This window comes from Glossina fuscipes, unplaced genomic scaffold, assembly GCF_014805625.2.
Source record: "Glossina fuscipes isolate IAEA_lab_2018 unplaced genomic scaffold, Yale_Gfus_2 1, whole genome shotgun sequence".
Classification (NCBI taxonomy): domain Eukaryota; kingdom Metazoa; phylum Arthropoda; class Insecta; order Diptera; family Glossinidae; genus Glossina; species Glossina fuscipes.
Window position 1 is genome coordinate 10,648,456 of NW_023998415.1, and position 114,135 is coordinate 10,762,590.

Genomic DNA, 114,135 nt, shown 5'->3' on the forward strand with positions numbered 1-114,135 from the left:
AGTAAAGTCCAAAAGATTCGAATCGAGAAATGTAAGATTTGATAGCGAAAGCTTGATGCTGAGTGACAACTTGCTCAACCAATTTAAGTAAGACACTCAACTTGGCAATGCATTCACAGTTCGCAACGTGACGTCTGTTTCCATATTTATGAAGCCGAATTCAAAAACTACTCTTCCTCAACCGATATAAATGTCGTTTTCTGAAATGATCAAGGAATCAGAACTATTGAAGCAATTTTCATCGTAAAATGTTGAAAACTATATAGATATAGACTTTTTTCTTTTGTTGGTTTTTTAATTGGATTTGTATACGTGGGAGTTCAAAAAAACTGCCCCGTCTCATCCAGATTTTGCGCATTTGTTTACTCTATCAAAATACAACTTTTGATCGATGTTTCTTGATATCGAAACGTGCATTAGATTTTATTAAAACATTTCAAAAATTGTTACAAAGATAAACAAAACAGAAGGATAAACATGGTTACATCAATTCACAAAATGGATCCGAATCAATCTCTGATTGAAAGATGAATGAAAAGATGACTTTATTTCAAGTCCTTTTTGGCGGCATCATACATCCGTACCACAAATTGTGTAAAATGTGCATACAAATAAATACGTAAGAAAGTTGTATTCAGCTGTGACCGAAAATTTTCCTTAAAGAAGACTTCAAAAAACATAATTTAACAAAAAAAAAAATCAAATTTATTGAAATTGATCGGCATGGTTGACTTTCTGCAGTTTTTTTTTTTTTTTTAGAGTGTAAGTGGAAACTTCGATCGCGTATCTGTTGGGTATTATGAGTAATGAAGAACAAAACTCACAAAGAATAGGCGTGTTTTTTAGATCGACTTGGTTCATTTGTAGTGTTAACCTGTATGCAAGCACCACAAACTACTGATGCTAATTAAAATTATGTATATACTTTGCAAGGTGTCTGAAACTTCCTTTGGTATGTTGCAGACATTTTGACAAAACGAATATATTCCATCAAAAATATACTACATTTTATAAAACTAAATACCATATATTTATAAATAGTTTATCGGCTAATTTGTAAATAGAATTGATATATAACGGATGTAGGATATGTGCCACCTACCTGGTGGCATATCGAAGCAAAGCCACCAAAAGACGGAAAAAATAACTTTTCTCCTGATTCTTAACATTGATTTACGCATCTGTATAAACAAAGTATTTCGACCCTGGGCTTAAGATTGCTGAAATCGAATAATTATATTTTATATGTGTAACTTATGTTGTATATTAGACAAAACACGATAATTACTTAGGAAACATTTTATATTTTAGAGAATTTTTATTGTTATTGTACTACGCACAAATAAATAGAGAATATCGAAAAAATTTGAAGCACAAATTATCCGTAACGTTTTCATTGTTCAACATATATATATATATATATTATGCCCGATATCTAAGTATCATCTTCTCATATTCAGATCCAATCAAAATTTTAATTTTTTCATTTTTTTAAAAACATTAACAGACACTAAAGAATCAGCGATTATATATCACAAAATTTTTTTAAAAGTACTCTCACTCGATCCAAATGAATATCTTTTATTATTAGTGCGCGTGTGGTATAACAAAACGTTTCAATATGCAAGAATACACGTTCATTGTTTAAAACGCGCTACATTGTAATCAAAATCTCTAATTTAATGCCACTTTGCTCTAATTCCTAAACATTCTTGTCACACCACTGTACCGTACTAAACATATAGTCGATAAAGTGAAAATAATAATAATAATAATAATAATAAATGCTGTTGTACACTGATTTGAACGAAAAAAAAAATACATACAAGACGATATTGTTTATATGCCTAGATATAAAATGTGTAGAGATTGCAAATTTTCAAACTTCAAATAACACGATCGCATTATCAAAGGAAGATATATTATTCATATATTAATATAATAATTATATTAAATTCCAGCCATACATTCGTGAAAGTAATATCTAAGTGAATTAAATAAATAATTTTATTTAAAAAATTAATTGAAGAAATTTTGCATATTTTTTAAATTATAATATTATCATTATATTGGGTATAACATAACAAAAAATAATTAAAAAAGTTATAAACGTGTTGAGGCGAATCTTTGATTCCCATCATTTCAAGCCAATACATTAATCTATTAATCTGCTAAGAAACATTTATATAACATTTTTTTCGAACATCTCTCCCAAAAATGTCAGTTAAAACTCTACTCTCCTTTTGTCTGCCACACATTCAGATTTTTAACGCAATTTCTCTGATCATAAATGACAGACAGACTGGTAAGCGAAAATGGCTTAATAAGTAAACCCCTTTTACGTACTGATCAAAAGTATATGTACTTTATGGAATTTCATTTCATTTCTCATTTCATTTATTACCTACTCGCATAGATACATTTCATATGCAAACAGAAACTGTAACATAAGTGAGCATATACAAGTCAGCTAAATAGCTGCTAATGTAATCATCTTGCTCCATAAACTCCATAATCATCAATCAATTCCTACCAGCAACAGAACATACATTATGAGTTTAACAGTGCGGTCAATTTTCTTCTAACCGTATTCAAAGAATCATTGAAGGCTTTCAGAGTCAGTGTTGTTAGGCATCGCAATATCTAGCGATATAAAATGTAAAAGATCATTCGACTGATCAGTTACACAATTAATTAATTACAAATTAATGATTATAACATTAATATAAAAGGATTTTGATTCGATCTAGACAACTGCAACAATCGTTCAATTAGATTGGTTGGGGCTCGAGGTTGAACGATTTTGTAGAGATAGATAAGCGGCCTGAGTTTTTCCTCTCTCGCTTTCTTCTTTATATTATTAAATATGGCAAATAGAAAGACAAAATTATTATATTGCCGTCCTTTCCACATACCGCATTAGCATAAATATATATATATATATATATAAAAATACTTGCAAAAAATTTTTATTTCAATATCTGCTTTAGGTTGCAAATTAAAGTGAATGAATTCGATCCGTTTTTAAAGGTATTTTGTGGCTATTTGTGCCATCGTAGATCATTTCTATTACCATTTCTGCGATTACAGAAGTTCTTTAAAACAGACAACTAAATAAAAAAACACAACTTAATCAGAAAATCTTGGATATATCAATTCTCCGATAATAATCAATTCTCTGAATTACAATTCTATTGCGGCGTAGCCCTATTTTTCGTTGCTGAACATAAAATTGAAAAAATAATTCGCATTTTCATACTAAAGATTGGTTTTTGGCGATTTCAAGTTTTTTTTATAAACCGTTGGCGCGTCGATCAGATCGATCACTTTGCGTATCTGCATTATTCTAATAATTCGAATGTTTTCTCTTTTCAGCTCTCAAAAAGAATGCTCATGAGCACATTTAAATGAATATAAATTTTAACTGACGGCATGTCAGTTTTTATGACCCAAAGACAGAAGGACATCGCCTTTTCACCTTAGGTTAATCAGATGCTTAACGCAAAGCGTCATAATTGGATTTAAAAAATAATATAACTCCGCGTCTCTAAAAAAGATAATGTTTATATAGTCTCGAAATACATGCGTACGTGTATGTGTCTGTATTAATTTCCTTTCGCAAAATATTACATATATAAGCCATTAATTATTATAGCCTTCTATGGTATTAACTTGTTTCGCTTAACAACTGTTGTGTATAGCATATGGAAACACAAATAACAACTATTTGAAAGTATGTCAAATAGCGGCAGGTTTATTAGGTAAATATTTTTACTATAAAAATCGATATATAAAAAAAAAAAATCGTATTGAATCGTTTTTTGTGCATTACTCAGTTGAACTTAGGTAAGGAATTTTTATCAAGAACAGTAGATTTAATGTCTTCTCATTAATTTTTTTAACAATTTAATAAAAAATAATTCGGAAACCTAAACATGTCTTGAGAGGAATATTCATGAAAGCATAATAGATATGAATAAATCAATTTACAATTTTATGCGTCAATCGGGGATTTATATAAATTTCTATTGCTTTTCCGACAAATACGTCCAAAATATATCTATTATGTTATAGTTAAAATCTTTCAATTACTTTTCAACTATTATGTTTATAAAGAAAGAATATTTAAAATATTATTATAATTTATAAGCCATTAGTATGAGTCATCGATTTATGTACTGTTTATAGAAATTCATTCATAAATCTTATTATACGAGCAATCATTTTATTTTAACACACATGCATGCTTAAATAAATCTCTTACAAACGTCCAATCATTCCTCTTGACTTTATTAGCGAGCATTTTAAAGCAACTTATTTACAATAGCGATAAATGGAATTTTTACACAACGACAGTATGAGTCACTTCAAGTGATTTGTTTATAATCACTTGCATCAATATTTAGTTTAATTGATAAGGTTGGTCCCTCTGGCTTATGGCTCTTTTTAATGTTTGCAGAAACTTGCTTTCTATGTGTGAATGCATACATTGTGCGTGCATGTGTGTGTGCGCGTAGGGGAGAAATACGTGCACCGTTAATGTTTTACCCAAATAGGAAAGAGTTCATGGTATTTTTTATCCTTTTCTGCAATGTAAGAAAGTTTTATACTACATGGTATAAATTTTTTTTTCGGTCTTATTTGCCATGGAATATAAACAGCTGATTAATAACAACTTAATTTTTTTTTTTTTTGTCTTATTTGTCAAATCATTTCAAGATATAATACATAGATATTTACCGCACGCCATATGCGCTTTGTAGGCGGTGATTTAATCAACCAGCCCTCGTAGTAAACTTCTTTGTTCATATCGATTTTTGAGTGTCTCCACAATTTCAAATCAATTTTGCCGGCTTTACTACTAATTTTTATTCTTTTGTGTAAAATCACAAATGTAGATAAATCCTTTTATTCCAAAATTTTTCTTCACTCTTAATGATGTTTAATCTCCACCCAAAAAAAAAAAGAAACACTACAGAAAATTATTCTTCGTCTCCTGACTTTTAATTCGTCGTATCGGCTTACAGGAAGTTATTCGATTTTCCAACAAATTTTTTTTACACTTTGCATCATCGTCACAATTATGTGTTGTTAAACTAACTTTTAATTAACACTAATTAACTTTTATTTTCGTTTACTTGTAAGTATATTTAATACTTAACGCTCAGACTGATATCAACAAAAATTAATGCAACTTTACTAACGCAGAATTACACGAACCCAAACCCCGAACAACCCCCGAGCAGTTAACAGCGTTGCCATACATCAGCACTTATTATTATGTTTACATTAGTTGAACGCAGTATTAGAATTTAGTATAAATAGCGTATCATGGCATGAAATTTAAAACAAGGACAAATTGACCACATAAAAACTTTTCTGACTACATATCGGGCAATATATATCGACATACATAGATATTATATTTATACAACTTGTCAGCACCTTATGTTGCACAAACTAACAAGAGATGAAATACCAAATTTTTCAACAAATCATGATATCATCGTTTTTATTATTAATTGGAGAGTTAGTTGTCTATATTCGATATTTATTTATAAAGTGAAAACCTTAGATATGTAAAGTATATATTGGATCCCCTCTCTCTCCTTTTAAAGGTTTTATTCAAAGGTACTTTTAACTGCCTTCTATCTGTGAGTCTTTAGAGAGATATATTCAAGCTCGAGCAATTATTAACGCCATTGACGACGTGTAATTAACCGTTATATACAGAGAGAATATGCGAAAAACTTAGTATAAGGTTTTAGTATAAATGTAAGTAACATATAGAAGGATTTTAAATAGATCCGTCGTAGAATATTTCTTCTAAAATTTATTAAAGGATTAGGCGAGCATAAGATGTAAAATTCTCCAATTTAACATAAGCAAGGAAGTGAAAACAAGTTATGTTTGGTACAAATTTTTTGATTTCTTTTCGTACACAAGTGCTTATATGTAAAGAGCAAGCAGTTAGATGGTTGCTAATTAACATCGTCACTATTATTATTGATAACAGAAATACCAAAAGTCTCTGACATTTTATTAACTCTAGTTTTGAACAAAGTGAGACGGGACGGAGTTGGGGTGTCTTATTGTTTAGTTGTAGTCGCTATTATTATCAAAAAAAGTTTACAATAACAATAGAGAAATCTAATATCTCCTTTTTCCTTTTAAAATGAAAAAATAATGTCTACATCATTATAACTGGACAGACACAAAACTGCAAAGAAAGTTGAAGATAATAATGATCCGAGCAGTATGCAGCAAAATTTTATGGTGTGAAAAAAGAACATAGCATTATATTTTGTGTACATAAACATTATATGTTGCTGGCAACATTTCGTTTTGTTTTCATATACACAACATTCTCTCACCATCTACTTTAATTACTTTAGATGCTTATAGCAGAGTTGAAATTTTCTTTAACATATACGCAGAAATTCATACTGTTACTGCAAACATCGTGTTCAATTTCATATAAGCACATGCATTCAAATCATATTTGCTTTATTCCATATTATCATTGCATCAATTCTGTTTGAGATTTACTGCCTACTACTACTGCAGCTATTGTGGCGGACGCTTAAGGGCTTTGAGCAATTACTAACTTTTATGACAATGTAACGATTGAGGTGTATTTTTAACGAATAAACCATGCCAAGCCATTCCCAGCATTCTTCGTATCGGCCAAGCTGACCATGTTACACTTTGCAAAAATAACGAATAAATAACTTTCCTGAAATTTCACACCGTTGTATATTAAGTACAAGCAAAAATAATACCCTTTTTTCCGGTCCATTTTACAACACCGCGTGTTAATCTGATTACCATACATAATGAGGCGCAGCAAAAGCCAAATGCATTCACATTACGCGTCATGTAGCCAAAAATCCAAATTCATTACTATATTTGAAGAAATCTGTTCCACCATAGTCCATCATACACGTCCAGAGGCTTATGGTGATGCTGCTCCATTATATCCCAATGGTCGATTTTGGTTTCAACGATTTAAAAGTGGCGACACTAACTGACTTACATGCCATTTTTGGTCCACTTGTTGCAAGAGTTGCCCAGAACACACTGTTGCAGCTCGGATCGGAAGTTCTGACACACCCAGCGTAGTCGCCGGACATAGCGCCTCCTGATTACCACTTTTCAGATCGATGCAGCATGGCTTGGCTGAAATGCGAGTCCGCAAAGTTGAAAAAGTGCAAAAATGGGTCGGTGGGTGAATCGCTGCCAAACCAATATCAGTTCTTCCGACAAGATATTGCCATATTGGCCAAATTATTGTGAAATGTTGTAGAAAATGATGGAAACTGTTTTGATTAACATATACTGTACCAATTTTCCACAATAAATGCCTTTTTCCAAGTAAAAAAATGGCCAAAATGTATGCAACCTCCTATAAAATGGGGGAAACGAACTAACCAATTATGAAAAATAAGTCTATTTATTGAAATTTTTCTAGTTACATCCTTTTGCCTCAAACAAAATAACGAAAACGAACGCAGCTATGATAAAAAGAAGACAATATGTAGATATATTAGAGAGCTGAACTGAGCTTTTATTTTTAAATAATTATTATATTTTCGCAATAATTACAGTGCTGCCGTAGCCTAAACAAATTGCGCACATAGGTTTCATTGCATTATTGCAGCGGTTTGAAAATGTAGCCATATTAAAAAATTTTGTTTACATAAACATTAAAAAAGCAAAAAACCTCTTTGAAAACTAATTTTTTTTCTTTTTTTTGAAGGAAAGAATCACTTTTGATAAGTTAACAATAATCAAAATAATAATATTTACAATTAATTGCAGCAATAATAAGCAATATTCAACAATGCCATGTCATTTTATAATTATATGGGACTTGAGATATTAACAATATGATTTTGTTTGCGCGATTAGTGCGCTTTTGTATCGTACGTACGAAGTTGTGCAACTCCGTGTTCTAAAGTAATAGACAAAAATAATACGTCTATTTCTAGCAAAACCTAATTAAACGCTGAGGCACATTTTCTATCGACTTTTTTCTCTCAACTAAATAAAATTAAAGAAACTTTTTGCTAACGGTTTTAACAGCAAAGAATTGAAAATAATAACTAAACATAAATAAAAAGAAGAACGATTTTTAAGAGTAAAAGTTAATTAAAAATATTTTGCGAGTTGTTGAGTGCTTTTACTTGTGTACATATAGAAAATAAAAATGGCGGCACAAGTCGCAAACAAATCAGGTACAGGATGGCCGCGTCGAAGCAGCCAAGGACAAACGGATAACAATAATGGTACAGCAAAGTTTCCCAGCCCATCTTTGTCAATAAATAGAACCATAAAATTGTAAGTTTTAAAAAAAAAAAATTATAATTAAAAGAGAACCAAAGCGGTTTTAAGACAAATTCGGGACACCCATCACTTGAGTAAGCATGTAAAACTTACACAAGATATATTCGTAATCTTTGAAATATTATTCTCTTTCGCAAAATAATATGAAAATTTCGAAAATTTAGTCGACATTATTTTAGTTTACTTACTATTTTGCATACATTTTTAAACACGTTCATGATGTTTAATAAAAATATAAATTTCAATTTCCAGTGTAAACACATAATTAAATTGATTTAGAAGAAGACCCGGGGAATTTCAGCTGCCTTTAGGGGAATCTTGCATTAATTACAATGTTCATAATTAAGTTTAAACTTAGTTTACTGCAGACTATAATTGAAAGTAAAATTATTTTTTTTGAAATTGTGCGTTGAGTTACTAAAACGTGGTCCTTTTTAACGCAGAGTTGCTAACTACATATTCCATTTTTACACGACAGATACGGTCCAGAAGAAAGTGCGAAAGAAGCACAGATTAGGAAACAGCCCACAGTTTTTGCTGCGACATGGTATGATATGTGAACTGGATGTTATGTATGTACCTTAAAAATATTCGTTCTTCAAACTTAACAGCAAAAAAAAAAAAAATCATTTTATTGAAAATTTCAAATTAGGGATAAGAATTTTTGTCATTATTATATTTCCAAACTGTAATGTCCAAAATTTTGACCTCCTATGGAGTGTGGAAGTAATAGTGATCGAGTCTTCACCGATATTTGGTGCATATTTGGTCACTATGTTAGATGATGTACTTCAACGGCAAAATTTAATAAACTTTGGTTTCATCCGATATCTGGTCAGAATCGCTTTGAATCAGAAGCGCCAATTAAAAAACTACAATAAAATATGCAAATAATCGCGAAAAAAAAGACAGGCAGCGAAATGCACACTAATTTTCCCTTCCGTCTTCAACGTGCAATTGACTATGGCTGAGTTACGAGCTGCAATACGTGTTTCCTTAAGATCTCAATAAAAGGTTTAGTTTTCACTTAAAATTACCTCAAAGAATCTTATTCTAACTTCATATATTTGAGTATCTTGGCTTTTTACATTTTGGCGTTAAAAAGTTAACTAATATTGTCACGAAGACCCTAAACTCGACTTGGCCTATATATTTCTTTTCTTTTTTTTCACATTTTAAATGATGTTTATTAAATGAAGTATGCGCCCTTTCTAATAATAACCTTTGACCATTCTTTTAGTAAAATCATTTTTTCATCACTACAAGTCTTCTGAGATTTCAGGACGTAAAGCTACAACAAGTGGATATCAAGGGGCGTCTTTTAAAGTCATCGGTACTTACGTATTAACGTCACCGCGGCAAATATTGCATTAAAAAACCAATAAAAAAAAAGCTTTTAAACTCCTAAAGAAAATTTTTTGCCTTCTAAATATAATAATAATATAATAATAATAATAATAATATTTTAATAATAATATGTTTGCCGCGGTGGGGTTAATACCTAAGTACCAAGTCATCTTTACACCATTCAGTTCTGCAAAGACCACTTAGGCGGGGCAAGATGCGCGTTGCATAGCCAAACTTCTTATTTATCTGGATGTATGTTATCTACCATTGTCACGATGGGAGATGATTTCTTTTTGATTTTAAATTGGTCCCGTTATATCAAATGTATCCTTCGATTGTTGGCAGTAGAGAATATAATTACTTTGCTGACCGGCCCAGAGCAGCTCATTATACTCGATTGCTTTTCAATCCCCCCAAATAGAAAGTATTTTCTTACGCGGCGTTAGTGGTTGACACCGTTGCGCAGTTATATTTTACCTTCTCTTCATTTTCCGTTATTGATCTCTTCAAAAATGGCTTGATTTCATTTCGTATCAGCAGCGATTAGACAAAAAATGTTTTTGGTTACATTTTCCAGTGCTAACCGATATGGGTAGTAATCAAGCGTTTAGCTTTTTTAGCATTGAAATTTCGGGAGCAGTACCTAGCATTATAACCATTCCACTAATTTTTTTAAATCGTCTTTAAATAAGTCTGCGAAGAATTATCGCCTTCGTTGAATATGTCCAGACTTTTGACTCAAAAACGTAATTCATTCCGACAGCAAATTAACAAAACAACAAAGTATTAACAAATCCTGTAATGTTTTTTAGCTATCTATGAACAGTTGCGCTTCAAATGGTGATAAGATTACTATTACTAAAGTTGGCTAACTTTAAAGTCGTTATTTACTATTTACGTATGTTTTTTTTAATTTTTAAAAAATTCCATGTGGACCCATAACCGATTTTGCCGGTTTTCAAACTTAAAATGATGATGAAAATGATAAGACGATATTTTTGGTTGAAGAAGCAAGAAACGTGATTCCAGCAAATAGGCAGACAGGCGGACATAAATCAATTATGTTACCGTTTTTATGCATTGTGAGATATCCGAGGCCTATTTTTTTTCTCTATGCATGTAAATAACCAAACTCGTCCCTTCTGACACGAGTATCTAATAATACAAATCTCATGTGATGGGTGTGAAAAATATTTAGAACAGCATAGGCTGTATAGGTGTTCATCTAAATATTTATCGTTTACTATATATTAGATATCCTCTTACCGATTATACTTTTGGATGTAAAGAACCGTTATTTGAGAAAGATCCTTCGGTTCCTTCGCGTTTTCAACGTATGCGCGAAGAATTTGATCGTATCGGTATGAGACGTTCGGTCGAAGGCGTTCTCTTGGTCCATGAGCACGGCTTGCCCCATGTCTTATTATTACAATTGGGCACGACTTTCTTTAAATTACCTGGTGGTGAATTGAATGCCGGCGAAGATGGAGTTGAAGGGCTTAAGAGATTATTAACTGAAGTAAGTTATAACTTTAAAGCACTAATAATATGAAAGTTTAACAATAAAACAAAACAATAAACAAAAAAAAAAAAAAAAAAGAGTTGTTTAAAAAATGCCTAAGATTAAATCAAACAAAACGGAAGTAATGTTGTAAAGAAGTTTCATTTATTACCGATATCGAGGATTGTTAATTCTATTATTTACTTGTTTTACCATATCTCAGAATTAAAAGTTTTTTTTAATAATCATATCTATCAATATATATGTCTATCAATACATATACCTATCAATATATATATATATATATATATAATACATACATATATATATATACGTCTGTGCGTGTGCGTGTAGATGTGTGTGCGTGTGCGCGCGCGTGTGTGTGTGTGACTGTGTGTGAGCTTGGTACTAATTCTATATTTGTATCAATATTGTACTGCATTTCGAGATGATTGATTAATTGATTAATCGAATGCTTTAATGAATGGTTGAAAAGCACAATTTGTATATTTGTATATTCGCATTGTAATTTATTCAGACTTTAGGCCGTCAAGATGGCATCAAACAGGAATGGGTTGTCGAAGACATTATTGGCAATTGGTGGCGTCCGAACTTCGAACCTCCACAGTATCCGTATATACCACCACACATCACAAAACCCAAGGAACATAAACGTTTGTTTTTAGTACAGCTCCATGAAAAGGGTAAAGTTTACAAATTGTTATTATTTTAATTTAATTTATTTGTTTAGTTTGTAAGCGAACCTAATGAAAGAGTGTGGATGTTGATAATTCTTATAAACATACGCATATACATAGAACAAAATATTGTTAAAGATTTAAAAAACTTTCTGCAAAATGTTTTATAAAAAAAAAAAAAAAAAAAAAAAGAGAGACTATTTTTAGAAAACATTTCTCCTCAAATCTCACAAAATTATTACATATTCCATTCAATATAGTTTTACTATATAAACATTGTGTATACATATTCTTAATAAGTCCTTTTAAAGTGAGGAACGATCACTTTATTTCAATATAATTTTTGTAATACACAACGTTTTATAAGGCCAAACAGATTCTTTTTTTTTTGAGATTTTGTTTCTCTTTAAATTGTTCATAAATCATGTAAATATGTCTGCTTATGAAATGACATAAAAATTTATGTACCTGTACATTACGCTCTATTACCCTATTGTAATAATTTTGTTCAAGAATTTGTTTTGGCATTTTTTTTTTTTTTTTTGTTTCTTTTATAAAATAAATTATTATTCTGTTTGTAAGTTTAGAAAATAATTATATACCCTTGAATTTTATCAAATTTAACACTCGTGTAAGATTAATGACAATCCATATGTACAACAAAAAAAAAAAAAAAACAAAAATTTGCCTTAAGGCGAATCTTCGATATCATTAATAATAAGCATTGCCAACCAATTACCTATCGAAGCTATTTCTATAAAAATTTTCCGAAGCGCCTTTCGAAGAATTAGAGGTCTATGTCTTATAATGGCGCCAAAAATTAATAAACTTTTTATAGGCGAAATTTCATCTAACATCTAACGAAAATATGGTTTTACGGTGAATGGCTTTTCATAGGAAATTCGAAGTTCGGAGTAAATTGAAAAAATAAAATGTAAACAGCGTCATCTCCGTCAATTCATCAACTTCATGTTGATTTTTAAGCTATATTCTGAGGTGCTTTCGCGATGGTTTGCATATAAATATTTTATGAATCAGCCGATCTTCACGTGTGCAGAATTCTCAAGTGTACATTAATTCTTGTAAGGAAGACTTGAGCAAAAAGTTCTCGTCAGCATTTCTGAAGATGGGCGAGTTTCTTTGCGAATGCAATGTGATAACTTCACCAATATTTTGCTTACACTCATAGATGATCGATTAGAGCAAAGCACATCTTTGATAATTTTTTAGTACATCTTGAAAGTTTCATCCCACTTAGCCTAGGCTTCTCTCAAATATTTCGAAAATATGATTAAAAGTATGTAAATATTTATTGAAAGATTCCATAAACCAGTCAGTTCGCAAGCGGTCATCGAAATTTGCATCAAACCAGCCACTATACTAACTAACTTATGTCCACTTAAATGTAATTTTAGTTGGGATTTTCTTAAAGAAAATTTTTGAATAAATTACTCCATGTACTCGTTCAAGCACATTTATTGATCATGAAATGAATTAATAAATTTATGGAATCTTCATCTTTTGCTGATGGCTACAAAAACTGCTAAAATGTGCGCAATTTTTTAATGTTTTAACATATGGATCGTCGTCAGTTACTGACCTTATTTTGCAAGAAAATAAATTATAGTAAATTAATGAATTTAGTTAAAACTAAAATTACTATATATATATATATACATAAATTTTTGTATTATCAAAAAAAAAAAATATAAATATTTAATTTTTATATGCAATATAAACTACATAAAAATTAAAGAGAAAAAAAAAACTATATTTTCATCATTTGTATAAAATGTAACAAACAAATATTTTTTAATATTTTAATAATTTTACTTTCTGACCGATTCTTTTCTTTTTTTCCTTCAATTCAAATTCTGTAGCCCTGTTTGCGGTTCCAAAAAATTACAAACTTGTAGCGGCGCCCCTCTTTGAACTCTATGATAATTCGCAGGGTTATGGACCCATAATTTCATCACTGCCCCAAGCTTTGTGCAGGTAAGCATAACAAGATAAAACAGAGAGAAAAAAAAAAAATAAACATCAGGACTACATCAAGTTTATCAAAATACTAACGGAGCAAGAATAAAAAAAATCCATATCGGATATCTCAGATAATATTTATATATGTTCTCAATTAAATATTACCTTTTGGTTTGTTCGAGTTGAAGTTTGCCTAACCATGTTTCAAGTAACTTTAAACAGATAGTTCAAAAGTTTAATTTACATTAAAACAAGTAAGAAAATTATGGTTGACCGTAATCGAATCGTTTATATGCATTAAATTTTCCTACTCTATAAAATTGGGTGGGCGCGACTAGTTTTTTCTAATTTCAGAGCAAAAGTGAAAATTTCTATATGGTCTATGTGTGAGTAGTAAGCAAAGAACACGGAACAGAAAGGTGTTCGCAGTTTTTGGTGCATAGGCATGTGAGTTTTGTAGGCGTGTTCTTTGAAAAGTTTGGATCATTTTGAAATTATGAAATAACTAAATAAAAAAGAACTTATGTTATATGCTATATGCGTCAACTATTTGTCACCAGTGGTGCATATCAAGGTTCAAGGTTTTTTATTGCATCAAAAGATTTGGAAATTCGAATTCGATAACTTGTTGATTCATGAATCTCATATTATTTTTATTTTTTTTCTTGATATATATGTTTTTTAATTTGTTTTATTCTTTATTTTCTCTCCCTAAGATTCAGTTTTATCTACATGTGAGTAGAGCTGAACGCTTTGGCTGAGCATCATCACGCTCGCCAAACAGTGCAACAACATCAACAGCATTATATAGAAGAGCAGGGGGACGACTACCATAATTGTCAACAATTACAAATGGAAGAATATTAGAACTCTAAGGATAAAATATAATTTACTTTTAAATTCATGCGTGAAATGAGCAAATAATATATGTAATAAATATATTACAAATATCTGAATAATCATTTAAATTCCAATAATATTATAATCTACTTATAATTACACTTGCAACCATTAAATCGTTTATAATAAAACAATAAATAAAGCTTATAATTAATTATAGGTAAAGATTATAAATATGGACAAACAAGTCTGAGCCCAAAAGTTTTATAAAATCCTGCAGTAGTCTCAGTTTGTTGTCACAACTAGCATAAAAATAAACATTTTTCACTCGTTATTTCACTTCATAGGTTTAGTGCAAACAGATTGATCGATCAGGGATCGGTTTATCGAAGCTGTTCACGAGAAAACTCGATCGCCCGTTTGAGTTCACAATTATCGATTACGAGGAATTTGCGTCGATTAGTGGGTTTATATCAATCATTAACATATTTTTTTTGTTTTCGATGGCTAACATAATATCTCCCGAGCCTAAAATTACTATCGGGAAACATTTTCTAAAGGAAAACTCAAAGATATTGGAATTTTGCGTTGGACGGCGTATATCTGATACGATTAATTGATACAAAAAAAGTTTATTTAGTTTCATTGACTAGGGAAATTCCAAAGTGCTGGGAACAGTAGTTAAACTGAAACAAAGATTTCTGATAGCCTGTCGGTTGGTGTCATAAATTAAAGAGTATTATGAACAAAGAACGTTTTGGAAAGAATTAAAAGTGAATGAAAGAAGAGGAGAGGTATAAAGTTAATATGAAAATAAGAAATCTTCAGTTAGCCATAGAAAAATAAATCCATTCGAAATGTTAAATAAAACGAGTGAAACATTTATTTCTAGGTATTGAACTTAGTTTAATTTGTTTTCTAAAATCTTCTTCTCTTTTTTTTTTTTTTTGTCAAGATTTTTTATCTATTCTGCGAAAGCCTTCTCTGAGTTATTTTGTGGTATTATTAGCTAATGTTAACCCTTTGCACTCCGCATCGTTTCGGACGTTACCTACCAGTAACTCGACGCCACTTTTTAACAAACGAAACGTACATCCTGAGAACGTGATATTATACAGTATAATTTTAGAATCAAGTGTTTTATATAAATTTGTGGACATTGAGGAAGACATATTTACAAAAAAAATATCAAAATTTATTTTTTATAATTTTCTACAGTATGGTAGTTAAGTTTAAAGCAATTCCCAACATGCATAGCGGGTTGATTTGTATATGTTTCACAATAAAATGTTGTTTGCCGCCTTCTGCCTGGTGTTTTTTTGTCAGAACAGACAATACAATCCCGTTTTCTTTCTTCCACATTTGAAATATGCAACTTATTATTCAGTCTATTGTCTGACAACGATGTAGATGGACTTGATCGAGATTCTCGAAAATCATCTCTCAACTGCTTTACAAGACTTTTTACAAACTTGTGGTGTGTCATTGGTTTTTGTTGTTCTCCTTCTTCGGAGAATACGTGTTTCTTAAAAAATTGCGGTGAAATAATTTCATTGTCCGTAATCGCTAACAAACTATCATGTCCCCTCAGAGGGGACATCCGAATGATATGCTAGGCTTACGTTGTCCCCTCAGAGGGGACAGCCGAGCGCAAAGGGTTAATATACATTGGGAACCTAAAAGTCGACACAAATGTTATGCAAAGCAGCTCAAACTTATGCAAACTGTACGAATTTTCCGTGACAATAACGGCTCCTTTTGTCTTTACATAGGATTTTCTTTCCGTCGTTGCTCCATTGCTAAGTGTGCTTTAGAGTGCATCTCATTTATGTCAATTCGTTTAATCCATTGGGAGTTTTTTTATAAGCGTGCAAACAAAAAAACAACATTTCCTACGCCTTGTCTAAGCTTTCTTCATAAACACACTTGTTCTGACTTTGTCGTCATACATACTCACCTGTATACATTTCGTCCCATTAATATTGGGTTTTGTCGTTCGACAAAAAGTAAACACTTATTAAGCATAATCCATTATACAAATATAAAATCTGTTTTTAGTATTTTCTACTATTAAAATATAAAAAAAAAAAACAAACAAACCTTTTTTCCCAGTAGACAAGAAAATCAAATAACTTCAACAACTCAACAACAAATAGATTTTTGTACTTTTTCGAGCCCAAAATAAGCCCGAAGTAAATTTTACATTAAATGAACTATTAGGCTATGATCTTGTAATAAATAATAAAATTAAAGATTCAGTCCTTTCAGACCGATTTTAGGCTTAGTTTATTTTTATTTATTTATTTTGTTATTTATTTATTTATCTGCTTACACATGAAACTTAAATAAATTAACAGTCAAATTTAATTAACTCTTAGAAGTAAATCTTATACCAATTATTATTAAAAACTAGTATAAATATATAAAAACATATAAAATAAAGTATATATAAGGATAGATAAAGAAAAAAAAAAAAAACAAGTAATAATTTGTGTATAAATAAATAAGAAAGAAAAAATACATGTGTATAGTTAACACAGAGGCACACCCACAACCTGTATAGGTCCAAGTTGCAAGTGAACGCCTAAATCATTGCAAACATGCAAAAGCTTGGCGACCGATAGCAGCAAGCAACACCAGTTAATTTTCGAATCATATACGACATAGGCAAATCGCGCGTATTAAGCATAGTTGTTCTGATGGATTTTAAAGAGGCCAGTGACATTGTCAGCTCATAATTATATAAAGTGCCTAAAATAGCGAGTAAGGGCATTAAACTTTATCTCACCAAATAGTAATGTGGACGAATCGATTGTACCATTTATTAACTTAATTATGAACGCAACACCAAGCATAAATCGACGTTTCTCAAGTGATGGTAAGGATAATAGAAGCAATCTACATTCATAAGGAGAAAAAGGGGGATAAGCGGGTCCCAACTCCAATTCGTAAGGGCAAACAGCAAGAATTGTTTTTGAACGGACTCAATTAAATCTACATAACACCAATAAGAAGGAGACCACACAACAGAGCCATGCTCAAGTATTAGTCTAATCAAACACATGTATAGCCTTTTCGTAATCTAAGGATCATTAAGCTCTGAGCTGTACTTTAAGAGAACTCAATGTGACACTTAAAACGTAATCTTTGGTTGAATAGAACCCCTAAATGGATGAATAAATCTACGCTTTCCAGCGTTTGTGAATCGATGAAATACCCAGCATTGAATGAATTCCTCCAAACCAAACCAAATTATTTATGCCGATTCGAAGCTGATATAGCTGAAAACAGTTTAACACCATCAGAGTCCATTACGATCTACCTGAATTTAATCATCGAGGAGAGATCATTAGTGTATAAATTGAATAAAAAGGATCCTATGTGGTTGCCTTGAGGAACGCCCGATGTCGTGGGAAACTCATCTGAGGTGAAGGGGTTAAAAAAGGTCGTGAATGATTTCTTATGAATATAAGAAGAAGGGATCCACTTCAATAAGTACAAAGGGAAGACAGAGGCCTGGAATTTGAAGATCAATAAGTTATGGTTAACTAAGTCAAACGATTTACTAAAGTCAGTATATACGACATCCGCGCGAAAACCACTAGAAAAAGCCTTAAAAATATGGTAAATAAACTTTAAGAGATTCGTGTTAGTAGATCTTCTTTTCGGGAAGCCACGCTGGAATGCAGTAATGTAAGATTTGATAGTAAAAGCTTGATGCTGATTAGCAATTCACTCAAACAGTCTACGTAAGGTATGCAACTTAGCGATGCCTCTATAGTTCTCAACGTGATATCTATTTCCCCATTTGTCACTTGGGATAAGGAAACTACTCTTCCAACACGAAGGGAAAACACCTAATTTCAAGGGCTGATTAAAAACTATTGAAATAACACCGCATAGTTCAATAGAGCTTGATTTAAGTATACACCATGCGATCCTATCAGATTCCGACGCACAACTATATTTCAGAGAGCTCAAACCATCTAAAACATTTACATGCATCGAGTCATGCAGACATAAACACAGTGAACTCAGAAAAATAAATAATATATATGGGTCACTTGCATGTATTTTGATCATTTTTTCAATTGGAAAAATTCACTTATTAAATTATTAATAAATTTGGGGAAAATTATTAACTTTTTTAAAGAAAAAAAAAAAAAAGCAAAAGAAGCGAATACTGACTAAAATATCTTTAAATTTCAATTGCTTTGTAATGTGCTTTAGTGGATAGAGCACTTTATTGCAATCCCGAAGAAAGTAAAATTTTTATTAATTCCTTTCGCATATATACATATAAAAATTACGTACACCGAATATATCTTGCGGTTTTTTCCGACTCCAGATTAAAATAACTTTTTTCAGGCAGCTAGACAGATTATTATGGTTAAAGGTATATACGTACATATATAGTAATTGTAGAGCAGGCCTATGTTTATTTAGTAATGAATTTTCAAAAGGGATCGGTTTTGTTGTAGTAGTGAGACGTGGGAGATCAATGTGAGGATATAAGACATATTTTACTTTTTAATTGCAAAAAAAAGATAAAGCAATTTCGGAAGCACATAGAGAGTATGCGCTGTATGTGTGAAACTAATGCTGCAGCAGAGCGCAGTTGCCAAAATTTATTTGTTCTGGAAAATTTTACCGCGCTCTGGTAGTCCAAACACCATTAATGACGATTAAGTAAAGGTTAGTTCATACAAATCGCTAGATGTTTGGATTCTATGTGATTTAAAATAAATCCATTTAACACTACGCATTAGTACCTGCGATATGCTGCTAAAACGAAATCAAAACGATTCTTTCCTGTAGAGAATTGCAACTGGTGATGAAAAATGTATCCTACACAAAAATGAACAACGCAATAGATTTGATGTATATAGGTGATGTATTATCAGATCCACCATACAGTCTTGTCATTGCACTATAAGATTACCATCTCCTTTTTCTCTCAGTGCAAAGGTTTTATTCAGATGACAGTATAAATTCATATATACAGAAAATTTCGTTCCTGCAAAAGATCAGAAATTTTATGAGAACCGAATAATGAAATTGCTAGAGAAGTGACAAGTTATTATTGAATAAAATGCCAGATATACAACTTAATAAAGTTAATTTCATATATAAAAAAAAATTATTTATTTTCATAGTGAAAAACGCCTCAACAAATTTCCGGACTACCTAATAGTTGCCTTTTTAAAATACTCCGGATAATTGATTTGTAATGCCACTGGATTATGGAGAGGTGGTATTTATTTATATATTTATTTATTCCAATTATACAAGAAACTCAATTAAAAATTTCGAGAGTCGAGTTCAATTGACTCTGAAACTAAATCTTAAATTAATTAATATTAAAACTTAGTATAAGTACAATAAAACAAATAAGAACGAAAAAAAAAAAAAAGAAAAAAAGCATGTACACAACTAGCATAGAGCCACACCCACAACCGGTTCAGGACCAAATTGCGAATGAACGCCTAAGCCATCGCAAACATGCATAAGCTTGGCAAACGATAAATAGTTAACAACAATTCATTTTCGACTCATCGTGACATTTTAAGGTTAAGAGCTAGTTTAAGTTACACGCATTAAGCAATGTTGCTTTAATGGATCTTAAAGAGTCCGATAATGAGAATAAGTGATAGACATCATTATGGTTCTTGCAAACAACTCTGAACGGATTAAACAGCTCATAATTATATTTACATTGACTAACCTTAACCAAGGTAAAGTGCTTAGAGAAGCGGTTGCGGCCATTAAAGCTTATTTCACCAAGTAATGCAGGCGAGTTGATAGCACTATTTATTATTTTGATTACGAAGGAAACGCCAAGAACAAATCTAAGTTTCTCGAGAGACTGTAAGGACAACAGAAACAACCTATTTTCATAGAGGGGAAAGAGAGGCAATCGGATCCCAACCTAAGGTCAAACAGCAAGAATTGCTTTTGAACCGATTCAATTGAATCTACATAACACCTATATGAAGGAGACCACACAACAGAGGCTTACTCAAGTATAGCTCTAACCAAACACATGTACAGCCTTTTCATAATCTAAGGATCATTAGCATTGAATGAATTCCTCCAATTTAATGATCATCAAGCTCTTTGGACCTCCTCTTTATAAAACCAAGTGCGGTATGCTCTTTATTAACTAACTAACTAACTTAACTAAGAATTAACTAACAAGGAATTTGCTCAATGTATGTCAAGTTAGTTGATGCGCCATTCTTTTAGTAGAACGAGCAAGAAAAGCATATCCTAAGTAACATCTAAGAGAAATTTCAGATAGATCGGTTGAGAATCATTATTTTCAATTAAGTAAAATAAGATAAAAAAGATTTTGAAGATTTCGATTTTTTTTACCCGCCTTGTTCACATCAAATAAATAAAATTTTTGAAATTTTCATAATAGTGAATATTTATTTAAAGATATTTCTGTTGTTACACAATATAAGTTTCAATGGGTATGAGTGTGAGTGTTTGTATCTGTAGTGTGCATCGATGCATGATTGCACATGATTGATATATACATTCATTAAAAAAGATATTTTTTTTTTTTTTTTTGTAATTTACTTAATTGTATTTTCTCGGATATAATTTTGATTAAATTTTTAATTTATTTATTTATTTATTTTTGTTTTTGTCAATGTTTGCCCTAAATTTGATATTCCCGATAAATTTTTTGAAATGTTTGATCATCTCTGGAAATGGAAGAAAATTTTTTTTTTTTTTTATATATATATATTTTAGGAATATATTAAGCAAATTTATTATAATATTGAATGGATTTATTGTTCTTTTGGGTAAAATTTGTGGAATAATAAGAAACAAAAAAAAAAAAAAAATGAAGCCAGAAAAATTTTCTTCTCTGTGTGCGTGTTTGCTTGATTTGGTGATAATATTTAACAACGTGCTGCTATTTATTTTTTTTTTTTTTACTTATTTTTTAAATATATTAAAAATAAAAGTTTTTAATTTGAAAGAACCATAACAAGGCTAAAAAGCGCTAGGAACACATAAATTTTATGAAGCAATTAAACAACATATTAGAAAGGTAATATAATTAACTTAAGTAATCGTTAGGTCGGTATTGTGAAAACAATAACAAAATCTTTCAGGAACAACGTTTAAGGAGGAAGAAGATCGAAGCCAATGCGTCCCTTTTAAGAGTAATTCTTATGTCTATTGCGATATATAAATATTTTGATTTATTTAAGGTTTTAAAATTATTGAGATAAATTCTCTTCCTTTCTTTCTTTTCATTTCATTATTAATAAAATTTAATTTTAAATTTTTAAGATTTACAAATAAATATATATAAGAGAGATATGTTTTTCTTTTCCTATTACAGGCTTCAAAAAAAAAAAAAAAAAAAAAAAAAATTAAAAAGTGGAGAAAATTTTGTAAAGAAATGTAAGCGACAAATTAAGATAAATTAAATTGAAAAATTTTTTTTTCATTTTTTTGAGTCCATTCATTAAAAAAAAAAAAACTAAATGTGCGTGAACCACTATAGCTATAGCTTTTCCGTATTTCTTGCGTATGGTTGGGTCAAATATTAAGTGTGGATTGTTCCGAAACGATTTCCTTTTTTTTATTTTTAATTATTTTAATGACTTGATGCGGAACACTTGCTTGCTTAGTCACTTGCTTAGATGTTTTCTAAAAAGTAAATAAAGTTCATTGATTTGAAGCCGCCGGCATTGAAATGACTTTTAAATCATCGCCCTGAGAGAAATACACGTCGGGAACTACATGATTATGCGCTATTTTTACGTAAATGCAAAATTTTCATGAAAGCCATCACATTGGAGAATACTCAAAAACGTCGACGTGGTCTAAATTTAGTAAACTTAATTTACTTCTCAAATATTTTTTTTTTCTTCAAACTACAAATTAGGCTTTGCCGACACAGAGGGGTTAGCTTTCATGAGAGCTCCTACATAGACCAATACGATCGGAAACTTTTTGGCATATTTTTCATTAGAATTCTTATATAGCTTAGGATCTAGAAAGTGCATTTATCAGGTGCAAATTCGGTAAGGCTACATTTTATGCCAAATTGTTATTTTTGCCTTTTTACCATATAAAGATGCAATTTCCGTAGGAATAGTTGTTATATGGCAAGGAGTTCAAAAAATTTTCCCATTCGATCCAAATTTTTCGCACCAATTTGCCGAATGCCGAAATAATATTACTAATCGATCTTATCACGGAATCCTTTAAATTGCAAGAGTTGTTCTTATGACGCCCTATCAAAGTAAAGCCTTACATCTAGAATAGTCGAAAACGTGATCCGATTTAAACCATTTTCAATAGCGTTCGTGCTTGCGCCAAAAAAACGTCAGTGCACGAAATCTCATATAAATTAATCGAAAATTGCAACTTATAAGTTGAATATAAAAATATATATATGGACAGACATCAGACGGATAGATAGACAAGATTAAATCGATTTAGAAAATGATTAAGAAAATGGTTCCAAATCGATCGGTGTAATAAAAGGCGGATATCTCTCAAGCCCTTCTGGGTAGTTACAAATATTTGGACTGCGATATACTGTTGGTCTAATTGCTAAATTAACTGCTGTTGGCAACAGCAGTTGTACAATTTAAAATATCGTATTTTATCCACAGTGCATGAGATATATGTTCGATATAATTATTACAACTTAATTTTAAATGTCTATAATTTTAGTTAAAGCTAATAGTTGGTATGAAAATATTCGGTCCGAACTGTGTATAGCTTTTCTTTTTATAAGTAACCAATATGACTTTGGCCTGTCATTGAGTTATTCTAAAAACCGTATACATATCCCATTATATACTTTTAACCTTTATCTAGTCACTGAGATTCATTCTTGCTGAGAAATGCTTGCGGCGTTGAGGAAATTTTCATAAACAAATTGAAAAAGGCTTTGCTTTAATTGAAATTGTAGTAGCGTTGGGAAAAAATAATTTCAATGGTTTGACAGAGAAAAAAGATCTGTAAACGAAATTTTTGATTATCAAGGTAGGGGTTGGAATGTATAATTTGTGGATATATTCTACACATATATATATATATATATATATATATCTACTAAGTTTCTATTCGATCTCTCTCTTTCTCTTTCTCTCTCTTTCTCTCTCTCTCTGGCGTTCTTTTTCCCAAATGTCTCAACTTTTAGACGTGTACTTCTATGGTTTTGATACCGTCAAGGGGTGCAAAATAGGGAAAAATAATTCTATAAATTCTTCTCAAATCTGAAATCTAATTAAAGAAATACTTTACCACAATTTATTGTGATAAAATTTTAAATCATAATAACCCTGATCAGTTAGACCCTCCGTAGAGGATACCGTAGATGCAGCATCTTCTAGCGGTTGTTGATCTTGATTGATTTCTGGCGAGAGCTTATGACCAATCGGACGATTTATTTTTAATACACCGAATTCCTCACGATCTTCTTGATCGAATTCCATTTTATTTGATGGTGTAACAGCCATACCGACCCCTACTGACCGATTTTTCATTCCAGTATGTTGTTTGCTTAATTGAAATATTGGCGGTTTACGTGTGGTCGGCGATATATTATCATCGGCCATTACTGCAGCCACTTTTGATGCTTGACTAGATGGGCTATTAACATGAGATTCTTGCGTACCATTGGTGTCAGCGTTATGAGCGTCATTGTTGTCATGTGGAACATCGATTACATCATTATTATGTTCCGTTTCGCCGTTCTCTTCAGATTTATCGACCACATCAACTGATGGTGATGTTACTGGTTCCGGTTGGGGAGATGCTAAAGGTGTCGGTATCTTTTCAATTGTTTGCTCTTCTTCTTCAGTATTTAAATTTTGTAAATTTTCAGTTATATTATCAATGCTTGATTTGGTCGATTGACTAAAGAAATTCAAAGTAAATTTTATTTGATGTGAATTGAAATGAAAAAATATACATAAATAAATTAAATTTGCAAAATTTTAATTCAATTTAAAATTTTTTCTCAAACTTTACACACATATATATATATATATACATCATTTATTTTTATTTTTTTATTTTTTTTAATTCATAATTTAGTGTTTTTTTTCTTGTTTAACTTATAATTTTTTTTTTTTTACAGATAATATTATCTAATAGAAATAAAAGAAAAGAAAATTATATAGAAGAGAGAAAAAATTAATTGAATTACATAAATAAAACAACAAGCATGAAAGTTTGTATTCGCCTTAGGACGAATTTACGATACCAACCATCTAATTCATTTATAAATATATCAAAGCAATTTGGGAAATTTATGTATCCGTTTTAGACGCAGTGAATATTTTAGGTGCATTGATAAGCGGATTTCGCGAACCTTTCTCAACAAAAAAAAAAAAAAGAAAAGAAAACGGACATGAATCAATAGGCTTCGAATTTCATGAGCATTTCTGAGCATGTTAAACGGATGGTGGATATAAACAAAATCATTATTGTTACATATATTATCGTGTTCAAAGTATTCAAAAAGATTTATTTAAATAAAGGATTTTTTTTTTTTTTTTTTTTTTTTTTTAATGGAAATTTTTTCAACTTCTATAAAACAATTGAAACAATTCGTGTTAAAAAGAAACGTAAATGTTTTTTAAAATCGCTAATATTTCAATTAAGAAAAATATTTTACAAATCATGATATTCTGAAAATAAAGAAATAAAGAAATAAAAAATAAAAAGAAAAGTAAATAGAAAATTTATACATGAAATATAAAAAAAAAAAAAGCTAAAGAAAAAAAAAAAAGCTTAAATAAGTTCCTCTAATTACTCAGAATAGGAATTCGTGAATGCAACTAAGTTGGATGTTGTGCGCTCCTTTACTAAAATTAAAAATTATAGCACAAAAGTGGCCCGGAATCGCAATGCAACGCTCGAGTTCGTCTACTAATGTCTACCTAAATTTTAACCTCATCGCAATAGTGATGATGAATTCCGTACTACTTTGCGCTTAATATGTTAATCAATAGATTTGATATTACCACGAAGGCTGTCGTTGAAGTTTGCTTGAAGACTTGACTTGACTTTACGATTATCCACGCACTTAATATTGCGCCATTAATTGTCTCTTGCGTCAGTCTCCAAAGTCAAGGTTGTATTTTAAATTTCCATCATAATCAAAACACTACTGTTCCGTTCTTTGAGAATAAGTTTTACTCGTTTCTCAATCTGCTCACAATATATATATATATATATATAATTGAACTTAGGTCTTGAAGGGCTAACAATGATGTCTTTCAGAGTTTCCGTTACGAAATCATGCATAGACGCAATTAAAATTATTGAGGCGTATAAACAATTTCTAATCAATTTCACTTTTTTTTTTTTTGATAATCTCTCATAAAATTAATTTCGCTTTCAACTTTGAAACAATCGAAATTTCTTTGCCTTTGCGATGTAATAAATGGTTTATGATCATATAATGCACCGTATCGCCAATGATGATTTTTTTATAATTATTATAAATTTAATAATTGTTCCCAGTCGTTGAAAACTTGAAATGCGCAGAAATTCAAAAAAAAAAAAAAAACAAAAGCAAAAAAATGGCAACAACTTTAGGGGGAATGGAAGGTAAATCTGCCGACTTTTTAAATAAACTGCTTAGAGGGTCGATCTGTCTGTCAGATTATGTTCATCGATTTCTTTTTACATTCTTTTGTGTATGATGTTATTTAATGAATAAATAATACATGTTATGAATGAAAAGATTTTTTTATGACTTCTTTTCAATACGTTCAACTCACCTCCCCGAGCCAGTGGTATTTTGATTTGTTGATGGGCCATTATGAATTATCTGGAAAATTGAAGAAGAAAAATATGAATCAAATTTTTTTTTTTTTTTTCTTTTTTAAATTTATACGAACACACACAAACATGCGCACATACATGCTAGACTGAGATTTCACTTTCATTACATCTTGAATCAGATACGCAAATTATATTTAACCAAAACACAATTGTTTTTTTTTTTTTTTTTTTTTTAATCGGTTTTTTGCCCATCAAATGCTGAAATAGACGATGATCCTTAAAACATCATCATAAAACAGCATAGTGGAAGATATTACACGGTAAAGTAATAAAAAAAATATTTCCTTGAAACTTCTACGCGATATATTGTTTAAGTTTACGAAGCTGGTTAAAAGCTTTTCTCAATAAGGATGATATGTGATCTCTGATTGACGTTGCGGCCGTCTTTCACAAATATCGATCGTTAATATGTTTTTTTGTATATGTGTTGCGTTTAATGTAAGAATTTGCTCTATTATGATGTTGATTTCTTAGGAACGAGAATAGAAATCCCGCTATCCCTCCGAGATCCTGAGAATCCCCTTTAACGAATTACTCATGGCCTGACTTGGCATATATTGATCTAAAGGACATTACGTTTTAATAGGAAAGGTCTACGTGTACTAGACCGCATTTCAAAATATCGATTTATTATATATGATGCTTGTGGAAGAAATGTTTGTATCGGGTCGTGTCGGCCTTCAAGGTCGCCTTCCAAATATTATTCGTGCTCCTAAGAGGGAATATTGAACGCGCTTTAAATGAAATTAGTTAACCGTTTTATTTCATCAATCAAGACTTTACAAAAGTTGGGAACATAATCACACATACACACACACACACACACACACACACATCAATATAAAACGGACAAACAGTCAAGGCGAAAACTTAATATGCTATGATTTAATGACGATAGTAAGCTTGATATAATTCCCAGATTGATCGATGAATCGAGTTTGAAATTTGTACAATTTTCATTACGATTTTGTAGAATTAGGAGATTGTATGTTTGTGGAAATATTTTGTTGAAAAATTTACTTAATTAATATAATATGTTGGTCCATTACTCCTGGGATGAAGGAAAAAAAAAATTCAATTTTATACGATTCAGCATGATTTTCGCCAAGAGTGACGGATTAACTCCTCAAAAAGCCTCCGACTATTACCTTATCATTTGATTTCCTTAGAAAATTCATTGGAGATTTCTTAACAACGAAATAGTTGTTGGAGATTAGAAATATGAAAAATACCTGCTCTGCTGGGTGGACCGATAAATTGAACTTGCACTCGGGCCTGTTTTTCAATGGCCCAAGCATTCTTACAAGCATTTCTTGCAATTTCATTTTTCGATTATCGCGAACATATTTCAGAATTTTTTTTCTATATTTTTTGGCGGTCGTTGCTTGCAGCACTATTGACGTCCGCATCATTTCGTTTAAAGGCAGTTGACGATCTAAATATTGTTGTTTACCAACACTAAAGATCTTTATCGATCACAAACCAAAGTTCGATTTTTTGTTTTGAAAAAAGGGAAAAGTGGCGTCACTAAAACCACAAATAATCAAAATGACAAATTAAATTTTGAGATGCGTCATTTGAGGGCCCTTGCTGGGCCCTTTTGAAGAGGCAAAAAATAAAAATTTTATTTAAATTACAATCATGCGACGATCAACATGAACGCAAAAATTAATTTGTCCCAGATTCACTTATCTATCGGCGCAACAAAATCGCGTGTATGACTCGAAAAATTGTGTGCAAAAAACAAAAAAAAAATGAATGTTACAATCACACATTGAGACAATCAAAAACTACACAGTTCGATTTTCATTAAGAATTTTTTTTTTTTTAGGAAAATATTTAAAACTTTAATTTAATTTGAAAAAATTCGTATTATTTTTTTTTTTTTTTTTTGTACATTCATTCTATCCCTTAAATAATATGAATTTAGTAAATATATGATGGGAATAAAAAATTATGTCAAGTGAGTTATGTCAAGTAATGCCTTTGTAATAGCGTTTATCACTACTGCAGGCGGCACACAACAACACTGTATATGACTATGTAATCATATATACACTAAAGAAGAGTATGTATGTATATATATGTATTCAATATGCTAAACAAGTGGTTCCACTTAAAAGTAAATATTTGAAATAAAAGAGAAGTTTTTGAAAAAAAAAAGGGGGAAAAAAAAAAGACTAAAACCAAATATACCGTAACATTTATATAAAAAGGAAAATGAGAACAACTATATATAATAGACTTCCGTAATATGGTTTAAAATTTTTCATTGTTTTAAATTTCCTTTCGCTTTTCAACGGAACTAGAGCAAAAAGGACAATAATGCAGAACTTAACTTAAATATCGTGATGATAGCTCAAGGCAGAGTGCTGCTTGATATCACATAAGTGTATTTTATATATGTATGTGTATGCCACACATGCATGCAATTTGAAATCTATGAATGCCTACTGTTTGGCAACGGAATTTATATAAGTGTTACGCTTCTTATAATAATAATGTTTAAAAGAAAAGCAAATATTTCTTATCCTGCTCTATGGAAAAGTGAAAGTGCTGGCAAAGCAACTGGAAATGAAATTGGAAATTGGCTTACGTCCAAATATATATATATATGTTTATATATGTTTAAAGCATAAGAAAATTTAACATGCTTTACTTTAAATCTGGGGATAACCCATCACACGTAACGTTTAATATATATTTCAGATTTATTACAAGTGAATGAATGAATGAATGATTGAATGAATGAAGTCGAGTAGCGCAAAAGCACGGATGACAAATTTTAATTGTTTTTTTCTTTTTGCAAAAAGGCTTTTAAAACAAACTCACTTTTCATTACTTTTTCATAGGCATACGGTTTTATAGAGATAAGAGTGATTTCTAGTGTTTCTGAGATAATTTTTTGCATAATTTTTATCAGAACTTTTTCAAGGCATTTTTTTAGTAGCGGTGGCTCTCGATGCTGTACTGTAAGTATAATATGATAAAATTGATTTTTTTTTTTTTTTTTTTTTTTTTTTATATACTTCGCTAACGGGAATATCGCTCTCATTATATTTTTTTGATTATAATCAAAAGATATCGAGAAAACTTTTATTAGGATATTCGTTCAATCAATTGTTGTCAATCGTTTATTATGTTCTCTGCTAAGGATTGAAATTGTTTTGAAAATCGCCTTCAATTTCGTATTGGTTAGTATTCCGAAATATATTTTATTTATATTCGTTATTATATCTAAATATATGTTTGTACAAAAAAGTATACGTGTGAACATATTATTATATCGATGATAATATTGATATGATTGATGAAAATTGAGAAGGTCCTGGCTGCTGCACATAATAATTTTTTTTAAGAACACAACAATTTTTCACATATGAATATAGCAAGAAAAAAAAAATTAATACACGAAACTGTAAACGAAAAAAATTTTATCAACACGTGTTAAGCTCACACACACGAATGAGAATTTCGAATAAACGGTTTTTATATGAATAAAAAAATCACACTCCACACTCCTGTGTGTGTGTGTCAACGAGTGAGTATGTATTGCAAATTCAATTCAGTTGGCTCCAGCTGCTGCGGCAGCAGGCGGCAAAACTTCAGGCGGCATGGATTGGCCAACACCGGCGCCAGCGTTCATTTCATTCATATCAGTGCCGCGCACTAGATAAATAGTGGTCTGACAATTTGGGCAAGTAGTGCACATCTCCGGTTCCGGTTGAATTAAAGTAGCCGGCATCGAATGAACACCGACCTGTATCGGTGGCGGTTGTTGCGGTGGCGGTTGTTGCGGTGGAAGTTGTTGCAATTGTTGGTGCTGTTGCTGTTGCTGTTGCTGCATTTGTTGATGCTGCTGCTGTTGCTGTAATTGTTGCTGCTGTTGCTGTTGAATCGAAGGCGGCTGATATTGCTGCTGGCCCTGAGGCGTTTGATGCTGCGTGGGTAGCAGCTGCTGCTGCTGCGGTTGATGTTGATGTTGATGTTGTCCTTGAAGTTGAACGGGCGGTTGCTGGACCTATTTCCCAATTTGTTCAATTGTTCAAAATACACATTTAATCACATACCCGCTCATATACATATAGAAAGAGAGAGAGAGAGACAGAGAGAGAGTGGGAAGGAGAGAGACAGAGAGAAAGAGAGAGAAACATACACACAAACACATACCATCAACCGAATTGATCAGACAGTTACAGTACAGAGCGAATAATAAGTAAACAAAAGAATTGATATGATTAGCACATAAAGGAAAAAAAGAGATTGCTTTATTTATAAATATTTAAATAATAATATGCAGAATTTACATGGGTTGCTATTGGATTTTTGCCATGCGATTGTCCTCCTGACGCTACTTGCATTTGAACTTGCGATGGTGGCAAGTTAGGCTGAGCTACTTGCGGTTGTTGCGGCGGCGATAATTGCGGTGGTACTTGCTGCGGTTGTTGCTGATGATACTTATTATGCTGATGAGCCTTTGAAGATGTTACTGATATACCATCGCCCTGCGGCTGTAATCGTCAATAAGAAAGCATGCGTACAAACTCCTTGCTTTAGTTTTTTTGTTATCACGCTTATGTACAGTGTCCCTCCTTCTCTAAAGTCAATTTACTTAAATTTCAGTTTCAATTTTCCCTTTTGCATGTCGTCGGACGGCAAATAATATCATTAATCCGTATACATACGTATGATGCAAAAACTTATTGCACATTATTGATTACTACAATGCTTTTTGATTCCCTGAATCCCTCGAAGGTTCTATTATACAATTGTCCAGCCCATATTTTATGTGCTCTTGCGCTATCACTTTCTCTAAACGCGACAGAATTTATTACTCGTGACGTTGAAGGACCTCGTAAAAAGAGAATCCCAAAAATCGGAAACATCGAACAGCATATAATAAAATATGATTTATAAAGGAAAGAAATTTTTGCTTGTCGAACTCGATTCGACTTCGAATGCATGCATAAACACACTAATAAACAAAATTATATAATTTTTTATCAAAGATTTTTTTCGAAGAAAAGCAACACAGTAAGTTTCTCTACAAATTTCACATAAAGTTTTTTGCAAAAATTTTTCTTGACTAAAGGAATGAGTTTTTACGGCACATAGTTTTAAAAAATTTGAGTGGAAATAAGAAGTTGAATATTTCTATCTTCCACAACAAGTCAAGAGTAAATTTCTTTCCGACCGTACTTTGAAGGAATCGATTACGAGGCGTAAACACAAAGTAGTTTACGTCCGATTTCCCTTGAGATTATGGTGATGCATGCAAAAAAGTGATTATAATCAAAAAAAAAAAAAAACCATCTTCCTCTTCCTCTAGCCGCTTTCTAACTATCTAACAAAATCTTTTCTGATCAACACTCTGACTGCACATATTTAGGAAATCTTGCCTCTAATAAACCTTCCTGCTCATTGTCCTATCCCGTGTGTAGCCACAGCCAGTAGTACAAAGTGTAATAAGTTATGTTGTACGAAGGAAATATAATAAAAAATTAAAAAAAAAAAATTTTTTTTTCTTTTTATAATTACCGGTACTGAAGGTTGTCCAGCAGCAGGCATATTTTGGATTTGGAGTTGACGCGCAGCATAGGCATCATCGTTTGAGCCCTAATGTATATAATATTTAAAAACAATTCAGTTATAAGATTTAGTTACAAATAAGAGTGTAATAAATATGATGTCGTCTCGTTTTTTATCGACAAACGAACGTACAGTTCACATCTAAAATAAAATTTTAGTTTATATCTCTATGGTCAACTCGCAAATATATCAAAAGCAATGAAGACACGTTATGAAAAGACTTATCTCGCCGTTAGTTGGAATAGAATAAGGGCTTCTTTTTTTTAATATTTACCGATACGGAAGGTTGTCCGGCAGCAGGCATATTTTGGATTTGACGCGCCGCATAAACATCATCGTTTAGGCCCTAAGTAACAAGCCAAAATTCAGAATAAATTTCAGCTAATAGCTAAACAAAAAATTTACCGAATGACGTGGAAATAATGGTTTAGTGAAAATATTTTTCTTTAAATATTCTTCGTCCACATCTTGGAGACCCTGATGAGTTTGGAAGAGAAATAGAGATAAAAATTTTTTTTACAAAAAATATTGAAATAAACTAAATAACTAAATTTCAGCAAGAAAAGGATTCGAAAAGATTAGAAAAGATGCCGTCTCCTAGATAGCAGCCCCGCAACTTACGGAATCAGCCTGATAAACCTTTGAATAGCAATAGCACGAGTTGTCCATGTTTATTGTAAAATAAGTGAAGGATGATAGCGGTAAGCTTCCCGTCAGAAAATTCTTTGATAACAAATTTTTTAGCTCAGCTTCTATTATAAACGAGTTTTTTTTATTTTAAAAAAGTCATTGCGCATGAAAGCAACTGACAGAGCAGAGCAGCCATGGACTTTCATTTATGAAAGAAAAGTCAATTATAAAAAAAAAAAATTAAAGAAAATGTCAGTGGAGCATTATTCATTTTTTACGCCGGCATCTCTTCAGACGATTTTTTTTTGCGCTATGAGCAATGCAAGCCACAAGGCATAGAAGAGGAATAGAAAAATATGATAATTCAATCACTTACCGATCTACGCTCAATGATTGGTGTTTGTCTAGCGTTCATTTTACTTAAAGCATCCAAAGGATTTTTTCGAGCCTTTTTTTCCAAAGAAAAGAAAAAAGAAAAAAAAAAAAAAAAAAACAGAAGAAGAAGAAAATATTGAATTTTGCTTTTCACTTATAAAGGGATTTTAAAGCAAACTTACATTTTGTTTGGCTAATTCGGCAGCTTGACTAGGGGTCACGCTAACATCACTGGTGCTTTTCTTTTTTGATAATTTTTTTTTTTTTTTTTTTTTTTAAACAAAAATTAAGAAAAATCGTAATGCACTTTATTGAAACACAAATTTGTAATAGAATTCTTCTTCTCTCCGCTCATTTCCGCTCATTCTTGACCGAAAGTGGAGGATACCGAAACAGTTAGCTGGCTACCCAGACACAGGCAGACAAAGCCTAGCCAGAGGGCCGGGCAGCCGGCGAAATGAGAATAAGAGAGAAGAGAAGAAAGGAGGTGTTATCTATCCCTGAGAGACTTACTAATATTTGCGTCTTCGATGATCCGGGCTTATTGCTATGCACGCTTTGCCTGTGGCTACGTTTAGATTCCATTTTTTTTTTGCTTGCTAAAGACAGGATGATAGGGGTCGCGGCTGCTTTTATATAAGTTTTTCGTTATTTCGAGATTAATTTTTGCTTTCTGCTGTGTATTTGATTGATTATTAATGAACACGCGTTTTATTTGATTTTAACCATCAATTGAAAACGAAATTTTTACACAATCAACATTAAACAGACGTTTATTTTAAAAAATATATATATATGTGTTCGGGTAAAAGCGGAAGTTTTTATTTTCAAGTTTTCTTAAAATTTGACACTATTCTGAAAAATCCTCAATTATTCTGGTTGAAGAATTTGAAAGTAATTTCAAAACGATTGTGTTTTGGTTTTTATTTTTATTTTTTTTTACCTTTTTTGTATTAATAAGGTTTTTTTTTTTTTCTTTTGAAACAGCAAAGAATTGAATATATTTATATGTACATATATATTTATTTGTATATATACACATACATATTTATGTATATATCTATATTTATTTATGTGTATATATTTATATATATATATATATATATATATATATATTTATATACATATATATATATATACATATATATAAGTATATACATATATATGTGTGTGTGGGCGCATAAGTATTGTGTGTGTAAATTAAACAAACAGAGTTCAATCTATAACTGGTGGGTTACATGTAGCAAAAAAAAAAAAAAAACCGCCTGATTCTCAATCGGTTACAAATTGGAAAACAATTAAAAATGCAGTAAAGTAATTGTGTTGTTAGTCATTCAAAAATACACACACACACGCAAGTGAAAACAAGCTAACAAATATAGTAAAAATGAATTTCAATGGATTTGATTAAATACCTCAGCCATACTGCAGGTTGGTCGCCGGGCACCGTAACGCCCGACTGGCGCAATTTGGGTTATTTGTGCGGATAACTTGCTTGCTTCTAATTGCCGCGAACGTTTCTTATTAAGCTCATCACCCAGATAAGTAGCACCGAATAATTGCGTATTAGGACTGGTCGATTATATAATTTTTTTTTTTTTTTTAACATATTTTGATGATGATGATGAGTTGTTGTTGTTTCCATTATCATTGTTGTTGTTGTTGTTGTTGTTGATTTTGGTGGTGATGGCGATGATAATGGTGAAGGTTAGTTAATATTTAATTGAATGAAAAATGAAAATATATAAACATTAATTACTTATTATTATTAACAAGCAAAAATTTATTGTTTGCATTATTTTACTAATTTAATTAAATTATTGCGCATAATCTTTGTTAAGTAAAATAAGCATAAAGTATTTTTATAACCACAATGCTAAGATATCGTTTCAGAATTCTCAAAGGTTATACATATTTCTAATTAACTTTAAAGCCCGGCCTTTTTTTCTATCTATGGTATTTTTTTTGGCACATATTACTTTATATGTGCCCGTTACTTTACAGGAATTTATAAAGAAAACCGATATTTTGTTTATACGTATGTTCTTATTTGATGGCCGTAGATTAAATTTGAAAATGAATGCAAATCTGGCCAATGCACATAACACGTAGCATAGATACTATCCTACATAATACAATGAAATTGTTGATCAACACCCCCCATCTCAGCCATCCCCCGCGAATGCTCCTTAGAATTATATAAACGTCCGATGCAAGAATGGCCATAGTACCGCGCACAATAAACGCGCCCAAATTGCGCAAAAAAGCAACTTCGAATCTGAGAGTTAAGATCCCATAGTAGCGCGGAAAGTCCAAGTAAATAATGGCCAGGTCTATCTGAACATTCAAAGAGAAAATAGATATGATTAGCCTACAACAATAAAGGAGCGTAACTAACATTCTGTGCAGTAGATGTTATTGCAATATTCGTAAATAAAGCGGGAAAGTTGAAAGTAAGATCAACTCATTAACGCACTCACAATCCACAAAATACTCTACAACAAGTAGAGTAATTGGCTTAAATTGATAGGTATGCATACAACATTCTTGTCGTTAAGGCATACATAATAGGAAAGCTTCAATAATGCTACTAAGGATCAATTCATAGATACGAATTGCTTGGAGATTGATTGGAGTGCTAGTAAGTCAGTTGTTCTAGCATCGAAATATGTGCCAAAAGAGGGATCTAAGAATCGCATCAGATATGGCTGCATTTCCTTTAATAAGAGTCAAATGCGGACATTATTTATAATAAGTAAGTGGCAGTAATGGCACAAAGAGTTCCAAAAAAACAGTTGTTTTTCGCACAAAAAATTATTTGATGATAGGATAGATGTCAAGAAAAAAGTCATGTCTAAAAGATTGTGCAGAACCAAGGCTTGGCAAGACTTGGGTTAGTCGTCATTGTATCAAAGGATTTTTTCCTGAACACAAATCGAATATTTCGGTTTACAGTTTATTCGAACGTTTTTGATTATTAATTTAAGGTCGTTTACACCATATTCTATCCGAGCCAATAATAATGTTTTGCTATTACTTAAAGGCTTCATATTTGCCAATGTGAGCAAACTTTATTCAATTTCAATTTAATTTCTACTGAAATATATATATACATATACATATATAAGATCGATCGATCAACTTTCGCTATTTGATTTAATTGATACATTTGCTGAATGTTATAACAAAAATTGTTTTAATTGTCTAATCCTTACTCGTTCGTCGTCTTGCTTCATTTTGTGCTCTTTGGTGTTATGATAATTGAGTAACCGACTCATTATTATTAGATCGAGGATTATCAATAGCTTTAAACTTTTCCGGGACAAAACAAAATAATTTTACGAAGAAGAAGTCAATGCAAATATAATTTTGAACTGTTTAACCCGCACAGAGTTGTTTGCTAGAACCTAAATGATGTCTATCATCTATTCTCATTAATGGACTCTTTAAAGTCCATTAAAGCAATATTGCTTAATAAGCGCGAATTACCTATGTCATACTTAAACTGACTTAACCTTAAATATGTCATTATGAGTCGAAAATTAATTTGTTGTTAACAATTATCGGTTGCCAAGCTTATGCATGTTTGCGATGGCTTAGGGGTTCACTTGCAATTTGGTCCTGTATCGGTTGTGGGTGTGGCTCTAGGCTAATTGTGTACATGCCTTTTTTTTTTTTTTTCTTTCTTTTTTTTCCTCCTTATTTGTTTTATTGTACTTATACTAAGTTTTATTATTAATTAATTTTAAGATTTACTTAAGAGTCAATTGAACTCGACTGCCATTTTGTTTTAATTGAGTTTCTTGTATAAGTGGAATAAATAAATAAATAAATAAGAAGCTGTGCACAAATTCATCCGCAAATAGCATAGTAATAGACATACGCGCTGGATGAACTAAGCATATAATGTAATGTAAACAAGTAAAACTATTATAATCGGACAAGATTGGTCATTATGTAGTATACCCTATGTACATTCCCATCTCTACAACGCTTAAGTTAATGTAATTCAATTCTTCAATTGGAGTAAGAATATTATATTTTTACCCTTGATCGAAACTGCTTTTGACTAACGCCTTCTTTCTGAAGCCTTAATTCTTGGGACTAGAAGAATTTTTACTACAGCCAACTGGCAACTGGCAACAGGCAACAGGCAATTAAGAGACGAACTGATAGAAAAATGGACAAATCGAAGCAAAAATTTTCTACCGATTAATAATATAATCTTTATACGACCTCGAATAATAAAGCTTTCTTTCCGACTGTTGCAAACGTTACGACGAAAGGGAATATATTATGAAAATTTGTAATTTGCTTCGAGGTAAAGTCGTACTTTTCATGAGTTTACGTGAACTGATGTAATTTAATTTTAGAAAAAAATATTGGAAAATCGTCTTATCAAATATTAAATCGAAATATACGAAAAATTTTGAATTTTACTTTCCGTCAGTATCCTTATATGCGGTTGGGCTAAAAAACTAGATCTACGTGATCAAACTTTGATTTGAATTAACTTTTATGCCAAATATATGCTACAAATCAATCTTTATTATAAAATATTAAAATTTAGACCTTTTATCTTATTATTATATAAAGAATAGGTATGCAAGGTAAGGTATTTTCACATCAGTTTAATGTACCACTTTGCCGTTTTCTTTGAAATGTTTTGAAAATTGTTGACTTTTTTTCCCAAAATAAGGCGTTGTATGAGGGGTTGCAGTAAAGATAATCCAATTCAATTCATTTTTAATAAATTTTTGGGCTAAAGGGCCACCCATGGATTGCAGCGCACAAAAACAAAGAAGCTCAAATCGGTTCTGAATCGATTTATCGTAAGTCATTCTGAATGTCACATACATGCGCATAAACTTAACATATCCTTTACCATACAATTGTGCGATTTTGTAGGGCATACATGTGGTAAAAATTAATTTCACGCTGTAGCGGAATCATTCGTACAAGGATTTGGATAATTTTTCTTTAAATATCTTTTAAAAAGATTTTATTTGATTCGATAACTTAACAAAGCTCGAAAATGTTTATTAAAGAATTTTCTAAGCAAAACAGAATCCATTGATTTTGTGAACAATTCGTACTCATTTACTGCGTAGAGAAGAGACTCTTGAATGCTAAACGACCAAGCCTGACGACAGCTTCCAATAAATCAATGAACTGAAATGCTTTATTGTCATGTTCACATATATATATATTTTCTTTCAGCTATTCGCTTAATCAGGTCATAGCCGTTATTCTAGAAACTTTTGTCTAAAATCACCAGCAGGTCAACGTTTTCTTTAACCATTTGCAACGCAAACTGCAGGTTTAATGTAAACATAGCTTAATGTAACTCAATCAATTAACTTAAGCAAATCCCAGATATCCCAGATGTAACAGTTCAAAGTATCATGAGCCCTGTGTACCTTGCTTTTTGTTTATACTTAATAACAAAGACAAATTAAAAAGTGAAGCCCTCATCAATGTCATTTGCACATATCGTCCAACTCTTCCATGTATTTGAAATTGTTTCAATGTGCATATGACTTCTAAATAATTGTATTCTTTGAACAACAAAGAGCTTCTCAAGTACCTCTGAAAAGTTACAATTAATATCGTGTTTGCGTGCATCTAATAAATCAAGATGTGTATGCTAAAACTTTTATTATTTATGTAAATTATTTATTATTATATTAGCTTCTATTAGTTATTATATTAACTTTCTTCTTAAATGTGTTTTTAAGTTTTCTAAAAAACACGCGCTCTCTTAATCACTACACATTAGTATCATCGCTTAGCGAGTTGCATTAGTTTTAAAGAAAGCAATTATTGTAAGATGACATATAACGTTAAACGTTAGTAACGGATCCTTTTAACTTTGTCTAAGAATTTTTCTAAACAAATTTTCTTTAACAATTTATAGCAATGGCAGGATCTATTACTTGGTTTTTACTTGCATGCTCTATATAAGGCTAGCATATCATAGATCATTGCGATGATATATGAAGACGTGCAACAGACAGATACCGTGCCCTGGCATATATTGTTAAAGGCGGAGAAGATAATTTACCATTTAGGTATTAATAATAATGAGCTCTACATAACGATACTACCATCAGCATACTATACTCTACTAGAAATCCGTCCAGCTCGAGATTTTAAACGTGAAAGAAGAGTTTACCACTTACAGTACACCAAAGCTCTACCAAACACTCTACTACACTCTACCAACATTTTTGTCTCTCAATATGTATGTCGCTTGCTATGTGTTGGACACTATATGAATAATTGTACAATAGTGCAGAATATTTAATGATAGAGATTGTGGTCTGCTTGTTAAGCATTTTTTTTACGACAAAGTTGATGGATGCAAATCATTTAACTACAACCGAAAATATGATACTCTTACCATTGCGGATCACTATTTGTAAATGATACGATTTTGTGTAAGTTCAACCTTTTAAGTGATTGTTGCCTTTTATTCCCATCACCGACCCATGGGCTTATACTCACTTTGTCATAAAGTTTGCAACAACACCCAGAAGCGGATTTCGTAGACGATGTAAGGTTTAGGTATTTTAGGTATCGCCGTTGGTTTATCTATGTCCGTCCGGCAGCATGTCTGCGTGCCTGTGCTAATGGGTCGGTGTGTGATATTAACACTTTCCTCGACGCAAAAAAATATTTACTTTAAATTTGGCAGAGACTTTGGGAAAATAGATCAAATTGGTCAAGGAACATGCCCACAATAAAGAAAGTAACTTGAAAGTAACTCTGTTCCTTTAAGCAAAATTTGTGGAATTTTTGTCTATTAATGGGAAAGAATATCATAAGGGAAGATGGCAACTGATATATTAGATACCTTCAAACGTCCTATCATGCGTTCCGTTCGGTGACAACGCAGTAGGATATAGTCAAATTCTTTCTCTCTATTCAAGACGGCGGACGCTAAAAAATGGCGGTTTATCTTTCTCTTAACAGTCCATTCAATCTGGATATAAAATAAGAGGGATACGTAGAATACGATAAATTATATATTTATTCTAACGAATGTTCGTACGGTATTGGTGGATTTATTATTTTTTTTTTTACCATCCTCGCCTCAAAAAAGTGGGCTTGGGGAGTGGAACGCAATTTGTAATACGGTAAAAAGTATAAATTAAATATATTCACTTAATTTTAAATCAAATATATTAGTGATTCATTCACCTAACATTTCTAAAACTTCTTAACAATGATCCAGTTATAATAACTTGCAATACCAATTATATTCCATCGCAATGTCTTAGGGGTCGGACAAAATCGGTGCTAGTACGATAAAACGAAAAGGAGGTGGAGCATACATCATGGCTTGCTTCAAGCCGAATGTAACATTTTCGCTTGTTTGAAAAAAAAAAAAAAAAAATATGTTGCACCATCGTTGACTGACTTTAAATTAAAAGCGTTACAGATTTATTACAATAACAATAAATATATACGTAAACGTACGTACGAAGTAAGTGTGTGCATCAAAATTAGTTTAACTGCATACTAAAATGAAGTAGAAAATGTTTAAGTGCATATGAATCATAATAAAAAAGAAAAACACAAAAAAAAACAAAAATAGTGTGAAAAACCACTAAGGGTTGCTTGAGTTTTCTAGCGCAACTTTCAACACAGCAGTTGATTGACACGTACTTTTCTTAGTCATATAATAATAATAATAATAATAATAATAATAATAACTACGTATGTAAATGTATACGTTTTATGCGATTAATGTTGTTTTTATTATTGTTATTGTTGTTTATGTTATGATTGAAGCACGTAAAGTGGCGATTTAAATTTTTTTATTTCGCTTTTATTACATAGTACATTAAATAACCGCATTATATATATATATATATATATATATATATATAAACATAGCCGCTTTAAATATAAATGTATGGTATCTACAAATATATAAGTATGTGGTTTCTAATATGAAATAAACTTAACCATACGGATTAAATTGTTTCGAGATCTCTTATGCTTTCTTTAAGTTGTTTTTTGTTTTTTTGTTTTTTTTGATTTTTTTAATGGTGTTCTTGGTCTTGGTATTATTTATTAAACTACGATTTATTTATTTTGCTTACCTATTTGTGAGATGCATGCCAGCAGTGCCGTTGCTTTGCTGTTGACTTTTTCGATAATGTTGATGATTTTGATTTTGATCTTGATTTTCTGGCTGCTGTTTATCATCAAAGAAACCCTCGTATAAAACGAAATTATTTGCCTGCGGTATAGTGCGAACTAAACCGTAATGTTTCCTTAAGAAGCCTAATAATTTATCGGATGGCCTATCCACAGAGCATTTGATCGGTTTCCAGCCCTCATCAGTTAACATAGTCTCAAAAAGTTCTTTGCCTAAACCAGATCGTTGACGGGATTCGTGTATATAAAAATCCAAAATTGATGGAGCATTCGAAATTTTCCGCGTCTGACCAATCTCATCGAATAAATATAAATCTTTGGTGCCAACTTTTAATAGACCTAGTACAACGCCTCTGTTGTCAATAAGAATTTCAAATATGATTATAAATTTTGAAAAATGAAAGTAAGAGACGATAAAAGCTAGAAAGGTAGAAAAGCGCAAATTAGATGTCGAAAATGAAGGCAACTTACTTATCAACGTCAGCCAAAATGTAAACAACTTGATTTTCCGACGATCTTAAGCGTTGAGCTGTTGTTACCGGTTTAGTTAATTTCTGGGCTTTGGCTGATAGCAAACCTAGCGAATCAATTATTTCCGATATTTTCGCTGTTGCGTCTCTATAACAAAAATAAATAAATTAATATTATCATAGCTTCTAGTCTAATATAGTGCCGTCATGGAACCACTTGCATTGCATATATATATATATATATGTATATGTGAATACTAGGCTCCCTAGAGAGAAAGAAAGAAAGAAAGAAAGAAAGAGAAAAAGCCTAGTGTTCGTCGCGATCGGATGTGTTTCTCGGTAGTCCGCTAATAATTGCGGTAAACAAGCCTATTAGTGGGCAAGTGGGCGTTAGTTGGCGTTTTTTAAACAATTTGTATCATTAGTTATGCGAAAAAAAGGAAAGTTCAGACTATAAGCGAAAAATAAAAGCAGGAAAGACAGAATAGCCGTAGCGGCCATTTATTACTAGCCCATGGCCATGGAAAGCGTCACCACAAAAATTACGCAGAAAATGCACTCAATAAAATTATAATATATTACAGCAACAATAGAAGTGCGTTCAAACATACACCAGTAGAATTAGCGTACAAATAATGCGAAACGAGTTCTCACGGTATCCAAAAGGAAAGTGATGGTACGGCATAGTGAGGTATTTGCGTACGTTCTCGATGGTGTAGACACAATTGCCTTGATGGGAAATATTACGGGGCAGGCTAAGCAAGCTCCCCAACGACACTATAGGAAAGGAAGTCATTCTAATAAAACTTGCGACATATTGTAAATGCTTTCAATACGCGCTTAACGGAACAGATATTTTCGGACAGATGGAAAAGCCAAGCATTGGTTTTGCTGTTTCAGCTCAAGAAGCCTCACCACCTCATGCACCATAGCTCTATTTGTCTATTGAAGAGTATAAATAAAGGTTACGAAAAGCTAATTCGTAACCGTAAAGAAGAAGCGCTTGCAACTTCACCGGTCTGTCGGATTACCAGTTTTCACTCAGAAGAAAGAAAAGCATTGCAGATGAAACTAATATTGTGAACATCATAACAACAAAATCTATAAAACAGGAACGTCCGAGGGGAGGTAACAAAATATATTGCCTAATAACAACCCTTGGATATCAAATATGCCTTCAATTCAACTTATCGGTGGTGTATCGTGCTGTACTTCTGGGTAGAAGAGTCTCATAATATCTTATTAATAGTTGTTGTGAAACACAAGCAGGATGCAAGGAACCTTAGAAGTCAATAGTGCTCTTTGCCTAAAACTTAACAATAATAATAATCGCAGAGAATCTATAAGAAATCATCGCTTTAGCAAATGACATGATCACTGGGAAAGAAGGAAGTGCTAACATAGTCTTTATAGGGGCCTATAAAATACTTTGCGATAACTATGTCCTACCGACTAACGGGAGGAAGCATCTCCAATGGGTGTGCGGGAAAGCAGCAGAGGTAACGAGGAGACACTGGCCCAATTAGTAGCTAACAGCATCGGTCCTCGACAAGGCAAAACTAATGGAAGAAGCAGTAACATCAACTATACTATATGGCTTCTCCGTTTCGCAAAATACACGCAAGATATCACCATATGCAAGAGGCATCGGAGCTGTGCACTTTGACTTTGTACCCTAAAGGTAGGTAGGTAGGCAGGTAGGTATCGCGTAATGCGCTGTAACGGAAGATGCGGAATTGGTTATCACCGGCGTGGTACGAATCGACCTATAGGCCAAAGAAAGCAGCTACTCAAAGCCCAACTACAATATATACATGCTAGTAGGCTAGAGGGAGAGAAAAACTAAGTCGACAAAAGGTATATGAACGCGTCGGCTCTTACCAACCCTGGAAGTATAGTTTAGTAGACAGAATGTTAAGGTTGAATTCAATATGACCAATTGCCAATAAGCTCACTCACTTTTGATAGTCCATTAAGGACGCTGAGTACGGATATTGAGGAATATCCTCTTACCGAAAATTTTGTTACATGTCCTAAGAATTTGTGGCAAGGGTTTAACGTGGGTTCCTGCCTGTAAGGCTTAACCCCACGGTGGCCCAAACCACTTTTTAAGCGTACTACGCCCCCTGGCGAGTTAGACAATCCCCACAGAGTAGGGGCCTAAACAGCACCAGAGTCCAGATCAGTTTATTGTGTATGGAACAATAAACCCCACATGTCCTAAGAAATTGGAAAGCGATAAAAATGTTTGCCGCTAACTTATTGAAGAAATAAAGACGAAAGAGGCATCAACGTAGATTAACAGATAACCGCCATAGCCCTCTCCGTGTGAGGGCCTCCTAAGCAGTCACGCTACACGTTAGGAGATGATGGCATACGTGATTTCTAGTTAAAGTTTCTCACTGGCACGAAGGCCGCGACATTCGAAGCTTTCCCACCCGATTGCAAAAAAAAAAAAAAAACGCTCACAGACACGCACGCGCGCCTGCATTCAAATAATCCCATAGCCCATAATGCCTTGTATTATCTATAATATATCATATTGTACTTACAAGGATTGCCGACGATCGCCACGGAAAGTATGTGGCAATAAATTTGATGTCACTTTAATGATAGGCCGTGTAAATAACGGTTTTATATCAAAACGAAAATCCACCATTTTTTCCTAAAATGCCAATAAACACAAACAAGGTTCGAAGAACTGTAAAGAAATAGAAAAGCAATTGTCTTAAATATTCAAGTTATGAAAAAATTGAACTAAACATAGGAAAATGTTGTTTAATGGTTCATTTTAAATTTGATTGTTCATTCATTCATTCAATTACGCTGCCTGTTGATAGATATATATATGTACAATATGTTTTACCCTATCTGCACGCGCTTGTCGAACTTTTACTTTATCTTTGTAAGTTTTATTATTTTGAACGCATCTAAATGTCCATCGTAGACCTCAGATAATATATATAGTATATATATATATATATATTTAAATATATATATATAATATGTATATATATAATATATATATATACTTATTTATACATGTGTATATAATATAATAATAATATGAAAAACGAAATCAATTTAATTATGTATATCCTATCATTTGTTCATTGTTTAATAGCACTATTATATGATCCCAAAATTTCATTAATCAGCCATCAGCAAAGTAATCAAATCATGGGAAGCCAAAACGAGTAAGTACCAAACATCAGCATATAATATCCAAAAATATATATATATATATATATATATATATATATATATAATATGTACATGTATATTAAGTGTGTGAATATGGCTCGACACTTTTTCTAAGGGATCAGGAGAAGTTATATTCACATACGTATCATAAAGCTGACTATGCGGAGTTGGTGCAATTTACTAAGAAAATGCTGCCAAATCGTGTAAAAAATTAATTTGTATTATATAGGCTACACTTTCGTTATTGTTGCTCGCTCCAACGTTCAGCATTATACATACATATATGTGCACAGCTCTACTAGAGACTTTCTTCAATTTCAATTCAAGCAAGTTGTGATGGACATGATGGTGAAAATGCAGATCAAGTCGACTATAATATCCCTTCTGTTTAATCGTGATATTAACGCCGAAAGGTATGCAGCAAAGGTATTTATTTTATAAAAGCACTACATATATGTGCACAGATATATATTTAAGCGGCTGTCTGATTCATAGGCATCATGTTAACATAATATATACATATTTTATATTATGTATATAATACATGTGCGTACGATAAAAGTGCATAACCGCTAATTTGTGTACTTGACATATAAGATTTTATTCGAAATAATGGTAATGGTGTCTTGGAGCCCGCTATTGGACTAGTTGTATGACTCAATATCTTGGACTGCGAATTGATATAATTATCATATCGTCTTAAACGGGTCTAGCCAAAGCACGACCGACCTGCAATCTTTGCAATTTTCTTCTTACCAACATTCTTAGGCTCGAATTGTATTCACTGAAGCAGCGACATACATACGCTCTCTATGAAGCATAATTCTTTACTTTGTTGCCCGATGAAAATCTTAAAGCCAATGATCGCAAGACGATCTTTATTTGTCTTTTTTCAGCTTAAGAGAAAAAAGAAAGAAAAAATACACAAAAAGTGTGGATAATGAAAAGGAAAGTTCTAAGCCCAGGTATAAAAATTAATGGTGAAATTTTGCAATTGCATCTATATTGCATCTACGGCTGCGCCACATCAGCTTTGTACAAGCATAGAAAATTCTGAAGACGATACAGACGAGTGACGAAAAGAAGACGATCTTAAGCATTTGCTTAATCCTAGAAATACCGTACAAGATGGTTTAAACTTTTTCAAGCTGTGAACTTCAAAAAGAGTTTTTTCATCGTTTTTATTTATAAGACTTTAATTGATTATTATAAGCAATGCAAAACACAAAACGAAAAAGAAAAGAAAAGAAGAATTGTCTCATATAGGGAAATAAGTTTTAATTTGCATTAAAGCGAAAGAATTTTTATCAGTTTTTTCTTCTTTTTTGCACCTGGTTATATACATGAATATTCGATTCGATTCAAGTCGATTCGAATTTTCTGTTAAGTTTCTTTCTTTGTCTAACCGACTAAGTAAGTAAGAGTGCACAGAGGCATAATACATGCATACATGTATATGTTTGCATGCACCTGCATGCAAATACTGCTTACAAATATAGTTCTCCATATATATATATATATAAATCGACGATTTTAAGGGCTAATTAAATATAAATTTATAATACAAAATTTGTAACGGATTTTGAAATTCTCATGCACTTGTCTCAACCAACAGTAGTTGAAAATTTTTCATAATTGCTCGCACATTTGCAGTGTTCGGTTATATGGGAAAGAAAAAAAAAAAAAAACAAGTAAGACAATTATACTTGGGTGGGGTCGAATCTCACATACCGAACACCATTAGTATCTATGGCTCCTCCTGCTTTCATTTAATTAACGTCATAAAAAAAAAAATGAGATAAAAAATGACTGGGATAAAATTTATCCTTCATCTTTCAAATTTTACATCACTCGTCGCCTTTCAACTCTTCGAGTTCTTTTAGTTGGATTTCAGACGGACCGACATGGCTTAATTAAATTAAAATGCCGTACTGATCAAGAATATATACTATACTATATAGAGTCTCTGAGGTTTTTTTTTCACCCTCTGCAACATTATGACAAAATGAGTATACCTCACAACCTTCAGTGGTGGGTATATGGTAAAAAAAAAAAAACAAAAAAAAAAGTCAAGTTGGTTGAGTATCGTTGAACAGGTGCAAGTAATGGTTCAAATACTTAAAATCGTTATTATTATTGTTAATAACGCATACACACACAAACTCGCGCTCACAAATTTTTATATAAAAAGATAAGCAACCTTCACTACAAATTTTAAAACTATATAAAAAAACAACAAAATTTGCAATTAACGCAACCTTTAGAATAAACGAAGAAAAAGATTTTTTTTTTTTTTTTTTTTTTTTTTTTTATCAATAACTTGCAATGTTTTGTCGATTAGTACGTGTTTGCGTTATATTAGTTTGTTGTTATTGCTGTTATTGTTATTGTTGTTGTTGTTGTTGTTGTTAAAGGTCTGAGTTTTGTGAAATCAATAAATAAATATTTGATAGCCTGGTAACCGAGGCAAATTGTTTTAAAAAAAAAAAAAACAAAAATTATTTACATGAATAATAGAAGAAAAAAAAAAATTAATTTCAAAAAAAACAACAAAGAGAGAGAGAGAGAGAGAAGAACAAAGCTGGTCGGCCCTTTTCTATGCTAGTCTCTAAAAATCATCTCATACATGATAATGAAAGTTGCTGACGTTTTCTTTATTTGTTTATATACGCAAGCGATTGCCATCCCAAGTTACCCGCCATACGTAAAACTAGCAATAATATGACATTCACTTTAAGGCGAATACATTATTCATCCATTCGCCCTCCCCACGTTTGCACCTTTGAAAATGCTCGATCACCATTATCATCATTCTGAGGATTCATATAAATTGATCGTACAAGTTCGAAAGTTACATATCTACTCTATAGGAATTATATATATATATATATATATATATATATAGATTGTTTTTGAGTTCGGGGCACTTTTCGAACTGAATTCTAATATCAATAATCTGAACACAATTGCCAAAGTGCATAATTTTGAGCCCATACGAATTTCATCAATTGACAAACGCATAGACGAATATAGCAGTGTTTTCATATTTCATCTGCCTTTGGTGCATCATGAAATTTTCTCTTCGTCATTTCATCATGAAGGCATATGCTTCTGGCGTCAGTGGCGTCAAATTAAGATCAAGGTAATCATTCAAAAAAGTAGCAGCAGTAGTAGTAGTGTTTTGCGAAGAGCATTCAAAGCATCCACACATTACTGCAAAGTCCTTTGTCAATATTAAAACGTTTTTTTAAACTAACCATGCTTTGCGATTTGATCACTTATTACCCACTTTCATGCATACGTATGAGATCGCTTGAATTAGGAAACACATAATCCAAACGGTAATGATGCTCAATATATGTATAGTGTGTGATCCTCCCTTAAACTGTACTTGGATTACCGCCATTTTCGAAAACCATTTTTAAGCATGTGATCTCTGCTTTGACCTAACAATTTAGTGAAACTCAACTTTCGTGTTCTGTCACTACTAAGCGCACCCCTGAAAAAAGAAACCCAATGGTAGTAAATAAAGGCCACTGTTTGTCAAAACTGGTACATTTCTCTACCGAGCAAAAGCAAAGTTCATCGTAACGGTCAATGGCAGTTGCCACGCAGCCATGCTGACTTGATGGATGTCTTAAAATTAATTTTACAATAATTGATTTTCTTCAATTCTAGACAAGATGCCCCTACGAACATGGTATACAACTGATATGAAAAGGAACTTATGAATGTTAATGTTAGTGTGCTCTTCTCTCTATCTACACAGCAACGTGCAGCCTCTAAAGCCCATTTCGAAGCGTACCAAAGGGAATGACAATAACTATAACCTTAGCTTATCATTTTTTTTTGTTTTTTTTTTTTTTTTGTTATTAAATCATAATAAACCACAAAATGAATTGACGTGTGTTTATTACATTTTTTTTTTCTTATTAGCGAATAAAAAAATATTTTATTATAATGAAATATTTTTGACGACTAAAATGATACAAATAAATGCATACTTATAAATCTTTTCTTTTCTTTTTTCTGTTCTTTTCATCAATACAGGATTTGTAGCAAAATTAATTCTAAGCAATTATCGATTGGCTGCGGTCACAACTTATTGGTTGCAGTTGTTTTTGATTGGAAATAAATAAAGCTTTCAGCTCCCATAGTTGTTCACTTAAGTTTTTCATTAATTACGTATAGGATGATTAAAAGTCAAATGAAAATCTCATTGCGCAACAACGTTTGACGTGAATTCGGTATCTCATAAAATTTTTATGGAATTTACTTTCGCCTTGGAATGAATCGATCTGAATACACAATGATTTCTATGCGTTTCATCATCTTTAACGGCCACTAAGAGTATATTATAACACAAACTCAATTTAGCCGTGTCCGTCCATCTGTCCCCTTTTTAATTTATGTTTTTAACTCTCGTTAATGTAAGATTGCAAAACAAAAAAAAAACAAAAAAATTTAAACTTGTTGGGTCAATTCTACAACCCCCAAGAGCGTTTCATCTACAAACACACTTACTATAGGAAAAGAAATTTGAATATATATGTTCTCATCAATAATTCGCGTTTTAAAACAAATGTAGAAATAAAGTTAAATCTGAATATTCACGGAAATCATCTGAGAACGCAAAATACAAATCTGTCGACTGTTGACCCCCATCTATTACAATTAGCAAACAGACAAAACAAGAATTTCAGCATATGCTTTTGCTCTAAGAGAGGGAGAAGCAAGCCGTTGTAAATTTTTCATAATTTTTATTTTTTTTTAATATTAATAGCTGCTTTGAACTTAGAATATTTATAAAAAAAAAAAATGTATTTTCTTTATGGCACCTTTACCATAAAATGTTGGGCTTCTACCAAAAATCCAAAATATGACACATGAGTCAATCGAATCCCTGCTGGGAAGCGATAGCCTAATGTCTAATTCATCGCTTTGTAGCTTCTCTAATCCATTATATCGTTAGAAAATGCTTATCATTATTCAAAAGCTTTTCGAAAAAATATATATGTTAAGGTAACTTCGCTGAGATGATCGTTGAATAGATACAAGACTGAAAGCATTTCGAAAAGCCAGCCCTTCTATCAAGAAATGGAAAAGTTGGTCTGCACTTTTTGATGTTAGCTATGAAAAAACTTTCCTGCAAGAACATGAAAATTGTAAAACGTGCAATTCGGTCATTGGCAAATACGGCAACAGCTTTTGAAGCTTGCGAGCATAAAATAATCAAGGATATGCATGGGAATGGTGGGAGACTATTATTTTGAATTTAGAATGACAGTTTTATGATTTCATTAATCTAATGCAGAAAGGAATAATAAGAAATTTTTTCAATAAAAAAAAAAAACATGTCTCGGCCATATTTCAAGACTTTAAAGGCGTTTTCCTCGAAACATGATTTTTCAAAGCGTCATAGAGCAACTCTAACCAACTCTAGTAAATTGCATTCTTTTCATTCGAATTCTATCCAATCACTTTTAAATTCTCGTGAAACCCCAAGAACTGTTCGACAATTTTATTTAAAGTCTTTTTTTTTTTTTAGTAATAAATCAAAAAATTGTCTTTTATTTTTGGTCGGAAATTGCATTTAATTAAATACTCGCCAAATAAAAATCAATATTTTTAAAATTCTCCATGTTTTACTACATATGAGCTGTAAGGTTGAGTGAAATATATATGTATATACAAATCACATACATATGTATATATATATATATATATTTATATGCATATATTTATATGCATATATTTATATACATATGTATATATATACATATATTTCTTCTTAAAAAAATGATGAAAGAGAAGATAGAATAGAATCATGAGATTTACAGACGTCGGTAAAAAAGCGAAAGCGAAAATATTTTTAAGATGCATTTTTCTGATTGCAAATTGTTTATATAGTTGTATATAATGGTGGGGAGAAAAACAAGTTCGTGGAGCATTTTTTAGTTAGACGCTACAGAAATTGTAAAACGTAGCTTCCACAAAGTCCACGCAACACTATTCAAAATTAGTTCCGGCAATGCCATGCGAGCTAGTTATCGTAATAAAAAGTTGTTGGCTTTTTGCTAGCTTTTCCATGTCCACAATGAAATGGATGTGCACTCTTTAACACTCGAACTACCGAATACGACATTTTGGTTCTTATTAATTTTCGACAAAACGTTGGAAAAAACGTTTATGAAGCATGTAATAATGTTTCAAATTTTTTTGCTGAATTTTATTTATATGAAAAGATCTTTAAATACTTGTTAATCGCTTGTTTAGTCTAGCTTTCGAGATGCCGGCGACATACACCTACTTTTAACAAGAAGGGACTGTTTCGATTTCCCATCGACTTTCCATAGTAACTAAAATGAAGGAATGAATGCTGAAAACTAAGCCAAACATTTTTTGGTCGATTAAAAATTCAATATTAAAAAAAAAAAAAAAACAATTGCTATATACTAAAATTTGCGCCCATCATAAAAGAGAAAAGGACAAAACATCCTCGAAAAAAATGATGTTTTCATATTTGTGTGTACAACTTTCGAACCTGATACTTAAACATCATTCATCAAAAGAGCGTTCATGTGTTTGGTTCGAAAATGACCTTGATCGCTTTACCGTTAGTACCGTTATATACTTGACCATACATGTATAGTTTGTTTTATGTTTATTGAATTTCAGTTTTCTACGTTCATTTTTGCAACTACAACAAGTCGCTAAGAACAGGTAATCAAAATGATTCCTTTTGATAAAAAATTAGGTATACACAAAACGTCAGTAATTCTCGAGTTAAAGGTTAAAAAGAAAGGTAAAGTGTTTTACGTTGTATGATATGAATTGGATTTTATTTATGATATTAATTATGATGACCAAAGCACATCATTGTAACGAAAAATCAATGAAGTTTCATTTATCAATCATCGAAATTAGGAAAGGATGTATAAATTTATTGCCGCATCACTAGGTCACCAGCACTTTAAGCCCATCAAAAAAATAAATTCCCCTTATAAAGTATTGAGAGACACGAAGCAATTTGGAAAACTTCTACGGCGTCTCCGGATAATCGCACCGATCACTTTTCATATAACGCCTTATTTCGAAAAAGTCATTTTACATACAAAGGCATTGCTTGACAAGAATTAGTAATAAAATTTGAGCGACAATATTGTTACGAAATTCATTAATACACTGCTGGTCATAAAATGAGCCTGCGAATGAAAACAATGAACCGATTTTCAAAAAATTCAATCAAATACAAATTTATGACCTCTCTCCCTTCTTTACCTTACGTTAACAGAAGAGATTAGCATGAAAATGTCAAAATGAAATTTTTGCATATAACTAAGTTGCTTGTAAAAGAGTACCTGAGCGTAGGGATTAGCGGAAAGCGGCAAAGTCAGCCGAAGCAAGAAAGATGAATTGTAATATGTCTCAAGACAAGACCAGTAGAAGGAAGACGAACATTAAAACGTTGCAAGAGCATAAGTTGCTGTAAATAATATGTAAATAGATGTATGTTTGGTATCCTAAAAATCACAATTCAGTCCTGCGAACTTAATCTCAACGAAAATTAGGATAAATGCACATAAACGCGGCTTAACATTACATTATTGACGTGAAATTTTTTGAAAAGATTCGCATTTTATCTAAGCCTTCTTATGAAGAAACAAATTTCAATTTTTTGTGCTTAATATAAAGAAATCTTTGACAAAAAATATTAAATTTGCTAAAATGGGAATCGGACGCGTGAAGTTCACGTATCAGACGGCCTTCTCTTTCGAGCAAAAATGTGCCAATGCATGGAGAAATGGAGTAATTTTTTTGCATTTGATCACGACCGGTAATAAGTGAAGACTTTTTTACGCAGAACGATATTGATTTTTATGAGTTACTTGATTGCCGGCATTGCTTGATTTGAATATTCACAGAAATCGAATACAGGAAGAAAAACAATTTTTTATAGGAATCTTTTTATTAATTTATTCAGGAAGTTTTTACGAACAAGTAAATAAGAAGAGCGCTTAGTGCTTATTCCTATAGCTTGATTAATTGATTACGCATAACTTATTTACTACAAGAGGGGAGCAAAATTGATTTTTCTTAATTATTTTTTAAATCATATGCACTTGGTCGGTCCAAATATTTACCAGGATGGACATGTGAGAGATATGTGAATTGCTCCGTTCACTGTCCTGATGAATGTACACATACTTTTTCTACACATTTCACGGCTTTCAAAAAACTACTATTAAATATCACTACTTATCAGTAGATGAAACCGTGTATGTATCTTGTTTCACATCCGAAGCTTATCGATCTATTTATCGTTCTGATTGGTTCCATCGTCTCAGATGCGAAGTGATTGACCCATACTTCACGCAATGTTATTTGTCTGCATAAAAACTCGATTTCAAACATCGCCCGAGTATTCGATACCGTTTTGAAGAAATACGAAACCACCCATCTTGCTCTCAACTTTCTTTTGTCCAAATTTTCAGTCAGTACGCAATGCGTACGCAGCGCTCTTTGAAACTCGTAAAATGATTGCTAATTGCACACCTTTAGTCAGTGTTCATTCGATAATATTTTTTTTAAACTAATTTTCTCTCGCCATTACACGTTATTGGCTTGGCCAATAGTGAACTTGCGTGCCGTGCCACTCAGTATAATTGTTTTTAAACAAATAAGCAAACTTTTCTCAGTGTAGAATCCCTTGATCGACTGGAACACTTTCGAAATGAAAATATTATGCCGCATAACGAGATTCTTGCAAATTTTAAGCAACGCATTGCCTTCACATTTTAAACTTATCCTTCATAAGTTAATTTCGATGTAGACGTCAAGTCACTTATTTCTGCGACTGAGCATAGTGAGCATATGACCGATTGATGATTGCAATAGATAGATGAAAACAAGATATTTTGAAAATCTTATGAAAACGTGTGCTTCATAATGCTTTTCTTGTGCGTACAAAAAAAAAAAAAAAAAATGAATAAATAAATAAATAAATAAACAAAATAGAAAATCCAATTAAATTCGCTATTATCATCTTCTGTTAAAATCATTGCAGGGCTTGACTATGCGACTGTAGTTGGGTGACTTGGAAACAGAGAATAGTTAGTTGCAACGACGTAACAGTGATTTTTCGTTTTCCCTCAACACCGGTAATCGGTACTTAGATTGTCTTCGATTTGCACGTTTCATGATCAAAGGACTGATGGCGGAAAAAATTGTTTTTATTTCTGAGCAATTTTTTTTTTGCGATTTACATGTTGTTCACAGTTATTTATTTATGTTTATATAAATGTTTAATTGTAATTGAATAACCATTCACGCGTCATTTGTCTAAACAAATAAACGCTTAAAAATAACAAAATATTATTAACAAGTTTTTATTGAATTGTTTACTTGTTTTTCTTCTGTTAACTCAACAACATTGCCGAGTAACTAAACAAGCAAACAGCGCCTCAAAAAAAAAAAAAAAAAAAAAAAAATGATTACGAGATGAGACAATGTGATGAAGAAACCAAAAAAAAAAAGAAGAAAAACACAATTGCGAATTTTAATTCAAAACTAATCTTAAATACGATAAAAAAAACATTTTTTTTGTTTTTTTTTTTTTTTTTTTGTTTTCATTTCAAACGTCATTACATTTGAGCTTAAAGTTGCGTTATCAGAGTATGAAGCGAACGAAAATGAATACGAATAAGTTGTCAGTGCGTCTGTTGATTTTATATGAGTTATCAGTGTGTTGTTGTCGTCAACTTATTTTACACAATTTTCTGACTCATGAATTTGTCTAAATGAATGAAAACATTCCATTTCATTATTGCATCGGTTCGGAGAGTATTTTTAACAAGTACATGTACAAGTTGGCATTATAAACATGCAAGCCAAGCAACGGTAACGCTTTGCATCGTACAATTGCAGTCTTTTTTATACTTTAGTTTAACTGCTTTTCTTGCTTTATTTTCTTCTTTTTCTTTTTTTTTTTTTTTTTTTTTTTTCATTATTCAATTCAATTATTTATGTATGTATTTTAGCTTTAACGTATTTTTAAACATTTTGTACATTATTTTAATTTATGCACACATTTCGCTTTTAAATATCAAATCAGTATCAGATATAAACTGAAAGGTAAACAAAAATTTCAATTAAATTTCGATTAATTACTTCTTAACCATTGTTCACCGAGCAGTATTTTTAGCAGGAAAGACTTATATTTAAAACTTTCTCACTGGTTCACTGGATAAGGGAAAATATTAAGAGAATTTTGAAAAACTTCCACCCTTATGAGTAAGAGAAACCATTGCAAACAATCCTAGGGTTCGCGGATTCTCTTAGTATTCCTTTTGCTTCTTTCTTTTTTTCTATTTTTCTTTAAAATTTGTCATGACCCTTGAAATACACTAATTTCGAGAATACATTCGCCGATTGATATAAATTCTTGGCCTTGATATAAATACTTGCCCTTGAAACCCATTAACAGGCGATAGTCGCCGGGATTTAGACCTAGAACGGAGCTGTGACAACCATCGACTTGTGACTTATGTGTTTGCATCTGCGATAACCAACCAAATACGATACCCACACTGCGATCAACTTTTTCATGCTTAAAACTTAACTCAATCTATGACTAACGCATTCTTCGGCGGCTTCTGCCACCGCGCTAATCTCAATTCGAGGGCCGGTCAGCATCAGATTGCGAACTTGTCTAAAATTTTTCCGTACCAAAAGATGATCTTTCGACAAGAACCTAACAACTCAATCACAGCCTTTTAGTGGATATAGCGCAGCGGCAGGAGACATGCTCCGGATATCGCTTCCTAGAGTAAATTTATCAAGCAACACTACTCAAACGTTACTTTTGGTCTTTAAAGAGACGATTTTCAGTTGCTTTTTCTGCTTCTTTATGATTTTTTAACTACAAGCCGGCATAATCCCCTAAATGAAGCATTTGCGTGCGGTAGCTGGTGCAACATATAATTATTAACTTGAGTATGTGACAATCCGCCTGAGCAGCCGAAGGCTAGGAATCTCGACTAGCAAGTCAATGGTCGTGGGTTTGAATCTCAAGTGCGGTAGAGTTTTTAATAAAAGCCGTTTGCCTCAGATGTTAGTGCTTTAAGAGTTTAGTCTTAGGATTTATTTCTCTGGCGAAATTAATAACAATAATAATAATAACCTTAGTGTATAAGTATTCTAGAATATAGGCTTAGACAATGAGATGGATGGCAACCGTTGGGAGAGAAAATTAATAATAAGATGGAACTAGGGAAAATTATTGTAACAACAAATCAAAGAAAAATATTTAACATCTGCACATTACTAATCCTGTAGTGGTCCTAAACTGAGAAAATGACAAAAATTTTATATCAAAAATTTCTCTTTAACTAAAGTAAGTCTTGCTTGCGTCCTACGGCGAGCGATCTCTTTGAGAACAAACCAAACAAATCAAAGGCCACGATAAGCGACCTGGAAATAGGAGACAAAAGACATCAAAATGACTGCATTTTTTTTTTTTTTCTAAATAATATATAAATTAAAATAAATAATTTAGTCAACATTTTATAGGTTAACTAAGCTTATACGAACAACAAAACCATTATTATATGCTGTACGGTTTTTCTAATATCATAATTATGCAAGACTTTGCAAAGGCCGATGTGTACATAATATATATATTATATATCTATGTATGTGTACGAATAAATGTACTTGTGTAGGCCGTTAACAGAACTGAACGATCATTTCTTCTTTTAGTGTAAGTCGTTTAATTATTAAAAGAGAAATTTTTTTTCTGCAATCGCTCTTAACAATTGGCTCATTAGTTACACTACCAAATTAGTTAACCAGTAAACTAGTTAGTAAAAATTTTGATTATTTTTCATTATCAACAAGAAACGAGCGGGTAATAATGTTTTAAATATTGCGTGAATGCTTATCATTTGTTTTTGTCAAAGAGAAAGCCGCTGACGACAGTTCCATATTGCAATCCATCGATTTTTTTGAAGAAATTAATAAAATGGATGGTAGCCACTTTCGTGAATGGCCGCAAAACGCTAATCAACTTGTCGAGACGAAGTTCATAGTCTGGCTCAGAAAATGCGAAAAGTATCAATGGATATTCTACTGAAAAATATAAAAAAAAATTATATACGTCTTTGACTTGAACAAACTAGAATGTACTATAATGGGCGTGGACTAATTTTTTTCTATTTTCAGAACGCCCAGGAGGATTTCGGATAGAGCCATCTTTTATTATCGATCACAATTCACAATCAGTTTCTAAATCGATCCAAGTTTATTAGCCTGTCTGTGCATTTAGTTTTCTTGTGATCTACCTAAAGGTTGCAAATTCTTGAGCTATTTTCAAGAGGTTTAGTATACCGATAGGTTTTGTCCTCAGACCACTCTTTTGATTACTTGCCGCCACGTAATATAATGCGTTATTTGGAAAAGTCTTTATACGAGTAACTATATTAAGCAAAGTGATGTAGGGTATTTAATGTTGAAACGTGACCTACTATAATATTTTTTACTTATTATAGAACAAAAGCGAAAATTTACATCGTGTACATCTCCTCTTCATGTTGGATTTGAGAGACCTATCCTTGCGACCGGCTTGGGGCATTTTCAAACCCTTTGCAAATTAGAATGCGAACAGAAGGAAAAAATCATATTGATATAGAGGTTGTTACCAAAATCTATGCAAAATTGAAATTTGCCGCCAATTATGCGGGAAGGTATTGGCAGCTCGAAAAAATAAAAAAAATAAAAAAAAGGAAGCGATTTGACAGCTAATAGTTTAGGATTAGTAAAAATGGAGTATTACACGAAAGATGAACGATATTTCATTGTTGAACAGATCAGTTCAAATACAATTAAAGTTTAGCCGTATTTTTTCGAAAATGAGGGCTAGAGTCAAGCCTATAATTGTTACTGATGCTCGATATCCTGCTATGATAACCTGATTCTTTCCATCTAATTTGGATGATATTGAGGTCGAAGACGATGATACAATTCAATTGCTGCATGAGACATTTCCCGGTCGTGCACTATCCATCGTTTCGATGATCAAAATTTCGATAAAAGAATATGCCAGTATATGCCAGCAAAGTCTTGGAAGCTATTTGCTCGAAGCGCTACTCCACACAACACACTGTCCTATCTACCTTGTGATTTAATAAAAATATTACAGTTAAAAAAAAACGTAGCTCTATTTTTTATTTAATTCAAGTCTTGCCTCCATTTTGCGACAACCTGCACTATCACATTGCAGACAAGTTACCGCTTTTTACCATTTTGCTTCCGGTTGCTATAGCGTCGCCCATAGAATATACATTCAAACTATGGCTATAGGTTTGTTTAGTGTGGTTAGTGAGCAACAAGCAAAAAACATTCTTTTTCTGTACGGAGCGATGTCCATGAGACCCATGATCCATTTATACCACTTTCAATGTTAACCTGCGTCCAAAAACTTTTAACGTCTTCGCCAAATTCAAAGCCAGTCGCTTTATTTTTGCGGCCAGAAGAACCGGCTTACAGCCGACATTACACAGTCAGACAGTTGGACGGTGGTTAATCCGATTCCGAGAACTTGTTACAAATCAAAGATGTATGTACTTTATGTGGCCGCTGGGTATTGCAAACGTTTTAACAAAACGAACATACCGACATTTTTCGGTTGTTGCGTATCTTATATCGTATATTTCTTTTATTAAAAGTTTAATATTTCTAAAAAAAAAAAAATCCCTTATGTATCGTATGTGTATGTATAACATACATTTATGCGAATGTGTGTCGCCGATATAAACACATTCATTGGCTTCTCTAATATTTTTTTTTTTTTTAAATGTTTTTTTTCTGTTTTGTGTGTAGAAATACTTTTATTTTTGCGCGAAAAACCATTATCAGCACGTGACAGCAGCATGCGTGACAATTGTTACGAAGAATTGCTAGTCGACGCAATGGCTATGCGTAACACAGGAATTATTATTTGCTTTAAGAGTAAGTGATATACTGCGGTATACTTATGCAAGAGGATAGATAGTCTTTCGTCTAAACTTCTATTGGATAGAGACAGAGGTCTACCGAATGTCCAAGACTATATAAATTGATTTGAAACTCATATTCCTTATGGTGTTTCTAATGCGTAATGCATGTAAGTGTTACAAGCATGATAATTCCATTTTTCGTTAATAAGCACAACAAATTTTCCTATAAAACATATATACTGCACTACTAAGTTTAAACGAAAGAAGCGAATTTGCTGAAGACATGGGTGAAGATAGGTGTCTCCCCGTCATCTTCCGGTATTATTATTGGAAAATGATATGATAATAGATTTATTCTATTATAAAGAGACAAGGAAATCATTTTCATGTTGATTGGAAAGTTTTACCGCATCCCGTTTATTGCCTCTTCCGATTACCGATGCAATCATATTCACCATGTCATTTACTCATAAAAGTTGAACATGTCCGAAAATGAGTCAATGAGTATGAGAATAGTACCTAGGTATCTAACGTGAGTGGATCCATAAGCCACACCATAAATGGCAAAAAAGCTAAACTTTATACCGGAACAAATTTATTTTCACACCTAATAAAAATGAATCTTAACCCGTCAGCTGATATGCTTAAAATTGACAAAAGCCAAATAAAATTTTTACAAATCGCTTCGTTTAAGTCATATAAACTTTTGCAATTTTTTTCCCTTTTGTAATTTCAATCACTTGAGAAATAATAGCTTGAATTTGAAGTTCTTTCCGCAAAAAAAAAAAAAAAAAATAATTTCAAAAAAAAAAAAAAAAAAAAAAAAAAAAAAAAAAAAAAAAAAAATAAAGACAGATAACTCGAATCAGAAGAGCCAGCAAGCACCTGTTCAGCATATTGAGAAAAGTAGTAGCAGTAGTAGTAGCCAAGTGAAGTGTTTCAAGCAGCCGCCAAGATATGTAATACTACGAACAGTAAGTCTGGACAGAAGCATTTGAAATTAATTATTTAAAACATTTGCGCTCACGTACAAAGACAACACTTATAAGAGACACAATAAAATTTCCATTCACGCTATTAAATAATCGCGTAACAATACTATTGAGTTACATATCGCTTGAAACATCAGTTACCTAAATGACATATGTCATTTTACTGCCCAGATTTACTTACAGATTTTTTGAGTTTTGAAAAAAACTAAATAAATAAATAAAGTAAAAAAATCGTATCTTTCAACTAAAGAGAAGATTTTTTGCATTCATATCAAATTTTTTGTCTTATTTTTACCTTTTCCTAAAAACTTGCTATTATGTCAATGCTATGCTATGTAATCAATATTGTCTTTTCTCTCCCCCTCCGCCCCCTACTCCTCTATGAGGAACATATGGCAGAGAGAAGCTTGTAATTGAACGATGCTATGCTCGCGTTACTCGTTACACCTTTCAATAAGCTCTACTAGCTCTACTCTCTTCTCGCCGTCTTAGATGTTTGCCAGCTAGCCATCTGTATGCTAGTCATAGTTAAATAATTCTTACTTAGCCGATCTTTCGAATAGTGTTGCATTGAATTGATTTATCGGCGGACTGCTTTGCTAGCTTGTCATAAAAACTTTCTTAAATCCTCGCTCCTCACTACATGTACAATTAAAAATATCGTGTATGGAGTTGGAGTGACGGCTATTGATCAAATTCGTTCACAAGTGAATAAAAATGTATTTTTGATAACATGTTCACACAATTCTAAATGAAATATATTTTCAACTAAACAATTATATGTAGGCAAATTTTAGATTAATTCATTTACCATAAATAAAGCCCCAAAAAAAAAAAAATATATATATATATATATATAAAATTTCTATCTATTCTACAGTAGGCGAGGATTATAATGATTTTTTCTATTAATTCAGAAATTGTATGATGTCCACAGTTAATATTCGCTATGAAAGAACCCTACACATAAACGTTGAATACACTACTTCTTGCAATTATTTTCCCAAAATTCCTTACACGACTCCACTATAATCCCGATTGCATATAATACAAACCAAGCATTCAACACTATTTTCCTCGTAATAGAGTAAAACTCTTTGCTTATTTTTCTGATTAGATACAAAAATTTATGTATAGACAGACGATAGCCCCAACTGTGATTTGATATAGGGGGGGCGGTCGCAGTTAGAAAAACTCATTTTTATCTCAAAGACCATGATATCCATGATATCTATTTCTCGTTATAAAGTAATAAAAATTGGACTTTTTTTGTTGAAAAAAATAGATCCATGCATTCCAAAACTTGTCATAGTTAATTTTTTATTATTATTATGAAAAATTAAGCTTTTCTCTCATATTAATTATGACTTTTTCTTACGCAGCAGTTGTGCAATGCAGTAGTGGAACGCTTTACAAAAAATGGGCATATCGCTTGCGATATTGCTTTATATCATATTCATATGATGAAATATTAATTAATAATAATATTCCGTGAGTTTGATATAATAACTTTTTCAATATCTGCATGTTGATGAATATAATAGAAATATCTGAGCAGACATCAGACGCAAGCTTGAATCGATGAATCGAAATCAATCTGAAACGATCGGAATAATATACTAAGAGCTAGATCTATCTATATTATATCTAATACGTCTGATAGGTATAACACGATGGCAGGGTATTGATTTTAAACGAGACTGTTATGGATATGGTCACGAGAGGAAATTACGCTTGAAACTAATATTTTATCTTATTTGCTTATTTGCTTCTTTTTTTTTTTTTTTTTTTTTTGAAGATAATAGACCAAAATATTATATGTATATATGTATGTATAGTCAAAATCAAGTCCGATAATTTGAAGGACTTAAGGTTTAGATCAAATTGAATTAGTTTTGTAAAGGTACGTATATACGTACATAGAAACATATATATGCATATATATATATATGAATTTTGTTATCGAAATTTTTTCTTAGCCCAAATATGAGATTTTTTTTTTTTTTTTTTCTGATTTAATCATAAATAATTTTCGTAAAAACAAACGCGATATATATTAATAATAAATGCGACCATTAATACCTAATAAAACAATACAAGTGTAGACATTTTCTAATCCATATACGGAGATTTCATTATCATCTTTAACCAACCACCAGATAGTGTAGCGTATTAATCCTCTTAAGCTGTTTATTCTGGTTTCTCTCATTGATAACAAAAATATTGTTCACAGGTATTGTTTGTTCGTTTTCTTGTCTTTTTATTTTATTTTATTTTATATTATTTTTTTTTGTTTTTGCATTTTTTGTAGTTATTAAGTATTATAATACAACAACAATAACAATAAAAACAATCATACGATCATATTTTATTATGAAAGCAACAAGCGACGTGTACAATGGTCTAAGAAAGAGAGCAAAAGAGGCAAAGAAGGAAAATGTGAAGGAGAAAATTACTTAAAATTATTTGATTAGTTTTTATGTTCCGTCCTAACTGTCCGTCCATAAATATCACTTTTATATCCACTACCGGCAAATGAGTGTATACTATATTTGTTCACACGTTTGTTACCATCACAAAAATAACGCGTCCGAGACTAGATTTTTGTGCATGGTTCTTACTCATATATTCTTAGTTTTATTCTATTTATACTATTGCCTAACAATCCGATATTAATGGGAATAACATACTGCCACAAGCAATCATCTACTCGGTAAGGATAAAATTGCAATTTCCAATTTATTGTAATAAATATTACCGTAATATATAGAGGGACTGTCAGTACTTCTGATTTCTCTATTGGCACGCCCAATAATTAACAGTTTTTATACCCATAAAAAAAAAAAATATATAAGAATCATCCTCAAATCTGACGATTCATAGGTAACATACCTACATGTAGGAATATACGAACTACACTGCTGCTTGCCTGATGAAATGCTGTCCCGCAAACATGCAAACTACTGGAACTTGCAATAGACATTATTGAACGGAAGGCGTAGGAAAGCCTTGATCGGTCCATTGATTCGACATAATTATCTTTCTGAGATAGCTGAGATTTCTTCCAACTCTACATATATATATATATATATATTCTATTTATTTATTAATTTTTTTCTTTTCAATACACACTAACGAAAAATTAGGCATGTATTCATTTTGTCAAAACATACACCACAACGCCCAGAAAGGAGGAGCCTTCAAAGAGATTACAAAATATATATTATGTATTCCTGATCATTAACAAATTATAAATCGATCCAGGCATGTTTGTGGGTAAAAATTGTACCCATTGCAAAAATGAAATATCGATTTGTAATTTAGCAAAAACATTTGATATTCTTGTATGGGTTAAGTATTTAAAAGTGGTCCACCAAATCGCTCAAAAGGCACATCTGCACTACACAACTTGAACTTAAAATAACTTTGATTTCGAAGATAAAAGAAAAAATGATTTTTTCTTTACTTAATACTCGGAAACTATAACAAGTACGACGGTAAAAATTTTCATATTGCGGATGATTCTAGAGTATGTCTATCGGGACTAAAATGGAAAAAATCGTCTACGTACACGTAATTTTTTTTTTTTTTTTTTTTATATATGAAGTTGATGGGTATTAAAAGATTCGGCCAAAACCTTATTTGTTGTTTTTTTTTTTTTTTTTTTTTTTTTTTGGTGTGGTTTACTGGATCTTATGATATATTTCACATTTTGTCTTTTGCTTGTTTTACTTTTGTCTCCAGAACCGATAACATAAAGGCAAGCACAGGCTAGTTATTTAAATCGACAATAATAATACACATATACACATACATTATCACAAACATATTTAGAAAAATGTAGCCGCCGTTGCTCTATACATAAGCTACTATCTCTCTATGGTATACTATTATTAGTTAATGGTTGGCCTGTCTCTCTCTCTCTCTCTCTCTCTCTCTCTCTCTCTCTGTCCCTGTCTCCTTATCTACCTATCTCTCTTTATCTTTCTCTCTCTCTCTCTCTCTCTATCCCTCTCTCACACCTTCTCTGAGTAGAATATCGTGGTCGTCAATGGTGATCGAATAATAACAAGAGTATTATTTTATACGGAGTCGGACACTGAGTACGGTTGTTACTACGCGCTCGATCTTTATATAGTACACGTACGACTCTCGCCTGTTGTTCTGTTCAATTTTTATACATTTTTTTATTTTTACTTTTTTTTATTTTTTTTCTTTTTTTTTTTTTTGTTTTTTCTTAAATTTTTTTTTTTTTTTTTTGTTTTCTATAAATTTTTATTAATTTATTTGTATTTCTGTTACTTTCGTATTGAAAGCAAAAATTATTGCCTGCCTGTGTATATATAAAAAGAGTTTTCCTATAAAGCGATTTACAAACGAAACTAAATCAGTTACAACTAAAAAGTCTTGCGGTCTAGATCTAACAAATCAGACTCTCACATATGGGCAAATAGTTTAAATTATTGCTAAAAGGAATCAAATATAATTAATTTGCCTTCGGAATTCTTCAAGGAATTTGCAGAAGAATATAATAATCAAAAATAAATTAAATATAAATATATATATATATATATATATAAATAAAAGAGTAAATATATAAGTAAAAGTAAAACGTGTTAAGAAATTTTATGAATACTAAGAGCAAAAAGGCAAGCGCAGCAAACAAAAAAACAAAAAAGTCAAAGTAAAGCGCAAACTGTTAGCAAAATAAATTATACCGTTTGTTAAAGAGCGCGTGTATTTTACATATTTTTAAAAGAAGAAAAAAAAAAAATTTCGGCAGCAACATTAAACGCTTTATCAGTATAATAATGAATTCGACTATCGGTCTTAGTGTAGCTCGCACAACTAGTAATGGTTGTGCGTCTTCTTTGATTGGTGTAGCCGGTACTTGCCATGCGGTTGGCATGCATAACGGCAGCGTGGATAATCAACAAAAATGTAGAAATGTGGAATTGGCGGCCAAAATTATCGAACAAACGAATATTGTTTGCTTTGATGTCGATTCGACTGTGATACGCGAAGAAGGCATCGACGAGTTGGCCGATTTTTGCGGTAAAGGCTCTGAAGTCGCTCGTGTAACCAAAGATGCTATGGCTGGCACTATGACATTTCAGGACGCATTAAAAATGCGTTTGGATATTATTCAACCAAGTCAAAAGCAAATTTCAGACTTTTTAAGAGAACGTCCCAGCACATTAAGCCGTAATATTAAACGTTTTATCCAGCATTTACAGTCGAAAGGTAAAGAAATCTACCTAATATCTGGGGGCTTTCATAGTCTAATCGAACCGGTGGCCATTGAGTTGGGCATTTCGTTAAAGAACATTTATGCGAATAAATTGATGTTTTTCTATAACGGCGATTATGCGGACTTTGATGCCAGTCAACCTACGTCAAGGTCGGGCGGTAAAGCAGAGGCTATTGCCAATATAAGGCAAATGTATCCAAAAGATACTTTGGTTACTATGATCGGTGACGGTGCCACAGATCTGGAAGCGGTACCTCCAGCTAATTATTTTATCGGTTTTGGCGGCAATGTTTTGCGTCCAGAAGTACAAAAGCGTGCTCAGTATTATATAACCGATTTTGAACAGCTTATGTAAAATCTTATATATTAGCTGCGCTATCCATCTCCTTTCTTCCCCCCCCTCCTCCTCCTTCTCCCTGTCTTACTCCTCTTCCCTGCTTCTGAGCCCGACTATATAAGAGAAAGAATAATTATTAACTTAAAAAAAAAAAAAAAGTGCACATAAGAACGCGTCCATGCCACTCCCACCACACACACTTTCTTCGCCAGAAAACCAGCTACAACTTTTATTTATAATTTTAGTATTTTTCTGTTTTTCTTGTAAGAGAGCCTAGCCTTTATTATTAAACTTATTATTTATTTTTTTATTTTTTTTTTTATTCGCATGGTCGCCCCCGTGTTCTGTTAACATATGCGTTTGATAAAAGCATGTATATAATTTAATTTATAGTTAATTGTTTTAATTCTTTTTTCTGTTTTTTGTTTTTTTGGTTTTTTTTTTTTTTTTTTCATCTATTGTGCCTGCAACAGTTACTAGTTTTAGTTAGCAAATGTTTTACAATTAATTTTGAAATATTCAAATATATATATATATATAATTCGGAATTTATAAACAAAACAATTTGAAATAAAGTGGAAACAGCAATTACTTGAAAATTAAAAATTCAATAATAATTATGTGTAGTTTTTGTTTAAGACGAGAAAAAAAAAAAATAAATAAATAAATAAATAAATAAAAATTATATCTAAGACAACAACCTCGTAGAAACCTAACGAAGAATATGAATGAATACTCGAGACTTTTTACCAGAGACGCAAAACGTTTACAAGAAAGTATAGAGCGCAACACAACAAAGACAAGCCCATTAACAATACACACAGAGAGAGAGAGAGAATGCAGATGATTCTTAGGTTAACCCATTACATTCAGCCACGTTTAACCCTTAACAATTGATTAATGTTACCGAAGTGACGCCACTCGTAACTTTGTTTTTCGAGCAAATTGACAAACAACAAATATATCTATAGAATATATAAAAAAGCTTTCGCAAATGTCTCTCTCTTAAGTTACGATCAATCTCTATTGAAAAAAGGGAATCCTATCCTGATCGTAGGCATACTTCCCGGATTCTCTAAGCTATAAATATAACAAAAGCCAAGAGAAATTCATCTTAATGCACTTGATTGGCTATATGTATATGTTCCGATCGCATTTAAATATATGCGGTTGTACAAAAATGCCGCTTAAAATGAATTAAATCTTTTGATTGATCGACATTAAGCATTTTTTGACTACAAATGTTTGGCATTGTCTAAGATATGTTTATCTATTATCTACTATATCCAGATATTTCTCGTTACGCGTCGATCAACTTCACTCATAATCTTTAGTTGGTCATGACCAAAGGTATTTGGCCTATTAGATCGCGATAGAGCTTCGAAAAACGTTTTTCTCATATTCGTTCTGCTACAGCATTTGTTCCATACACGGCACATATTCCTCTATGTGCTTCGGCAGCGCACAAGTCTGCTCTAGATAACTATATATATATATATATTATCTATATATATTATATATATATTATATATATATATATATATATTTATCTATAACCTTAATTATGTAGATGCTTCAAAAAGTTATTCTAACTTTGGCGTTGAGAAACACCGCAAGAACTTTCCGAGATTTTTATGAAAAAAATGTTTATTGTATTTTAAAAGAATATTTTATCTAAAGAATTGCCCGACGTTATCCCTACACATTCTTCTCACCCCTCTGAGCACACGCCGGGAAAGGATAACCGGGGTTTTAAGGCTATTATCTCAAGAATGCAACCGTTGCTCAAACAAACGAAAAAGGCAATCAGCCGTATCCTGAGCAACATCACGGAGACGGCAAAAAACAGTTGTTGTAGGCATTTTTTTTTTTTTTTTTTAGTTCTTATTTTATAATAAAATTAATATTCGAGAGTTTTATGGCGAAAATTGCTCCGGTATAGTGAATTTCATACAAAGCAAATAAAAGAAAAAAAAAAACGAAAATTTGCAACAAAAAGATAATCACAACCTATTGTATATGAGAGTAGTGAAGGGTCACAACACAAGGAATACGGCTGCATAGCTCAAAGTTGATTGTAGTAAGTAATACCTAGTGACAGCACGGCTCAGTTTTGTGCTGCTTACATTTTCTCGATAATTTTTTTGCAATACGTGATCGGGCGTCGTCATGCTGAAAGATCAATCGACAATTCGCTTTGTACATTTCAGCCTTTTTTGCTTAATTCATTGACTCAATTGTATTGTTGGAAAAGTTCTTCAGAAGATCTTCAGATACTATATCCAAACATTTCTCTTAATTACCGAATGGGAAACATGTTTGGCATTACCCTCAACTTCAATGACTCTAACGTGAATTTTGCTGCTCTAAATATTGTATCAGAAAATAAAGTCATCTGTCATCTGTCATCTGTCATCTAATATTTATTTTTTTCGCGCCGAATTTAATTTACTTCAAGCTCAAAAAGCGTACGTTTTATACACTTTAAGGCGATTATTAATACTTTTGCGTAACGGATACAGACAGATAATGCGTTCACATGTGCAAGTCCCCAATTTATACTTATGCTCGAGTTACTTTATCGTAACAAGTTCAATAAAGTAGTTCAACTATTCATTCAATTAATCTTTCATCCGCCTGCTACTTGATACGTATGTATATCAAATCTCAAAATGGCGACATGTCTCGACCGCATTTGTTGAAAGAAACCTCAAAAATCCTCAAGAGCAGCTAATATAGAATTAAAATTTTCTTTACCTTCATCCTCAGGTAAATCACGTAATCAGTTTACTACGCTATTTTAATTTACCTTTAACAACCTCACAGATCAAGTATAACCTTTATGTTGATCTTGCTTCTGGAGCCTTGTAATTGAAGCTTGCGAAACACGAAAAAGAGAAATTTGAATCGTTCCATGTGAACCGAAAATTATGCATAGATCAAGAACATACGTTCATCAGAATTGTGTTTGACGTAAGCTTGACATGGCAGTGCTCTTGTGATTAAATTGAAGATGTTCTTAACTTACTTTGTTGTGTTACTTCTAACTGGGGCCCAACATACCGGATATGCGGACTGCGAAACCATAACTTTGTTGAAAGTGAAAATCGATAAGATACGCTCCTAATGAAGAACTCTACGCCCGCGCATTACAACTAATAGAATTAATAGAACAAATAGATCAAATCGATATAACTCTCGACTAGATTAAGATCTCCTTTTGTTTTTCAAATACCAAAATGTATTAAAGGCAGCGATCATTAGAAGGCTCCAAAAGCAAGCCGAATGAGCATAAACTCTACCTTGTTATTGTATCTGATGTACTTTTACGGCGTATGGCTTTAGAAAGTGGAGCATGATTTTTAAGTCTACATAACAATTATCCATTATTTGATTTTAAATACCTAGTTATATGCAATACACACACGTACATACATAGCCGTACGCGTCTATATGCATACTATTTTTTTTTTTTTTTTTACATTAATTTTAAAGTTAAAAGTTGTTAAGTTAAATTTTTGAAGAAAAAAAAATTGTGAAATTTTCTCTAGGGTGGACGCAATTTCCTATATATGTATAATAACCCCTATCGTTAAACCATAAATCAACACACATAGCACAGACGATAGAAAATTTGAATTACGTGCAGCATTCCATTTCTTTTAATAAACAAATGCTTAACAAGCAATTGAATCCTTTATTATATGTTAAGTATTTAGTTAAATATTTCGCTTTTTATGATTTGCTAGCAACATTTTCATGTAAAAAAAAAAAAAAAAAAGTACTTGGATTTTCACGTGTCTACTACTTCTACTACTGCTAGAGCAGAGGCAAAAACTCAACCTGTCAAGCCCATTAGAAAATGAAATAAGAAAGGAAGAAACCTTGTAACATAAATGCGCCATTCATCGGCTTAAAGATATATATGAGAAAAATGACATGAATCTCAAATTTTACAAAATCTGTAAAGTACATTTCGAAAACATTGAAAAGTATTATCATGTTTTTCTATTCCTTCAATGCTGAAGCATCCTTATTATCGAAAACATTTCGACAAGCCCGAGTAACCCATAATAACAAAAACAAGAGAACGATGTTTTAAAATTTATAGCCGATAGTTTGTCAAAGTGGTTCCCAAATTCATTTAAAAGAGAATCATAGCTTTTGCTTAAAAATTTACATTGTTGTAGAATGTTTTAGCACAGCAGATGACTCAACTGGCTCTATGTATAATAATTAACAAATAATAATAGTAGAAGCAGAACGATTTTTAAGAGTGTAAAATATAATTTATATAACGTACATCTCCTTAACATCTTACTTTTATTATTACTTTCCCTTAATATTAAAACCATTATATTAAGTCAACAGTATATGTGCTTATGACTTAATTAAAACTATTAACAATACACTGCTGCATTATATTTAATGTGATATATAGAAAGAAAAAAAATCTCACATAAAAAATGAATAACTGATGAGATCATCATCGTTTACGGAAATAAGAAATGAATTAAATATTAAAAAATATAAGCATAATTATAAAACACGTACACGCGGTTAAAGATTACCTTCGCGGAAAAATGGCCATAAATGGTGAAGACAACAATGTAAATAAATTAACACTAAATGTATACATTCGCAATATATAGGCGCAATATTTTTATATACATAGATTGTGTTTGAAGTTGAAACTTACCTTTCTTGATATTTGCTGCCGGAGAATTAAACAAAAGGAAAAAAAAAACAGTGCGTAGGTAGGATGCTAACAACAACGATGCCTGGCAGTAACAATGCTCGGCTAGGCGTCAAGTTTGTATATTAACAGGATAACTTGTGATGATAGAAAAAAAAGAGGATGGATGCTAAAAGTTGCCTTATCCTTTTTGCATAGATGATATGAAGGGTGAATGTAGTTGAGTTCTTTGCTCTTTTATCGATTGGAATTTTATCTTGTTTGTATAATAAAACCCGAATAGCATGGAAAAAAGCGTTTAAATTTTTCAAATCTACCGAAATGAAAATGAAAAGAAAATAATGTTAGGAAAACTGATTAGAAAATGATATTTGAAAAAAATTGAAAATATTCTCTTTATATATACATCTATATATATATATATAAAGGGGCAGAAGAAAGCAAGGTAGTCTGTTTTCTTTTTTTCTTTTTTTTTACTGTTTTGATAAAGGTACGCAGAGTACTATAGCGTAGTAACTTAATAATAAAAAAAAAAAAAAAAAATTAACAGTTGGGGAAATCCTTTGAAGCGTGAAATATTTTGCAAACTATAGAATACTCCGCTGACGGTTGTTTTGTCTTAAATTTTTTTTTTTTTTTATAAAAACTCACGACTTTTATTTTTTCTAATACTTTATATAGAAGACGAATTGTAACAGTTACCCGCATAGAATCACATCCGTAACGTCTGGTTAATTTGTAACAACTAAATTATGTGGCTGCGCTACTCTTGCGCATTTTTACTATTTTAACAAAAATGTATATACATTGATTTGTGGAGTGCTCGTCGTTGCCACGATAAGTTTTTATGCATAATATATCTAGTCTCTTTGTTCAGATAAGCTGGCTGAATGCTTAAACACGAACTGTTGTCATCCATGAAAAGCTCCCATTCCCGCTCTTCGGCAAGTGAAGTATACATACATATATATGCGCACTTACAACTATTTTTTTTTTATTATTTTTTTTTGTTCTAAACGGTATAATTTCCTTGAAGTTTGCTAACAGTTACTCCGACGCTTGATTGTAATGCTTGTAAGCTATTATAGATTTGTTGCATGGCAGGCGATGGTTTATTATTATATTACCTCTTATTTTTACAAAGTCACAAATTTCGTTCCGCTTCAATTAGTCAAATATTTAAAAGAAATCCTTTTTTGCGCTCATTGATAACATAAATTTTCTAATAATTTGCTTAAATTTAATTGTTTTTATTTAACTTTTTTATTTTATATACAGAGTGGGTAAATTTTTGCGTACAAAATATAAATTTTATTTAAACAGCTGTTCAATAGATTATGTTTAGAAAATGGAAAGACGGGGATATTGCGAGAAATATAATTAATATAGAAACGATGTAATCGTATTCGTATTTTATAAGCCCGTTTTTAATATTTATTTGTTTATTTTATGTATGTTTGGCAACAATAGTTGAAATAGAAATAAAGATATCAAAAACAGGACTGTTAAAAAATTTTTAAATGTGAAAAGTAAATGATGATAACGCACTCGTATTGTCTGCTCGTTACAAAGAAAAACAAGACGATACCATTACGTACGCTTGCTATACTTACACTGAGAGGAGAGCAGCAAGCATGGCGAGAACTGTTTCACAGGAACCCTGGATCATTTTTTTTTCATACATTACATTCACTCAGCTTAATTTGCAGATTAATTGCCTTAAATTTAAAACAAAGCTTTTCGTAAATATTCTTCAACCTTGTCTGCAAATTTAAAAGGTTCTGCCACTTCATCTAAATTACTATCGCAATTATTAGATTGAAGGAAATTTCCTGCCAAAATTCGATTTTTCCGAATTAGGACTGACCAAAACACATAAATAAAAGCACCGCAGAAGGAAACGGGAAAATTTGAGACCGTACTAACACTACTATGAAACCTCAAGCCCATACGAAGTATTCATGATGTTGGGAAAAAAAAAAACAAATGAGATAGTTATGAGAAAAGTTGCTGCAAGTCTAATGACTGGTCTTACTAGAAATATGCAAAAATGGAAAGAGGCAGAAAATATAAGACACTACATAGAAGAACTACTCTCTTAAAATAATGGAATTTCTTCACATTATTGCATTTGGCTAAACATTTCTAATATGATCTGCGAATTAAAATTTACAAAACTGGAAAAAAATATTTTCTTATTTATTGAAGTGTAAACAGGCGTCATAAAAAAAAAAGAAAAATTTATCTTAATTTTGGACCAAAGGGATACCTCACGATAAGGAAATGTAAAACGATTAATTAACAAATTTCGCTTCTGCGATTGAGTTAGTATTACCGTAGATTACCGTAGTTTTGTATCATAGGCCCCACTCCGTCACATATTAGATTGGTGGTGGTAGAGAGTGCTTGGGAATCGATAGACAAATTTTCAGTTTCGCTTTTTGAAATAATCACTTTTTCGTTTTGTCGACCATGAGGAGCAAACCAAAAGCAATTTGAATAATTATTGAGAATTCATATGCATTTCTTTGAACAACAAAATGCTCTTAAGGCTGTCCGTTATCTTGCTGCAAAATAGACGGTCTAATGAGTACAACCTAACTGAACCCAGCCTAAGTGTTTATATTATTGAACTATTACTTCCCACATCCGAAAAATAACACAATGATCAAGAAAAGGCTAACGAATCATAATATTTGCTCTAATCGTTGCTGCAAAACGGCCGTTCAAGGAACAATGGACAATTCAGTCTCACCTTACAGTACCGTTACGATAGAAAAAATATATATACATATGCATAAATATGGAGCAACCGATCGTTATTTATCTATAGAGTCAAACGGTTCTTAAATTTCATTATGATGATGCTGATGGAATGTTGTAGTGATGATTAATTTGAGTTAATTTGTGGCCTTTTTCAAAGAGAATGAGTTTCTGAAACACGATATAGTTATTGAAAATTATATCAGTCATTTTGTTATCTTCTCATCATAGGTTATTCGATTCTTTTCTCAAATATAATTCATGATTAAAACACTACTCACTAGCATTTCACATGGGTTTACCCATTCACCGCTGTCCTAACAAAAATCAACCGAAATTAATCTCTTGTTTCTTCTTGTTATATTTTAACTTTTACTATTCTGGGCAGTGTTTGAAGACGAATTGCAAGAAGGTAAAATATAACAATTCATCTTCAAAATACTGTTCAGAATAGGAAATTACTCTAATAATGCATATAAAATTTAAAAAAATTTCAGTTTCTGCGATTGAAATTATTGGTTGATGGAGTGGTTAATTGTAAGCCACGTATATTATGGAAATCGAGAAGTTTTAACATTTCCTTAGTCTCTGGATCAACTTCAATAATGTCCTGCTCTAAGGCGGAAACAGCGGGCACATAATTATCGCGACGTTCACGTTCTTCTTCTTGAAGTTTTATAGATATGCCACGAACCTGGGAATGGCGTAGACGTCCCATCAAATGGGTAACATAGCTTTCAGAAGTTAAATAAAAAAACAAAAATAATGCTTATACTTTTAAAATATTCTATTAGTTATGATTAAACTTACCCAGCAATTTTATTTCGCAGCGGCTTTGTTGGTATTATTGCGACTTCCTCACAAATTCTTTTATTGGTGTGGAAATCCAATGTAAGCCTCGTGTAATATTTTTCAATAATTACCTTAGCGGCCTTTTTCACTGTCTTAGTTCTTACACGACCCTTTTATTTACATAATATAAGTTATTAGAGGGGAAGAAAAAAAACAAGCAAAACCGAAAATTAACATCGCCTTTATCATTCATAACATATTTTGATAATTCGCAATTGAATAAAATTTCGAATAAATTCATTGAATATGTATTTTTATACTTCAATGACAATGATTTTTTAAGATAAATTTCCTCAAAATTCAACAAACAAACCTACCATGGCGAACGTATTTAGCGGAAAAGAAGAATAATATAAGAATGATGCCAGATCATTTAGATTGTTCCACTTTTATAATATATTAAAATTAATTTCGGGGAAAAATGTCAAACGCAATTCATCAATGTTTAGCTTTTGTATATATTAAAATGGATTACCAACAGATTTGTATTTGGGATGCATTATCGTTTTTCACCTATCTTATGATTATGAGTTAAATATGGTTTTGATTAAACAGGGACTGTTTTCGTCGAAACAATTAAAGAAACTGTAATAATACAGTGAAGGTTTAGAAAACGCTTTATATTTTAAATAAATACACCATTTTTGACATATATGTATAATTTTATTTTTGACATATCTATTTTTGAATTATGATTTATTAATTTGGGGGGCTCACAGAAGAGATTATCATATCACATGTTGCTAAGTAACGAAATGTTTTTATTTAGATGAATATTGCATGTGTATTAATATAATCAAAAGAGTTTAGCAAATTTCATTAGCTCCTATTCTATTCATCACGATGTCTCTTCAAAATCATAAATTAAATAACAACAATGCGAGCGAGAATATGTCACAAACGCCGTCATCGAATGAAAGCAATCTGTTAGAGAAGGAAATTAATTTGAATGACTTTTTGGATTTTTTAAATTTATCTTGTCATGTAAATGACATGATTTCTGAAAATAGTGAATTTCAGCAGCAACAACAAACGCAAGCGAAAAACGACGCAAGTCAATTGACCAAATTGTCAGGGCGGCCATCGAATAAATCTCTTAATATTGAGAAGACGCTAGACTTCGACAAATTGAAGAAGAATCGCTTATTAAACGATTTATACGGAGGTCAGCGTAATGCCCGAACAATCGCTGACAATTATATCAACGGTGCTAGCACCCATGGTACATGTAGTAATCGCGCTTGTATTAATAGTGTTGCAACCAGTAGTGGAACTGCTGGTCAAAATTGTAATTGTAGTACTAAATACTCTGGCCAATCTCGGGTATGTGGGCGTACGGTTAAATCTCCAACAAATGTAGCTGATGGAAATTTACAATCAAAATTAAATGACAAGTTAGACACCATACTCAACGAGGGTATGCTTGATTCTGTGCTACCTTTCATTTGCCCGATTCCACTTCCGAACAATTATACAAACCGTTTAAAGCCTAAAGGCAAAAGTGACAGAGACAAATCCCTCCTCACGTCGGTGACAGTGCTTCCAGGTGGGAGCGAGGGATCCACATCGGAATTAAATTTAGCGATCGATTCGCCAAAGTCCAGAAATGCAAAGCGGAAAACGAGCGCATCACTCAGTAAACCAGAAAGTCCATCGAAGGAGTAAGTTTTAATTAAATGCATTTTATTAAGTTTTCTTTGATGGTGATTGCATTGATTGATCTTGTAGAGCGGAGGTTATTATCCATGTGTGCGATGAAGTAAAAAACACATCCAGGGACTTTGCGTGCCCTCAGACCTTGCTCATTAGTAAGATGGGCTATTTTGCCAATGTCACGGCTGGCCAAAATTTAGACGATATAGACATTTCCGTTCACTGCGATATACAGATATTCGATTGGCTTATGAAATGGATGAAATTTTCCGCCGAACCCCTCACTTCAAATTCAACATCCCCCAACGATAATATCAGACCATTCGAAAGTCAACCGCAACTAAGCCTAGCTAATGTAGTGCCCATATTGGTGTCGGCTAGTTTTTTACAGGTACTTCGACATATTTCAAAGAAATATACATAATCTTAATCGACCACCTTATATCAACGATATATGTATTCGTTCGTATATTATAATAAGATGGAACCTTTATTGTTGGACTGCTTGAGCTATTGTCACGCCAATTTAGATGAGGTGGTGAAGGCGAGTCATAACTTGTCGTGTTTAAATGATACGATAGTGACGCGCTTGGCAGCTATGTTTACTAATGTCGAATTGGAAATGGTTCAAGACAAAAAGGAGCGTTTAGCCCCGCGTCTGTGGATTAAGCTTATACAAAGCCTTTGTGAGAGCGAACCGGAAGCTTTAAGGGGTCATCACTATACATTGGCCGGTCTATTTCGCTGTACAAAGTATTTATATGAATTTTTTGCATATGAATTTTATGTTGCATAAAATATTTTAGATGTCATAAATATTTAACCAATACGATGAAATCTTATGTAAGCTGTATACCAAGCAATGTGCGCTTGAATCGTTGGGGTCAAGTTATAAGCCATCATACACGTGATTCTAGTTGGGATTTAAGCTCTTACATAACCCAATTGTTTAAGGAAGTGAAATCGTGGAGATTAGTTTATTGGAAATTATGGGGTCATGCCCACTATTTGTATTGTTGTCTTTGCGAAACATATTTTCCCGTTCATCAGGTTTCCGCTTTTAGAAAAATGATTTAAATATGATTTTAAATGATAAACTTCGAATCGACTTTTAGATGTGCTGGTGTCGTTATCATCCCGAATCGCCCATTTTTCTTGGACCTATTGTTGAAGGTCGTATGAGTGGTCCAGCTGGACGTTACGCTTGCTGTGGTCAACAAGTTTTTCGTTTCGAGACTTTAATAACACAAAATGTTTGTTCCTTTAAATCTTTTTTATTAGGGTTGAGGGAGTATTTTCTTCTTCTTCCTCCTCTTTTTTCCTTTTTAATAGGGTTGCCAATTTCGCGATCATAGCGTGTTGGTCGAAACTGACCGTGAACGTTCTATACTTGCTATATATCAATTGGCTTCTGAAAACTGCGCTTTAGGTGATCATCCGCCTTGGAAGTTAAAGGAAATCGCTGCGACCGGGCAATGTGAACCACGTTGGGTGGGAATGTCGTTATTGCCGCAACGTCGTCGCCAGGGGTTACTGCCTACTTTAAATCCCGCTGGTAACTCTTTAATATAAATCTTATAAATAACATTTTTATCACCCTCTACCATATCATCTAGGATCTAATTCCCATTTATTTCGGCGCGCAACGGCTTCAAACTTTTTTTTTGATTCTAGCACCGAATCGGAAAGTCTAGACTCCAACGAGCAGCAGCAATTGAAAAAGAAACAAACAGATCAACGAAGTCATCTAAGTAGCTTGTCTACCATCTCTTCAACAAGTAGCGATGGCTACGAATCATCAGATACTTCGAAAGGACAAAAGCTAGGGAACTTTAAATCAGGAAAGAAAAAGTAAGTTCTTTTAGATTTGAAACCCTACAATACTAGAGATGAAGAACCCCTTTGTGTTCGTATTTTACGCCCATCATAGGGAACGAAACTTCCAATCAATTCGATTATATTTGTTTATTGTCTCTGTTTTCGTTTAAGTGGAAAAACGAAATCGCGTTTCGAATTGTCGCTAATTCTTACTTATAGCGGAACGGCATATAGGCACCAATCCGTTGAGGAGAAAAAATCAAGTTCACGTTTCTTGCAAATTTCTTCGGACAATCCTTGATTTAGATATACGAAATAGTTATATATCGCGAGTCGGAGTTAAATTATAAACCTAGTTTTCTTGACATTAACACTAGGCACTGACACTAACAGCCTTGACCAGAATCAGAATGTTCACAATGTTCTGACCCATAGTTTCTTTTGCGATATTCTCGCCGCAAATAGCATTTCAGAAGTTCGCGATGCGTTTTTCTCTTTTTGGAAACGAAAAAGTGAAACGCAATTAAATAAACGAGAATTCATCGAATGTTGATTAAAAAAAAAAAAGTACAGGTTCCATGTCCCATGGGTTCATTCCTTTGATTTAGTTGTGATATTCTATTTGCGTGAACAAGTCGAATGTATTGTCGACTCTTAAGCTTCTCTCTATTTTTTGTTGTCTTGGTTTATGTTTTCATTGCGATTCGTGTAATAGCAAAAGTTCTGAACTATCTGGTCGCCAATGGTCCGGTGAATTGTCTGCACGCAGCAATCAAGATCATCAACGCGAATATGAGGAGAAAGTTATGAAACAACTTATGGATCTTGTGGAAAAGAAAACTAATACAGAAGCGAAACAGAATTATGTCGTAAAACCATTAGGCGGTACTTATATACGGTTAGAGCAAGATTGGAAAGATAGCGTTAAACAACGTATGGGAGCATTGGGTGTTAGCGCCAGCTCAGTAGCATTTGGCATTTGTGGCAGCAGCTCGAGTAGCACTTCACTGGCACTAAAACCGTCAAGGTCGAAAAACTCAGCTCTAAGTTCTGCAAGTCAAGCAAGTGGTATTACATATTACGATCGTACAAATCAACAGTAATTTCTTTTTCTTTTTTTTTTCTTTTGTTTTTGTTTATTATATATTTTATACAGATTCTTTTTTTAGATATACATACACTAAATAAAAATTGTAGTAAAAAAAAAAAAAAAAACTTAAAAGGTTATATTTACAAACTATTTCCTATTTATCTTGTGCGCTATACACAATCGCTACAAAGTGTTGAGAGGTAAATTTAGTCGTCATTTGTGAATCTGTTCTTTGGGAGTATCGCCAGCATATAAAACGCAGTCAGTGGTGCCCAAGGAATACTACATTTTTTGCCTTTTGATACTCGAGAATATAAAAAGAGAGCGTTGCACATTTACATATGACAGAGCAAATTTCTTTCCCTTCAAGTTAAGTTCGAAAAAAAAAAAAAATGTTACGAAAAGGATTCAATTGCAGAAGCCTAAACGATATCTGTGCATCAGCCACTTAATCTCAATATCGGACTCTTTATATTCTATCAAGATAGCTATTTAAGCTAACTGGCAATTTTAACGTCTCATTACGATTCGAAAATTAGCTGGTGTTGGTTACTGTAATCGGTCGCCAAACGTTTGCATGTTTGCAATGGCTTAGAGGTTCGTTCGCAACTCGGGTCTGTACCGGCTGTTGGTGTGCCTTTGCACAAGCTTTTTTTCCTTTTTTTTTCCTCTCTTATTTATTTATGCATGAATTTTATTTATTTATTTATTTTTTTTTTGTTTTACTCCTCTTTATATATTTTATTTTAATTAATTAATAATTAGCATAAGATTTACTTCTACGAGTCTATTGAATTCCGCTGTAATTTGATATTAGCTGAGTTTCATGTGTGTAAATAAAAATAAAAATAAATAAAAGTAAATAAATTGTTAACAATAATAAATAAATGAATAAATATAAATTTACAGGAGCACTATGTTAAAATCTGGCGCAGTCCTCTTCCTTTAGGTTGTATTTAATTTGTTGCTAGAGAGTAGTCATCAGACATCATTCGATCATACATAGTCCCTTTGCTTTGAGAATTGCAAGCTCGGATTATCCACAGTTGAAAAAGTACAAATTTCCATCACAGGCCAACCGATAATAACACAAAAACAAAAACAAAAAAATAGAAAGCCGATCTACAAAACAAGTTCGGTGAAAGGTGTTTAATTGCTTGTTAACACTAAAGCACTTACTTAAGAAAAATGCTAATAAAGCAAAGAGATCCAAATATTCGGAAGCAAAAGCATTTACATGTCTCCGCCATCTATTCTATTCCATACAATGGATAAGTTCCTTGTGCCATTTGCGTGCCATCAAATTCCTTCCATTCATATTTGTGGGGAGAGACGCTTTTTTATAAGTCTCCAAATGATTTTCGACACATATTCAATGAAGGGGAGATATATTTTGATTTGCTTGGATGTCTTTTTCCGAAATTAAAGCGATCAAGCATATAGTTATGCCGAGTATTCCAAACCTGAAGATATTGAGTCTATTATGTAATCACGTAATAAGATATAAATCCTCTTTGAGGAGATATAATCATTATGTTCGTAGATTTGTGCCTTCGTTCATTTGATTAAAGTCAGACTTCTGCTTAGCCTTTATAATATCATTCTATGGCGGCGACAGAAAGAGCTCTCTCTTTTAGTAGGGCGTCTTGCAACAACAGTTTATTGATTCCGTGGGTTATATGCTCTTTGGCCTAATCCTTTTTCAGGTAAGGGTTATAAGACCTTGTTATCATTTACATTGATTTCTTTATGATTACTTCTCAAGCCATGTAATAAGTCAGACGAGCGCTGCTTTTTATGTGTTCAAGATTTACGAGGGCCCTCTGGCTACAGCACGCAAGGCGAGCAAAGACACTAAGCGATTATGGCATTGCTCTCTTATGGCATTATACTCATTATTTACATAGCGTTTAATCTTCGCCAACATAAGAATGTTTCGTTTAAAGACGCGTAAGTATTAAGGAAACGATGATAGGGATTTTTGTTGTATAGGATGTATTTTCAATCAAGTACTTTAAGATCTTCATGGTGGAAGGTGGTGCTTTTGAAAATTTACTCGTGAGCAGCGATATAAATTTTCTTCGTATTTTGTTCTTCTTCACGACAAAATAATAATTATTTTTATTGAGATGAATTCTAGGATTTGCTGATTAAATAGCTTATGCCTTTTCAGTGTAAGAGTAGAGAGATATAGGAGAAGTTCAATCCGCTCTTTTATCCTTTTATTTAACACAGTTTTATTACTTTTTATTTTATGTTTGTTTAAATCTTAATTTTTGTATGTTTTTATTATAATTTTTATTTGACGTTAACCAAAGAATTTGTAGGTAATCCTTAATAATATATATATAATTTTTTTGTTTTTTGTTTTTGTTTTTTTTTTTTTTTTGCTTATAAGAAATTGTATAAAATAAAGACAATAATAAAATTTTTCCATTTTTCAATCGGGTTAGTTAGCAAAAACCTAAACAAAAAAAAAAAAACAATTTTTTACTCTTTTTTTGACAAATTATTTTTGGAAATATTGCGATTCTGTAAGTCAATCATTTAAACCAACGTTTTCAACTATAGTCTTAAAAATTTAATCATGATATCGAAAATAAATCATTAATAAAAATAAACAAAAAAATGAAAAAATGGTCAAAAAATTAAAGAGTTAAAAAATAAAGAGCAAAAAATTTCAAAAATAAAAAAAACTTTTCTTTTTTAACAACATTATCGTTACTGTGAGAAAAAAAGAAAGGAGAAATTAATATGTAAGTAAAGCAGAAGAGAGATAGAGAGAGAGAGAGTAGAGTGATAATTGTTTAGGGACAAAACTTCCTTCGTTTTTCGAGAATTACTTGGAGATCTCCGTTTGTTGGGGTTGACGTGCTTCGCATTGATTTTTTACTCTCCACCCGTTAGCGACAAAATTAAAAAGAGAATAGTGCTCACGCAAATTGAAGACTCGTCCATGGAGTCTTAAGTTAAAAGGCTTTTCATGTTAATAAAGCTAACTGAAAAGACTTTCGGAGGCTTTTTCCAAATCCCAATTCTCTTTTGATAAAACGGCACGAGCATCGTGTTCATTAATGCCCATATCTTGTAAACGTTGAATTTTTGCATCACAATCCGGATATCTATGAGGACCTAAAAGTATTGAAATGAAATTCCTTTTATTTTCTTTTTTTTTTGTTTTTACTATTGTTTTTTTTATACCCACCACTGTAAGATGGGGGTATACTCATATTGCTTTTTTTCCAATAATGTATGTAACAAGCAAAAGGAAGCTTCAGAGACCCTATAAAGTATGTATATACATATATTCTGGATCAGCGTGAAAGTCTGAGTCGATTTAGCCATGTCTGTCCGTCGGTGTGTGTCTGTGGGTGTGTGGTGTGTGTTGTTCGCACTCTCCTTGTCGCAAAAAATGAAGATGTCGACTTCAAATTTAGTAGAAACGTTGCGGAAGTGTCTGCACGCAGGTTCGTTATGAGCTATGGGCCAAATCGGAACGTCGGAACGGAAGCGCGCAGTCGAGCGTAATCTGAACTCAATTCCGTTTTTTTTTTTTTTTAACAAAAATTATTGGATTTTTGCTCGTTACTCGGAAAATTATAAAAGTTAGAAGGTAGGCCGAAATTTTCCACATTTACTTTACGAAGCACTCTACCTCACTCCTTACGTGCAAAAATGGAAAATATCTGCAATAATCACACAAAGTAACAAATGATTAAATTTTGTTTTTACACTTTTTCGAGATTTTATGCTTATTTATCATAAGGCAAACAAGACCGAATGGTTAAAAACTATTTTGTATATTCTCCTTAAATGAAGATACGTTATCTGCCTAAAAATGGTTTAATTTTAAAATGAATATGGTAGAGACAACCCCGATTACTTTTTTTCATCATAACACCAGCGATATGGGTATCAAATCAAAGAATTTGAAGAGTAGAATGCGAAAAACATAATGGTGGGTATGCGAGATTCGGCTCAAGCCGAATATAATTTTTTTTAAATTATTTGATTAAAATTTTTTTTTTCACAATAATTTACCTCCTGCATAAACATTGGTCCAATGTCGTGCGGTCATTTCAAATAATTGCGGTTTATCTTTGTATTGATAGGCTACCACTGCGTCTTGAGGATCGTCGGGTTCAGCGGCGGCCAATAAAGCTTGCAGCGATAGTAAAACGGTACGCAAAGTCATCGCAGCCGCCCTTTTCATTGAAATAGAAGAGAAGAGAAGAGAAGAGAAGAAAAGAAAAATGAAAATGATTAAACATGATTAGCTAAAAGCTATTGCAATATCTAAGTTAATTTAAGGTAGGCACTTGTATTAGGGTTACTATTATTCCAATAGTTTTCTCTTTCACTCTTTCTCACTCTTAAAAATCGCTTCTCCCCCGATGGGGTAGAAAGTAGTGTTTCTTTTACATCCGCAATATCGAGGTTCATTCAATTTGATATCTTGCAATATCGATGAGTGAATATCTTGATGTGTGCACGCATTGCCTAAAATCCGAGAATGTTTCTTCCTTTACATTTTATTGAAATTCTCAAATTTTCCCTCAGGCGTAATAATTGAAATATAACTTTAAAAATGGATCTGTGCACAGTATGCAAACATGCCGGCGGTACGGAAAACTTAATATCAATCATCTGAAATCAATATAACTAAGGAATTTATTGTTGCATTGAGACGTAGTCTCCTACGACTCCTTAACGATGCAGGTGAAGGTTGTAGGAAATGTTCTTGTAATTACGGGCGTGTTCGCTGGTTGACGAAAAGCAGCTTCATACTTGACCTTATGGAATCATTTTATACCAAACTTGAAATCAACACATCTACTATCAGATGTAAATTACATTTGTTTGGCTGCTACTGTTGAGCTCGTTAATCAAGATCAACTTTGCAAAGAATTTTTATTTTGCCTTTGGAAAAACTCATTTCCTTGAAACTGTACATTGCTGCCTCTTGAAAGTCGATTTGAATTAATTAATGTTGTGAAGTGAAAGTTGGAGGAATTTGTGAGGAAGTGATTACCTAACTAGATGACATAAACGTATTGCTCAAGTGAAGCCGTTCAACCTGATTAATGAAAGGTGCGTTTTAATTTTGACAATGTGTGGTACTGTTTTTTCGACAAAGTGTTCATTGCACTTAGCAGATATATAATTAAGACAAACATTTATCCGCGATCATTTCTTAACAAAATGTGTGCTAGCTTGAGGTGAAAGAAGGTTCTTGATGGAATAAAGATTCCTTCGAAAACGAGAATACATTTTTTTCATTCTCTTTCGATTATAATGAAATTTTTGGGGGACGGAAAGAAATAATTGAAATCTATTAAAAGCAGATAAGACATTTTTGTTGTTATTCTCATCAGTTTGGAATTTCAATTTGGGAAAATTTTTGTTTGAAAGATGATTGTTTTTTAAGAATATATAAATTTTACCAGTTATCTTTTAAAATATCCAAACAAATAGCTCCTGTCACTGATGATATATTTGGATGCCAAATTCTGGTGACAAAGCGTACCTGGAAAAAAGAAAATTTCATCAAGTATGAATCTAGCGATATAAGATGTAAGAGGAACTTTTTAAATATTACCTTTGGTGGATTAAAAGGGTACGTTTCGGGCACTTTGATTTCCAATACGAATTTACCACCCTCGTATGGCGTGTCTGGTGGTCCAGCTATTTCACCACGTAATTCAGTCCAACTATCATTAACCAATTCTATTTTGATCGAACATTGTACTATCTAAAGAAAATAAAAAATTGCATTTTTTTTTCTTTTGTAATAATAATTCATTTATATTAGTTAGTAAGTAAGTGATTTTTAAATTTAAAATCATGAAGCGTATTGAAATATGGACACAATTGTTAAATCGATTCCGTCTTTGCCGCTTACATATGCACTTTTTAGTTAAAGTTTATAAACCAATAATTAATCATGAATTAATTAATACAATTTATTCGATTATTAATTAAGATTAAAAAAGTATTTTGTACCAATACAATTGACTATCAAATTTCTTCCGGCGCAAGAGTAATATAAGAAAAATAGAATTAGATAGTAACACGGCTAATGAATTGTGCAATCAAAAAATTAAACAATAAATATATATGTAGCAGGTAATCACATTCAGAATTATAGAAAAAAGGTAAGTGTTCTTAATCTATTTATATTAACCATAACTTTTGGTATTATAAGTTAACGAATTCTATAAAACTCGTATAATTTATTTGATTTCCATTACTTGTTTCTTTCATTGCATAAAAATTTGGTAAAATTTGTATACCGGCTGCGAGAAGGATGAATAAAACCTTCGGATGAATTTTTGATTCGCATCAGGACATAAAAGATTCAAAGTATGCGAGTTACTCTATCGATCGACATAGATTTTTACATAGATGTCTTAGTTCTACTTACATAATTTTTTTTTTGTTTACTTTTTCGGACTTGTTTACACCTCCGGTTGTTCTTATGTCTTTTATGTCACAGTTTTCAATGTTATATCATAAGTAGTATTTAAATTAATGTATGCAAGCGATTACTGGTTGGAATGCTTTGCCTATAGCGTAGACACCATCTGTAACCTGTAACGATATATAGCTGTCAATTTGCGAACTTCTAGACCATGGTGTGTTAGCCACGATCGGCACGTGAACGGATGGATATATCAACTTAATCGATTTCGAGTCTTTAACTCGACTGATTTAAAATATGTACAGTTTGAGGCATATTCCTATATGTTACGAATATACGGGCACGGATTTAGCATAGGCATATTATCCTTTAGTAGTGGATATAAAAGATTCTGTTTTGTTTGCAGCGCTGTCAGTATGCATTTATTATCAAGTTTCAACACTTGCTAATTTAGATAAGCGGCCTTCCGATTGATTGTCAATAATTAATTTCAGTAAATATCAGATATATTATAAAAATTCAAAGTTTTATGATTGAAAATTGACGAACTGCATGCAATACAATTTAGATGGTAAACATGTTAAGATAAACACGTTAAAATCTTAATATAACAATTTTATTCGAGAACACTGAGCCAATAGAAATTTAAAACCTTAGCTGCTAGCAGTGACATCAGTAAAGAAATCTTTTCGGCATAGTTCCAAGAAAAAAACATGTATTAATATTTGTAATAATTGTTTTAATGATTAGAATAAAGGCGGATGGGGAGGTAATTATATGCTCGATTTTGTAAGCACTTATGGACAAATAGTCATCTACGTACCTCTTCACTGCGCATTACTTCCTTGAATTCTCGCTTAATGCGGGATACTGCCATATTAGCCATGATGTGACTCGGTTCTCGAAGGACTTTCTCTTTTCTTTTTTTTTTAATTTTTAACAGGCCTTTCTTCTTGAAATTTATTTTTAAATTCTATTTCTGTCGTTGCGATTTTTTCTTTTTTTTTTTTTTGGCTTGTTTTCCTTTTAACAGAAAGAAATTGTGTTTTGTTTTTTGATGCAGATCTTGTTCTTGCTTTGCTCGTGCACTTTCCAACAGATGTTAATGTTGTTCAGTTCTGGTCTTGCAAATGGTATTTCCAAGCGAATATGTAAATCAAAATAATTATAAATTAGATTAACAAAATAAAGTTGCTCTCAAAAACGGTCCTAAAAATTCATATGATTCGTCGGCTTGCGTGTGTGCGCTTTCTTTCCACTTAAAGGAGATTTTATCAAAAAAAATTGGTTAATATTCGCTATTGTTTTTCAAAGTTCTTTCATATGCACACGCTCGTACGCACATACACATATACACAAATATATATATATATATATATATAAATATAATATATATATATATATATATATATATATATATACACGCGCAACACAGCAAAATCTTTTGAAGTTTTGTTTTCTTATTTTTTCGGTTCGGTTTCTTCTATAATCAAAGAAAATATTCTTGTTTTGTTTTTGTTACTTAGCATTTGACGCTTTTTAAATCCATTATAATTTGCTGAATTCTGATTGCTTTAGAAATTTGTTTGAAGAAATAAAAGAATAATTAAAAACTTTCTGGATTTTGTGTGTGTGCTCAGCAGGACAAAAAAAGTTTTTATTCTGTGCGCATACAATGTTGCCATATTACATCTTAAACGGTAATGCAATTGACTCAGAAAATTTGTTAAAACCGTTAATATGGGATAGATCTCGTAAAAAATAAAATCTCGTAAGATCTCGTAAAAATAAAAAAAAATAATGTCAATATTTCAAAAAATTAAATTTCAGGCTAATTTGTTTACCAAAAAAAATAAATAAATAAATAAAATTAAAATTTTTAATCTTCTTACTGTTCTACTATAAAATTTATGGAGGCGTTTCAAGCAAACCGCCACTTTTCAAGCGGTGAGCTTATATCGACATTACAAACTCCTGAAAAGGTTGAAATTATACAATAAAACAGATAAAAGTATTGTAAAGTGTATATAAGAAAAAAATGAAGAAAAAACAAAAAAAAAATAATGTTAACTCGACACTGGTACTGTCTGAATGATTTTTCTTAAAATCAGACTTATTACGTTACAAGAATTTAAAGACATGGAAAATACGTCTAATCTATAGTCGTGTTTCTTACTTTATGTACGACTAATTATTAATGCGTTCGACAACAATAGCTGAAATGCGTCAATAATATTCAATTCAATAGAAGCGGAAATGTCAAAACCAGTGCTGTTAAAAAAATGTTAAAATTTCAAAAATACATGACGATAGTAAACTCGTATATTCTGCTCGTAACAATGAAAAACAAACGAATACGTAAGAGTGTACAATATATATGAATTGTTGCAAATATATGTAAAATATACATACACTTGATACACGAATTTTTTTAAAACGGAATTTAATTTAACATGAGTTATAAAGAAAAAAATTATATCCTTACAATTCTATTCATTTTGTTACACCCACAATCCGGTTGGATTATGTCAATTACATGCGTATATGATTGGGATTCCGCAAATTATGCATAGAGTAAGGACGTAACGCATTTCATACTCAATTTAGTTTGGTTTTTCATAGTAAAATTTATTTTTTATAATACATTTGATGAATTAAAATGTGTAAGCACGAAGTAAATACTTAAGTGAATTCTAACAAGAGTGTCTTTAATATTGTTTATTGTACTTTTCACTTGTTTCAGGTTTTAGGTCCGTGATCAATCTATTATTTTTCCATTCAGCCAATATCTTCTGTATCTATAGTATAAAGGGAGAATCGGGTATATATATGCTTGTATATATGCCAAGTCATAGATTAGTTAAGTTAAGCAGACTATATAGATTCATTGATTTATTCATTTATTAAGCAAATCTTAAGGGAAACACTGAAACTAACTTTTATAAAGTAAAAATAAAAAAGCAATAAAGATCAAATTCATGTATAAATTAATAATAAAAAAAAAAAAACCATGCACACTTATAGCATAGCGGCGCACTCGTAGTCAGTGTAGATCTAAACTGGGGGAAGGAATCGCTAAATCGATGCAAATATGCAAAAGCTAGGCGACCAAAATTGCCGAACATAATTAATTTAATTACGAAGTATGCAAAGTGTTTTAAGATTAGAAATTAATTTAACATTGTGATCAAAAAAAAAAAAAAAAAAAAAAACCAATATCCAAACTAAATTGTGCGGCTATATCGAATATCAGAAATTTATTCTTTTCCTATCTAAATTGGTAGCATTTTGACAGACATCTGTGTAAAATTTCGCATCATAAATGTCATCAGTGTTTCAGTTACGTTTTGTTTTGCATCGCACAAAAAGTATTTTTTCCGATTTCGAGAATGTGTGATATTGTTAAACAAAAAAGTTGCATTCAATTTTATTTGTGATATGAGATGAGATGAGACACTTGACGCATACGACCACCCATAAGCAAGTAATCAATGAAGTGTATATCGTACGATAGGTTAGGCGAAGATCTAAAAAATCACGCGAAAGTCGCTTACGAATCAAGGTGACAAGTTAGTAGTTTTCTTCGATTATCGCGGTGCTATGCGATATGAATTCCTTCCGGCGGGTCAAACTGTTAATAAGAAATATTATTCTTGTTTAAGGATTATTTTGAAGACAAAGAAATAGATTTGGAATAATAATAAGTGCATTTGAGTATAAAAAAAAATTAAATTGCTCTTACCTTTTGACACAATAGTCAAGCCGTCGTAGGATCCGATATTAAGATAAAATTATAGATATCATTTACATTTTTGCAGAATACCTTGAACGAGCTCTTAATTATGCCTACATTGACTAAGTTTTATGAAAATAAAATTTATGGAAGCGGTGTTAGGAACATTCAAGTGTATCTTTTTTAATAAGGTAGGGGAGTCAATTTAGCACCTAAAATACACGTACGCCTCTTCAGTAAAGCTAAGACTAACAATAGCAATCTATTTGCATCATGAAAGTGTTTGTTAGTTTTATAGCCATTTGTTGAGATAGTTTACAAGCGAAATATATTAAAACATGATAAAAATGAGAGAATAGCAAGAATAGCTAAACTGATGGAAGGCAGATAGATGATCGTGAAAATATTTTAAATTACCTTTAGGACAAGATATATGGAAGCGATAATGATTATTCCATTGAGCACTCATTTCATAAATATTCGAATCCCTTTCCATGATACCAAGCAATTTCACGAATTGAAAATCAAACAAAGGATATTTTTAGTATCTTCATTGTTAGCGATAATACTGCTAGCTACTGCTAGCGGATAAGATGATTTTCTAACAAATTACATTTAAAAGTTTCTATAAACCTTTTTTTCACAATTCATTTCACAATTCTTTAGTAAAACAAGCCACAGCCAAAATTCGGCTTTTGAAGTCATCATGCTACATATATCACTTGTGGTATAGGGCGCATTAAACTTGTTTAGAAGAAAGACTGCATTCAACATTTGTTCATAATCAACTTCTCTTTGAGATATTTTGACGGAATTGGATGCGTTCTCTAGTGCTCTGGTCCAAAGGCAAACAATTTTTGAATTTGGGTTGAATCGGGGATCATTTAACGACCACCAACCATATGATGTCTTATTTTGTAATTTCTTTAAGCAATAGTGATTCGACATTGAATTGATCAATATTGTAAATTCTCTCCCATATCCTGGGCTTTCTATACAAAAGATTTCGAATTTTTAATAAATTATTATCAAAATTGGCCAATAGTGCGGTAACTTGACATGAAACCTAGTCAAACTTGGACTCCGTAGATACATTGTAGAAAGTAAGTGCGTAATGATGAAATCAAATTAAGCAACATGGTGTAGGTTGGACTATATGCTTCGGAATTGTTATAGTTTTGAGTTAATGCAAATTTATGTAAAATACTAAGCTTTTTGCTTTGGCCTCAATTTGATAGACATCTTCGAAATTACGCATACCCGCTGTATTTTAATGGATCCTTAGTAAGTAGTTCGAGATTGTGCACTGATTGAACACTGATAACTACATATCGACATTCCGTTTGAAACTGCAAAGAGTCTAATTGTCAGTATACAGCGTAGAAAGCAATCAAGAACTTCACCTTAAGTCAAAATATTAGAAAGATAAATTGCCTTGTAATCAATCACCTGCATGCAGAGAATAGATCTGAGTAGTTCAGGCGATTCGGTCTGCAGATCTTCCCTCTTTAGACAAGCTCATACGTAGAGCCTTGCTCAATGCGCTTGAAAGCGGGAATTGTTGACGTACAAAAAAAAAAAAAAAAAGAAGAAAAAACAATAAATCTATCTATGGCTTACTTGGTACCCTACTATTGGCGATGATTATATCCAAAAACTTGTAAATTATTATCTAAAGTGAAAGACGTAATACACTCCTGGCCGTGTATATTAAACATGAGGAAATTACTTGCCTGATAATTTGAAGTCGATTTTTTTTCTTTTTTTTTTTCGTAATTAGATGATAAAAATCTCTTGAACTTAAAGCTATTTTTAGCCGGCGCACAAAACATATTTAACTCTTATATTCTTGCATTTTACCTTCTATTACATTTAACATCTTCTGAACGAAGATATATATCAAATATATATATATATACATGTGTGTGTGTGTGTGTGTTTGTGTATATATTATGTTTTATATTCCTAAGAAAACTAGTTTTGAATTTATAACATGTTATCAAGTATGAGCTTTAAGCACGAAAGAGAACTGAATTGAAGCAGATATTATTATGCTCTAGCTGTTGGATGCATGCTATCAGTGCATGTATGAATGTGTTGTTGTATTTTTCGTGGTAGACAGACGGTAGACTTGAGCATGTAGTTGTAAGTTAGATTTATTAGAAGCATTTGTTTTTTATGTCCGTCCTCAGATAGAAGCTTTAAAAAAAAAAAAGTGAGAGTGTAATGCAATAAAATGAAGTAAAGTTCAGTGTGACTTTAGGCTTAAACGCAAGTGATTTTAGTCGCTTTGCCTTTGTAACAGAAGTTTATTTCAAAAAAACAAAAAAACAAAAAAACAAAAAAACAAAATCATGAATTCCTATATCATAATCGCTGTCATATTAACCATTTCCATTGTTGTAAACGCTACAGAAAACGGAAATGTTAAGACTGAACAGAACTTATCTAATGGACAGCAGCGTAATTAAAATATGATTTTGTTTATATATTTTTCAATTACACTTATCAACATTAATTATTATGATTTTTAGCTCTTAGCGGCAATGTAGCTGTCGATGAAGTTGTTGTTCAATCATCTTTGTATATTAAACCTAAACCTCGTTTACAGTTTCGAAGAACTCGTCGCAGCAATGTATTGGAAAAGTCAATTAATTACATTTCCTTACTCGAGCATAAACGTACGAAACGTGGAATGAACAATCATTGAAAAATCATTAGCAACTAATGCGAAAGCGTTTTTATGCTTTAAATTGAAATATGTATAAGAAATAATCTTAAGCTTTAATAATTTCTGCCTGTGAATATATAAATATTTGTGTGATTATGTACACAAAAAAAAAAAATATATAAGGAATCTGTTCAGTAAATTTATGATAAGAAAAATTTTGATAGATAGTCGCCGTTCGAGGACATAAGAAATAAATAATGGATTCAAGTGATCAATCCTAAGAGACAAATGAATTTTGGATTTGAAAATACTCTTATATTGCACATGAAGAGCAATAATAATTAATATCGAAAGTCATGAGCAGCGCAATTTGACGATATCCGGCCAGCAACTATTAGGTACATATAAAAATCGAATAGTTGGTAAGCCATTCTACGGGAATGCAATACTTTTGTTACTATATGAGTTCATGTATTCATGTGTTGTTGTGTGCAGGATAACCTTACAGATATCATCACTGAGGATAAAAAATTTGCTTAAACATGATTTCAAATTAAAAAACGTTTTGCAATAAATGTAACGAACGCTGCTTGTTTGGATAAGTCTTAGTAATTTGTCTTTTAGAAAACTCGACTGGTTTTTAGATAATTTATATACCTTTGGTAATATTTCGAAGCAAGAGTTTGCAAAAAAAAAAAACTTTGCAATTTCTTAAAACATAAGGCAAGAGTGCATTCCAAAGTCAATATTCAGAAAATTAGATTGAGATAAAGAGATCCCTAATGTGTATTATGTGAGATACACATTTTACAAGTTAAATAAACGCCTAATCATAGTCCTAAAGGCAGATTGTACACATGAATCTAAATGTTACGAGAATGCTTTGGAAGCCGGATGAAAGCGAGAACGTAACTGAGAAGGAGGAAACAGCCTAAACGTTCGGTTAACTAAACTTTTTGTCTTTTGTTCTTTAATTCGCGATTTCAGCCAATATATAGAATATGAAATTTGAATAGCATCATACGAATAAAACAAAACCGGATCGGGGAAAAAAAGAGACGGACAAATTCTCAAAAATTTGGCATTGCTAGCATTACGTTGAGTTGAGTTGAATCGTCGCCTTAATTAATACGTTGTGTTTCTATCAAACACAAACAAAATGCCACAATGGACGTTCATCATGACACTTGTCATGACTTTGATAACATCACGAACTTGCTTTGATAACTTTCAATTTAACATTACTTTGCCCAGATAATAAAGGTCAACGTTCTCTCTTCCACGAATTAAGACGAAAACTTGAAAAAGAAAGAAAAAGGAAAAAAGAATTTCATCACTTAGTAAATATGATTTGAATTCTGTTAAAGCATTCTTGGGATTAATTTTCATGATAAAATGAATTGCAAGAAAATTGTCAAATAATTTTATTTTGTTTTTATTGAGAAAAAAAAAAAAAAAAAAATTAAATAAAACTATTTCTTTCCTCTGACGTACGGACTAAGTTTACTACAAGTTTATCTTTGTGTGTTTGCAAGTTCGAAAATAAATTAAAAATAATTTTTTATAATAATATTGAATACCTTAAAACTTAACAGCCTACATATACTTGAAAACAAGCTTTATTTTTTTTTTTTTTGATGTGCAGTTGCTGTCGTTGTTCTTCAGTATGAAGATTTATTACAGAAAATTTAATTAAATGTATCCTCTGCCAGACTGATTTCAATGAATTTAATAATATTCGGTATTTTCACTCTCAGTTAACCATATTCAGTTATTATGCTTTTAATCGATAATTTTTGCAGCACTGCATCGGGAATTATATCAACGATAAATGCATTATAAGTTTACAAAGGTCGTAACAAAGGGATAAGCACCTCTTTCCTTTTTTTTTTTTTACTTTTTTTTTCAAATTATTTGCAATAAACTATTGAAAAATAATGCATTAAAAAAAATATATATATTTTTTTCTAAATTATTGAATTCTTCAATAAAAGTGCATACACAAAACTTTAGATTGACCTTTGCGCGGATGTAGACTTTTCTAGAATGTTCTCTCAAACGAAATGCAAACCTTCCAATTATATATATCACATCCATGCATTAACTTGCATAACTCGCAAATCCCAAATAATGGAATTATGTGCGTTTTATAGTTAAGTTGTTAAGTTTGTGTTTCTAATTTTAAACAAATAAAATTTATAAATAATTTTATAATTCAGTTTCTCTTTCTATTACACAGTTTAGTTCAGAAATGTATATATATAAAAAAAAAAAAAATTATTAATAAATTCTTGACATAACTTATCGGTATGTAAATAGTACGAAAATTAAACTAGAAACAAGAAGTAACTTCACGAATTGAAATCATACGAAGAAAAATTATTAAAGGAGCAAAGATAAAAGTCTTATATAAAGTAGAAAAAGTTTGTGTCGTTTCTGTCCTAGTAGTTTGTAGTATAGAAAGGAGAGAGAAGAAGGTAGAGAGAGGAAAAAAAAAAAAAAAAAAAAAACATTTAATATATATATATATATAAATATATATCAAAAGAAGTAGCTTGTCTGTATAATTAGAAACTGATGATGATCGTGTAAACATTTTATTACTTATTTCTCTCTCTCTCTCCTGAAGAATTATGTTCATAATGGAAGGGTATTTATAAGTAAGCTAAGTAGAGAGTGTTTTCATTCTGTGTATCAGTTTACAATTCATCTTTTTTGTGTTCCTCAGTTTCCTCTTTTTCTTCAACATCCTCAGCTTGCTCAGTGACTTCGTCTGATCCACTTTGTACGTCTCCGCCGCTCTCCAGGAATTTAACGAAATCATCTAAAGTTCTATCTAAAGTGTAATCAATCACTTTATTGTCACCTTTGCGATACAACTTAATGGTGGGGAATGAGGAGATTTTAGTGTGTTCCAATTCATTTGCAGTAGCATCCATTTTCGCAATTACAATAGAATCATGATCTTTATATTTTTCACCTAATTGATCGTAAATAGGTGCCAATTGTTTGCAGTGGCCACACCAAGGAGCGTAGAATTCCACAAGCACATCTTTCTTAGTATCGTAGACGACTGTATCAAATATCGTAGCTACTAAGACTTTTACGGGATTTTTATCCCAATCATCGGGCAATTCCTGAGATAATAAATGCTGTTTAAGCATTCCCTGCATAAATTTCTGTAGAAAATCTTTTATAACATCGGCAGATAGATCGTTACTTTCTGGTTTATATTTGGCCATATCTTCTTCCAATTTAATAAGACGTACAGTGGGTACTTCCTCTTTCGACATACCGAAAAATTCAAATATGCGAGCATGATCCTCTTCATCCGACGAGATGGTCACAAACAGTATATCTTCGCGGTACTTTCTGGCGAGATCTGTTAAGGGCATAACATGTTTGTCAATATGGCCAGCTTCTTTTGAAACAAAGAAAAGTAAATGTGATTTAATTGAACCACCGAATATCTTCGAGGCCGATTCATGATTAAATTCCACAATTAAAGGTAACGAATGCACTTGAACGAATTTCTTTAAGTTTTCCTCGTCGAATGTGCCATCGAACACTGTTTTCTTTTCATCAAATGGTTTAAACAAAACAACAGAACCGTCTTTAACTTCATGTTTAGCTATAACTTCATCATTACTAGTGATACCAAAGGCAAATCTATCCAAGGCATTTGCAGCAGCAATAAAGGCTTTTGCTTCGTCAGAATCTTGCTGCTTAAAGAAGCCAATCAATGCAATCTAATAAAATTATATAAAATTTGAATGAATGAATGAATGAATGATTTATAATATAGCATCTTATATATATATATATATATGGTTTTGGTAAGAAACAAGTGCAAACCTCGTTATCTTTAAGGAAAGTTTTAGCATCTGCTACATTTGCCAAGTCCTTCGCAGGAGGCCCAGTCTTTTTGTTTACCCAAGCAAAAATATCTTCCGCTTGACGGCCACCATTATATTCGACGGGTATACCATTACGGAAAAATTTTAAAGTGGGATAACCACGCACTTGATATTCTTCGGCTAAAGATCCCTCAACAGTGGCATCAACTTTAGCTAATTTGATCCGGGACTCCTTTTCGGCTAATTGTTGTGCAGCTTTTGCATATTCTGGTGCCAAAGCTTTACAATGACCACACCATGGAGCATCTGAGAGAAAATTTTACAATATCACTTGAAGAGAATTTACATAAATTCGTAGCAATATAATAATAATGAATTATGATTTTTGTAATGAATTCATTCATTTCACCTCAGTAATAATAGATGATGAAAAAGTAGCGCGTACTTCTTATCATCAAAAGCTTAGACACAACTGTTCCCTTCTTCCTTAAACTTGAAAATATAGACATTTTTTTTTTATATAAATTTCTTTTTTAAGAATGTTATCTCACTTATTTTTTTAAAAAATTATACTTTTTCAAGAGGTTAACATCAAATAGATAATTAGTTGACCATTTCTTATAGCAACGATGTTAAAATTAAATTAAAGTAATTAAAGTTAAGGGGCGTCAAACTCGAATTTTCAATTTATTGACAAAGTAACTTCGGATTTGATTTAATTGTGATTGTAGGGAAAGTGTGCTGCGAATGACAGCATATATGAATTCCAAGATTTTCGTGTTTTCGTGGCATTTCTTAATCGAGATTACCCCGATATAAAAATTTTTATTTTTATTTTATATCTCTATTAACTAGAATTTTCAAATAAGCACTTATATATATTAAATTGTTCATTCTGTTGGTAACACCCAAATGTATGCGATAAATCGAGGCTACGTTTCTGCCAACGGATCAGCTCGTCTGACTGAAATTAAAATTTCTACATTGAAAATCTGCGAAGATTACCACCTACCAATCAACTAAGTTCCTATATTATCTTAGGTTATATATCTTCGCTATTAAGCCAAATTATGTATTGTGCTTAAATTCTGTAACTATATATTAGTGGATGGAGTATGACAACATCAAATATGATATGTCAGTTTTCACCCCAAATACGAATAAAATGAATTTGTGTAAATGTATGTGAATACCGGAACATGTGAGAGGTTTGAACATTCAATCCTCAATCTATTAATGAAGTTAATCGATTTTAAAATTCAAATTCAAACATTTTCTTTATACATTTTATGAAAAAAAAAAAAAAAATCTTGATTAATTAATCTTAAGTTTTTTCATAAATGCATCCACCTATCTCACCAGGTCGATTAACATATAGCGTTATAGTGGAAAGATCGCTTTCTTTACCCTAGTTATATTTTAAATATAGCGTTTTAATGGACATGAACACGTGTTTCTATTGTTCAGATTTGAAGAATCATTTTTTTTGGAATATGATGATAAGAGTGATGATATCATTAGGTTAATTATTAATCCGTGTTTGTTGAAAGATATGAGTGGATGTTTTTAACGTCATTTGTAAATCTACGTAAACATTTTACAAAAAATATATAATAAATTAATTAATTATATTCAATATGGATAAAATGCAAAAATTCTCATTTTTTCCCCCAATGAACAAAAAAAAAATATAAGGTCCTAAGCAAACTATAACACATAAAACATATCCGTACGAGATAGATAAATGTTTAAAGTACAAGTACTTGAATGACTGAATTTGTAATCGTAGCGTATTTTATAAATTTCTTCTAAGACTTAAACTATACATAATAAACGTTTTTCCCACCAAAAAATATAATTGTTTGATAAGAGCATAATATTTCATATTATTATAGCATTGTTCTCATTTCAAATGCATTCTAAAAAATGTATTCATTCAAAAAATGAACTAAATTTTCTTTCACTTTGAGCCCAAAGACTATCAACCATTTGGTGTTTTGCACAACTATTATTTCTTAACCATGAAAATTGTTTATAACTACATAAAAACGAAAGCTAAAGATGCATTTTTGATGCGTGTCCGTAGGGAGAGTAGAAATCTTCTTTAATAGTTACCGATTTTACCTTTTCAAGTTTACAGACGAATGCAATCGGATTGACATCGATTACAATATACAATTATTAAATGTTTAGATTATTATGCTCAAGAAATAGAATTACATGGCTATAGCTATGTCTGTGCTCTTCCGTATGTGATGCAAGAAATGTGATTTTTTAAATATAATTGACACGTCAACACAGCAAATATATGTTTAAGAATGAGAGCGGCAAGCGACAAATTTGCTTTGCGTATTCCTGTGTACGATTAAGAAAATGCCGGCAAAAGCAACAAGAGATAAAATAGTCAAGCCAGAAGAAAATAAAGAGAAAAAAAGTAATAAAATCACGAAAATTGATGAATTTAAGAGACTCGAAATGAAGACGCTGGCAAAAGAATATAACATATTGAACACGTAATTTTTTGTAAAATGTTTTACACACAATATTGAGAAAAAATAATCATTTCTCCAGCTTCATTTGATATAAAAAAAAAATTTCTTTTAATACTTACAAAATTCAACCAGAATGTACTCGTTGTCAGCCACGGCCTGTTTAAAGTTTTCTGTCGTCAACACTAGCACGCCATCCTCCACTTTAATGTCTTCCCCGGCTCCGATAGCAAAAATCGTGGCCAGCACAAAAAGTAATGAGCACAATATTAACTTCATATTCTTTTTAGAATGTTTAATATTTATTCGTGCGTAAGAAATTGTATTTTACAATTTTTATTTTTCAATTCGATGGCTTTATTTAAAAACAAAATACACGCCAACGTTGTTCGCAAGTCGAAATATACAAGTAAAATGGAATTTCTCCAAGTCCAGAGAAGACGATATAAAATCAGGAATGTGTATGTTTAGAAAATCTTACATTTTCTTTTTGACAGCACAAGTGACACGTCACCATATAACGACTCTGTCTCTCATGAAAACTAAACAATGCAGGGTTATTAAATAAAAACGGTAAACACACCAATTTAAATGCAAGATGATAAAAAAAAAGAAGCACGATGAATATTTGGTCTTATTATTAGGTGTTTGCAAAAACTTTGATCATTTTTTCACTTGGTAAAGGCATTTGTTGAAAAAAATTGTTACAATATAAAATTAATCAAAATATTTTCCATTATTATCTACAAGATTTTACAATGTTTCTCGTCACATGACGATATCTTGCGGAAAGAACTTATAGTGGTTTGACAGCAATCCATCTATTGACTCATTTTCGTGTTTCCTCAACTTTGAGGTTCCGCGTGCCATCCGAATCGTGCTGCACTGATTTGAACAAGTGGTAATCAGGAACCACCATATCGGGTGAGTATGCTGGATGTGGCAGAACTTCCCATTCGAGCTGCAACAGTGTATTCTGAATAACTCTTGCAACAGGTGGGCAAAAAGGGTAATTTTTAGTCAATTCGTGTCGCCACTTTTAAACCGTTGAAACCGAAAACGGCAATTGGGATATGATGGCGCATCATCAACATAAGCCTCTGAACGTGCTTGGTGAGCGTCGGCAGTAGATTTCTTGAAATCATCAGCAAAAGTATTGGATTTGGAAGAGGAAGAATTTTGAGCGTAAACACTGAATAACTCAATAATAATAAATGGAAAAGTATTATTTTAGGTAAACAAAGGTCAAAATTATCGAATTTAATCGTTACGTACATTGGTATTTCTTATTTCTTTACCATATTTGGCTGTAGAAGTCGCTGATCGAAATTTTTGTAAACACCTAATATTTATAGCAAGCTTGAATATAAAAATTAATATATAACATATTTATGATTGAATTTAATAAACATTTTTTAATTTGAGCGATGCCTAAGTGAAATAAACAGAAGAAAATTGTCATATGAAAGGAAGTGAGAACTTGATAACATTTGATGCTCTATGAAATTTGATTGGAAGATATAAAGAAGATTCATGTGCTTAACATGCATCGTACAATTATCATATCGCATATGTCATTACCAAGCGATTGCGAAAATAATTCCTTTTTCCGGGGAAGAATTTTGGGATAAGCCGAGCCGATAGTGATGGTTTTCGAATGCTCAAAAATTTGAGATGAATTGTCTTCTTTCAAACAAAATAATGAGTGTACAATTGTAATTTGAAAAGGCGGGTAGATGAATATTTTAAAATTGATTCTACCAATAAACGATATATATAATCTCTCTATATAAAAAGAAAATAATTTCCTTTCGTTTCTTATATGTGTATATTTTTTGTATATGTATTTATAGCGGTTTTACTTTTTAATTATCAAAATATCATTAAAACAGTGTGTGTTCAAAAGAATAGGCATTGCATATGCGAAAATATGTTAAGCCCTTAGAAAATCAAAATTTGTCCATTTATTTTATTCACTCAACTTTTACTTCTGGATATTTGTCATTAATGAACGCTATCTTATAATGTTATTTATTAGGTACCCTATGATTTCATTGAATGGATTCTCATAAATGATGCGAAAATCTGCACAATAACTACATGCAAATGTAGTAAAATTTTAAAATTTCGCTTGACTTCGAACATATGAGCAATTTTCATTGTATCTTAATATGTTTAACGCAAAAAACCTATTGATCGGATTAGTACTTTTAAAAATCAATTTCTATTGATGTAATTACTTTTTTTTTACTGCCATAATTCTTTTTCGTTTAGCAGTATATTTTTGTAATGCAATTTTCATTGTATCTTAACATGTTTAACGTAAAAAACCTATTGATCGGATTAGTACTTTTAAAAATCAATTTCTATTGACGCAATTACTTTTTTTTTACTGCCATAATTCTTTTTCGTTTAGCAGTATATTTTTGTAATGCAACCATGTGGATTTTCTACAAAGCAAATCTCTTAAGGCAATTTTCAGTTTATGTTTTTATAATTGTTAAGATAAGATATAGAAGTTATATCTCAAGTGCGGTAGAGTTTTTAATAAAGCCGAAAACCTTAGATGCAAGTGCTTTAAGATTTAAGGCTTACAATTTATTCTCCGGATAAAGTTATAATAATAATAATAATAATAATAGTAATAATAATAATAATATATATATCTAAATTTGAACATAAGTTACACTTAGTATGTCTTCATCGAAGAATTTAATAATTGTTACTGGTTTTGGACCGTTTAAAGGTCATGAAGAGATTAATGCTAGCTGGCAAGCGGTATGATGAATTTACCATTTGTCATATTTGAATCATATTTATACATTTCAATAATCATGTGATAGGTACGTTTATTACCTGACGAGTTAGTTCACAATGGTGTTTATTACCAAATCGAAAAATTGGAAATATCGGTGGAATATAAAAGTGTAGATAAAGCTATTGAAGAAATTTGGTCGAAATCTCCGTCTTTCGTTTTACATTGCGGCGTTAATGGAGGCGCAACGTGTGTTAATGTGGAAAAACTTGCCTATAATAATAAATTTAATAAAGCCGATGGCAAAGGTCTTTATTTGAGCTCCGCAACGGCTTGCCTTAAAAATTGTGATATCAACACTACAACAATATGCTGTAAATTGGATGTTGATAAAATTGTTAATGATATAGCACAAACATGCAGTTGTTATCCAACATTGAATAATAGGATTGCTGAAATATCTACAGATGTTGGCAACTATTTATGTGGTTACATTTATTTAAAATCTTTGGATTACGATTGTTCACGCTCGCTATTTGTGCATGTCCCACCAGTCGATAAACCGTTCAGTTCAGAGAAAACCGCGGAAATATTGCTGAAAGTTATTGAACAATGTCTCTATCAGTTAACTGAATTTGATAAGAATGATGAAGAGGAACTGGCCAGTCAAATAAATCATTGATAGAATATCTTATTGAATTGGAAATATTTTAATAAAATATGTCAAAAATATTTTTTGGATATGTCAATAATTACACATGCATATGTACACTAATTAAATTAATCCATTGTAAGCGAAACGAGTAGTGCGATTATTGTAATAAAAATTTTACGTATATAAAAAAATGTACTAACTATAATAATATTTCTACATTTTTTCTTTATTTCCAAATTACGTCAATTTACAGTAGTTATGAGCATGTTTGTAAGTAGCTTATATCAGTTTTTCTGCGATTTGGAGCAATTTCAGCAATATCAAGTAATTCAATGGTGGATGTTTACAGGCATGGTACAATAAGACATTATTAAGTCGGTTTATTTTGATCATCGAAGCTTATCGGGGAATATTTAGAGCAAAGAAGAAGAATTCTATCTAATCATAAGAATATTCTATCTAATGCGTGTTTGACTTATTGCAGATTTAGAAAATTAAACGCATTTCTTTAAAATCCGTGATAAAAAGTTTTTATTTTTAGGTCAAAGGGAGATGAATATTACATGTAAACGAAGTAGAACTGGATTTGCCATGTATTGCATTTCGTGTCACTTTTTCGACCATATTTACTTAGTGATAATAGTAGCACACTAACCGAGAAGCAAAAGGATCGATTGTGGGGACATTTCGGCTTACTATTAGATAACGACGCAAGCCTTTAGTAGCACTCCAAACAATATGTGCCCTCAAAAAATTTCACCTTACAGACAGTTTCGGTTTACCTATGGACATTGATTTAGATCGATCCAGAAAATTATTCTAATTCCACGTCTCTCTTCAAAATGTCTTGTCAGACTGATAATCACGTAGACTGGTTGACAAGATCTCTTCTAGATAAATCGAGATAAGAAGACTAAAATTGCATTATATACTGCGTTTTCTATCTAGAAATTAGTTGATTTTTCTTCTTTATATTATATTAATATATATTATGATTTTTTGTAGTTCCTTTATACCGTACATTACTTGTGGTACAAGGTATAATGTTAGAAGGGTTTGAGGTAGACCTAGTTTTTGTCATATCGATCGAACCCGAATCATTTCCTGGATTGATCTTAGCTTGATTGCTATAGTCGCTGACAATAGTATATTCAAAAAAAAAGTCATATTGACAGGAGCTTGTATATCCGCCACCATAAAACTTATGATTTTACACTGTCCTCAAAAACTGCTGATTCTTGCTATTAATAAAAGTATTTAATTTTACAAGTTAGCCTAAAATTAGACCGTCATAATTTTTAAACAAAGCCCTCGCTAAATTCCCTGTTAAAAGGCAAGGCACAAAGTTGCTTGTAATAATTAAAAAAAATAGTAAAAAAATGGCAGCATGTTTAAATGGTAACGCCATTCCACCTCTGTTAAAATGCAAAGCTGTCGGCAAAACAAAGAGACACATCTGTGAAATTGTAAAGTTTTTGCTTGGGCTTAGGTGCGTGTCTTGGATAAAGCAAAAATTCATATTATTTTAATACTAAATATTACCGCAATGAGCACATTTATCGTCTGAAAACTTAACTACTAGCACTGTGAGGGCATGGATAAAAAAAAAAAAACAAACGGGGAAAACAAAGGCATATTTTCGCAATTATTATTAAGCAGCTGTTAAAGAAAATTTCTAAATATTTGCGAGAATATTGTGCAAAAATACTTAGTATTTTCGTCAAATAAAAGCATTTTGTGTTAATTTTGTTACTTTTTTAATACGGACAAAATTTTTCTTTCGGCGGTGAGATATACTTTCGGCGGTGAGATTTACTTTCGGCGGTGTCATTTACTTTCGGCGGTGAGATTTACTTTCATGCCAGAAACGCTCAATACATAATAGATACTTGATTTTGAAATTTACCTTGTCATAGAAAAGTAATGAGCGACAAAAGTAATTACGAGTAATTACTTTATTTGGTGAATGATGTTAAACGAAATGTTTCGCTACTTATGCTATCATTTATTCACGTATTGCACATTTTCGTACTGAAACAAAAAAACCGTGTTTGGGTTCATAGCAAATATGGATTAAAATAGAGGAAAATTTCCCTTAATGTAGATGGCTTAACTGATTTTGTAATTTATTATATTATTTTAAGCAAGGCCAAGTGCGAGCAGTGTCTTCTTAGTGATTGTCTCTGCTAATAGCAATTGTAAGATACATTTTAAGATATTTTAAGATGGTAACAATTTAAAAATGAGAATAATCTTGACATTTTTTTTTTATATGAAAAGAATGGCAACGGCATAATAATAATTTTCGAGGGTAATAGCAAAAAATTTGAAAAATATTACAAAATGGCTGCACTGAAGCCATTTTCACGACAAACTTGCTCTAATTGACGTTTTAAACGAGCATTAACATAAATCAAATTTATCAAAATTAGTTTTCTTTTTGAAAATGTTATTATATTACTTCTATTTTGGCAGAATTTGCTAGAAGTAAGACAGTTGTCATCAAAAGGATTACATCTCATGAGACTCCTGTAGTTGAAGTGTAAACCAAAAAATATACTCACTTGATCCAAACTAGGTACGGTTGATTTCTTTCTCAAATTAGCATTAAAGAATAATTGCCGTCATAAAACATCAAAATTCAGATCTTTCGGTCTTTTAAGGACTTACTGTTGAGAACTGTCAGGCAACTGAATCGTTCGTTTTAAATTTTTCACATCAATTTATTATGTTGAAGTTGCGGAAATTTTTTTCCATATAACAACGTTTTTCCAAATAAAACTTTGTATGAATATAAAATGGTCGCAAAAGTGGTCCGAAGATTACCAATCCATTTTCCTTAGTGTTTGTTCTTGAACTAAATCGCAGCATTGTATTAAAAGTTGCGTCATAACGTCTCGAAAATCGCGACTTGCAAGTGGAAATATATGCATAAATATTAACTAAAAAAAACGGACGGACATGCTCAAAACGTTAACTTAATACATTCTATAAGACAAAAAGTGCAAGTGTAATAAAAATTCACTTAATGTATATAACTGTAGCTAGTGAATCATATAAGGTATTTTAAAAGCAAAAGTAAAAACACTACAATGGAAACGGACTACCGTTAAAAATGACAATAGTTTACCATTGCATCACTGGTCGGGAAAATGGTCCGATCCGAACCAATAGCGTTCAATAGCGTTCGTCCTAGCAAATTTCATCAAATTATATCTCAAAAGTTGAACACAAGAAAATAAGACAACTAGACGGACAGATGGGCAGAAAAGCTTAGATCGATTCAAAAAAAAACTATTCCAAGCCGGTTGCTATAATAATAGTTGCGTCTATGTCAAGTCCTTCTGTTTGTTGCATGAGGCTGCATAAATTTAATATACCCGTGAATCACACAAGTGATGTAAGATATAAACATTGCTTTTTTCTGTGATTAGCAATTATTTGAATGAAAAAGTTTTCCGATATTGCATGTTTCATGCCCACAATTATTTTTTTGTTCATCATTATTGACTATTTAGGGGATCATTGGATAGCAAAAAAAATGCACATTTTCCGAAAAATCTAGAATAATGTTACCCTTACTAAAACAATAATATATATATAAAGAAAAAAAAAAAAAACTCCATTTTAATAAAATAATAAAAAAAAAAAAAAAAATGTCTTGAGAAGAACTTTTTCTTAAGAAAACCAAAAAACAAGGATTAAACATTTTGATAAAATATGCTTTCACAAAATTCTTCAAATTCCTTGTCATTGCGAATAAAATACACGAGAATAAAATTATATTTATCACATATCGTATCCTTTAGTACTCACTCCATCATTGGTTTGTTGCAAATGTGTTATTAAAAATAAGCAGAAGCTTCTTATTGCATACAACTAAAGCGTTCCTGTGTAACAGGTATAGGCAACCATCGGCCCGTTATATTTAAAATTTCAAATGATGCGATTTACTCGCATATAACAATGCTTGCTGCAAATGGATTGCATTTGCGTTCATTACCGATCCATTTGTACTGTACAGCTGTCAAGTTTAAAATGTGTTCTCTTTTTTTGTTTTTGCCATCATTACGTCATAATAGTTGCGCCGTCTTCTGGTCCTCTCCGCGATATGAAGATTACAATTTTACGCTTCGATGAAAACAATTGTCTACCCCTTGCTCTGCAGGAGTAAGCTTTCGCATGAGTATATCTATTGTGGATAACTTAGGCAAGTACAAGTGTGAACTAACGTAAGCAGAGAGAGAGAGAAGGATAGATATATGCAATATGTAATAAGGGAATGAAAACATAATTTGCATAAACAAAATCAAGGGATAAAATTTTAAATTCAAAATTGCTGCCAATTGTTTTAATAATTAGGTTGACTTTGCTAATTTCTCGATTCATTTTGTGTGTAAAGTAAATCTGGCGAACATGGAAAATTTATTTACTTAGCGATATACATATATACATACCATTTAATTTATCGGTGCTTGCGCTGAAAATAAATCGTTGTTCGGTTTTATTTTTTTTTTTTGAGTTTTGAACTCGCGACCAAGGTCATAGGCAAGCTAAACCAAATGCCTACGCAATATTCATCACAAGTCAATTACAGAAATATCGAGTTAGTAAGAAGAATCCTTAATCGATAACTTCCAGTTAATCATTTAGACTTTTTCTCCTCTACGTGGCTGCAATATTATTATTTCATTGATTCGTTCTCGATAGTTGACTGCAATAATATTATAAAAGCAAGTATACATTTGATTGATTTGAGTTCCTTCGATTGAATGTTCAATTGTTGTTGTTTGCCTTCCGAAAGACCATAGATGCCATAAAAAAATCGAATATTTTGCAAGCACACGTTCAAATGCTTATTATCTCATCTATCTTAAGCTTGCGTGGTGGTAATCTTTGATAAGTTGATGCGAGTAAAAGAAATCAGAAAATAGATTATGATATATACCCCTTTCTAAAATGTCTCGACTCAGCAGGTGAGAAAATGCTTTCGATGAATTGAATATTGGAGAAGAGATGGTGGACCACGTGCGCAATTATTACAAGTAAAAAATATTCAAAATAGTTTTGCCGATCATTAAGGGCGTGTGTAAGGGAAGGAAATGAATGCAAAATTTTTCTGGTTTAATTGAATACAAAATTATTTTCATTTAAAATGGACAAATAAACAAAAACAACAACGCGACCTTAAATTTAAGAGTACATAATTTTATTTTCGCAGTTAATTCCAAAAGAAAAATTTCTCGAGTGTAATTAATTTTCGGCACTGAGTTAAGCAATTAACCGTATCGCCGCATTTTATCGCCTTTAAGTTTAATTAAAAGTTGATTATTTAATGAAATGTTAAATAAAAACAAATGAGCAAAAGAAATCATAGCAGACCATAGTCCACTATTAAAAAACCACCGCAATATTTCGCTTAATACGTTTATCTATATAATGGCACTCAACCATTTTCAATTGGATTCGACATTGAGTCAAAATACGCCGGCTCATCAAATTTTTTCAAAATATTTCAAAAATTGCGCGTCTATAGGTTGAGCATAAAAAAGTATGTGGACAGGCTGCGGACTGACTGACTGAGACTTAGGTAATGATTCGATCGGTACACTAAAGGGTGCATTTATTTCAAGTCCCTGTGTGCATACATCAGCACAAGCTCAATATACTTTTGTAGCGCAATTGATATCAGATTGCATACGGAAAGGTAGAAGTGCATGTATAATCCTAAAACCGGAAGGTCACAAACTTTGACTTCAATCTATGCTAATTTAAGCTTTGATATGTTAAGCAAAACGAATAATTTAAGTTAACTGAACTTTTCGTGTTTTACTTAGGCATTGAATGTAGAAAAATCGTTTTTATATATGTATATCTTTTCTTGCTCGTTATGATAAACTAGATGCGCTTATTGTATTTACCACCATGACGTACGACGTACGGCTTTTACTTAATTCGCATCTTAGATGTTAATCTCTCTCTGTAGTCGTAAAACTACGAAAGTCGATTACATTTGCGTATTTGGATGTCGCCCAAGTGAAGCTTAAATCCGAGCTACGTTTAGTTAGGGGAAGTGAAACCATATTAAAATCACCTTTAAAAAAATAAAAGTTTCAAATTTTTATCGCGGTCTGCCTTTCGTAGGTTAGATCGATTTGAAAACAACGAAGAAATTCGAATTTCGTATATCAATTGAAAAAATCTCTCTTTCTCTCTCTCGCTCTCTTTCGTGGAGGGGGAAAAAAACAAAACGCATTAACTTGAAAAATGTTTGGCCGTAAGAAACTGGTTTTCGAAATAAATCAAAGATATCCCATTTACTCGTAATAGAACGCATTCATCGTGTATAGTAAGGCAAAAATTGAATGAATTGAACTGAACTTTGAAATGCTGTAAACCAGTCACAAATCTCAAGAGGGGGAAATCTTTAGGGAAAAAGATTTAGATTAAATGAAGAAATTCTCTTCGCACCGCAACAAGCGTATCCTGAGCACTTTTTTCACAAATCGTAAATAAGTAAGAAAAGTATATTCTTTCCGGACAAAATCTTTTACACTCTTCACCGTGATCGTAACACAAAAATAAACATAGAAAAAGAGAGAAATAACCAAATTTTTCTACTTTAGTTCTTAGTTTACGCAGTAGTACTACAGGCGTGTTTTTCGAACGATTTTGCCCCTTTTCCAATACCAATCTACGTGCAGGAACTTTCAATATTTCGGCCGAATTTAAAGTCCGAAATAAAGTTACACAGGCGGACAGACGGACAGACGGACAGACAGACGGATAGACGGACAGACGAACAAGGCTTAGCTTGATTCAGAAGTTAATGCTGATCAAGAATATATATATATATACTTCGTGGGGTCTCGAAAGTTTCATTCTGTGCGTTGCAATCGTTTCGACAAAATGAATATACCCCTCATCGCTCGGTGATGCGTATAAAAACGCATCGATATGTTAGGAGGAATTTCTATGCAGTTTATGGGTTTTTTTTTTTTCAAGTTTGCGGCCAGAACAGCAGTTTACAGACGTTGTAAACATTCTCCTGGCCGGGTAAAATTTGATCAAAACATTGCACGTTTGTTGCATACAAGTTGGGTGAAATCGGTCGAAGAACACGCTCACAACACCACAACCAATTGATTTCTTGCTCAGTACTCATAAACTCTGCCCGATAAAGGCACAAAATTTGAACGCATATTCTGTGGGTAATGCTGCCACGCCTGCCCAATGTTATTTATGTGTATTAAATTTCAATATATAATTTTCTTATAAGACGCAGAAATAGGCTTCAAAAACTCCAGGCCAGTTTCGAAATTGAAATGCACTTGACCGTGTCCGTCTGTTCGTCTGTCCATATGTTTGTTTGCGCAACTGTCTGTGTGGCAAACTTTTTCCCGTTAGCGAAAAATGAAGATATCGCCTACAAATTCGCACGAAACGAATTCTGAAGTGATTTCAACTTTTCGAAGAACACGCCCTATCTAAATTATTTTCATCGTAAGCTATAATGGCCACGCAGTTTAGAACGGAACGAATATACCAAAATTCTTTTTTTTAAATGATTGTAAGAAGTACACAAGGCAAGCGCCACATACATATTTATATTCTTGATTAGGGCAAAGACTTATTCGGTGATGATTCGGTGTTTTCTCGGTTTGTCTCTTTGTGTCCATCTTAATCAATCGTGGAAATTACGGTTAACATTTCAAAAGTTTGTTTAACTTGTTAAGTTGATCCAATCAATCCAAGGCGATACCGTAATCAAGCATCATTCGAAGAATATTGTAATTGTCAAAACAATAGCTATATAAAAGTGTTATCTTGTAACGATATAATGTTATTAATATTGAACAGACTTCTTGATCTATTTATTCATTTTCGTTTATTTTTATTGATATTTGTATTCCGAGTTGTGGATACACTTTTTGCTTATATGCGCTTTTCATCTGTTTTTCTGTTTTTTTTTTTTTTATTTTTTTTGCGGCAAAAAAATTTGTTAAAATATATTTAAATACTTAAAAAACAATACACATGTCGAGTTTCCCAGAAATTGGCAACGCTGTTTAACTTTTACAACAATAACAAAAATAATTTTATGCATGACTTTGAAACTAATTTGCATATATGCTGACTGCTTTGTATGTTTGTATCGCTTATGTATGTGCGTAGATGCAGGGGAGACTCAATGGAATTTTCAATAAATGTCAACTAGAGGAGGCACGAAATTTCTCAAATAAATTTTTCTTCTTTTTCACATGATCACAATTTTTTCGCATCTTATATAGAAAGCATTGAAATCAGAAAATGAGACTGAGACTGAGAGAGAGAGAGAGAGAGAGAGAGAGAGGGAGAGGCTAAAAAGTAAGCCCACTAATATGATATTTTTATTTCATATCTGACAAGGTAGACTTAAGTAATTTTTATACCCGCCACCGAACAACAATGAGACGTTTATTCATTTTGTCAAAACATTTACAAACAAACGCTCAGACGTAAGCTTTAGAGACACTCCGCAAAATCGGATTGCCTGTCCGCCAATGCAGTTTCGGTTTTAAAATCTGTCTTTAAATTCGGCCGAAACATTAAAAGTTCTTTGTACGCCACGGGGATATTGAAAATTGGGCTAAATCGTTTGAAAAACACGCCTATAGGAAACTATATAAACTAAGAAGATCTCTACTGTTCAAAAGGAATAAAAAATTGAAATTTTGATCATTGCTCATAAACTGTAGCAAATAAATGTAGAAAAAATTTAAGCGCAGATTATATGAGCCATGCTTTAGTATCTGTACAGAAATGAGAAAAAATTGACCACGCCTCGTGTTTTTTTGCTTATTACTAATAAACTAAAACACAACACTTTTATTCTGAAAGTAGGAAAAAATCAGTTGCATCCAATCAATATTATAGGGCACGAAGATTTGCTGCTTTTCCTTTTCTTTTACTCTTTTTTAGGATCACGATGATGAGATTTCTATCATGACCGATTCAAATTTTCTTACTTTTTTTATTTTATGAAAGAATAATGTTTTTGTTCTTTAAAAATAAAAAAGTTCGTCATGTGGAAGCAGATTTTCAATATGGGAAGCTTAACAATTATTGGTGCCCTTTGACCAAAAAAATAAAAAAAAAAAAAAAAAAAAAAATTGATTTATAAGATCGTCTTGCTCGCAAATTGATTTAAAGGTATGCAGCTGATGTGAAAAGAAGAAGGGATTGTTTATTTTTTAAAATATTTGCAGTAAATTGACTTTCGCTATTAAATAATTTAAAGTGAAGAAACTCCCAGTAAGCTCCAACCAACTAGTAACAACTAAAGTATTATTATTATTATTATTAATTTCGCCAGAGAAATAAATTCTAAGACTAAAACTCTTAAAGCACTAGTATTCTAAGGCTTTCGGCTCTACCGCACCTGAGATTCGAACCCACGACCATTGAGAGTTGCTAGTCGAGATTCCGCGCCTTCGGCCACTCAGGCAGATATATCATCAAAGTAATATCAGTTTTAATGTACAAACTATATAAACTGAAAACTCGATCGTAGTGCCACATTTCTAAAATTTCTAACGTATGTAGAATAAGAAGCATTATAAAAAGGGGGTGGGTTTCATGACATACAATCGCTTACACATGAGAGTTAACGCAACTGTTTTATGAAATTGGGTATAAAAAGCGTCGCTGATTAATCTTTAATCAGTTTTAACGTCGATATGCTTAATTGTAACCGGTTTTTTATATACTTATTTTTTAAGGGCGCATGCGTACAGATCTTAGGTAATTTGTATATTCATTGTTATAAAAAATAAAAACTAATCAATACACATATATATATATATATATATATATATATATGGGCGAAAGAAGGACTACTTTTCATCCTTCTGTTGTGATATTCCTATCGATCTATGATACAAAAAAAAAAAAAATTGTTAAGGGTAAGGATAAGGATAAGGGGTGATATCAAATTTAACTGTAGGGTAATATATTTTAAAAATAATAAATGATTTAATGTTTTTCTTTTCAACTAGCAACAGCTGTCATATCTCTCTTAAACACTTGACTCAATATAAAACTAAAGGACCTACCGAAACCTCAGTTAATTTGATTAGAATATACAAAAAAAAAAAAAAAAAAAAAAAAAAAAAATACAAATTTTATTATTTGCGGTTTTGAAAAGTAATGCAGTGGTTCCTTTGTAGAAATTATTAATGCCAGTGAGTACATAAAATTTCTCAGTCCGTTTGCAAATCATACAAACATTCATTAGAAATGCCAAATCTTGTCTATATATATATCCATACATAGATATATATATATATATAATCCTTACATAGATATATACATATATATATAACCCATAAAAGTATTAATTTGAGACGTTACACGTTCATTAGTCCGTCCGTCTCAGATTTAGTTAAATTGTATCGACCAAGTTTATATAAATTTTGTAGCTAAGTAAAAAACTGAAAAGAATCTCCATATAGTAGATATGAGAAATTCGCCACAAGGCGAATATAGTATTTCTCTTTCGTTGTGTGTGTTGTTATGATTCTTCAAACTATGCATTTCACATTTAATTAGGGGCTAAATATAACAATTAGTTCGGCCGCGTTAGGGGTTGTAAAATGCATAGTTGAGCTTAGAAGGAAACCTCAGGGAGACCATACAAAGTATGAGTTACACGATGTAAACCTATAAAAATGTAGACATATATTCGATGGGCTATGTCGTGTCATACCTCAACGAAAATAGAATGCTTTGGACATGACTATCTAATATTAGAGTTATTTTTTTGTTTTTTTTTTTGTTTTGGCAAAGTCTTTATAGCGACAATAGAAGTACACTTCAAAGACCCAGTAAAATATATATACATTTATGACTAGTGTAAAATTCGAAATGCACCTAAGCACTTCCGCTTGCTTGTGATTCCGTCTTTTCGTTTGTTCAACTGTGTCGCGTGTGGCAAAAAGGAAGCAACAAAGACGGGTACAATGTCCACCGGCCTATGCAAGAAACAACGCACAACACCTTTGCTTACATACACGATATATTATTATTATTATAAATTATTAGTCAGAGAATAAATTCTAAGACTAAAGTCTTAAAGCACTAGTATTCTGAGGCTTTCGGCTATACCGCACTTGAGATTTGAACCCACGACCATTGAGAGTTGCTAGTCGAGACTCTTCTAGCCTATTCGGGCACTCAGGCGGATCATACACGATATAAATTTCCACTTTTCTTCTAAAAACATACAAACAATCTGCCGAGTCCACCCAATATTTGTAGAGGATGGAAATTCAATTGAATTTCAGTAATAAATTTACCTTAAACTATTTAATATATCAGTGCAAAATAGTTTGATCTTTTATTGCATGGACTTTAGGATGGAATATTCTCTGTTGATTACATCTTTGTATACATTTATAGCAAAACAATTAAGTTTCCATCTATGCCTTTAAATAGTTTATTTATTGATCATTACACTCCACTTACACCTTACGTGGAAGGGTGTATTAGATAGAGAATAATTTGACATAGACATAGCATATCGCACGATTTAGAATCACTTTCTAAATCTTATGCTTATCTGTGTATCTGTATCTTAACTTGTCCGTCTGTCCGTCTTTGTTTCTTGTGTTCCATTTACGGGACGCAATTTTCGAGATATTATGATGAATTTTGAAAAGTCATTATATGAACAACTGTAGCGTAGTGTAGTGTAGGGTATTTAATGATGGACCGTGACACACTGTAGTGTAGTTCGATATCTTTAAAGCTATTTTTCTTTCAGTTTGTATGGTCAAAATATAATCACCAGTCATTTAGACCAGTTATACGTCAGTTTTATTAAAAAAAAAAAAAAAAAAAAATCAATAAATTTATTTTCACATAGATAATCTTATTGAGATTAAATTGTTTTTGTTTGCAACTCATAAAAACATACTACACGCAAATCAGGGCACCAGACTTTGACTCAAGTCTCTCCGTCCCATTATATGTTTTTATAGTTGCAAATATTTATAATTTATTCTAGACGGATGCAATCCTTCTTCACGGGTAACTGCAAGTAAAGATTCAGTTTTAGAAAGAAACTTTACTTTTTTAGTATATATCTGTTAAATAACTTTTAATAGTTATAGATATCAGTGCGATAGTTAAAAGAAGTGATGATCCGAATGATCTCACAAATTAAATCCTTGTTCTCACAAACCTCGTATGGCTGGTGTAAAACTTTTCCCTGGCAGTTCATCAAGCATACTTTTTGTTTTAATATAAATTTATTAAAATATATTTGAAAGCAATATTTTTGCACATAGTGGCGTTTTTCACTAACGGCAATGGTCTCCCATTCTCGTAATTAAAAAAAAAAGAGTAAAATCAAGTACTGCCCGTTAGTCATTAATCATTTTAAATGACACGCACATCTGTTTTGGGTAGGGGATTCTTAATCATACCCTTGTCGATCCGACACATTGGCTCTTTTCACAAATCAATTAAGAAACTATTCATTATAGCGAAAAATTTGAAAAGTTTTTTACAAATAAAGTACAAATTATTACAAATATTTTTGTAAGCAGATATCGATTTATAAAATCAGTGTATAGATTGTGTGTGTGACGATGATCAGAAATTGTTAAGAGAAAAAAATGTATTTATTTTCAAAAATTTGCTTTATCATCTTCAGAGTAAGTCAATTACGCCGATCCAGTTTCAGTTAACTATTTTTCCTTCAAAGAGTTGTTATATTTTATATCACTTGTGTGTGTGTGTGTTTTTTTTTTTTTTTTTTTTTTTTTTGAGGTGAAAAACCAAAAAAAGGCGCCCTTTAGGGCAGTGCGAGACTTTAACCCGCTAAAAACCACCTCTCCTATTCCCTACCCTGTGGCACGACCGTTTAGGTATACCTTCACAGGGAGGGTAGCCGTTTAGGCACTACTTAAAAGCCTACGATGACGCTCCTCGTGTCTTTGGTTACGCATAATGTTTGCGACGAACATTTCTACCGCCTTCCATATTTTGAGGTCATGTGTGTGTGTGTGTGTGTGTGTGTGTGTGGTACAAGGACATGTTAAGTATGTGTCGATGTCTGCAACACGCCTAAGTCTATC

The 114,135-nt window shown here is 31.9% G+C and overlaps 10 protein-coding genes and 2 long non-coding RNA genes across 18 annotated transcripts in view; 4 read left to right on the forward strand and 8 right to left on the reverse strand.

Moving 5' to 3' along the window:
• LOC119632673 (protein daughter of sevenless) overlaps positions 1-5,170 on the reverse strand; it is an 18,229-nt gene extending 13,059 nt beyond the window's left edge. Inside the window, exons 1-2 of one of the 2 annotated variants that reach the window (XM_038025701.1) lie at positions 5,026-5,170; positions 4,741-4,972 (exon numbers count right to left, since the gene is read on the reverse strand). In XM_038025701.1, coding sequence (XP_037881629.1) covers positions 4,741-4,809 — 69 coding nt within the window. In that variant the 5' untranslated portion in view covers positions 4,810-4,972; positions 5,026-5,170. Of the gene's footprint in view, positions 1-4,740 lie in introns of both variants that reach the window. The other variant, XM_038025700.1, reaches the window with a different exon arrangement.
• A 2,616-nt stretch (positions 5,171-7,786) lies between these two features.
• On the forward strand, positions 7,787-14,912 carry LOC119631902 (cleavage and polyadenylation specificity factor subunit 5). Its single transcript, XM_038024474.1, has 5 exons — positions 7,787-8,340; positions 10,948-11,212; positions 11,733-11,898; positions 13,773-13,887; positions 14,589-14,912. The coding sequence occupies exons 1-5, from the start codon at positions 8,210-8,212 to the stop codon at positions 14,608-14,610; spliced, it is 699 nt and encodes a 232-aa protein (XP_037880402.1). The 5' UTR covers positions 7,787-8,209; the 3' UTR covers positions 14,611-14,912.
• An 8,269-nt stretch (positions 14,913-23,181) lies between these two features.
• Positions 23,182-71,504, reverse strand: LOC119632459 (alpha-tubulin N-acetyltransferase 1). 4 transcript variants are annotated; one of them, XM_038025374.1, is made up of 8 exons: positions 71,385-71,504; positions 70,261-70,570; positions 44,336-44,484; positions 41,785-41,931; positions 41,256-41,666; positions 34,560-34,716; positions 26,487-26,536; positions 23,182-24,612 (listed from the first exon to the last, which is right to left on the reverse strand). In XM_038025374.1, the coding sequence occupies exons 3-8, from the start codon at positions 44,440-44,442 to the stop codon at positions 23,994-23,996; spliced, it is 1,491 nt and encodes a 496-aa protein (XP_037881302.1). In that variant the 5' UTR covers positions 44,443-44,484; positions 70,261-70,570; positions 71,385-71,504; the 3' UTR covers positions 23,182-23,993. The 4 variants fall into 4 exon arrangements, with proteins under 4 accessions (XP_037881302.1, XP_037881304.1, XP_037881303.1 ...); XM_038025376.1 differs by lacking the exon at positions 71,385-71,504 and adding an exon at positions 70,960-71,348; XM_038025375.1 differs by lacking the exon at positions 71,385-71,504 and adding an exon at positions 70,909-71,348.
• On the reverse strand, positions 30,793-33,926 carry LOC119632461. Its single transcript, XM_038025380.1, has 7 exons — positions 33,658-33,926; positions 33,327-33,386; positions 33,146-33,217; positions 32,545-32,616; positions 32,414-32,485; positions 32,089-32,166; positions 30,793-31,061 (listed from the first exon to the last, which is right to left on the reverse strand). The coding sequence occupies exons 1-7, from the start codon at positions 33,727-33,729 to the stop codon at positions 30,819-30,821; spliced, it is 669 nt and encodes a 222-aa protein (XP_037881308.1). The 5' UTR covers positions 33,730-33,926; the 3' UTR covers positions 30,793-30,818.
• Positions 64,619-65,726, forward strand: LOC119632460 (phosphoserine phosphatase). Its single transcript, XM_038025379.1, has one exon. The coding sequence runs from the start codon at positions 64,785-64,787 to the stop codon at positions 65,577-65,579; it is 795 nt and encodes a 264-aa protein (XP_037881307.1). The 5' UTR covers positions 64,619-64,784; the 3' UTR covers positions 65,580-65,726.
• A 1,973-nt stretch (positions 71,505-73,477) lies between the features above and the next one.
• LOC119631637 (40S ribosomal protein S17) lies at positions 73,478-74,273 on the reverse strand. Its single transcript, XM_038024020.1, has 3 exons — positions 74,190-74,273; positions 73,831-73,982; positions 73,478-73,754 (listed from the first exon to the last, which is right to left on the reverse strand). The coding sequence occupies exons 1-3, from the start codon at positions 74,190-74,192 to the stop codon at positions 73,514-73,516; spliced, it is 396 nt and encodes a 131-aa protein (XP_037879948.1). The 5' UTR covers positions 74,193-74,273; the 3' UTR covers positions 73,478-73,513.
• A 442-nt stretch (positions 74,274-74,715) lies between these two features.
• LOC119632350 (uncharacterized protein KIAA1841 homolog) lies at positions 74,716-78,446 on the forward strand. The gene is made up of 8 exons (XM_038025209.1): positions 74,716-75,533; positions 75,601-75,916; positions 76,007-76,278; positions 76,332-76,575; positions 76,641-76,778; positions 76,858-77,080; positions 77,142-77,376; positions 78,059-78,446. Exons 1-8 carry the CDS (start codon positions 74,716-74,718, stop codon positions 78,444-78,446), a joined length of 2,634 nt encoding a protein of 877 aa, XP_037881137.1.
• Positions 78,447-81,127: 2,681 nt separating this feature from the next.
• On the reverse strand, positions 81,128-85,840 carry LOC119632230 (ubiquitin-conjugating enzyme E2-22 kDa). 2 transcript variants are annotated; one of them, XM_038025037.1, is made up of 5 exons: positions 85,678-85,840; positions 84,033-84,185; positions 83,878-83,960; positions 82,475-82,638; positions 81,128-81,565 (listed from the first exon to the last, which is right to left on the reverse strand). In XM_038025037.1, the coding sequence occupies exons 1-5, from the start codon at positions 85,738-85,740 to the stop codon at positions 81,429-81,431; spliced, it is 600 nt and encodes a 199-aa protein (XP_037880965.1). In that variant the 5' UTR covers positions 85,741-85,840; the 3' UTR covers positions 81,128-81,428. The 2 variants fall into 2 exon arrangements, with proteins under 2 accessions (XP_037880965.1, XP_037880966.1); XM_038025038.1 differs by lacking the exon at positions 81,128-81,565 and adding an exon at positions 82,078-82,119.
• A 2-nt stretch (positions 85,841-85,842) lies between these two features.
• LOC119632232 lies at positions 85,843-86,510 on the reverse strand. Of its 2 annotated transcripts, none has more exons than XR_005246758.1 (2): positions 86,377-86,510; positions 85,843-86,112 (listed from the first exon to the last, which is right to left on the reverse strand). It is a non-coding gene; the product is annotated as an uncharacterized LOC119632232 (long non-coding RNA). The 2 variants fall into 2 exon arrangements; XR_005246759.1 differs by lacking the exon at positions 86,377-86,510 and adding an exon at positions 86,277-86,363.
• A 1,694-nt stretch (positions 86,511-88,204) lies between these two features.
• Positions 88,205-88,800, reverse strand: LOC119632688. The gene is made up of 2 exons (XR_005246804.1): positions 88,597-88,800; positions 88,205-88,485 (listed from the first exon to the last, which is right to left on the reverse strand). It is a non-coding gene; the product is annotated as an uncharacterized LOC119632688 (long non-coding RNA).
• A 4,082-nt stretch (positions 88,801-92,882) lies between these two features.
• LOC119631624 (protein disulfide-isomerase) lies at positions 92,883-98,069 on the reverse strand. Its single transcript, XM_038024007.1, has 3 exons — positions 97,727-98,069; positions 95,114-95,421; positions 92,883-95,007 (listed from the first exon to the last, which is right to left on the reverse strand). The coding sequence occupies exons 1-3, from the start codon at positions 97,881-97,883 to the stop codon at positions 93,958-93,960; spliced, it is 1,515 nt and encodes a 504-aa protein (XP_037879935.1). The 5' UTR covers positions 97,884-98,069; the 3' UTR covers positions 92,883-93,957.
• A 2,154-nt stretch (positions 98,070-100,223) lies between these two features.
• LOC119632122 (pyroglutamyl-peptidase 1) lies at positions 100,224-101,192 on the forward strand. Its single transcript, XM_038024890.1, has 2 exons — positions 100,224-100,382; positions 100,448-101,192. Exons 1-2 carry the CDS (start codon positions 100,299-100,301, stop codon positions 101,039-101,041), a joined length of 678 nt encoding a protein of 225 aa, XP_037880818.1. The 5' UTR covers positions 100,224-100,298; the 3' UTR covers positions 101,042-101,192.
• The last annotated feature ends 12,943 nt before the right edge of the window (positions 101,193-114,135 follow it).

Excerpts from the sequence above, each read along its gene's own strand:
- LOC119631902 (XM_038024474.1), top strand. The coding sequence starts at position 8,210 with ATGGCGGCACAAGTCGCAAACAAATCAGGTACAGGATGGCCGCGTCGA. Across the intron at positions 11,213-11,732 it reads TTAAGAGATTATTAACTGAA|ACTTTAGGCCGTCAAGATGG; the intron begins GTAAGTTATAAC and ends TAATTTATTCAG. Across the intron at positions 13,888-14,588 it reads CTGCCCCAAGCTTTGTGCAG|ATTCAGTTTTATCTACATGT; the intron begins GTAAGCATAACA and ends TCTCTCCCTAAG.
- LOC119632461 (XM_038025380.1), bottom strand. The coding sequence starts at position 33,729 with ATGGAATCTAAACGTAGCCACAGGCAAAGCGTGCATAGCAATAAGCCC. Across the intron at positions 33,387-33,657 it reads CATCGAAGACGCAAATATTA|AAAAGCACCAGTGATGTTAG; the intron begins GTAAGTCTCTCA and ends TTATCAAAAAAG. Across the intron at positions 31,062-32,088 it reads CTGGACAACCTTCAGTACCG|CCGCAGGGCGATGGTATATC; the intron begins GTAATTATAAAA and ends TGACGATTACAG.
- LOC119632459 (XM_038025377.1), bottom strand. The coding sequence starts at position 44,442 with ATGGTGGATTTTCGTTTTGATATAAAACCGTTATTTACACGGCCTATC. Across the intron at positions 41,667-41,784 it reads ATTTTGGCTGACGTTGATAA|AGGCGTTGTACTAGGTCTAT; the intron begins GTAAGTTGCCTT and ends TATTGACAACAG. Across the intron at positions 26,537-34,559 it reads CAACCTGCAGTATGGCTGAG|ATAATTCATAATGGCCCATC; the intron begins GTATTTAATCAA and ends TCAATTTTCCAG.
- LOC119632460 (XM_038025379.1), top strand. The coding sequence starts at position 64,785 with ATGAATTCGACTATCGGTCTTAGTGTAGCTCGCACAACTAGTAATGGT.
- LOC119631637 (XM_038024020.1), bottom strand. Across the intron at positions 73,755-73,830 it reads CTGCGAAATAAAATTGCTGG|CTATGTTACCCATTTGATGG; the intron begins GTAAGTTTAATC and ends AACTTCTGAAAG.
- LOC119632350 (XM_038025209.1), top strand. The coding sequence starts at position 74,716 with ATGTCTCTTCAAAATCATAAATTAAATAACAACAATGCGAGCGAGAAT. Across the intron at positions 76,779-76,857 it reads AGACTTTAATAACACAAAAT|GGTTGCCAATTTCGCGATCA; the intron begins GTTTGTTCCTTT and ends CCTTTTTAATAG. Across the intron at positions 77,377-78,058 it reads TTTAAATCAGGAAAGAAAAA|CAAAAGTTCTGAACTATCTG; the intron begins GTAAGTTCTTTT and ends TTCGTGTAATAG.
- LOC119632230 (XM_038025037.1), bottom strand. The coding sequence starts at position 85,740 with ATGGCTAATATGGCAGTATCCCGCATTAAGCGAGAATTCAAGGAAGTA. Across the intron at positions 84,186-85,677 it reads AAGTAATGCGCAGTGAAGAG|ATAGTACAATGTTCGATCAA; the intron begins GTACGTAGATGA and ends TATTTTCTTTAG. Across the intron at positions 81,566-82,474 it reads GACCAATGTTTATGCAGGAG|GTCCTCATAGATATCCGGAT; the intron begins GTAAATTATTGT and ends CAATACTTTTAG.
- LOC119631624 (XM_038024007.1), bottom strand. The coding sequence starts at position 97,883 with ATGAAGTTAATATTGTGCTCATTACTTTTTGTGCTGGCCACGATTTTT. Across the intron at positions 95,422-97,726 it reads GTACATTCTGGTTGAATTTT|ATGCTCCATGGTGTGGTCAT; the intron begins GTAAGTATTAAA and ends ATTTTCTCTCAG. Across the intron at positions 95,008-95,113 it reads CTTTCCTTAAAGATAACGAG|ATTGCATTGATTGGCTTCTT; the intron begins GTTTGCACTTGT and ends TAATTTTATTAG.
- LOC119632122 (XM_038024890.1), top strand. The coding sequence starts at position 100,299 with ATGTCTTCATCGAAGAATTTAATAATTGTTACTGGTTTTGGACCGTTT. Across the intron at positions 100,383-100,447 it reads TTAATGCTAGCTGGCAAGCG|GTACGTTTATTACCTGACGA; the intron begins GTATGATGAATT and ends ATCATGTGATAG.